Raw genomic sequence first — 142,103 nt, forward strand, 5'->3', positions numbered from 1 at the left:
ACGTAGACAAAAGGAGGAAAAGATACTCTGATTGGTGCCCATCCTCTTGTCCTCGCAACAACCTCAAGAGAAACACCCGACTCATCTGAATTGAGAATTTCAGGCAGGCCAAGAACAAGCAGATATGAAATGATTCAGGCTTACCCGTAAAAACTAGGTTTGATGCAGGTATACAGCCAACACAAGCAGTATAGCAAGCCCGTTCTTGCAAATCCTGTTTTGGATTAACTTTTTGAATGCTTTTTTTAATCCTGTTTTGGATTAAATTTTTGAATACTTTTTTTTGACATGTGTAACCGGTGGTGGAGGGTGTTGGAAATAGTTTGCAAGCAAACATTTATACCATGGTGTTCAATCAACGCCTTCTGAATCTTTTCAATATATACACTGTGAAAAAAACTCAAGAAACTGCTGCCAGTTGACATGCAATATTAAAAATGCGCCTTTGTAATATTGCATGTCAACTGGCAGCAGTTTCTTGAGTTTTTTTCACAGTGATAAACAGTTGGCTTATCAAAGACCATATTGTGTATAAATTGCAGGTCCTTTTCATTCAATCCAAATGGCCAACCTCTGCTGCGGTAGGTTGCAGGATCACAAACAACTGCCCGTTGTGGTAGGCGGAAAAGTGGAAAAATAAGAAGTTTTTTCTATACCACATAAGTACTCATACTAGGCCTCAAGATACCACCAAATGGATTCTACGGCCAAATTCACCCCTATTCACCACTGGGAGCACCCCTGGACCCCCTCTGGATTAGAAATTACACCTCTTTGGACCCCACCAAACACTTATCACACGGCCATCCCCAGTAACCCAGCTGTCACCTGCCTCAACCCAAGTTTCACAGTAGTACAAATATACACGTCACAGGATAAAAACATACATCTTCCCATCAGGCTACACTCATTACATATTAGCTGAATACACTCCTTTATATACATAGTATGACATCATCTACACTGTTTCTGCAGCCTCAGAACCTGTGTATACACTAATTACCCCTGTATGACAGCTCATGCAGTCTACTGTCACCTTATGCATGTGTGAGAATGTTCTGTTGTATATTCTGACATCATGTATGCAACCCTGAGGGGTCATGACATCATTTGTATCTACTCCTACCAGCTAAAATCCCTCACCCTGTTGTCCAGATTAGCTGAAACCCTAACCCACAAGCCCCTCAGAGGCTCCACTTTTGTCTATAAAAGTAGCTCTCTCCACCCCCAGTGGTCTGCTCCCCAGTTCCTCACCCAGAACTCACAAGTCACCTAACACTCATCCACACTCAAATCCTAAAACCCTTAAAACAATAACTCAACCCTTATAACAAAAATTCAACCCTTATAACAAAGTAATTCAAACACTTAAACGTTGCCAGTCAAACAGATTTCATCTGGAACAGACCAGACCTATCACTTAATAAAACTTGCCAAGCTGAGCTTGGTGGGTCTTGTTGACTGATAACAGAAGGGCAGAGCTTGCAACTCCATCATACCCTTAAAAATTCAGCAAAAGGGTTTCATTACCACTTTTGAGTCTTACACTGTGTCCTCTCATACAGTTTGGTCCAGCGGTGTGGAACTACTCAAAGGGGAGAATAGAGCTTGGAAGGGAAATGTATAGCAACACTAGTACTAATGTAAGCTATGCAAGGGTGCTGATGAGGCTGCCTTCCTGACTAATGCTGAGGGGATGAGAGTAACACTAAGAAAAAGAAGAAAAGGTGTGGCTGATTTCTACTTGATCTTAGGAGCTAGTACTATGAGCTGACTACTGACTACTGAGGGTGAGAGTGTTGGAGCAATGGTTGAAGGGGGGGAAAGCAATTGGCAATGGTTCAATGGCAATGGGTTGATGAGAATGGGCACTATAATTTCTGTATCTAAAATTATCTATAAATTCTGCATATAGTTCTCTGCATGAGGTACAAGTGAGGGGGGGAAGACAGTTCTTATAGTAAGGAGGGATGAGCACAGACAGTGGAGGCATTCTGGCTATGGGAATAAAGGAATGTACAAATGGGGAAGAGTGATGTGAAAATAGTAACAGTATGTAATGATGAGCAATGCTGAAAGGGGAATGCTGGTTATGGGAATAAAAGAATGTACTAATGGGGAAGAGTGATGAGAACATAGTAACAACTTGTGATGATGAGCACTACTGAAAGAGGTAAGCACAGATCCAATGATGTAATGTGTACAATAGGTATAGTACATAATGAGAAATGTATGTAAAGGGTTTAGTATGTGAGAATAAATATGTAAAAGGAATGTACTGTAATGATTCAAGTAGGTTACTAATGAAATGAGTACTGTAACTAATGAAGACTGTAGGTTGTCTGTAAGTCTTATATCCTCTATAACTACTGAACCATTGAAGATAGGGGTATACTATGTATGAGTGACCATAGGTGAAATTTGATGTAGAATCTGAATATGCAATAACAATGAGGTATTTGTGAAGGGTTATGGGGAGATGGGCTATGTAATGATGAATATATGTAAAAAGAAGCAATAAAATACTACTTATGGTTTGGAATGGAGCACCACATCCTCCCCCAACTTATTGTCTGTCCCCAGGCAATGCACCAAAGAGAAGAGTGATCCAGAAAGAGTTGAAGAATGTTGAGTCCAAGAGTCCAAAGTCCAAAGTCCAGTGTTCTTCCTCCAAAGGTGAAATCCAAAGTCCTGAGTAGTAGTCCTAATCCAAAGTCCAGTGTCCAAAGCCAAAGAATCCAGTATCCAAAGCCAAATAGAATCCAAGTATGATCCAAGTCCAGTATATCTGAGTCCAAGGTATCCAAGTCCAATCCAAAGTCCAATAGTCCTATGTATCCAGAGTATCCATAGTCCAGTATCCAATCCAAAGAGTCCAGTATCCAAAAGAAGGTCCAATTATCAATGAGGGGGGGTGAATGTATAAGAAGATCTAACTCTGCTGAAGGCAATATCCTTGAGACAGACACATATTAGACTAAATTCCACTCTGATGAATACAATAATTTTCCCGCCTAACTGAGGCTAAGGAAGAGCAATGCAATGATGATGATGATTGATGGGGTTGATAATTGTAGTTTCTGAAGGTTTGTGAATGATTTGAGGTTGAATAACTGAGTTTCTGAGTGTCTGAATATATAATGTAGAGTCCTTTGAAGAGAATTTGAAGTCCAGGGAGGTTGATAAGCTGTCCAAGGAATGTTATTGATCCAATTGGGTGGTTTCTGAAATTGTCCCAGCAGTAGCTAGAAGTTCAACTAAACTCTTAACAGACCTGGATAAATCAAAAGGGATGAATGAATTATCTAAAAGCCATACGCCAGTACTGCTAGTTTGCCTAATTAATCCTCTGTGTGCATCATAAGTAATTAGCTGGCACCTCCTGATGGTGTGACCATTCTGAAAGCAATATAAACATCTATACTTCCTGTGTTGAGAGGGGGTTGGATAAGGCTGAATCTCAGGAATGGAGTCAGTGGTGGAAGTAACCATAATGGTGGAGAAGAATGATTTAGAAAAATTTGAATGATTGATGATGGTGATGATGATGATGATGAAGCGTGATTTTGTGTTTCAGGAATGAATGAATAGTGATTTCCCCCAGAAAAGAATGATGAGGGATGATGATGATGATGGAGGAATTGAATGAATAGTGATTTTCCCCAGAAAAGAATGATGAGGGATGATGATGATGATGAAGCGTGATTTGTGTTTCAGGAATGAATGAATAGTGATTTCCCCCAGAAAAGAATGATGAGGGATGATGATGATGATGAAGCGTGATTTGTGTTTCAGGAATGAATGAATAGTGATTTCCCCCAGAAAAGAATGATGAGGGATGATGATGATGATTGAGGAATTGAATGAATGACTCGATGATTAATGGCTGGGGAATGAATGTTTCTTGGTTTTTCTTCAGTACTGGGCACTTTTGAATTCACCCTTTTTGACAAAAAAGCCTTAATTTTGTCCAGATGGGGAATGGAACATGTTTCCATCCGCGTGTACTGTCGAAAGAGGGATCCTGATGTCTGAGCGGGGGCTCCATGCGGAAGGCGCGCGTGCGGAACGCCAAAAAAAAAGAAAGGAAATGGTCGACCTGTATCTTCGGAACGGCTCGATGAAATTTCTTGAAACCGAGCTCATTCGAAAGGGCCAATTCCGTAGATTAAAATGGTATATACTAATTATTGTTAAGGGTTGATTATCGGTTGTGTAGGGCCGGTTAAGGATCCAGGTGAAATCCGCGGGCGCTCATAGTAGTAACACCGCGTAAACATAAGGCAATATGTTTTCGGGTATAACTTGGATGTCCGTCGATGAAAAGTTCTAATTACGGGCTCATTAGAAAGGCAAGAAGGAGGAGATGAAACGACAACCGATCATTATGAAAGATTAATTCGGCCGATGGGCAGCCGTGGACGCTGAATGAAAACCGTAAATGAGACCGTGGAAATACTAGGGAAACATTGAGCACGTATAACTTTTGAACCACTCAATAGAATGAGCTGAAACCGAGTTCAAATGAAAGGCAAGATCGGAAAGATTAATTCTGAAACTGGGAATGTTAATTTTGTGACCGGCCGCGTGGTTGTTGAAGTCGTTCAGAGTGTCATTATTATTTCCCGCGGTTTTCATTGTATAGGAGTTGAAAGAAAATGAATACATGATGAAATAATTTTAAGGTAACGCCAAGGAGCTGTCCGATTAGACTCCTGAAGCTGGCAATTCGACTGGAAAAGGTTATAGGCGAAAAGAATGACGTGAAAGCAATCCAAGAACTAATTAAACTGGGTCAAACACCAGAGTCAACATTAAGAAAATGAAAGAGAATCCGCGCCAAACGTCTCTGAAAGGTAAAGGCGTCCATAATGACGTCATAAAATGAAGAAGAATGAGTATCTTATAAGGTCCAGGTCATCGGCCAACGGAAAAGTTCCGCTATCGCGTTCGATATTCGTAATGTTTGCCTCCAGCGCCACTTCCACGCCCTCATCGCCAAAAGATATCATTGAAAACTTGATAGATTATTTGTCCAATACGTCCATATCATCTTTGCAGCCCGACGAAGAGGCCGTCATTAGACCTTCCTACGAAATCCCCTTTTCTATTCGCAGAGCGCACTTGTTCGTTGACAACGTTCACGCGTACAACGCCGGTATGAGAGACTCTTTTAAACCCAAAGAAGTCGATGCCTTGCGCCGCTATATCCAACAAGGACTACTTGCCTTCGCTCGTGAGGACCTCAACGACCCGGTTACCGCACAAAACGCCCGCCTTAGGTTGTATAGCCGGTTCCACGACGCTTTTGCACATGTATGTTGACTGGATTCTGTATGTATATGATGAAATTTTTAGAAGAGAGAGTTGATTATAATACTAATATTTCTACCCCCTGTTTCTATTTTGATTTTTAGATGGATACTCATTCCATAATAGATGCCATGATAGAGGAAACTGAGGAGAGGAATGCCCTGGAATTATTAAGGATGAGGGACCAAGTGGAAGAGGAGGAAGATGGTTGGAGAGTAGAAGCAGAAATGGAGAGGATAAGAGCTGAGGGTAAGTTCTAATATATTCTATTTTTATTCTTTATTGAGGACTTTTACTAATGTTATGCTTTAATTTTCTTTTTATGTCTTTTGATTTTTTTTTTTTTTTTCAGATAAGGAGAAGGGAAAAGAGAAAAAGAAAGATGGAGAAGAAGGAGAAATGGAAGAAGATGATGTAGTGATAAAAGAAGAAGAGGTGAGCTTGACTTTATTTGAGTGTATTTGAAGCTGATTTATATTGATTTGTTTCTGATTTCATAGATTTGATTTTATTTTATTTTGCTTTTATGTTTTTGTGTAAGAAGATGAGAAAGAGAAAAGAGAAGAGAAATGAATTGATTATTCCTTATTTATTGTTTTTACCTGGAGTGGTATTCCTTGACATGAGTTGCAGCAAACCTTCTGGCCAATTCTGTGCAATCCAATTCTTCCAAGATGTAAGATCCTCCTGGATTTTGAGCCTTGATTCTGTAAGGGCCATTCCATTTATTTTCAAAGAGCTTGCCAAATTGAGAGTCCAAAGATTTGTTATACACTACTACTAATTGACCTTTCTTTAGTGGCTGCCTTGATGTTTTCTTCTTGTTCCAATAATCCACAGAGTTTTTCCTGGAATCCATGAGCTGCTGGTGTGCTTGCTGCAAGATGGTATCCCTGTTTTCAAGCTGCTGAGTCCTAGCCAATAAAAGATCCTGAGTTGATTCTACCTTTGACCAATCCACTCCAAAGAAGGTTTCCAATTCTAAATCAATGGGTAAGATGGGGGGCTGTCCAAGAACTAGTTCATAAGGTGAGTACCCAGTTGATCTCTTGGTGGAAATCCTGTCTGCAAATAAAACTAAAGGTAAATAATTCCTCCACTTCTTGCCTTCTTTTCCACAGAGCTTGACCAAAGTATCCTTAATTGCCTGATGTCCTCTTTCTACCATACCATTTGCTTCAGGATAATAAGGGGTGGTGACTTTGATTTTGATTCCAGATTCCAGAAGGGATTTTTGAAATTGTTGTCCAAATTCAGAGCCTCCATCCACTGTGACTGACCAAGGGGCTCCATATCTGTAGATCCAGTTGTCCAAGAACCACTGAGAGATTTTCTTTGCCTGAATCTTTTCTAGTCCAACTGCCTCTACCCATCCAGAAAGGTCATCTCTTGCAATTACCAGGTACTTCCATTTGCCAGCTTTGATGTGAACTGTATCCAAACTGACTCTTCCAAAGATGGTTGCTGCTCCTGTAGGTTTCTTGGGTTCCATTGGCAATTTTGAACTCCTCTTCTGGCAAGCTTCACAAGACTGGACCCACTTGGTAACACCTCTCTTGAGACCTGGCCACCAAAATCTGAGTTTAATCCTTCTGTAGGTTTCAGCAATACCTCTGTGGCCTAAGGATTCATGAAGGGAATTGAGGATGGATTTCTGAGCTGAAGGAGAGGTGACTACTATCTGGGAGAATGGTTTGTTGATCCTGTGCAAGACTTTATTGGAAAGGAAGAAGTTGGCTGATTTGTGCAAAATTTGCTTGAATTCCAGGCTGCTGCATCCTGGAGGTTTGTTCATGGTTGAAAGGTATTCCTGGAGGTGCTTCCAAATTCCTTGCTGCAAGTTACTTACCCCCTCCCCCAACTTAGCTGATGTCCCCAGAAGCAGGCCAAAAGAAGAATGTTTAGTTCCAAATCCAGGGTGAGGTTTGATCCAGGTTTCATCTTCATCAAAGCTAGGACAATCATCTTCATCAGAATCAGGGGGTCTTCTTGAAAGTCCATCAGGTAAGGTGAAAGTTTTTCCAGGAGTGTGAAAAAGGTCATAGGAGAATAACTGAATAAATCCAATCCATCTGTTCATAGGGGCATTGGGAAGTGAAGGGTTGTTGATCATTCCAATAAGGCACTGGGCATCCACTCTGAGTTGAAAATGTTGGCCCCAAAGTTTGGTTTGAAGTTTCTTGAGGATCTTGGCAACACCACAGAGTTCTAATTTGGATTGTGAGTACTTTGATTCCCTGGGTGAAAAGACTACTGACTCATATAACACAGGCCTATCCAATCCATCAGAATCCTGTTGAGTAAGAACAGCACCTGAAGCAATAACACTGGAGTCCACTGAGAGTTTGATTAAGCCAGCATCAGGTCCATAGTCCAATTTCTTTAGGGTGATATCAGTTCCAACAATCCTTTTAAGGTCCTCAAAGGCATCCTGGCAATCTTCAGTCCAATCCCAAGAGGAGTCCTTCCTGGTGAGTCTTCTGAGTGGAGCAGTGAGGGTTGAGTAATTTTTAATGAAAATTCTAACATATACACAGATACCTAGGAATCCTCTGACATCTGAAGGAGTGGTGGGAGTTGGCCAGGTTTCAATTTTGTTGAGCTTCTTGATGGATATCCTTCTGCCTTCCTTACAAACCACATGGCCAACCAGATCCAGAGCAGGTACACAGCAAGCAAATTTCTTCCCAGAGATGGTGAGTCCAGCTTCTTCAATCCTGAAAAGAATCCTTTCCAGAGTTATGGCATATTCATAGATAAATCTTCTGATCTGGGGGTTGTCCTTTAAAGTTTCTTTATTGTAGTCAGAGGTTGGTCCTTTTATACCTCCATCATCCACAAAGATTCCCATATGTTGAGGTAGTTCATCCTGGAGTATCCACATCATTTGTGCCTGGTAAACTGCAACTGAATTGGTGGGTCCTTGGGGCAATATGGTAAGTTGAAATCTTCCAAGGGGTGTTTCAAAGGTGTTCAAAGGTCTGGATTCTGGAGCTAATTCTCTTTCATCATATCCTCCCATAATATTACCTAGTCCATAGCAAGCCCTTCCAGTGAATGATTCAATGAGTTCCTCTGTCTTTGGTGGTAGTCCAGCGTCTTTAATGGTGACTTTGTTGAGTTTCTGAAGGTCATGTACAATTCTGAGCTTACCATCCTGCTTCTTTACACAAAATATAGGGCTGGAATAACTGGAAAAGGATTGTTCATAGAGGCCAGTGCTGAGTCTTTCCCTTACCAATTCTATAACCTGGTCTTTGATGGGTGCAGGGATTGGAATTGGTTTCTGTTGCCAAGGTTCATGGGGAATGACTGGAATGATATAAGGCTGTCCATAGGTGTGTTTAAGAAGGCCTCTTTCTGTTTCTACAAAAGCCAAAGCACCTTGTCTAATCATAATTACCCATACCAGTAGGAGATATTCTTGAGGAGAAAGCCATCCAGGAGGTCCGAAATTGATGAGGTCCAGCCTTTCTTGAGTAATCTTAGAGGTAAGGAGTGAATGGTGGAGGAAAAGGGCTTAAAGGAGTGAGGTAAGGATCTCTGGAGAGTGGTGGCCTTGATAATGGAGGGTTGAGGGATAATGGCATTGGTTGGTTTACTGGTTTTATTTTTTTTAGAGTTGATTTATACTTTGCTGAATGAGTGACTACAGTTTGTTGCTTTTGGTTGTTTTCCAGGGTTGCAGTTGTAAGGGAAGGGAACTGAAAACCTGGTCTCAATCTGAAAATTTTACCAGTCCAGAATTGGAAGGTATGCTGGTTTCCCACTTCTGATTACTGGGGAGTATGATTGGAACCAAAAAGTCTGACCAGCTGAATCCATGATTGAAAGTGCTTCTCCTCTGGCTCCATTGTAGTTGATGTTAGCTGAGACATCCATCAAGAAAGGCTTTCCAATAATCATGATCTGAACTGGTCCTTTGGCTACCCAGAAATGAACTGTCCTAACTACTTTCCCAATGGTTACCTCCACATCTTCAGCAATTCCAGGTATATAAGTAAGGTGGCCTCCAATTCCTTTGAGCTTCATAGATTTAGCAGTGAGTACCAATCCAAGTTTATGTGCAAGAGTTTCAGGAATAATGTTGACCATAGAGCCAGTATCCAAGAGTGCTTGATGTTTCTCTCCTCCAATAGTGATGGTGATGTATCCAAGGGGGCAGGAGTAGTGAGTAGTGGGTTGCTCCTGTGCTGGTTCTTCTTCATCCTCCATGTCTGTGAAGTTTGCTGATTTGACACCATCCACTGGGACCCTTCTGTTGGTTATCTTCTTCCTGATACAGTCAGTAACTCCTGGTGATATAGCAAAGATTTCTCCAAAGGCCAACTCCATCTTTCCTGCAGTCAACATCCTACTAGCCACTTCCTCTTCAATTCCTGGGTACTCCTTGGCCAAAGTCTTCTCCAAATAGGTTTTCTTAACCGGTTTGTCCTTAGGTGCAGTGGTTGAATCCTTGTCCTTATCCTGGAATCTGACTTGAGGGGAGCCTTTTGAAGTAGGGGATTTGGAAGCACTAGGAGTGGGGGGCTGTGTCATGTGAAGTAAGTCCTCTGTATCCATGTCCAGTGCCCGGAAGAAAGTTTTCATTAAATTTCTTTTGACAAGAACACATACAAACCATGCCTGTTAATTTCTGATTTATTAGGAGGATGGACAGAAAGGTTCCAAAAGAATGAATATAAGTAATGTTTTTGGAAAAAATAAGTGCATACTAGCTGAAAATATTTTTTTCATTAAATGATAATTTTGGAAAATCTTTAATACTATTCCAAAAAAATTGTGAATAAGCAGAATCAATAGACTGACATGTGACGTGAATGATAATAAATGAAAAAAATGAATCCCAAAATCCATCCTAAATTTTAGTTGGCAGTGAAAACACCTCAGACACTGTTTTTTTGTTACCTGCAGTGCAAATTTGCAATTTTTGAGGTACTTTCCCTGCCCACAAAAATTTAGGATGGATTTTGGGATTCATTTTTTTCATTTATTATCATTCACATCACATGTCAGTCTATTGATTCTGCTTATTCACAATTTTTTTGGAATAGTATTAAAGATTTTCCAAAATTATCATTCAATGAAAAAAAATATTTTCAGCTAGTATGCACTTATTTTTTCCAAAAACATTACTTATATTCATTCTTTTGGAACCTTTCTGTCCATCCTCCTAATAAATCAGAAATTAGCAGGCATGGTTTGTATGTGTTCTTGTCAAAAGAAATTTAATGAAAACTTTCTTCCGGGCACTGTCCATTAGGTCCTGTTTTTCCTTTCTGATCCTTTTGTCTGACTTGGCTGATTCCTCTTCATCCTGATCCTTAGAGTTGTTTCTGGTCCTCTTTCCAAGGTCTGCTTCATAACTGTGGGTTTGGTAATAGGCTGGGTCCTCCTCTAGTTGGCCAAAAGAAGATGTGAGCTTAGTTTTAGAGTACTCTTCCACTGGGGTTCTGATTGGTCTGCTTGGAATCCATGGAATAACTGATTTGTCTGGAAGTTTGTAATCTCTTCCATCCTTGATAACAGCACCACTAGACATGTCCTGGGCAAGTTGAGAGCAGCTGTTGGTTCCATGGGTTTCCTGATGACAATAATAGCATTTAAATGGCCAGGTCCTAGCAGGTTTGTCCATGTGGGGAGGTAGTCCTTTGCCAGCAGTGAGAGATGCAAGTTGTTTGGTAAGGAGTTCCACTTGTTTGTCCAGAGAAGTAAAAGCAGTGGGAGCAGCTCCCTGAGTAGCAGGTGTGGGTTTGGAGGTCCTAGGTGAGTTGTCCAAAGTGAATTTCTCTTCTGCCCTCCATTCAGTCCTTCTGTTGACCACTGATCTTGAGTAAACTTCCTGGTGAATGTAGGTAAGAAGAGTTTCAGTGTCTGGCAAGATATCACCTCCGTCCTTTGAGGCTAGCATTTGATTGTCCTTCATCAAGCTCCTAGTAACCCTTTGATCCAGATCCTTGTGAAGAGTTTCCAAAAGAAGGTGTCTGAATTCCTCCAGGCTGGTACTGTACCCCATTCTTACCAAGTAGTGAGTGATGGTTTCAAACTTGTTTCTGAATGTGTTGAAGGTTTCCAAGGTGCTGATTCCTCCATCCTGGGCAGATTTGTAGACTAGTTTCCTGAGATCCTCCCTGGTATATCTGACCAATGGCTGAGAAGTTCCAAACCTGGTGAGTAGCTGTTTCTTCAGGGTTTCCCAATCCAAGTTTTCATGGCCTGAGATGTCTTCCACTTCATCCTTAAGGTCCAACCCTTTGATAAAAGCAATGATTTGTCCAGCCAGTTCCCTAGAGTTAGCACCATCATCTCTTCCAGCACTTTCATACCTTCTAATGAATTTCTCCACAGGCATGTTGGTTCCATCAAAGAAGAGCTCTTTGTCCATGGGTTTGATCTTTACTCCTCTGCTGACAGGATCCTGATACCTAGGCATAGCTGGTTCCTTATTTAAAAAGTGAGTGTTGGATCTGGTGGAGTGTGTTGAGTCGTCCCTTTGGCGCTGGAACCTGGGAAAGCGGGGTGGTGGTGCATCTAAATCTTCTGAATCTTCTGAAGGCTGATTGGTATCTCTATATCATGTGTATCTAGGGATACTGGAAGTCTGAGGTCCAGGTGGAGGTCTGTAAGAACTGGAGTTGACTTGTGGAGTAGAAGAACCCTGGGGATCTGGAGCATTGGAAGAAGCCTGTGGACCTGGAGCATTGGAAGAATCCTGTGGACCTGGACCAGTAGAAGAAGGTTGGTAACCTGGACCAGTGGGAGGAACCTGAGTCTGACCAGCATTGGAAGTGGCGGAGTCCTGAACTGCAGCATTACTGGAAGGATCCACTGGAGGGTAAAGACTGGGAGCAACTTTGGTGTTGGGAGATCCTTGGGCAGACATGATTGAAGCAGATAAGTTGAATCTAAATCTGAAGGGTGTTGAAGGTTGATAATGAAGATGCTGATAGTGTTACTGTTGGTTGAAGTTGATTCTAAAAGCAGGGAGTTGATTTATAAAGAAAGGAGTATGAGGAGTGTAGGTGAAGTAGTATGTAGCTGATGGTAAGAGTGTTACTAGAGCTGAAGATATCTGAAGTATAGAAAGGCCACTGTTGGGACACCACTTGTGGAACTACTCAAAGGGGAGAATAGAGCTTGGAAGGGAAATGTATAGCAACACTAGTACTAATGTAAGCTATGCAAGGGTGCTGATGAGGCTGCCTTCCTGACTAATGCTGAGGGGATGAGAGTAACACTAAGAAAAAGAAGAAAAGGTGTGGCTGATTTCTACTTGATCTTAGGAGCTAGTACTATGAGCTGACTACTGACTACTGAGGGTGAGAGTGTTGGAGCAATGGTTGAAGGGGGGGAAAGCAATTGGCAATGGTTCAATGGCAATGGGTTGATGAGAATGGGCACTATAATTTCTGTATCTAAAATTATCTATAAATTCTGCATATAGTTCTCTGCATGAGGTACAAGTGAGGGGGGGAAGACAGTTCTTATAGTAAGGAGGGATGAGCACAGACAGTGGAGGCATTCTGGCTATGGGAATAAAGGAATGTACAAATGGGGAAGAGTGATGTGAAAATCTAAGTATATTAAATCCGCACTTTCGTGGAAATTGAGATCAAGGGTTTCCCCTCTATATCTCTCAAAAAGCCCCACAAAAAAAATCACAAATTGAGGTCAAGGGTTTGCCTCTACAACTTTGAATGGTTGAACAAATTTGGCCAACCTGTTGCTACCTAGACATTACAACAGGGGTATTTAGGGATACAAATCAGCAGATACTCAGTTGGAAAATTTTAGATTAGCCCCCAAACATGAATGCCTCGGACTGACTCCCCAGCCTGTGAACCACAGGTGAAAAGGAGCCGGATTTAACCCCCTCGGTCCCGTCACAAGTGTAAGGGGACGGAGGGGGGCTGATGACAGACCGGATCTCCAGCCAGTGCAACTGCAACAGGGGGGGAAAGGCCGTGCGGATCCACAAATAGGGGAAGGTCACCTTTTAACCCTTCCCCCGGCTGGAAAGACTGAGCCAAAGTTCGAAAAAAAGGAGGGTAAAACTTGTTGGATGCCCCTGACCAAATCCCCTTCCGGATGATGTTTACTGATCGGTAATCACATGACGGTATCCCCCCCCGTCGAACCATTGTTTCCTCAATTCGAATCGAGTCCCTATGTCGATATGTATCTAGGTGTCGCAGCCAGGGGGTAAATTTGTACGTGATTCGCCGAGTGCGATCCACTTGTTGTCGCAGCTCCGCAGTTGTACTGGCGGTTTACGTGCAATAATGCCTGGATGCTCATTTTTGCATCAACTGTTGGTTTACGCTCAATCCGACATCACTACCGCGGCGCGGCATACGTTCGCCGGCTTGCGCCGGCGTGACGCTGACCGTTGGGTGAAACGGATTCTCCCATGGACTTCTCTTCCCTCCCGATTGGCCGTCTTGCGACCAACCTTCGAACCTTCCCGCCAAAAAAAAACGCTTGAAACCCGCAGGAGTTCATAAACCCGGTTGGTTCCTCCTTTCGATATTGGAAGCTCTCACAACCCAAATGATCCATGGGGATAATCCCTGACTCCTCTTTTACGAAAGCAGTAAGTTGAGTTTCCCATTCCGCTCTTCCCCCCAACATGGAAATCAACCTTGGGCTTCCACTTGCTAATCGGTCCGAAGATTCCTGCTGTTTCGAGCTTAACCACTTGGCGGTCTCTGTAATGTCGACAGGGGAACGGTAAAGGTTCGAGTCGGAACGGTTTTGTCCTTTGCCACGCAACAGGGTCTACTGAAACAATCCTCCTAACCCTGACGAAATGAATATTTTGGGGAATCTGTTGATTGAGAAGAACGCTATTGTTGTCCCTGCAAAATCCATCTCCATGTCAGTCCGATGTATTCGCCTAATCCGTGGACGTGGGACCCTACCAGCACAAGGGTCGCGGAGCAGTGCGCCCTATCGTAGTCAAGTCACTTACTTGGCCGCCGTATTAGGCTTAAATACATCTACATTGTGAGTACCGCAAACCATCGACCTGTATTGAACGGTTTTCAGGGGAAAGTGGGCTGTAGCGAAGGGCTAAACATGTGTTTCGCAGGCGTTACTGGGAACCAGCTTGGCAACCACGGCTAATATTTTACAACGATTTGCTTGGTGCAGGTCAAACGGTAAGATTTGATTTGGGCTACTTGATCAATATAAAACCGGAGTTGAACTGAAAGACATAATTTGGATACCACATCTCGCCACCCCCTCATATTTGAGACTTTACTTGATCCGAGTGTGAAATTATCCATCTCATACTTTTAGCAGCGGTCTTATCCTCCCAACCTTCTCAACAAATCAAATGGCGACTAACAGAACACCTAACCATCCGGTTCACATGACAAACCTCTTTGAACCCCTCGCAGAAGTTTGTCATCCCATCATTTCTTTGTTGATGTTGTATTGTTGCCTTATTCTAAGCGTCATACTAACCTTCACAAAATAGTCCGTAGCAGAGAATCTCCGGGCGAATCAGTACGGGAATGTTATAACTCAATCGTTCTTCCAATGCTCTGGCGTCGACGGCAACCTTGAGAGAGATTTTGAGGTGACGTTAGCAACCAACACCGCGCTGAACAACCTTCTTGTTCCAAACATGGTTTACTTCATGAGTGGTAAACTTATTGCAACTAACGACGGGAAGACGCCAACGATGACCTATAACCAACACAGCGTTGCAAGAATAACTGAGGTTGGCAATGACGGGTTTGATTTTACAAACAAGGCAAACGTCGTTGGTCTTGGGATCGTGACTAGGCGTGAGGAAGTCGTCAGTGGGAATGAAAGTCGGCTCGAAGTTGTCGTCGAACATACAGACTGGGATTTACAAGTAAGATCCCTCCTTGTCACCGCGCAGGGTTGGCAACGCTAACAATTAGGTTTAGGAGCGTTGTCATAAAATTTTCAAGGTAAAGTATGTTGTTCCAGGGTCGAAGAACTTCATTAAGACGCACTCCCTTTACGTTGTTGGTCAAGAATTGGAAATCATGGGGATTTTAGTTGATTTCAACATCGAAGAAAAGATGGCTGTTGTATTGGTAAGCAAAATATGGTAAACTTCGTTGAGTGGCAAAAGATTGATTTCTTGTATTAAAGGTTAATGATTGCAGCATTACAAGTGGCCATCAAACTGGGCGGGTCGGCTTGAGTTCATCGCCTGGAAAATTGACGCCTCATGGCAGAGGGCGGAACTTGTAATTAGTGAGAGTTTAAGTGATTTCATGTTAAAAGTTGCTCATGTGAATGTCTAGGTTAAAACTCAACTCGGACGAGATGCTTTCGCCGATTACGCCGACGGTTTCCCCTGCAAAGAGAACTTTCAGTAAGCCTTTGCCAATGGCAGAAAGCTCTGATCTCAAGGGCAAAGGAAGAGCTATTGAAGAAGTCAAGGAGGACGAGGGTGAAGAATATCAAGAGGAACAGGAAGTGGAAGAAGATGAGGAGGTTCAACCAAAGCCAACAAGGGGACGCCCCCGGAAGGACATCCTTAAGGACGCAGCTAAGCGCCTTAAGAAGTTTTGAATGATTTCTGTCAAGTGTGGTAAGTTTTAACCTAATATCGGGGGAGGAAGAAATCAACTTTTTTTGGCAACTGATTAAATACAATTTTTGACAAATAGCTAGGCGCTATGTCATTCTATACATCGAGTCAAATCGAAATTCTATCTCGAATGGTTTATTGCAAGGATAGAAATCTACCCTGAACCTAATTGATCATCCTTCAATGTTACCTATCCCCTAAAAACTTAAGCACGCCATTAAAATGCGCAAAAAACCTCTAATTCTCACCATACTTTTTGAAATTGACTGATTTGTTGGATTCTCTCTCGCACAACACATACTACTACAATGTTACCTATCCCCTAAAAACTTAAGCACGCCATTAAAATGCCCGAAAAACCTCTAATTCTCACCATACTTTTTGAAATTGACTGATTTGTTGGATTCTCTCTCGCACAACACATACTACTACATTTGATAAGCATGATTTTTACAAGGGTCGATAGGTTGATTTGAAACTATACTTGTTTTTTTTGTCATGGATAAGACTCAATAATCATAAAAGTTCTGCTAAGAATCGAAAAACGGGAAACATAATTTGAGCACAACTGTTAGGAAGATTTTAACGTACGTAACTATTGAGAGCTTGAAATCTTTGAAGTCTCAGAAGGTTTAAACCAAAAATGACCTCAAATAATGCCCGGTTATTAATGATATCGACCAAGAAAGGTGAGCAAGGCAAGAAGTGGCATATGAGTCAAATGACGAACGGTCTGGTTTGGTGTCCGAGTTGAAAATTTTTGGTTACTCAGGCTTTCAATTGTAAGTTGTTTTCTGGCAAGTTGTGGGCAATGGTGGTAGCCTTTCGCTCCCTAGCGAGAAAGCATTGAGTGAAAAAAAATTCATGCCAGGGCTGTCAATATTGATACGATTGAATAAAGCCCTGACGGACTGGCCTGGCCTGGTTGTTGTTCTGCAAGGCAAGTGGCAACGAGGAGACGTGTTTGGTTGTAAAGGGACTGGTCATGGTAAACACTCAGATGTTATAAGGATGGTGTGAGACAGCAGTCTACAGTTTATTGATTGCCATTTGACCTCCCCATCAAAATCAAAATCTCCCCAAGATCCCTTAATTCTTAATTAGACAGGTCACCATCAAATGTCGATTCATTGCTCTGATACCTCTTGCCGAAACCAGTAGTGAAAATCATACATCATTAATCAAATTTCTCTCTTTTTCAACTTGGAATCGTGACGGCGAAGATCTGAAAACTCAAGTCCTATATTCGAGTGTACGTCGACGCTATTGCTTAAGACGTGAATGAGTATCACGTCTGATTTACTCAACAACTTGATCATCATAAGTTAACCTTTCCTTGCTTTTCCTCCTATCATCGGAGTTAAGTAATTCCGCGAACGGGAAAGTCAAAATCACTCAAGTCAAACATACGCAGAAATGGTTGAGTCAAAGGGAAAAGTTGTCGATCACCCCAGCCGCAACTGCGAGAAGAAGATTCTTGGTTTTGATTTTGTTAAAATTCCTCATAACATTGGTGCCTGCAATCGTGGATGCGCCTCCTGCGGAGCATTGCATTGGCAAGGGGAAGCTGCGCTCGCTGATAGACAAAAATCTTCAATCGAATTCACAACCTGTTGTGGTAAGAATAAAGTAAAACTGCCAATCTTTGACGAAGCGGCAAGATCTTATCCTACCGAATTGAAGAAGTTATTCACTGGATCGACTGCGTGTAAGATCATTGCTTCAGCATTTGTATTCTCAATTACTAATGAACATCGTCTTACAGCGGCGCTCAACTTTCAAGGCCTAACGCGGATGTACAACAACGCGGTGTCGTTCACGTCTCTCCGAGCTAAGGTAGACTACTCGACGCAAGGCCCATTTGGAGTCAACGTCTTCAGGATGAGCGGGGGCCTTACTCATCTCATCTCAAGCATCGAACCCATAAAACCGGCGGATCCCGGCTTTGCTCAAATCTTTGTCGTTGGAGACCACGGAACGAACGAGGTAGAACTAAGAATAAAGAAAGCTGAAGGAATCGGAATCAATAAAGGAAAGGTAGCCGGTCTCCTTCCTTCAACCGTTTCAACAATAATGAGCTTTATGTATAAGCATAACCCTTACGCACGACTATTCAAGTCAGCAAAAGATATCCTCGAAGAGCGGAATGCAAAGACGTTGAAATTGAAAGGCATTGCACGCCCAGGCTCGGACCCAAAGCGTTACAACAAGCCGACACTAAGCGAGGTTGCCGCTGTTGTTGAAGGCGACGGGGATATCATTGAAGAGAGAGACATTCTACTTCATCGGAAAGACGACAAACTAATTTCAATCTCGGACATGCACTCTTCGTACTTCCCACTTCGGTATCCGCTGTTTTTCCCACGGGGGGAGCAAAAATGGCACAAGTTGTACCATTGTTCAACGGAAAGAGGTGAGACTTAATCCTGTAAATTTATTGGATTCAGCCACTGATTCCTCCTTCAGTTAAGAACCGTAAAGTGGGATCATTGGAGTGGTACACGCACCTGCTTTTTGAACGGCGCGGACGATTTTCACCAATTCTTCGCGGAAGGTCGTTGCTGCAGGAACTTGTTGTGGATATGTATGTTTGTGTGGAGAGACAGCGACTTCAATTTATCAAGGATAATCAAGACAAAATGAAAGCCAGCCAATACAGCCAACTTGTTAGGAGTCTCGAAAATCAGAGGGCGTATACTGCTCGACGGGTGATCTTACCAGCAACATTCATCGGCAGTCCAAGGGGAATGACCCAACTCTATTATGATTCAATGGCAATTTGCAATAAGTACGGACCACCCTCCCTGTTTATCACGATGACGGCAAACCCCAATTGGTTAGCCATTACTGCAATGATTCCAAAAGGCGAGAAGGCTTTTGATCATCCAACTATTGTTGCGAGGGTTTTTTGCCTGAAAGTTAAAGCACTCATCCATGAAATTGTCAGAATGGGCCGCCTTGGAAAAGTCGTAGCTTATGTTTATACAATAGAATTTCAAAAGCAAGGTTTGCCGCATGCTCACTTAATGGTCACGCTTGACGAGAAAGACAAACCTACGACTCCCGAAAAAATTGACCTTTTGGTATCTGCTGAAATCCCGGATGAATCGGAGGAGCCAATACTTCACTCCCTTGTTTCTCACTTCATGCTACACGGGCCATGCAAGGGGCGAGCCTGCTGGCGAGGAAAAACATGCAACCCAGGCTTCCCGAAGCCGTTTTCGCCAAGGACGGTTACAGTCGATGGAGCCTACCCGATCTACCTGCGGCGCGATAACGGCCGATTCATTCAAAAACACACAACTCGGTTTGATAATGGGTCTGTCGTACCATTTAACCGATTCCTTACGCTGATGTTTCAGTGTCATATCAATGTGGAAATTCCGGTAAACAGCACGGCCATCAAGTATTTGTATAAATACATTACAAAAGGGCACGATCGGAGCTACATGGCCCTAGAAGTTGAAGACGAAACTAAAGCTTATGTGGTCGCGAGGTATATCAGCCCCCCAGAGGGTAAGCTTTCCCTATTTGAATAATGTTTGAACGGTCAAAACTAACAATTGTTGAGCAGCTGCATGGAGGTTGTTCAAATTCCCACTGTCAGACCGTTCTCCAGCCGTTACGCGTTTAACAGTTCACGAGGAAGGCGAACAGATTGTTTATTTCAATGAAAATCAAGGAGCGGAGGGCCAAATTGAGAGCGGTAAAGCATCCCGTACAACGCTAACGGTGTAAGACTCAAAAGTGTTCCTGAGAACCTTTTGCTGAATGGAGAAGGGGATGATGGAGGTGCAAACTCTGCCCTTCTATACTATCAGATAACAAGACCCACCAAGGTAAGCTTGGCAAGTTTTAATGAAGTGATAGGGTTGGTTGGTTCAAGATGAGCTTGTTGATGACACTGAATAAATTGTTGTTATTGTTAATGTAAGGGTTGTTATGTAGGTTGTTTAAGTATATATATAAGGCTGAACTGTAAATGTTGGGGTGACTGTGATTGGTATAAGCATAATGCTGTGATCCTTGAATTGAGGCTGGTGACAGGCTGGTGACTGGGTATGTTGAACGTGTGATGGGTGTCCAGTGTCCAAAGAAGTGTAGGTTCCAATCCAGCGGGGTTCAGGTGATGCTTTCAGTGGTGACTAGGGGTAAAATTGGCCGTAGAATCCATTTCTGAGGTCTGTTTGATGGTATCTTGAGGCGTATTGTGAGTAAATATATGTATGCGAAAAAACTTTTGATTTTTCACTTTTCCGTCTACCACAACGGGCTACTTGGAACTCAACAAATCAAACGCTGTTGGGGCTGACGGCAGACACGCACGGTCACTCCTATATGCTGAAATCCCAACTTACTTCTGGTGGGACAAGTCGGAGAAGGAATGGAAACCAAGGAAATCAAAGGCTGAATCGGTCGGGCGAGTTTACGCAGTTTCCTACCTCGCAGGCGAAAAGTTCTACTTACGGGTTCTCCTCTTGCACGTTCGGGGTGCATTTTCCTTCAGCAAGTTCAAGATATTCAATGGAAAGGTTTTTGAGACTTATCAAGAGGCCTGTAACGAGCGTGGCCTCCTTGCAAATGATTCGCTTTACGATCTGGCACTCCACGAGGCGGGTTTGGTGAAGTCTGGATATCAACTGATGCAGATGTATGCGATCATTTGCGTTCACTCAGCCCCGTCGGATCCAAAGGTCCTCTTCGAAAATCACTTGGAGAAAATGACGGACGATCTGATCCGTCTCAACATGGACCGTCGCGATAGCCGACAGCTAGACATGCAGGAGCGCCGGGTAATGGGACTATTCAGATTGGAGAGTATGATGGAAAGCATGGGAAGCTCATTACAAACTTGCAAAATCACAGTCACTGCCGAGGATAGGCAACTCCTGGATGAACTTCGTGAAGAAATGCGTCAACCAAACGATCGACGCGAAGCTGGGGTCCGGCTTGCCGAGAACAAGAAAAAGTTCAACAAAGCTCAAGCAACGATCTTCAACAAAGTTATCAACTCCTTGGGGGGAAATGTTGGAAAAGTTTACTATCTCGACGGACCGGGAGGAACGGGTAAAACATTCCTGTTGAACTCAATCATTGATGCCGCAGAAGTTTGGGGCCACGGTTCTATTGTCACAGCGTCATCAGGTGTTGCTGCCCTCTTACTCAAAGGGGGTCAAACTGCACACTCGGCTTTCAAGATCCCGATCAACGCGCAGAAAGGTGCAGAATGCAGTGTTGAAGACGAAACCCTCTTGGCGGAGAAGTTGAAGAGTGCACGCCTCGTGGTTTGGGATGAAATTGTCACAATTCATAAATTTGCAATTGAAGCTGTTGATCTAACGTTGAAACGGCTCTGCAACTCAACCGAGGTCTTTGGTGGAAAAACAGTCGTTTTTGCGGGGGATTTTAGGCAAATTCTCCCTGTAGTCAAGCACGACGAATTCCCGAAGTCTTACAACGCAACTCTCAAATCTTCTTTTATTTGGGAATTCATCATCGAAGTAAAATTGACGGAGAACATGCGCCTCGCAAAGGCATTAGTTGGCGATGGTTCAGAAAAAAACCTAAAGTTTGCCAAGGCCTTGCTGGCACTAGGGGAAGGTGTTAATCAAACGAACGACTTTGAAGTAATTCAACTCAGAAACATCAACATTGTTGACTTCAATTCGGAGACTACAAGCAGTGATGCACTTATAGATTTTGTTTATCAGGATATTGCACAAGTCAATGACCAGTCAGACACGATTAAGGTCGCTTACTTGAACGAACGTTGCATTTTGGCCCCGCTGAACCGCGACGTGAAACAAATGAACGACGTTATCATGTCAAAGCTTCCAGGCAAGCCTGTTATACTCAACTCGATAGACACCCCCGACCCGGATGCTTTTGACAGCCTGCCAGAAGAGTGCCTAAACAAGTTGTCACCGGCAGGGCTTCCAGAACATACCTTGAAACTCAAAGTCGGTATGCCAATCGTTGTTACAAGGAACCTGAGAATTGGAAACGGCATCTGTAACGGAACCCGCGTGCTGCTAACAGAGGTGGCGCAGAATTTCTTGTCGGGAATCTTAATGGGTGGTGCTTTTGCAGGGGACGAAGTCACACTTCCACGGATTAAACTCCACAACCAGGCGAGCAAAGGGTCAGGTCATTCATTCTTCAGACTCCAATTTCCAGTAAAGCCAGCATACGCGATGTCCGTCAACAAAAGTCAAGGCCAAACATTATCACGGGTTGGAGTATTTCTGCAAACGGATATATTTGCTCACGGACAGCTATACGTAGCCCTCTCAAGAGTCTCAGACGTTTCAAACCTGTTGGTTGCAAAGCCGAAGGTTAGGGAGGGGGTAATCAATGTTGTGCATAAAGCAATCTTCAGATCGGCTAAAAGGAAAAGTGAGTTGATTAGACTAACTTATTGTTGAATGTTAACTAAATTTCGACTTCGCAGATAAAAAACGGGACGAATTGCGATCAAAGAAAAATGATGGTCGGCCTGCATGTTTGATGGATCAAGATTAATGCATGAAAATCTTGGGGGCTGTTGACCTTGATGGATAAGCAGGTCCGAGATGTCTAAGCTTTGTCAGATAGAAGATTTTGCGCATTGAGCAGTGAATAAAGATTGACAATGAGTTTGCATTAACATCGAATATTGTTTCCTGTTTTTTAACAACGATTTTGTTGTATCATTGACTAGAATATTAAAGGAATTGACAATGTGACATGAAAATTCTCAAAAGGAAGGTTGGGATGGGTTGGACTTCAAGTGGTCCTGCTCGAGAGTGTGGGATTTCAATTTCCTAAAACTATGGAGGCAATGAGAACGACTCAAACAAGAAGCTTAGGAAAAAACTTTGAGTCAAAAGATTAAGATTGAACCGTTAACAGGCAGGTTGTCGCAAGGGGACTCGCAATGGTCAAAAGTCTTCATTGAGGCAACTGGCGGTGTCGGCAGAGTCAGTCTCGAGTACATCATCGGATGAAAACGTTGCATGGGTGACCTGCGGCAAACTTTGGTTAGACGCTACGTTTGAGTGGGAACTAAAGATTTCTTATGGTTGTGCCTTACCTCAATTACCATGCGGCAGGACGTTCTCCCAAAGCCATCCAAGAAGCCTTTGTAATTTACCTTACTCCCACGGAACAACACCATGCCGGCGGGGAATTCAGACTTATTGACGCCTAAAACGCAACGAGTACGGAATACTCGCTGATTGCCAAGCTATTCATTTTATCAGTACAGTTCTCGGTAAAATAAATTGGAAACCGTACCTTGCCAAGATGCTCAACAGTCATATCAACCAAACTTCGAGAGGTTTCTGGCCAAGCAGTCTTAGTTCGAACCTTGACTATGGTCCCCATACCGGAAACGCGGACCCGTTGCCACTCAATAGGATTGTTGCTGACGTTTGATATTTGTTTGTCACCGACCGTCCACGTAAATTTTGGGACTCGCATGAAGTTGAGCCCGCGAATTTCTCCTTCAATGCAATAAGCACGGCCCTCAATAAGAGGGGTGTCTGAGTAGTCGTTGGTGCTGAAGTTGATTGGAATTATTTTCTTGCCACAAGTCCAGACACCAGACGACGAGGCGTAACCTTTACTGCCAAGGGGGGTCCGGCCACTTGGAAGCCTGAGGAGCTGATGAGACTGTTGTGTACATTCAGTAAGTGTGGGCAAATAGGTAAAAGGTTCACTTACTTCGCCAACAATGATGAACTGTCCAACAAATCGGAGTCGATCTTCGCCTTGAGTCAAGGGTGAGCCAGGGGCAAAAATAAGTTGGGTTGTTGGAAGCATTCTTTTGGCTTGAACTTGTAAGTGGGGCGAGTGTGTGGGGAGAAGATGAGGTTGGGTTGACTTGGTGTTTGGCGGCAGAACAATAATGGAAAGGACCTGATGGAGAAGTCTTTGGTAGTCGGAGGGTTCAAATAATATGATCGAAGCTTGCTGGGGCTATTTTCAGTGGTTGTGATTTTGAGATTGGACGACGGGTTGTTTTATAAGGCGTTCGAAGGGAATGAGGCAGAATTAGAAGATGTGATGGAGAGTTGTTTGAGAATGAGGTGGAATTTGAGACGGTTGTTGGGGATATTGACCCTGAAAGGAGTTTAAATGGCCGGAGAGGTAATTTCCTTGAGCCAGCTCGGGCGGTTGAGAGGGTCTTAGCTGCGAGGGCAAGGCAACAGTGTTGGGTTATCCGTTGTGTTTGGCCGTTCGAGTGTGGTTGTTTAAGCAGAGGATTCGGGCTGAAAAAGGGAAGTAATGCCTCGAGTGTCAGGGTCTGTCAACTGAAGCAGTAAATTTTACTCGAACGGGTGAGGGTCTTGCCCGTGTTGCCATGGATACAATCTGGCAAGTGGGGCGGCAAGCCTGAAGTGTTTATTGGGTACAATGCTTCAAGTCAATGCTAAATAGCGCGATGTTGATAAATAAAAGGGTGGGGTTTACCACTAGCGCTCACATTTTCATCGATCTTGCCCTTCCAATTAATCGCTCTTGATTAACACCCTTTAGATAACATTAGCCTCAAGCTTGACTCCAACCAATTTCGCACTGTGTTAATTATGATTACCGTTGCGTTGGCGTTGGTTAATAGTCATTACCGGGAAAGCTTAACGTTCCAAGGGAAATTTAAAGCAAAGTCGACGGTAAGTTTGGAGCCTTGAGTCAGAATAGCTGGGTGCGGTCATTTAACTCACGAACTTCCTTGAACCCAGGAATTGGTGAATTGGGGGTCAGATTTCAAGCATCAAGTAACGAGGTCGTCTGCGATTGTGACAGAGCAATCGAGGGGAATCATTCCCAAGGTTGCGGTGACCTTATCTCCTTATTCATCAGCCTGTTTGCCTCTTGAGGAAGGGGAATACTATATGCTTGAAGGCAAGGTTCTGGTCAGCGACGAGCACGGTAACCAGGATTTCAAATATTACTCTTATGGAATGGAGAGAAAGCGCTATACGAGGGCGTCATCAAAGCCGGAACCGGTGAAGGTTGAAGGGTTGGGAGTAATATGTCATGTGAAGATGACTGGAGTTCAACAGCCGAGCCGCGAAATTGCACCAATACACAATTTTATCGAATTAATAGTTGCCCACGGGAAAAATGTGGGTCGTTTTATTATGTTGAAAATAGAATTGGCTGAACTGACTTCCTTTAATTGTGAAGTGCATGATAAGTCAATTATTCTACGTCAAATACATCATAGAGGTTCAAAAAAGTACCATCGATCCAAGAGTTGCGTTCCGTCCGGGGGTTCAAGTCAAGTTTGAAGGGTTGCGAGCTGGATTTAGCGCGGAATCTGCGAGATTGGTGGTTAAGGTTAGTGGGAGTTCAAAGATGACGTTAAATGGATGACTAACGTGTCAATGCTTGTAGGTAACCTCCGGCGAGGTGGAGCCACGTCATCACTTCTCCAACGGTGCAAGGCGGGAGTTCGTTTCCTTGGTTGAGTAGTTGGGCTGGGGATTACTGGGGTTGCTGCTTGTCTTCTGCCGTGCTTGGTTTTTTCTTTGGGATTGTGTGTTTGGGGTTCGTGATGGATGGTTATGTTGAAATGATCGACTTCTTTGCCTTGGGGCTTAGCGGTGTATGGAAAACTTTGAGGGCGTGCGCCGTTCGCGCGGAGCGCGGGCCGTCCTGGTGGTGTTTTGTGATTGTTGTTGTCGGTGGCGGGGCGAGCTGGCGGGGGATGGGGTGGGGGTACCCGGGGGGCGAGGCGTGGAGTTGGGCCCCTGGAGTTGCGGCGGCGTAGCCGCCTTGTGCTCTAGTAGTAACAGTATGTAATGATGAGCAATGCTGAAAGGGGAATGCTGGTTATGGGAATAAAAGAATGTACTAATGGGGAAGAGTGATGAGAACATAGTAACAACTTGTGATGATGAGCACTACTGAAAGAGGTAAGCACAGATCCAATGATGTAATGTGTACAATAGGTATAGTACATAATGAGAAATGTATGTAAAGGGTTTAGTATGTGAGAATAAATATGTAAAAGGAATGTACTGTAATGATTCAAGTAGGTTACTAATGAAATGAGTACTGTAACTAATGAAGACTGTAGGTTGTCTGTAAGTCTTATATCCTCTATAACTACTGAACCATTGAAGATAGGGGTATACTATGTATGAGTGACCATAGGTGAAATTTGATGTAGAATCTGAATATGCAATAACAATGAGGTATTTGTGAAGGGTTATGGGGAGATGGGCTATGTAATGATGAATATATGTAAAAAGAAGCAATAAAATACTACTTATGGTTTGGAATGGAGCACCACAGCGGTGAAGGGATTTGGGGCTAATTGTTGCTGCTAATGCTGCGTTTGATATTGTTCAGCGTCTTGCCATCAAGCAAGGATCAGACTGCGGCATATTTAATCTTGGCAGAGTATTTAAGAAAACCCATCTGTGCCTTTTGATACCTAAAAAGAAAAAATTGATTGATTAGCTTGATTTAGAAAGAACAATGTCTTCTTGAAAATGAGAAGATCATTAAAAATTGTGTACCCTCAGTGATCAGTGCAGTTGCCACATGTCCAAAACCGTTGTTGAGAGAAGATTACTGATTTCCGATTTTAGCTGGGCATTCAGCCGGGAGCTGCCCACTCAGTACAGGGGCGGGGAAAAGTTTGTTGGGGGCAAAAACATATTTTTGGGTGTGCGCAAAAAAACAAAAAAAAAACAATGTATTTCTGCAAGCTTGTATGGATTAGCAGTATAAAGAAGAAAGGGAAATTTTCATATTTCTCTGTATAGAAACACAGGAATAAATACCACACCAGTCATTGAGAGGAGTAAACACTTGCCTGGATGACCTGTTCTGTTCCAATTATCAACAGGAGCACTACCCTTGATGAACACTTCTTTGTGGTCATCAAGAGTAGTAGTCACTGCCCTTGATTACCAGTTCTTTCTGGTCATAAAGAGCAGGATTCAATCCACTCAATGACCGGCACTTTTCCGGTTATCAAGAGGAGAACATAATCCCCTTGATTGTAAGAATACAGCTCCAGTGGGCCGGCACTTGACGCACAAAGTGAAGAGATTGCTGCAAACCACTGAAGCTGCGGAAATTGGTAAGCTCAGCAAACCTTTATCCGCAGCAGCGGCAAGAGGGACTAAAATAGCTGATTGTATCAACCTGTTGAATTCAGACACAGTCCTTGCAAACCACAAGATCAAAAACTCATGTCAATCGTCACTATTGGAAAGAATCACAAGTCACACCAAAGGTGAGCACAAATTTTCTGACCAAAACGGCTGACAAGTTGAGGCTAATAGCCCAACCCATTCTTTGCAGGCAAATACCTAAAAAGAAGGATCCAGGCAAACATCACCCCAAGCCAAAACGGCAGAGGAGAAAGTGAGTGGCTGGATCTCTAAGCTAGAAAAAAAGCAATCAAAGAAGAGCAGGTTCTAATGCCAATGGTCCTCTCCCCACAAATAACCTTGGCCGTACCAAACTCACATTGCATCAAAGCTAGGCCGTAAAAAATTACACAACTCAGGCTAAGTGTCAGCTTTAGAGTCAACACAGCTGACCTAAAGTCTGCCTCTTTTCTACTTATTACATATGAAATTAATTCACATCCTTTTCATCTTAAGAGATATCATTGTTTTGACTTCATATTCTGTTTCCTCAGACAATTTTAACCCTAGTTACAACTTACAAATTCTTTGTAGCTATACTCCTTCCCTGAGTTCTTGAGTCGTGGCGCGCATGCGCAGTTGTGACGTGTCAGCACTACCAGGCGCGCCAAAACCACATGTACATATGTAATTACATAAGCAAACTGTGAAAATTTTCGAAGTCAGGATCCCCCTTGCCTGAGGAGGATCCACAGACTTCAGCACACCAGAACCACACCCCAGATAACCCAGGATCACCACCAAAGAGATTACCACGCTCCCAGTATACCTACCGTCACAGGTGCCTAGGATATTGACAGTAAGTAAACTCTTTCACTGAACCTTGCTTATCCAGAGTGAAACTCTGTTGCTCTTGATTGTTTCTTCTTTTCTTCAACTCTTCCAATCATAAAAGATCAAAAGGTTATCTCTGGTTAAGACCTATAAAACCAGAGCAGAGTAGTAACCCTACTTCTGAATCCCACCAACGTTTCCTTGTTGTGAGTGGAGGCTGTTGCACTCTTCTTTGGCCTGGAACAGCTGGCATACAACTTTTCCAGGTTGAGAATAGCCCAGATCAATTTAGAAAGACTTAAAGTCTAGGCCTGATCTTCTCTTTTCTCTCTATCTTTCTCTTCCTCTCTCTCAGTTTGTATTTCTTTATCCCAAGAAATCCAAACTATTCCCCCTTCTTTTCTTGTGTCCTGCTGTCACATAAGAGACACAGGCTCACACTAAGTAAGAGGAAAAACTTGACTAAAGGATTGATGCAGTGTGGATGGAACTGACTCAAATGTGTGGTGTTGACAGAAAAGCTTTGGCAATTGAGACTAGGCCTCACATCCCCTCTCAACCTCACACTCTCACTAGCGGCCAATCAACCTGCTTTCAGGTAAAAGAGATTTCTTATCTTGTCTACTCTGGCTCATCACAGTAGAATTATAACACATTGTAAAAAGTACAAGACAGAGATTAATGGAATAAACCTTTCAGTTCTTCCAAAAATTTCATTGATGACCAGTTTTTTCTGGTAATTGAGAGAATTAAAGACTCGTCTCAATGACTGGTCTGGTGAAAAAAAGTGGTCCCTGCACAGAATTGGCAGGACCACTTTTGCTACAAGATGATTCCTGGTGTGGTGCTCCATCCCAAGCCACAAGTAATATTTTTAGTATCTTCTTTTACATATCTTCATCATTACATTGCCTATTTACCCCATATCCCTTCTCAAATACTTCATTATTATTGCATATTCAGATTTTAAGCCTCATTTCACCTATAGTCACTCAGACATAGTACCCCTTTATCTTCAATGGTTCAATAGCTATAAAGGATATAAGATTTACAGAAAACCTACAGTCTTCATTAGTTACAACACTCATTTCATTAGTAACTTACTAAATAATTATAGTACATTCCTTTTACAGATATCTTCTCACATATTAATCCATTTACATACATTGCTCATCATGTACTATGCCTATTGTACACATTACATCATTGGATCTGTGCTTACCTCTTTCAGTAGTGCACATCATGTCAAGTTGTTACTATGTTCATAGCACCTTCCTCATTTGTACGGTCTTTCTTCCCATAGCCAGAATTCCTCTTGATTGCTCATCCTTCAGTTGAACATAAGATAAACTCACTTGTAGAGTATGCAGAAATTATAGTAGAAATTCCTCATCACCCATTTGCTTATTGAAATCATTGCTATTGCTCCTCAACCCATTGCTATTGAACATTGCCCATTGCACCTCTGAGCTCACCATTGATATTGAACCATTGCCATTGTTTCCCCCTCATCAAGCATTACCCCAAGCCTCTCATCCTCAGTAGTGAAACAGTAGTTAAGCTCATAGTACTAGCTCCTAAGATCAGGTAGAAATCAGCCACACCTTTTGTTCTTTTCTTAGTGTTACTCTCATCCCCTCAGCATTAGTCAGGAAGGCAGCCTCACCAGCATCCTTGCATAGCTTACATTAGTACTAGTGTTGCTATCCATCTCCCTTCCAAGCTCTATTCCCCCCTTTGAGTAGTTCCACACTGGGTAAAGTCGGTGTGGTAGATGGAAAGGTTCCACTACATCAAAAAAAAAAAATCTTTGTTTTCTTTTCTTTACATAATATTGATCAAGATTCACAGACTATGGCGCAAGGACAGGACTCTGCAGGACTAGAAGTTACACTTACAAGCTACATATACATCCAACCTCACATTTACATACACAACCCAGCTGCAGGACAGCTACACATACTCATTTACACTGCATAGTATATACATGAATTCTAAATTAGTGGATTTTCAAAACTGACAGCTGCAGGTGACATCATAGGAGTATTGCATTAAATCCCTCATGTTCTGACCAATCATAACCACTCATTCAGATGTTGCAATTTCTACATGTCATGTACATTCCCAACCAACCACATTCACTCATTCAACTTCTCCTGCAGCTAAAATACCTCATTCAGGGGCTTCCTTGTAGCTAAATTCCCTCACATTTTTCTATATAAGGAGCTATCTCCCCCCTCAGTTGTCTGCTCCTCAGTTCAGTACCCACCAGTTATACAGATACCGCCCATTATTACAACCCTTACACTTTATAACATACCATATCATTCCTCAAACTTGCAATAACCACTGAACTCACTTTCATATCTCTTGATTGACGTATCACATGCCTGTCACAAGTTACCCTGTGCTTGGTTCAACTCCTGACTGAGACATATATCCTTCCCAACCTAGGCACTCCTCTCAACTTTATATATCACCCTCTTGAGGACCTGTGTTCAATCCCCACCAAAAACATCAAGTCAACTTTCACCCTTTTCCATCATCATAAACCTTCATGTCTTTCACATACCTGTCATTGAACAACTTCATCTGGAACCAGACCAGACCTATCACTTCATTAAAACTTGCCAAGCTTATCTTGGTGGGTCTTGTTATCTGATAGTATAGAAGAGCAGAGTTTGCACCTCCAACATCCCCTTCTCCATTCAGCAAAAGGGTTTCACAACCGCCTTTTGAGTCTTACATTGGGTGATGTGGAGAGCTCTGCTACGCTCTGTAAAGTAGTAATGGGGTGCAATAATCATAATCAAGCAGTAATATCCATCATGAAAGTAAAATAAGAAAGCTCCGCAAGTCAAAATAACTGCGCCGCAAGTAAGTAAGAATCTCTGCACCTGTAGCATTCAAAATAACAATCAGAATGCACCAAAGTCCGTAAAAGTCATGAAGATAGAATAATAGAATCATACAGTGATGGGGGGGAACCTCCCTCCCCCCTCCGTAGAAAAGAAAAAATAACCTGAGAGAAAGAAACCCTTTTCCTCTGCCCGCCTCTCACGCACGCAATCCGCCAAGCCACACTCCCCCAACCACGCACATCATCCGCCCATTCCGCTCTCACGCGGATCTCCTAGCAACTTTGCCTCACGCCATTTCCCACCTTCAGAATCCTATTGCCATAGCTTCCTTGCGCCTGTCTAGCCTACAATGCTGGGATCCCACACGCCTCCTCCGCCCCAGCTATTCCCACTGAAATAGCCCACTTTGGCTGCCACGGCTCCCCCCTTTCGCCGCTGCTACTAGCAAGTCCGCGCCAGCCTGCGTAAGTTGAGTCCAGCTCCGCCGCCGCCGCGCCGTGTACAGTAACTCTGCGCTCTGCCTCAAAGACATCCTCCGCGCTGTGCCACTCCGCGCCAGCCTTGTGGGATCTGCAGGTCTGCACAGTCAATTTGAGTTCCCAACCTGTATTTACCACTACACTGGGTTTGTTCTGGTCATCAAGACGGATGTACAGTATATTGGAACGTCCAAAAGCTCATTCCAGAAGCCCAACCAGCGGACTTGAAGTCATGAGGATTGGACAATGGGTGTGTGAAATGAGTGTAGAAGAATGAATATAACAAAATAAAAAGTATTTGGAAAACCCAAAAATTTATAAATTTTCTTTCATTAAATGACAATTTTGGGAAATCTTTAATACTATTCCACAAGAAATCGTGAATAATCAGAATCAGTAGAATGACATGTGACGTGAATGATAATAAATGAAAAAAATGAATCCCAAAATCCATCCTAAATTTTAGCAGGCAGTGAAAACATATCAAAATTTGCAAATTTGCACTGCAGGCAAGAAAAAACAGTGTCTGATGTTTTTTCACTGCCTGCCAAAATTTAGGATGGATATTGGGATTCATTTTTTTCATTTATTATCATTCACGTCACATGTCATTCTACTGATTCTGATTATTCATGATTTTTTTGGAATAGTATTAAAGATTGTCCAAAATTGCCAAGTTTATTGAATCCACACAATTGTTAAGCTCAAGATCATAGTTTTGGCCTATTTTTTTTCTCAAAAAACTGTTGAATTTACTCCCCAAACACTCCGGAGAGCACCTTGGAATCACCCTCCAGCCCGTGCCGCAGCAACACACAAAAAAGGGTGGGTCAAAATGAATTTCAAGGAGGGCCTAATCAAGTGATTAGGGCAGCTCCAGGGAGGGGGTAGGACAAACCGGATCCCCTGGGGGGAAACACACCTCCTCCTCCCTCCTTAAATAGATGTTGGGTCGCCACCCAATTCTGAACCAATGCAATACATACCTGTTTGTCACCCACGGCCACTGCCACCGCTGTAAGACTCAAAAGTGGTTGTGAAACCCTTTTGCTGAATGGAGAAGGGGATGAAGGAGGTGCAAGCTCTGCCCTTCTATACTACCAGCTACAACACCCGCCAAGGTAAGTTTGGCAAGTTTTAATAAGTGATAGGAGTGGTTAGCTCAAGATAAGTTTCTCGTGACACAGTATAAAAAGGTTGTTATTCAGTATGTAAGAGTTGTTATATGTAAGTAAGAGGGTTGAGTGGGTACGTAAGTGTTTTGGGTGATGGGTGAGTATAAAACTTGATGAGTAATAAACTGAGGAACTACAAATGGGGGGGGGAAGAGAGCTCCTTATATAGCCAAATGTGAGGGATTTTGGCTCCAGGGCAGCCCCTGAGTGAGGTATTTTAGCTGGCCTGTGCTGTACAACATGATCAGGGAGTTAAGAGGGAGTGGCTGTGTAAAATTTATGCAAGGGGTGCATACATGAGGAGGGGCTGTGCCAGATGATGTCATAGCTCATGCAAGGGGTGCATGAGCTGTGCAGGGAATGATCAGGTGATGTAATAAGACCAAACAAAGTGGAGTTAGAAGGAACTAGAATATGGGGAAACATTCAGTTGAAGGGGCACAGCCGGCAGGGGCAGTGCTGCATGATGTCATATACATAACAAACAAATCCAAACCAATATTTGTAGTGGGGATAGAATGGTGCAGGGAAATGTGACTTGAGGCACCTGACAGGTGGTTGACTGGGTGCTACAGGTTGTCCAAAGGGTCTAACTTCCAGTGTAGCGGGGCTCCAGTGATGCTTCCAGTGGGTAATAGGGCTACTTTAGCCGTGGAGTCCAATGGATGGTATCTTGAGGCCTTCTGTATGTACATGAGAAAAACTTTTGATTTTTCACATTTTTGAGTACCACACCGCCCACGCCTTGCTGTCAATAACAACGGGCTCCTGCGCGACCTATCTGGATCAAACTTGTCCGTCTTTGGACCCTTCCCCTTGCCTTGTTGGTTCACAACCAACGCCACGGTAATAGTACCACCAAGCGGCATTAGAGATGTCATCAGGTACCTTGTGTCCGTGGGCGGGCACCTGTTGGCGGCTAGCAGGGACCCGCCGGTGGGTGCCGGTGTCTGGCCTGATGAGCTGCTACCCCCCCACTACCCGTCTACCTCGCCAAGTGGAATCCCTCATGGCAAGTGGTATACAAACAACCCCTCGCCAAGAGGGATTCCACTTGGTGAGCTGGTATACATATACCAACTCGCCAAGATGGATCCTTCCTGACTTAACTAAGCCTCCCGGGACTGGGGGTGCGGAGCACCCCAATGCAAAGCATCTCCCATTCCCAATGGGAGGCTTATGAGTTATCAGCTTTTTTCCGTGTGAGAGCTTCAGGAAATTTGTGGCTTTTGGCCAACTTTTTGAATCAAATTTGCATTACACAGCGCGCATTCATTGTGAGTCAGCGAGCTGAAGTACACGGGATAGCTGAGCATCTCAGCTTCAATGTAGTGTCACTTTTGTGATATCTATACTTGAAGGAGAGTGTTGGCCTTGCTCAGCAGTCAAGGTGGATGGATGATGGAGTTCTGTATTTAAATTGAGTCCAAATGGATCTTCTTGGAATTTGCATACACACTTCTGGCCAAACACAAGAAAATCACAAACTTCAAAGGGGGATGGAAGGATTTTGTGAAGGGGGAAAAATTGGTGATTGACACCAAAAGAAAGAGAAAAATCAGGCCTTTAATCTGGCACCACAGGCAATAAGAGAAGACCCCTGAAAGGGGAGCCGGAAAAAACTCCCACCAAAACACTGAAAGCTCTCAAGCCAAATTCTTTGCTTTACCTGCAAGTCCCTCCTTCGGAGGTTGCGCTTTGCGCCAGCCCAGGCTGTACCAGGGCCCTCTGAAGCGAGGGACTTGTGATAAGTCAGGATCCTTCTTAGCGAGTGGGTATACTACACATACACCAGCTCGTCGCCAAGAGGGATTCCTCTTGACGGGCTGGTATGATACACCAGCTCGCCGAGAGGGCTTCCTCTCGGCTGGCTGGTATACATACACCAGCTCGCCGAGAGGGCTTCCTCTCGGCTGGCTGTTATACATAGGGCTTCCTCTTGGCTGGCTGGTATACATACACCAGCTCGCCAAGAGGGCTTCCTCTCGGCTGGCTGTTATACATACACCAGCTCGCCGAGAGGGCTTCCTCTCGGCTGGCTGGTATACATCCACCAGCTCGCCGAGAGGGCTTCACGCCAGCTCACCGAGAGGGCTTCACGCCAGCTCCCGAGAGGGCTTCCTCTCGGCTGGCTGGTATGCATATACCAGCTCGACAAGAGGGCTTCCTCTTGGCGGGCTGGAACACGTACACCAGCTCGCCAAGAGGGCTTCCTCTTGGCGGGCTGGAACACGTACACCAGCTCGCCAAGAGGGCTTTCTCTCGGCGGGCTGGAACACGTACACCAGCTCGCCAAGAGGGCTTCCTCTTGGCAGGGTGGTATACATGCACCAACTGGCCGAGAAGGCTTCCTTGCTTACTTAGCCGCAAAAATTCTCCACACCCGCGGGTACCTGCTTCCTGCTCCTCAGAGGGGTGCCGGTGCGGGTGCGGGTGCTGAGAATTAGTGGTTTTTTGGGGAGGTACCCACACCTGTGGCGGGTACCCAGGTATCAAGTGACATCTTTATGCGGTATACCCAACGTAATGAGTTCATTCGTGTGCAACTGAAATTGACAACACTTTTTTTTTGATATTTAGCTTGGTGCCAGCACTAATCCTTGCGATTGGGACTACAAATGCTTGGGGTATATTGCTGATTGCAAGAGTGTTTTCTTGATGATTGATTTCAGTCTAGCACGTTCCACCCCTTGATATGACAGCTTTTTTTTTGTTAAATTTTGATGTTTGACAATCTAGATGGCGCATATCTCAGGACTGATAGGCAAACCAGTGGAAACCAACCCCTTTGAGGAGTATGATGTGGTGATAAAGACAAACACAAAATGTCACAATGACCACAGTCAAGAATGATACGTTTCTGAAAGGATAAAAATGAAACAATCAAGGATTGAATCTAGAAGGCGGTGTTCGCAAGCTGCCAGGGCGGGCCACACAATCACAAAATTGCGGCCATAGCGGTGGCTAAGCCAAGCTTTGTACATTAAGCGCGCCTAGCTTTGTAGATTAAGTGCATGCGGTGATCAAGAACTGCAAGGCTCTTCTGGCAGAATTGTTGAGCTTGGGCATAACTGGAAGCAAGGTCAAGAAGATCTGTGATCTATGTTGAGTCCACCCTTTTGTTCAAAAAGGATCCTTCAATTTTTGCCTGAAGAGACTCTCACTCTTGAGGTGATTCCTTTTTTCCAAGACTTGTTTACTATTAACAAGACAATTCCATTTCTGGTGACAACAAGCCCATGTACCAGGATAATTCCAGCTATGAAGGTACCTCAGCAATCAACACACATCTTAGGAGATGAGTGAGAAGGCCAACTTCATGTATTGCATTGTCCAGAAGCTAGATTTTTGACACTTTTGAGCAACCTTTTCTTGGCATCATCTCACTCCCCGAAGCCTTCAGGCCAAAAGCATTCAAGTACTTCATCAACCATTCCGAGACAAGGCTTGTTGTCAACGCCTGCCACATCATTCATGAGCTGCACTACGCACATGTGACCTTGTCCATTAAGGTCATCATCTCCGCCAAAAGCACAGGAACTCAAGCCTGTTGAGCCCAAGACTGTCTTTGCTGGGGACCAGCCCCGGCGCCTGAAGTTATTGGACTAACAGCTTGGCATCAGCATCCAAGAAATTGAAGCAAGGATGTTGGACACAGCACTTTCTTTGGGACAAAAAGTTAGACATGTGTACTGAAATCAACACCCTTTCACCAAAGCTTGAAGTTGTTCCCATCCTAGAGCTCACATTCCTTCAAGTCCAGCCTCACTGAATTCATTTGGCTGCACCTCTGGGATGCTTGGGATGCTCAAAGGGGTTGCATGACTCAATCAAACCATTGCTCTTGTGTGTTTGGGCAAATAACCTGGCTCAGGTTGGACAAAAGGGCACAACATTGTGTTCTTCTCTAAACTCAGTGGCTACTGTGTCTCAGCCAACCAACCTATATATTTTATTGCAGCTTAGCTATGTTTTGAACTGCACTGATGCTCTGGTTAGTGAATTCTGCCTTTCTTTTCCCCCTCCCCCCCACTTCTCCCACATTTTGTTATTTGTGACTCCTTTGACCTGCCAATTTTAGTTTATTTTTTCTGATGCTGGAGATTAGTTGGTTTTTTTTTTTCTGCAATGTCATGCATCCTGAGGGAAGAAGAAAAATCAAAATGAGGCCTGTCCTGATTGGGTGTTATTTTTCTTTTTTTGAGTTTTCTCAGATGTGTCAAACTGTGGTGAATGTTGAATGAGTGACAAGTCCCCTTGAATCTTTTGAACTGACTTATTTGTGATCCATACTTCAAATAAGAAGAAAGCAAAGTTTGATTTTCTCAAACTTACGGGTCTTTGTCAAGTTCCCCCAGGCTGTTCTGCAAAATCATGCAATGGTTTTACAGTGCCCTATCAAGTGTTTAGGGTGGTTCCAAAGCTTTTCCACCAGACCTCTGGCTAAACAAAATTCACAGGAACCTGTACATACCTGGTAAAATTGCTTTGTTGAAAGGTTTTCCTCCACTGAAAAGTGGGAGAAATACTATGGAAAAATTTTCAAGTTTGAATTTGAGCTTGGTGGCCTCTTGCTGTGCTGGGGTTTGCAGCGGCGAAGCCGCCTTGGCCTCTAGTGAAAGAAAATTTATGAATTTTGGGGTTTTCCAAATACTTTTTATTTTGTTATATTAACTCTTCTAAAGTCATTTCACACACCCATTGTCCAATCCTCATGACTTTAAGTCTGTTGGTTGGTTGGGCTTCTGGAATGAGCTTTTGGGGGTTTGGATATCTCTGTCAAGGTACTGTACAACATACTCCTCTACATGACTGGTTCTCGCCGGTCATTGAGTGGAGTATTGACAAAATACTCCTCTACATGACTGGTTCTCGCCGGTCATTGAGAGGAGTATTGATAAAATACTCCTCTAGATGACCGGTTCTGCATTCCAGGTCCAAAAATGACTGTACTTCTTTATTGTTTCTCCATGGGTTTATTCAGCATGCAAGGAAGTTTCAAAAAACTCCAAAATTGACGAAAAAAGCCGGTCTAGTGATTTGTAAAAAAATCTAGTATTTTGTTCAGTGGGTGAAGAAGTCCGTTAAATTCATACAAGCCCATGTCTATGGGCTTATGGTATGGTATAAGCACATGCCTATGGGCTCAGGGCTTATAGTGTATATATGCTCAGGTCCCAATTGAGGGGACCAAGCAAATATAACTTTTCTTTTTGGATGGAGCAATTGCCAAGCCCACTTAGATTTGGGATGTACATATAGCCTCCAAAGACCCCAAAGATGTAGTCAATGTGAGGTTTGGGTCTTCATGAGGCCCGTATCTGGTTGTCAAAGTTTTCCTGTGGCTTGGTACTGGCAGATGACTAGTTTCACTGCCATTCTCGAGATCCTTAACTATTTTGGAATATTCCTGTTTACATAGTGGGATATAGTATATACAGCCACCTATATATGTATATATGCATATTTAATGTAGATATGAATGATCAGGGAAGACAACGCAAAGCAAAAAGAGCGTCCAGAAAGGTCAAGAAGAAACAAGATTTAGTTGGTGTGTTTTTGGGGCGGGTTCTGGGGTAAGAGGGCGCGAGAAGAGACCCAGGATTGGTCCGCACAAAGACACGTGTATCTGTTTTTGAATTAAGTGATTGATAGGATGGGAAAGGTATCTTTTTTTTATATGTAAAGCACAGCAAACAAACATAAACAAACCAAGCTGAAAGACGGAGAAGAAACACAATAATTGAAACTGATCACTAAATAGAGAAGGAGAAAAAGAAGGGAAATATGTAATAAATATATGGGAAAGTATGGTATTCTTTTACAAAATCCGCGGAGGGCGGGGGTGTATCAAGCGCGGGTGGGAGTTGGAGAGCGGGAGGTTCGATGCATGGTCAGTCTTGAGGGCAAATGGCGATGGAGTTTATCGATAGGGGACTCGGGGCAATCGAGGAGGTCGGGATGGTCGAGGACTTCCTGATGGAGTCTGGTGGAGAGGAGGAGCTGGTTATGATGGAGGATCTGGTCGGAGTGTTGGCTTTGGGGGAAGAATTCGTGGACGGTTGGAGCGGGGGAGGTTTGAGGGGAGGGGACGTTGGAGAGCCAGTTTTCGATGCGCTTAGTTTTGCGACGAGTGACGACGCCAGGAGCAGCAGGAAGGAGTGGGGCGGGAGATCTACTGGAGCTGGGGCTGCGTCGGACGGGAAGACTCTGCTGCTGCTGGTCGGGCGTCTGGGCCCGACTGTTACGCTGGCCCTCGTGGGCCTCGATCGACTTGTTCAGGGCCACCAGGCGCTCCGAGATCACCGTCAGTGCGTCCTCCTCGTGGGCCATCTCGGGCACCTCGAGCCGGCTGCTGGCCGCCTCCTTCCGTCGACCGGGCTGGCGCGGCTGCGTCGGCTTGGCCACCGGCCCGGCGACCGGAACCACCATCTGGAAGACCACATCCGCTCCGTTCGTCTTCACCACCTCAATGATCGAGTCGTGCCCGCTGTGGTGCACCATCGGCTCGGCCGTCTCCACCTCCGTCGGATTCGACACGCTCGTCGCCGTCGTCGGGCTTCCTAGATTCTCTGAGGATGATCCATCCCGTCCGTCTGAGCGCAGCTCGCTCCCCGAGCCCTGCGGTTCCTGACGCTGAAGCTCTATCTCCTGTCGGGTCACCGGGTCCGAGAATTGTCGTGCTGGATTCTCGAGCCGGGTCGGTTGGCTAGGACGTTGGCCAATGTTGGATGGCCCCTGACTATCATGATCACTGTCTTCATTCGGCTGATCAAGGAAAGATAAAGAGAAGACAGATTTGAATATGACAGCTCTGTTGAATAAAGAAAGGATGAGGGAGACTGACTTTGACATCTGGCAATGACTTGTGAACTTCCCTGAGCAGAGTATTAACCGAGAACCTGGAGCCGATGTGATGGTCCAAGTCGACAAAGGTGAGATTGATCTTGGGGGCGAGTTTCCTGCTGGCGAGGCTGACGCCGTCCTCAGCAGGGACAGCAAGCTGCTGATTGTTGCGGCTCTTGATGGGCAGGAGGGCGGCCATGGGCTGAATGACAGGGTGAGAGAGCGAGGAGCCGAGAGGCTGGAGAGTCCTGCGGCCATATTCATGGGCACGGCTAGCTCCGGACGGCTCGTCACCGGTGTACGTATCGGCCGTTCGAGGCCTGCGCAGGTGGTTGAACAGGCCGAGGTTCTTCATCGGGGTCTTGCGTCTCTTGTGATCAGCACCCATCAGATCCATGGCGTGTATGTCAGGCTGGCTCGCCTGGTAGCCAAAAGGCTCGCTACGGGCCTGGGCTGGGCTCTCCACAGGGTGGGTCTCTTCAAGTGGGGAATCTGGAAAGACCAGGTCGGGGATCAATTCCAAGGTATTTCGGAAACGAATCTCCCGCTTCTTTTTCGTCTTCGCCGATCTGTCTGCCTCCTCCTCTTCGTTGGACATGGCTATTGGGACATGCTGAAGGTTCCCGACATCCGTGGCATGGGTGAGCTCAGATTGAGTGGTGTTCCCGAGCGTTATCTTACTGTTCTCAGCCGGTACTTCTGAGCTTGGAGGTGGCTGTGGACTCGAGCTAGGGTTCGGGGGGCATTCTGCGACTGGATGAAACCCTATGAGGTTGTGCAGGGAATGCGCTCTGACCGGACTGACGATACACTGGGAGCCGGTAAGCAGATGTTTGCCCGATGTGACGGTGTCTTGAATGGAACGGGAGGGCGTGCGGACCAGGCTGGCGACCATACCCAAGCTCGGTCGGGCTGCCGAGAAGGAGCGAGAGCGGGGCCGCTCGCGTCTCACTGCAGGCTTCAGAGGGCTCTCTTGATCATTCACACTGCTCCGACGCTTGACGGTTGGCGCAGATACTAAAGCGGTGCTCTTGGCCGCTCCAGTACCCGTAAGGATCAAAGTCTCAGGTACCGGTAAGGAGATGTCCGGTTTGGGTTTGGCTGCCAAAGGTTTCGTCGCCTGAGGCAATTTGTTGATTTTTGAGTCAAAACAGTCAAGACAATATTAAAATCCAATAGACGCCGGCTGATTTTTTTGTTGGGACAGGCAGATTGGGTTGACAAAATAAAACTGACAGGTGTGAGCCAGCGCTGAATCCAAGCAGCCTTTTTCCTCGGGCTCTGCCTTGACGGATTGTTATTCTGTGATTCGGAAAGGTTGAGAGATGGGGAGACTGAGAGACCACCAGGGTTTGGCTTATTGGGAAGGGGAGCGAATTTGATGCGACCGTTGGACCTATCTGTGATTTTTCCTGTATACAAGAAAATGGGATGGTGAAGGGTAAGGGTGGGGTGGAGGAGGAGAAGTTAGGTGTGTGACGGGGATGGGGAGTACGGACCTAGTTCTGAATACATCGTTAGTGGTAGGCTGTCAGGCTCATTCTGAGTTATGGGGGAGGAGGAAAGCAGGGGATGGCGACGAAGGAGGGAGTTGGGGTTGATGTTCAGATCAGAGGGGATGGCCTCGGAGAGGGGATGTCTGCCTGTGGAGAAAGGCTCGGGGGTGTTGGTAAGATTATAGCTGAGGCTCTGGTAGGCCAGCCGGGTGGGGGGTAGTCGAGGGACCGGACTCGAGGCGGTCTCGACCAAGGAGAGGTTACGGGGAGGGAGGGAGGATGGGATGGCCGGGCGGGATGGCGACCGAGCGGGCCTGTCGATCGAGTGAGTGGGTGGTAGCTGGGTGGCCGAGCGGCTCAGCGCAGGCTGGTAGCGAGGCAGGGCAGGCTGGTCGTGGGAGTAGGACCGGGCGGGGGGGGAGTGGACGGAGGGGGGGAGATGAGGGGCAAGCATCCGGCTCGGGTTCCGGGCGCGCAGGCTGATTGTTTCTGGAGGGGGGGGCAGGGGCGGGATGTGGGAGATGGAGCCGCTGGAGCGGTTCCGGAGGCTCATCTTCCTCAGATCGAGCGAGGTCAGGCCGGCGGTCTTGACCTCGGCGCGGCCGTTGATGGCCGGGTTGGTCTTGATCGGGTTGTTGCCGCCGATGGCCACGCCATAGAGCGAGACCGGGGCCAGCAGGGTTTCGGTGCGGTGGGTGGGCGAGATGGCGGCGGCGATGGGCTCGGGGATGCCGATGAGCTCGCCTGGACGGAGCCTGCGGGGCGGGAGCGGGAAGTTGACGGTGGCGGGCAGGGCCGGGGGCGAGTCGCTGAGCGAGGAGGGCGGGGAGAGGCCATGGGAGAGACGGTGGCGGGTGTTTCGTGGGGTTGCAGGCTCCTTGAGCGAGAGGAAGAGCGGGTCGAGCTCTGAGGATGCAGACTCGGACCAGGTGGATGAGCGGGCACTCATCGTGAGAGGAGCGCGGAAGAGGGAACAAGCAAAGGAGAGAGGGTGGATTCGGTTTGAGGCTCTTGGGGATATTTTGATGTTGCTTGGAGGAGGCTTGCGCTGCCTGGGCCGGCAGGGCAGAAGAAGTCGAAGGGGAGGGATGAAGGGAAGGTTGCAAGTGTGCCGAGCAGCAGCCACTTCTTTTAGGCCGAGGGTGGAAGAAGTATTCTATGGATGGTGTAAACAACAAGATTCAAGAAACGAAAGAAAGGTAGTAGTACAAGGAGATCTTCTGAGTGGCGAGATACAGCTCCGGTCGGAGTCTTCCGCGGGCAACAGATGGGGTGAGTACAGATGGAGTGTATGGTGTAGTGAGGAGGCAGATGAGGCTTGGTATAGATACGGGAGGCGGCGTTTCCTTCTTCTCGGTTGAGTTCGACTCGGCGTATGTATCTTGTTGGAGATCCAGCCCGTTCAAGCCCAGGCCTGTCGCAGCATGTGTCGTCGCGCGCTCGGGATGTCTGTCCGGTGGAGCCGAGTGCCGGTGGAGCGAAAGAAGGATGCCAGCTGGTTGGGTTGATGTAGACTAGAGGGTGCTTGGCTGGAGGGGGGAGGCTGAGGATTTAAAGGGGAGTGGCAGGCAGGTAGTCAGGGCACTCTGCTAATCTCCTGCAACGACCACGAAGCTCGAAGCGGAGATCAGGCACCACTCATCACCCCGCTGGACTCCTCGGCCGCGACGATGAGAAAGTCGCTTCTTCAGCGAACTGGACATGCATCGCCTGTTGACGGGATGAGTTGCCAAGTTGTCTGTGTTGGATGAGTGGTAACCAAGCAGCACACCACCCTAACCAATCCATCCAAGACGATCAATCCGGCTGCTGTATCAAAACAAACATGGGCACTTGAAATCTCCGCAAGCGAATGTAGTGCCATAGAGATCATAATGTGCAAAGAAATCCCAGGTTCAATAATTATCCATCAGCCCGCACGCAAATTATGTAAAGACCACTTCCGAGCCGGATCCCTCCCCAGCACAATTTAGGCCGGGCAGGAGCAATCCTGGTACACCTGGTACCGCGCCGGCCGCCCGCGGGGGACGTTGCTGCCACGGGGTAAGCTGTGTGGGCATGTCCCCGCTCCGTGGGCCTCAGTGAGTGTTCCGTCCCGCGGCGAACGGGTACAAGGCGATTATTGCCGGCGACGATCAGCTTATGTGCATTTCAGGGAGATGCCCGCCGAGGTGGAAGCCTCCCGGCCGACGAGCAGTCTGCCAATTCGGCGTGGTGCACCGGCGCTGGCCGGCCATGGGAGCCCTTATAGACTAGGGGGTTTCAAAGTAGACCCGCGGGATCAAAATGGACTCCTCGCGAATCTTCAGTCAACCTCAACAAAATAAGACCGTTATTAATCCCATGCCTCCCCCCCCCCCCCCGTTCCAGATCCCCCTCCTCTTCCAACTGGCCAGGACCCGCATGATCCGACTCCGAAAGAATTACCCTTGAATATCGTGGGTGATGGAACTCAGACGATGATATCGGGGAAAACTATGATGGTAATGGTGATGAACTTGCTCGACTGAGCCTCTGGCGGAGGAGACGTAGTCTTCTCCGCAGCAGAGAGCCGCAGCCGAGTAACCCTGTGACCCAAGTCACAACAGCCCCCCCTCGGCAAGGCTCTAAGAAACCTACCACCAAGAAAAGGCTGTGTCTACATACAAGCTGAGAAAGAGAATAGACTTAAAAAAAATTGAAAGATGAAAAAATAGAAATGAAAAACTAGAAATCTTCATCATAACAATCAAAGCTTCCGCCATCATCAAACTCTTCACAACCAGCCTCATAATTTTCAAACTCAGTGTTACCATAATCATTGAAATCTGGATGGTCATTATCTATGTAGTTGTTCTCGGAGTTGTAGCTGTCATTGAAATTGTTGTTTTCAGAGTCATAGTTGTTGTTGACTGAGGTGGATTGATCAGAGTGGTTGGGATAGTGATGTTCAGATAGTCGGGATGAGGAATGTTGAGGAGATAAGGAAGATTCATGAGAGGCTGGGGAGATATTGTTGAGGCTGTGAGTGTGCAGGTAGGAATTACGCCAGCGGGTTTCTTGCAGGTGTTGTTCGTTCAGGTGGACATTGTTTGGATGTTGATTGCGCAGATTGAAAGCGTGCCGGCGGTTATTGTGTTGGCGGGGATCCTGTGGTTGAAAACGCTGATTCCGGTTAAATATCGGCCTCGGAGCTTCGTCTTCAGAGGCGCTGTCATCATCGCGCAAATCATTGATTGGAGTCAGACGAAAGGATCTGTAGGGTGTATGTTGTCGAGGTGTTCTTGATAGCAAAACTTCATTTTCGTGGTCAGAGAATCGCTCCTTGGGCCGTCTCAAAACGAAGGGAGTCCGAAGCGATGGAACGAACGGACGTCTAGGAGTCATGACGGGGTCCGGCGGCGGCGCAGGTGTTAGGATCGGTCGAAAGAAAGCGGTATTGTCGGATGAAGCATGTACCGTTTGAGTAGTCAGAATAGAACCAATAACGGAGTTAGATTGGTGGCCATCTTTGCTTTCGTTGCTGTGAGAATGCGGTGGATCCACTTCAAGCTCGATGGGTGCCGCAGGTGTTGAGATAGGATAACAGCATTCAGGACCTAGTTCAACCTCTAACTCGGGCTGATCATCCAAATCTGGCTGGTCTTGCAACTCTGATGACAGCTCAGAATCAATCAAAACATCAACATCTCCGGCTATCGAGCTCTCGTCACAGTCACTGACAACGCTTGCATCTTGCATCTCCTCCAGCAATCGATGGTCTTCTTTGCGAGGATCATTAACCGTTTGATGCCGATAACTTGATTGCAGACTAAGACTCCGCGCAACAGTTTGGGGTTTGAGTGGTCCGTGTCGACCTTGAATACAGACTGGCCGATGACTCGCTGAACACTGCGCCGTTATGGACTCCTGTCGGGTCTGAGCCGTGGCAGTCGGTTGAGGGGATGGTGCTGAGTGCTGCCCTCGTCGGTGGTCCTGCGAAAATATCGGGAATAGTCGAACAGAAGTGATAGCGGTTGGGGGGGGGGATTTGTTTGAGAGGGAACGAGGGGATGGAATACCCTCGGCGGTTTGGTTGGATGGAAAAACTCAGAAAAGAAACTCAGAGGGAAGCCGGCGCGGTCGTCGGAAACTCGGATAGTGCTCAAAAGAAATAAACTCAGGAAGCTCGGGTACTCAAAACTCAAAAAAAAGGATACGGAGATGGATCGACACGATCCGGGATCAATAAACTCTCAAAACTGTGATGATATCTTTCTGGGGGGAAGAGAGTACCATGCGGATCCTTCCTCCAAGTTCGGCTGAACTTGGATTCAGGCCGCGACATGCTGCGCGACGAGCCCTCGTGCCCGCCGCACCCGTACAACTAAGATGAGCAGGGAAGAGAGAACAACCAAAAGAGACAACAACCAACAAACAAGGCCAAGAAAACAAACAAACCAAAAAAAACCAAACCTCCTCCAACTCAAACCTCTTGAGGATGCGGCGCCCGCCGCACGGTTGAGCCTTGAGATCTTGCCCGTGCATTTTCATCTTGAGTGCGCCCCAGAACTCCACATCTTCCCCCAGTTTGCAGTCTGTCCCTAGACTGCGCGCTGCTCTTGGATACGTGTTGCCGGACAGGAAAAAAAGAAAACCGCGATGGTATGGCTCACAGAGTGGCAGGTAATGCTTTGACGACGTGTAGAGTTACCCTAGGAGGTGCACTATTGGATGGAACTTACTTTTGCTCCTCCAAAACCTCGCGCGAAAAATACTTCTTGACTTGATCGGCCGCGAAGCGCCTCTTCAGCTCGGTGCCGTCCAACTCAGCCAAAATGTAAGAGCCTCCCTCGACTTGACGGACGACACGGTAAGGCCCATTCCACCGATGGGCGAATAACTGACCCCACTGTGTTTCTAGCGACCGGTTATACGCCATGACCATTTCCCCCGGTGCGAGAGCTCCGCGCAGCCGGCCGGAACGCTTGTTGGTCCAATATCGGACTGACTCGCGGCGTGCCTCCATCATTTTGCGATGGGCTATGCCCCGCGTCTCTTCGCTTCTCTCCAGCTGAATCGACCTAGCCGCCAGAAGATCCGAGGTTGTTCGTACCGATTCCCAGTCCACGCCGAGATAGGACTCCATTTCCAGGTCAATGGGCAATACTGCCCGTTGTCCGAAAAGCAACTCGTATGGGGAGTACCCCGTGGTGCGCTTGGTCGAGATTCGATCCGCAAACAGTACTAACGGAAGAAACTTGCGGCAGTGCTTGCCGCTTTCACCCGCTAACTTGACTAGAGCGGCCTTTAACGGTGCGTGTCCCCGCTCGACCATGCCCTGCCCCTCCGGGTAGTAGGGTGTGGATACTCGGTGCTGTCCTGGTAAAGCGCGCAGCATGTCCGCCAACGCACCGCCAAACTCTGAGCCGCCGTCGGTGGAATAGGATTGAGCCGGCCCATAACGCATTGTCCAATGTTCCTGGAGGAAAGAGGCTACCGCCTCGGAAGTGAGATTATTTAAGATCTTAGCCTCTACCCAGCCAGAGAAATCGTCCCGTGCAACTATGAGATACTTAGCTCCGCCTGCCTTCAAGTGCACGGCATCCATTGCCACTCGTCCAAACACCGTTGTAGGACTCTTGTGGGACACTAAATGTTTATTTGGTGAAAATATCCTCTGAGGGGGAAATAAATTGCTAATAGGTTGAAAGGCTATTACAACTTACGGGTGGTTTGAAAGACCTGCCCCTCTAATGGTACTATGCAAATAACTAAGAGTCTTGTAATCAATATTTATAAAGATGTGGCTGATTCCAAGATAGATCTTACTTTTGTATAGTAATCTCTATCAGACCTGGATTCCTCAAATCACTATTCTTGCAGATCTGTTACAACTTCTGATGCTGGAGGGATAATGTAATCCAGTGGGATCAATTATGTAAAATACAATTGTTGTTGATGTTGGGTTGTTGATGAGAAGGTTGGTAATGATCTCTTCCTTAAGCAATCTCTTGATAAGGCACTTTAATCAATACTAGAGCTCCTGGTTGCTACTACACTACTACTACTTGTTATAATTGTTGTTGATGAAGTTGGTAATAATCTCTTCCTTAACAATCTCTTGATAAGGCACTTTAATTACTACTAGAGCTCCTGACTACTACTACTACTACTGACTCAAACTTAACACTACCACTACCACTACCACTACCACTAAAATACCACTAAACTACCACTGTAACTAAACTAACCACTGTGACCAAACCTCTGTAGGCTGATGGGGAAAAGTCTGATGAGGGGAGAAAGGGCCTCCTTGTATATTGAAGGGTGAGGGATTTTTGCTCCAGGGAAGCTCCTCATGAGGGATTATTGCTGCAGGGGATCTCAACTACACAGCCTCTCATGCATGTACTGCGCTGCATGTACAAACAACGAGGGGTTTATGCTGCAGGAGACACTCAACTACACAGCATCTGCATGCGTGTGCTGCACTGCCTTACAAACAATGAGGGATTTATGCTGCAGGAGACGCCTCCTGTACATCTTATCTACCTGCATATGATGTGCTTCATGTACAAACAATGAGAGATTTATGCTGCATGAGGCGCTTGAGCTACACAGCACTTTCATGCATGTACTGCGCTGCATGATGTCATGTGTTGCTATGCAACCAAGCCATCTTTCATCCTCTTCCACACACTCTGCATCCACTGTCTAACCTGTTCCATTCCCAATGTTGAGGGTCAAGGCCTCTCCTCCCATCTTGCTCCTTCTTCCCTTCTTCCCCCGCACTGTATTACACACTCCCTCTACTATAATACCTCTGCAATGGGCTTTTGGCATTGTCACACATATGGAACACCACACCGTGGACTCTCCTGTTGGGTACCACTGCTCCAAAGGCCGTCGGAGGCTGCGCCTCTGACAGGCGTCGCAGCTTTGACACCAGCGCGCCACGGATTGCTTCAAAGAGGGGCACCAGAAACGCTCCGAGACCCGCCTATAGGTTTCCGTCACTCCTCTATGGCCCAAATTCTCGTGTAACTGTCGAAGAACTTCTTCCTGTTTAGCGGGAATAGTGATGACAATCCTGGGAAGCGGGCTGCCCCTCTTCATAAGCCTGCCGTTCTGAAGGAAAAAATCCGTTGATCTTCTCTTTAAGGCGCGAAATTCCTCAGCTTCCATTCCCGGAGGTTTAATCAACTTCGATAGGAACAGCTCCATTTGACGCCAATACCCTTCTTGGTAGCCCGAGTACCCTCCTGCCTCTGCCGCGAATGAATACACCGGCCGGATCAAAGGAGATTCTTCGTCAAAATCGGATGGAGGATCTGATTCGTCGTCTCCCCGCGGGCGGCGGGAAAGGCCATCGGGCATGGTGAAAGACTTGCCAGGACGATGTACTACCTCGAAGGAGAATAACTGAATGAACGCTACCCAGCGCGTCATTGGCGCGTTTGGTAGACTAGGGGCGTTGATCATCTGAATCAATGACTGGGCGTCTACCTGCAGTTCGAAGTACTGGCCCCACAGAACCGTCTGGAGCTTCTTCAGGATTCTGGCTACCCCACATAGCTCCAGCTTAGACTGAGAATAGCGCGACTCTACATCGGAAAAAAGGAGGGATTCGTAGAGGGCCGGGCGATCGAGGCCATTGTCGTCAGCCTGAGTGAGAACGGCGCCAGCGGCGTGACAGCTGGAGTCAACGGCAAGCTTAAGTTTTCCGGAGTTGGGCCCGTAGTCGATTTTGACGAGCACAATATCTTTGCCCACCAGCTCCTTGAGCTCCTGAAAGGCTTCTTCGCAGTCTTCGGTCCAATCCCATTCCGAGTCCTTGCGCGTCAAACGCCTTAGGGGCAGGCAAATCTGGGACAGTGAGGGAATAAAGATCCTGACATAGACGACGACCCCGAGGAAACCTCGAACTTCGGTAGCGTTGACGGGAGTTGGCCACGATGTGATCTTGTTGACTTTACTAGCAGCCATTTTGCGGCCTGCCTTACAGACTACATGGCCTACAATCTCTAAAGCGGGTACGCAGGCAGCAAGCTTCGAAGCCGAAACCGTCAAGCCCGACTCCTCAATCCGAAACAGAATGCGCTCCAGAACTTCAGAGTACTCCCAAATGAAGCGTCGGATTCCGCAACTCCAAGATAGCGTCTCGTTGCCGTAATCGGATTTTGGGCCTTTGATACCCCCATCATCGATGAAGATGCCGGCGTGCTCAGGGATCTCATCCTGCAATATCCAAACCATTTGCGCCTGGTAGACTGCCACGGAATTCGTGGCTCCTTGAGGGAGCCGGGTCAACTGAAACCGACCTAGAGGCGTGTCGAAAGTAGTCAAAGGCCGAGAAATGGGATGTAGCGCTCGCTCGTCGTAGCCGCCCATAATATCACCAAGACCATAACACGCGCGGCCTGAGAAAGACTCCACGAATTCCTCCGTAGCGGGCGGGACCCCTGCGTCCCGGATCGTAACTTTATTCAACGGTTGGAGATCGTGTACCACCCGAAGTTTGCCGTTTCCCTTGAGTACACAGAAGACCGGGCTCGAATAGCTCGACGTTGACTGCTCGTACAAGCCATTTCGAACTCTTTCCCGGATGATGCGGATATACTCTTCGGCCTTGGCGGCCGGAATCGGAATCTTTCTCTTCTGCCAAGGTTCGTGTTCAACGACGGGTATGATGTAGGGGAGTCCGTAGGTCTCCTTCAGCAGTCCGCGCTCATCCTCGGTGAAGGCGATGGCGAGGTTGCGTTCCGCCAGGACGTTCTTAATCAAAGACAATTCGTCCGGGTAGAGCCAACCCTCCGGGCCAAAGTTAACCACCGAAAGACGCTCCTCGGTTACTCGACCCTTGGGTACAAACGGTCCGGCTAGAGAGCGAGATAAGCCTTGATACGGTTCACGTGAAAGAGGCGGGCGGCGAAGCGGTGGGTTCAACTCCTGTGGCATAGGCTGATTCACCGGTTTGACCTTCTTGGCGACCGGTTTGTACTTGGCCGCCAACGCCAAGTAGCCGCCCTCCTTCCATGATCGCGCCAAATCCACCTGCGCGTTGTACCGGAGCCCAGAATCCATGAGAAGACGCGTCCGATGCTCCGCCCAACTCCCGAATGCCGACTTATCTGAAAAGGAGAGTCCGTCCGGGAAGTCTTTGCTCACGTATGTGGCACGCGGCAGGGTTTTCGACAACGGGGAAGCATCACGCCTCGGAGGCGCATATTGGTGGGAACTTACTTTCACGCCATATGCCCTCCACGACGGACCGAACATTACAATTCCTCCTTCACATCCCATTCCAAGAGAGCATAGTTTAAGCTCGTTGCGGAGCTCCGCTCCGCACACCGCGCCTCCTGTTGCGCCAGGTCCTGCAAGGAAAGCACCAAAATCCGGGTGGTGGCTCACCAGAGTGGCACGCGGCAGGGTTTTCGACAACGGGGAAGCATCACGCCTCGGAGGTGCATATTGGGAGGAACTTACTTTGTTACTCCCAATCCTCCATGGTATCTCCGAATCCAATTTACGTGTTCGGGCCTCTGTTTCCACGGAAATTAGTTTCTCCTCTTCACGGAGGTTGTCATCAGACGAAAATAGTTTACCCTTGTCACGGAGGCCGTCATAAGACGTAATTAGTTTAGCCTCTTCGCGGAGGAGGAGTAGTTTATTCTCTTCGCGGAGACTTTCGTAGTTTGAATCTTGGGACTTCTCCTGAAACGAGAATTGAGGACTTGAAGAGGGTTCCCGTGATGGGGCTGAGGCCTCCTTGTGACGAATCGAGGATAGTTTATTCTCTTCTCGGAGACTTTGATCTGAGGTTGAAGGGTTGACGGTACTGGAAAAGAAGGAGGGCGAACAGGGGCGGCTCACAGCGTGGCATGTAATGTTTTCGACACGCGTAGAGATGCCCGGAGGTGCACAATGGATGGGACTTACTTCTGTCCCGCTAATGCCCCACGGAATACCCTTTTTCTCCTCTCCCGCACCTCTCCTAATGTACAATTGAGACTTGAAACTGGGATGAAACTGAGAACCGATCTTCTTTTTGCTGTTTTTGATTATCTGTGAATGTTTTTCGGGTTTGATGATTTGGTGACTGAAAGAAGAAGTGAAAAGAAAACCGGGACAATGATACTCTGAGAGATGAGTCGATTCGACGGCGAGAGTTCGAGCATCTAGATTAAAACTGCCGTGTACCGAACCGACTGCGCTCATAAAAAAGGACGATCCTCCGAAGAATCGTCGGGGAGCCGCGCCACATGAGTGAGCACCGCCTTACGACCCTGACCTGGAAAATCACGCTCCCATCGACCTGAACCAGTCGAACACAAGGAGACCTCGATGTTTCTTCCAGTAGCGTCCGGTATGATAAGCTTCTCGCCTGATTGGGGTGAGAACGCCAATGTAGCAGCAACATCCATTAAGAAAGGCCGACCTAAGATCAGCGGCCCGTCCATCTTTGTGATCCAAAAGTGACACGTCTTCACCAACGATTTGCCGATCCGGACCTGCACGTCTTCGGCTACACCCATCAATTCACAGGCCTGGTTGTTAATACCGTAGACCGCCGATGCAAAGTTAACGCGAGGACTCAGATTAAACTTGTTGGCCATGGCGTCCGAAATCAGATTCAATTGAGAGCCCGAGTCGATAAGGGGAGACGCTGAAGTCTCGTCGTCCCCAATGAGACACGGCAAATATCCCAGAGGGCAGGAGTAAAGGTTTGGGTCGGTTCCCAGATCCCTGTCAGAGACCTCAGCCAACGTGCCGGAGTTCACCTTCAGCTCTTCGGTTCCAACTTCCACGCGCCGTCTAGATACCCATTTCTTCATGCCTTCGGCTATAGAGGGAGAGATCGCCATGAGTTCCGATACCGTGATGTCGGGCACCTTCAACACGGCGATCTTTCGCAATACGCCGTCAACCGCATTCGGGTGTTCGCGCGAGACCTCTCTTTCAAAGCGCACTTTCGGACCAGCAGCCTTTGTAGGCGTAGGCGGAGTCGTAGGGCGATCGGGAGACAGCTCGTGCGTTGGGTCGCCTCCAGGACTGCGCTCGAAAAGCTCCGCCTCCTCATCCATCGCACTTCTGTCCTCGGGAACAGGCGGGGTTGGTGCTCGGCGGATAGGGCGCTTCACGGCACTGAGAGGGACGGCTGGGGCCTTATAAGGCTTCGAGTCTTCATGCCGCTTCCTTCCCGCCGGGTCGGCCTCATAAACTCCTGAGAATAACTGAGACGATACTGCTGGCGGGTACCAAGGTTGAAGAGAACCACAACCAACTTTAAATCCTGCAACGGGCTCCGTCGTCCTGACTTGCGGCAGCTCGAGTAGGTTGGAACGACGCTACCACGTGGCGAATCGGCCTGGTAGAGTCCCAAGGTATCAACGCTCCGTTCGGCAAGAAAAAATTCGTGCCCTTCTGCTCTACGAGGTTGTCGTCCTTATCCTTCTGAAGCTCGAAACAACGCGCGGTCCCGTGTCCCTCCCGGTGACAGTAAAAGCACACCATCGGACTCCTCGGATTCTGCGACTGTGATGGTTTGGCGGGTACCGAGGCTAGCTTCTGGTCGAGCTTCTGTTCAAACGCCTCAAACATTTTTGACAGCTCGTCCATAGTTGGGGCGGGCTTTGGTGGGGCCGCTACCGCCTTCGGGCGCTTCTCCTCTCCCATCCTCTGCATGATCCCATTCGCCTCGGCCAAGGTCGCGGGTGCCACTGGTTTCGACGCCTTCGAATCCTCAAAAATCAGTGCTGTCTGCCTTCTCATTACTTCGGTGATTGCCGCCTTGAGAACCTCGAACTTCGGTAACTTAAAGCGGTTGTCGGCTGTCGTGATCATCGTGTTGTCTTTAAGAAGCTGATCTCGGATTCGATCCTGAACGGCTAACGAGAACGACTGATAGTAGTCGTTACGAATCTCCTCCACGGACTCGATATGATCCTTGGCGAGAAGATAGGCTTGGATGGGCTCCCAATGCTTCCTAAAGGCCTGATAGTCCTCAACAGAGGAAACTCCTCCGCGCGCAACCCATCCCTCCGTCAAAACTTTGATGTCACGCGCCGTAAATTTCGCCGAGTCGATCTCTCCCCAGTACGACAGCATCGATGCCTTCAGCTTAGGCCAGTTCGGCGGCTCGTAGCCTTCCAGGGTCTCCAGAACGTCGAGGAGAGAGTCGTCCACAAAGAAAAACAGCTGCTCGGCCATATCTTGCCCGGACGCCTTGTCCAGCCGCGCGGCAACTTGATACTGGTGTAGAAAGCGTTCGACGTTCGTCCCATCAAACTTCAGGCTCTTCCCGTGCGGTGGTTTGATCTTCACGGCTTCCACGGCGGCAGGTTCGGCCATCTTGCTCTTGAAAATCTTCACGCTGACCTAACAGGGAAGGCGGAATGACGGGAAGGCTCACAGAGTGGCAGGTAATGCTTTCGACAGCGTAGAGATGCCCGGAGGTGCACAATGGATGGGACTTACTTTTATCCCTCCTATGCCCCGCGGCAGACGCCTAAAAAATCTAAACAAAGATTCTTCCCGGCCTTGATCCTGAAACGAGGATCCTGAAACGTCTTCGGATAAAGCGGCAATCGACAATAATAAAAAAAAACCAAAAGGAAAGAAAAGAAGAAAGAATCCAGCCTAAGACCACCAGTCCGTCTCAAAATCCTGAGCCGAGACTGTAAATCTTGAGGTCGCTGGTTCGATCCCGGCTCGGGGGACCAAATATGGACTCCTGTCGGGTCTGAGCCGTGGCAGTCGGTTGAGGGGATGGTGCTGAGTGCTGCCCTCGTCGGTGGTCCTGCGAAAATATCGGGAATAGTCGAACAGAAGTGATAGCGGTTGGGGGGGGGGGATTTGTTTGAGAGGGAACGAGGGGATGGAATACCCTCGGCGGTTTGGTTGGATGGAAAAACTCAGAAAAGAAACTCAGAGGGAAGCCGGCGCGGTCGTCGGAAACTCGGATAGTGCTCAAAAGAAATAAACTCAGGAAGCTCGGGTACTCAAAACTCAAAAAAAAGGATACGGAGATGGATCGACACGATCCGGGATCAATAAACTCTCAAAACTGTGATGATATCTTTCTGGGGGGAAGAGAGTACCATGCGGATCCTTCCTCCAAGTTCGGCTGAACTTGGATTCAGGCCGCGACATGCTGCGCGACGAGCCCTCGTGCCCGCCGCGCCCGTACAACTAAGATGAGCAGGGAAGAGAGAACAACCAAAAGAGACAACAACCAACAAACAAGGCCAAGAAAACAAACAAACCAAAAAAAACCAAACCTCCTCCAACTCAAACCTCTTGAGGATGCGGCGCCTGCCGCACGGTTGAGCCTTGAGATCTTGCCCGTGCATTTTCATCTTGAGTGCGCCCCAGAACTCCACACCGTGCTTGCATTTGGAGTGCTATTGAATTTGAAACAATTTGTCGAAGGGACGGACGGTGGGGTCTGACGAGTACTTTGAGACCTCTGAGAATGTGTTTTTGGGTGCCCTTCTTTCCATGTCCGGGAACGAAGAGTCGGTCGCTTCCAGGATGACTGTTGATGAAAACCACCGTGCAAATTCTGGGGAAATCCAATCTGATTGAATGTCAGAGTGGGCCCGCAGGGGATCGGAGCTGAGAAATTTCCAAGAACGGCATTCAAGTCCGCCAGGAATAGACGAATTCGACCGTGAGCGCCGTACAGGTGGGGATCCATTCAGACGTTGAGAAAATATTTGAAGAGATTGAACGTAGAGGTGAATAATTAAGAGAATTAAAAAAAATCTGGTATGTTGCTTCAGGTTGGGAAAGAGGAGGATCAAAAGCCGGTATTCTGCGTTGGTATAAATTTTTTCTTCAGCAAATAAACTGGAATAACAGGAGCGAGACACCTTAAGGGCTCATAACCTGATGGAACTCAGACGATGATATCGGGGAAAACTATGATGGTAATGGTGATGAACTTGCTCGACTGAGCCTCTGGCGGAGGAGACGTAGTCTTCTCCGCAGCAGAGAGCCGCAGCCGAGTAACCCTGTGACCCAAGTCACAACAGTGGGCGACATACTACTTTTCCTGAACGAGGCTCTCTCTCTCCTGGAAATCCCGATCTCACTCTACACAAACACCAGATACAAGCCTTACTCGACCAAACAACCAAGCTACAGATCTCCCTGACCACAAACAACCACGCTTCGGACCGTAAAATTGACAGCATCCTTGAACAGCTGGACCGACTAGATTGACAAACGCTGGCTCCAGCCCATTCCGCCATCGCCCCGTCGTGGGCCGCCGCTGTTACAAGCAAACATAAGCCTTCCGGAACATCAAGTAAAAACAAAACACCAAAACCTTTTCCACCATCGGTACCGACAAACAAAGAAATAAACAAATTCAAAACTGCAAGTGTTGTGATTTGGACTGCACCGGGCTTTTCCAATTTAATACACTATCAGCTAAAGAGATAACCAGTAAAATTAACCACGTCTTGTGTTCAATCAACGCCAGCATTGACTCCCAACCTGTCAATGTTGCTGGAATCGCGGTACTTGCTTCTAAAGACCTCAAACTTCACACTAGCTCTAGAGCAAAAGCACGATGGCTACTTGCTAACAAACACAGGTGGACCGAGTTGTTCTGTTCCGAACTCAAAACTTTCCTGTCCAGATTCCCAGTCTTACTACACGCTGTACCAACCAATTTTGATCCCTCAAATCAATCCCATCTGCAGGAACTTGGCACTCAGAACCAAATTGATCCAACTCTCATCCAACACCACCCCTAAAAGGAAGGCAATGTGCACACATTGCCATGTTCAATACATTGTTAATACCAAGGTATTTCACATGGCCAACCTAGGTATTACAGAATATTAACCTTGTTGTTCCAGAAGTTTTTTACAGAAGTTTAACCCTCTTAGAGCATCTGCATTGGTTGCGGATTGAGGAGGGATTAGCGTAGCTAATCCTCCTCAGCAACTGCATTGGGTCCGATTTAGTTGGACTAAACTCCTCCTTGGAGTACGATTTGAACTAAGGATGAGTATGTAACTTTACTCCTTGCTAATCCTGGGAGTAAGCCAGGACCCTGGAAACCCCCTGTGGAGGTGGGTAACCAAAATGTATGAAATTTTTTGGCCAAAACCAAAAAGGGTACTCACCAAATATGTATGAATGGCCTTTTTTTTCCATGAGGGTACACACGGAAAATGTACTTCTTTTCTCATGGGGTTGGGGGGTTGGTAACAAAGATTGTATGAAAGTTCAGGGTTGAGCAGAAAAGCACCCCGGTAACCCCCCCCCCCCCCCTCAGCAGCGAGTCAAGCAATTTGTTTTTTTGAACTGCCTGCTGGCAAGGAGGAGGGGTTATAGGGGGTTTGAGAGCCCACAACTAGTAGCCGGCTTAATCCTGTTTAATCTAGATTTTACTTGAATACACAGAAATTCAATCTAATTCTCAGAAAGGTAGAAACATGTCCGGGCTCATCAGAGCAAATCAGAGCTCATCTGGACTTGTTCAGAATTTTCTCCAGCCTGGTCCAGCTCATTTCATCACATATCCCTTCATTTCAATCCCCAATTCATCTTTGTAAAAATGTTGGTCAATACTATTGTTCCAGATCTGTTTGACAAATTCTTCTCAATCTCTCTATCAGATTCACAATACCTCGCGGAACACAAAATGACTTAATCTTTTGTCAGTTTAGCTCTCCTCCAATAATCCCTGAAGATGAAGAAGATGGGGGAATGTGGTATGTTGTGAATAAAAGCATGGACGTGGTCTTTGGTGTTGAAAGCTGCAAATAAAATCTCAGGTGTGGAAAGTTTGGCATTGAAGTTGTGCTTGAGTACTTGAAGAAAGCTCGTGGTCACCCCTCTTGGAATGTGGACAAGATCCCAATTGATCTTTTGTGGTTTTTAATCTATTTGTTTTTCATTTTTTTGACTTAAAATGCTACAGCTGCCTATAAGATGCTATGCAGTGAAAAGAACGGCAAGCTGGCTGCGCAAAAAGGCCTGCTGTGGGGTTTCTGGGCCAAAAAAAAGGGTACACACCAGATTTGTATGGATTTTTGGGCAGAGCCCTGGGCCTATGCACAAAACCGGTATGAATGACTTGTGAAAATGTATGAATTTCAGCGAAATCTTGGATTTTTGGTTACCCACCTCTATAGGAGGTTTCCAGGGTCCTAGTAAGCCTTGCATTCATATTCCCATACATGCAGGCACTGCTCCCCACTCAAATGTATGCACCAAAAACAGCTGACATAAGCTGCAGGTGCATACACTATACTTACACATCACATTGGCACTCACCAATGTGGTTGATGGCCAAGATTAGCAATAATCTGGTAGTAAGCTAATCTGCTACTACCCAACTTACTCCCGCACCAATGCGGATGCTCTTACAAGAGTTTGATTCAGTTGTCACAGAAGTTAAACCCATGTAATAAAAAATTCAAGAAGAAATTTCAACTGATAATTTTGATGAAAATATTTTTTGGTGTGGTTTGAAACTCATGCCCTGGAGTACCCTGTCATTGGTTTAAATTCCTTTGAAATTGCATTATTGCAGCATATGTAGGAACCTATCTGCAGGGGTTATCATTCTGAAATCCCCATTTTGTTGTATCTTAGCCAAAATGGAGGTACAATAAAATAGGGACTTGGAAAAACGACTCCCATAAATTGGGAAAACGACTCCCATACGTCGCCGGGACCGGGTTTGGGAGTCGTTTTCCCAATTATATATTTTTTTGAGAGCGCACAATTTATTTTTTATTTTTTTGACAATAGAAAAGGGAGTCAGCTGCACTGCAAAAAAAAACTGTGTCAACTGTGAGCAGTTGACATGTGGTAACTCTGAGGAAGCTTGTGGTGTTACACCAGCCTTACTCAAGGTTTGACTCAACCCAAGCTTCAATGCACAGTCACTGGGCACCTTGCACAGTGACTGTGCCAACAAAGGCACTTGCGCATCCAGGTGGAGTTACAATGGCAGCTTGACTCGAGTATCCTGCGTGTCAACTGCAAGCAGTTGACCAAGTTTTTTTTGCAGTGCTGCCTAATTGGCCTTCTGCAGAACACAATTTTGGGAGTTGTCCGCGTGCACCGGTAGTTACCCCCATATGAAATTGTTACCCGGCATGTAGCCCCGTGTAAAATTGTTACGCAGCATGTAAACCCCGTATAAAATTGTTACGCAGCATGTAAACCCCGTGTAACATTGTTACACGGCATGTAACCCCCATATAGCATTGTTATGTGTCATGTAAACCCCGTATAACATTGTTGCATGGCATTTAACCCCTGTATAACATTGTTACACCCCATGTAAAATTCACAACAAGTAACTCATGTATCAAGCTTGTGCAACATGTAACATGTTCCCACATCACACAATCCCCATGAAACATGTTTCTGCAACACACAACCCCCATGTAGGATGTTCCCGCAACATGTAACCCCCAAGTACCCCGCATGAATGTCCCACACCATGTAACCCCCATGCAAGAAGTTTGCAAAAATTGTGACACGTGTATAACATGTAACATGTATGCACCACCCGTGACATGCACAAACACCATGTAACCTGTAAGCAACAAGTACGCACACCACAAAACCCATTGACACACGCAACATTCAACATGTAACATGTATCCCACCACGTAACATTTAAACATCATGTAATACTTCACCCCCAATGTACCAATTTGTTAGGGTTATGTAACCAGGGGGTGCGCGGACTGCCATTGGAGCAGAAGGCTGGACGGAAAGTGCTGTAAAAAATGCAAACGTCAGTGGAAACATGTAAAAATTGCGCCATTTGAAAGTAGAGATTCAGGCGGCGGCTCTTTTGAGCCAATAAAATGGACATAAAGCCCAGGGGAACCGGGTCTAAATGAGGTTTGAAGTTGGTAATGCATGATGACTAACGTGCAGCCCTCAGATGTAATGTTCTGATTACATAATATGTACATAATTTTCATAGCACGTAGTATATACAGCATATAAATATCACTGAGCTTCTTAGACTGTTTGGTTGTGTAACAAAAAAGTTATACAGTTAGCAGTAATTTCCTACTGAGCCAATCACCCCCCCCCCCCCCCCTTATATCTCATGTTATGATGACACACTATTGATAATAATCCAATAGCACAGATAATATTCATCATCAAAAGATTCCTGGATGTTTGAGACTGATTGGGTTTGTAACAAAAAAGTTGTGTGGTTAGCAGTCATTTTCCTACTCCGTCTGCGCACCCCTCATATCTCATGTTCTGATGGCACAATATTGCTAAAAATTTCAGGCATTTCATTTTATACATATTTCTCTGTGATCTGAAATTTTTATGCATGTGGTGTGTGGGAAACAAAAGTTATGAATATGGCGGATCATAAAATGTGCACCCCTCTTATCTCATGTTTTGGTGGCACACTATTGCTATAAATTTGAAGGGGTTCAATTTATGCACAATCCTCTTTTGTATCAAATTTTTACGCATGTAGTGCATGGGAAAAAAAAGTTATGGGTGGGGCGGATAATAAAAAAATTATAACTAATTAGGCCCCGTTTGGAGCCAATATAAATATAGGTGATATAATCATTTGTAAATTCAATAAAGAATACAAAACTCAACATGAAGAATCCAACTTTTTTTTGCAGGAAACCTACAGTACTGGTCTCATCAACTATGAAGTCAGATTTAACTGATTCAGCCATCTTCAGCACCATAATACCATTATATTGCTTTGTTTTGGTCAAAAGCAATATAATGGTACTACAGTACTGAATATGGCTGAATCAGTTGAATCTGACTTCATAATTGAAGAGACCAGTATTGTAGGTTGCTGAGAAAAAATATTTGGAGGCTTTATGTTGAATTTTGTAGTTTTCATTGAATTAACCAATGATTATATCACCTATATTTATATTGGCTCCAAACAAAGCCTTAGTTGCAACAACTCCCAAAAAAAAATCTGTTTTAGGAAAACGACTCCCAAAAAGTGCCGTAGCCCAAAAAAGCGGCTAGGTAAACGTCCGGACCCGGTCGCAATTTGGTCCCGGCGACGCATGGGAGTCGTTTTCCCAATTCATGGGAGTCATTTTTCCAAGTCCCATAAGATATTTGAGAACACAGTTCAAATATATTTGTGTAATACTCTTCAATTGTCCTTGTACTGAACACAAAATTGTTAATCATGTGTTTTCTCAAATCAGTTTCACTTCTTAGTTGTTGTTTTTCTATCACAAGTTCATTTTCTCTTTGAAATTAAATAAATAATTTTGTGTAAAAAATGGTTGAAACAGGCTGGTTATTTGGAAAATCATCAGTCACATTGAAGATGGTGAAAGTTCAAAATCCTTTGGGTGGAGGATGCAGCGCTGCAACCCCTACTCAATCCCAGCAGGTATTACCCTTAGAAGCAGGAATGTATAATAAACCACACATCACCAGGAATGAATCAAATGTTAACAACTTTGTACATATCACAGAGATTTCTCAGGAATTTTTATACAACAGTAAAACCAATAGGGTCAGATACGTAACATATAAGAGTTCCATGTGGGGGGAGGCTGAAACAAAGAGTAATCAAATTGGGGGAGAGGGGATTGACTGTTTATGTCTGATCAAGCCATTTTCCTCTCATTGCATTTTCTTGGTTGAAAAGCGACTGGAAGTAATGAAAGGAAACATTCATTATATACATAGTTGAAGCGTAGTTAATCACAGGGCATATTTTTGTCGTTAAATTTTTTGGTTCCCTCCGCTTTTCCTTACATATTCATCAAGTCCAACTGATTGGTTACTGGAGAAGCTATCATAGATAGCGATGAGTTGAAGAAGACGGGTATATTGCAGACGAGGCTGAAATCGGAGATGGCGGAGAGCAGGGAAGCGGCGAGTTGAGATCTGGAGCCAGCAGAGATGGGCACAACGTGATTTGGTTCGAGTGTTCGTTATTCATTGATTGTCCGTGATGGTGTTGGTGCAGGTGGCATCGCTGCTCGGGTTGGGCAGGAGGAATGTTGGGTAAGTCCGTGTTGAATTTGAGACCCTGACTCGAAAGTTCATAAGTTGAAAGCAGAGTATTTTCAATGAAGTGATCGTTTGGGAAAGGTTCCTGAGTTTGTGATGATGGCACAGATATAGATTGCAATTGAGATTGGTGTGGCGATAACGACTGTTGAGACGTGAACGAATGACATGCGGCGAGGGATTGATGAAAATTATCGACATCGCCGGTGTAAATAACCCTATCATCCAATGCATCCTTTGGAGGATCGGAGGATATCAACGAAGATCCACAGGAGCCTCCATCAGCACTTTGGAAGGCGTTATCATTCAGAAAGCCGCTTAAATCGAAGGCACCAGGGAAAGCTTGAGATGCGGCATCCAATTCACGTAACCAGTCTGTGGTATCACTCATTGTTGTCCTTGCGATGAAATCGTGCTCAAATTGATCTAAATTCGGAGATCCCGTGATTTCAAACTTTTCTCCCTGGTGGCTTCCAGGTTGAAGGGACAGTTCGGACGAGAGTCTTTGCAAGAACTGATTTTCTGGACATTGCCGTGCTGGGGCAACATCATATTCCAGATAGTCCGTGGATCTTGGCGAGTATATGTCACCACCATGTACGTGATGTGACGCTGTCGGAGGCCCGAAACTTGAGTCGAACAAGTGCAAGTTCGAAAATTCAGTCAAGTCCATCGAACTCTGAGTCTTGTGGACCGATTTCGGAGGTTTCGTCGGCGCCGGTACTAGTGACTGAAAGACTTTCTCGCTTGAGCTACCAGATGTCGCATCGAGCGCTTCAAGTGTCGTTGTGGCTGATGTCTTTTGTGGTCGAGGGGTTGTGTCATTTGGACGTGGAGTCGTGATCATGGGCCGAGGAGTCATGTTGGTGAGATGGACTGGTATAGCCGGGCTAAGCGTCGTAGCCAACATCTGAGGGGCATTCAGTGGGCCGAGATCCTCTCCAGCAGACATCTGGGGGTCTGACAGCATCATGCTGAAATCGGAGAATGCATCTGCACCATGCGCTTTCAGGAAATCAAGCGAGGGGAGTTGATACTGATTTGGGTGCAAGTGACCTATCCCCCGGGAGGGGTGAGGGGGGTAGACTGATAAATCAATCGCCTCGAATGTCCCATGCTGTTGATTCGGTTCCGCCAAGAAATCAGGAACATTCGATCCAGATGCCTTCCTTGACCGAGGCTTGTAACCCGCAGCAGCACTGCAGTTGATGAGCATCAGTCTATGAAAAGTCGAACAACCGAAAAGGATAGAGTTTTTCCCAAGCTCACTATATTTCAGGGAATGCGTTCCGAAACCTGTCTCTCAAATCCGTAGCTTTTCGAGAAGCTAAGACCGGATCTCTTTGAATCGAACTCCACGCCGTGCCAAACTAGATGCACCACAAACTTGTGAGCTCGGATTCCCTTACATTTCAAGCATGGAATAGATGCAAAATAAGAGAGACATATTATATCAATACCTTTACGTAGCCACGTTTTAAGGCCGCGTCCTCTTCAACACTAAACTGCTTCCGCTCGCGTCTGACCGCGTTTTCGCCGAACAATGGGTTACCATTGGAATCGACTGATCTGACTCTAGACGAGATATGGGTTTTGGCATTAGGGTAATGCTTCCTATAAGCGTCCGGAAAATAAGTCCTGTGTAAAGGCAGTACAATCAATTGACATGTCGCTTTCCATACGTTATCTTTCCTTCTGGATAATCATCGATGATAAGATAGAAAAAAACTGCTTTGTTCACCTAAATCGATCTTTCAAATCGCCCGGAGAACGATTAGCCAACACTGGTTCTGAATCTCGGATGGCCTTCCATTGTCCAATTGCAAACTTCGATGATTTTATTTATAAATAAAGAGGAAGCACAAAACAAGCGAGAGCCTCGTAAGTGCGCCGAGTTTCCTTGTCACTGGGAATCAAAATTGGAAAACCGACATTGTTGCAGCCCCTGACAAGTGCCTGAGTCTCTTCGCTGGTCCATTTGTTTCTCTGTCCGTGAGCTTTCTTCCTACTTTTAATGCTAACATTTCTGCTATTGTTCCCTTCTTGTTCTGATTGAAAGAACAGCCCAATCCACGGTTGAATAAATTAGCGTCGTCTCTCCCAAAACCAGACATACAAAAGTCAATCTGCTAATAGAACAGAATCTCATACTTGAGTTGGTTTGAAAGTTGAGATTTTCATCTTGAGATGAAATCGAGGTCACATCAGAGTCGGACGATCTGATCCTATCCGAATTGCATTGAGCCACTCTACGCGTCAGGTAATTATTATTACCATGACCTAAGAAATATGAATGGTTGTTTGAGCTGGCGAGTGAAATCGAGGTGTGATCCAAGTAAACAGGCGAGTTGGCATCTCTTTTTAACGACCGTGTATGATGTGATACTGAAGATGATAAGGGATTTGTCGGATGGTTTTCGGATTGGTGTTTGTGTTTTTGGTCGTCTTGCCTGCCTGCTTCACACATCGGTCGCGGATCGTAGTAGTGATTATCCGCAGGAGGATGAGGGAATGATGCGACATCTACTGGTGCAGACCTTGACGCAGATAGTGATTCAGTCGGGGAAGTAAGCATCAGCATTGGTGGCTAAGTGAGTATGGACTAACTGGCTCGGTTTACGATCCGAATAGGCTATTCCGATCGGCCGGCCGCATCGGTGGGGATTAGCAGGTCGGAGGTTGTCGAGGGTTGTTGTGTTTTGTAATGCTTGGACATCTTTGGCCTTTGTTGAAGTTTGCAAAGCATTTTGGATTTCAAAGTAACATATGGTTTTTGGGGCACAGCACCGGTGTAATCTTCAGGTTTCTGCCGTACACAGCTCCGGGATCATTCCCGCTGCGACTGGATGCTCCTGAATCCAGCTCTGAATCTAATGGAGGCGGAAACTGGCGGAAAGCATCATCAATCCCACCCGATATCTGCATATTCAAACGACGTCGGCCAAATCAACATGTAATACCAACACTACTCTCAACTTTTCCCTTTTCTTCTGTTTCTCTTCCTCTACCTAGTCAATTGGATTGTGTGTCGGAAGTTTTGTAGTCCCATGGGGCACCCCACATGTTAACGTCAGGCTTGCCCGTCTTGTTAAACTGCACTTTAAACAACACCCCACAGATCAATTGGTTTATTGCTCATACGTAAGAACGCCCTGGAAACCAAAATTGGTCCGCATGGCACAACAAGGTCTGTCTGTTTTATTTGTTTATATTTATGTCCACTTTGCCGGGCCGCTCTGTTCTCCCATTCTTATCACAATGAAACCTTGACCGGCACTAGAGTGGACCAACCTGAGGTTTGTTGGAAATTAAAAAAAAACGTGAATGGTCTGACTCTTGATTGCAAGTGTCTTGATGCTCAACAGACTTGTAGCTGGGGATATTGGGGTCACCCAGTTCAAGAGCAAGATCGAAGCACTCGATGATGTCACATACTGTCGATGGCCCAGCGATACGACGATGGACGACGAGTCGGACGCTTTCCCGATAGGCTTGTCGCCTCGAGCAGGACAGTTTGACGCGGTCGCCTCCAGTAGCACACCTGGGCCCGCTGACTTCCCACCCTAGCCGCCGACAGACACGATGGACTCTTCTCCGCCTCGCAGCAGAGCCGTCCCCGTTCGCGCACTTGGTAGCAGCCCGGCTCCTCTCGAGAAAGCCCACGCTATTTGGCCAGCGTTACTCTGCTTAGCTCGCCCACCCCGCTCTGGGGAAATTTTTAAATTTGGCCTAACCCAACATACCCACAAGTAGAGATGGCAATTGGTACCCGGGTACCTGCCGCGTGTCCGGGTACCGCCTGCTTTTTTGGCCCAAAACAGATACCCGTACCCGTACTTGGCACCCGCGGCAGCGGTACCCGGGTCTTTTTGGCGGGTACTGGCAGTACCCGCCATGTTGTTTTTTGTAGGCATGTACCTGCTCGCCGAGAGGAATCCCTCTTGGCGAGCTGGTTTTTGTATACCAGTGTTTGCTCTTTCTGGGCTGGTATCAATACACCAGCTGTCCAAGAGGAATCTCTCTTGGCCAGCTGGGGATATCACACAGGACTTGGAGACAAGTCCAGAAGGGGGGCGGGGACATACACAGCGGAAAAAGGTAGCATTATTGGCGGTTATCAAGCGGCGGTACCCAGGTACCCGCCTAAAAATTGCAAAAAACATACACCTGTACCGGTACTTGGCACCCGCGGCGGCAGTACCCGCCACCCTGATGAGTGATGAGTACCCGCCGGCGGGTGCCGGGTACCCGTTTGCTATCTCTACCCACAAGTGAAACCGGGACAGTTTGGCAGCCTATTGGGCCAACCCCGGTCTTCCCCGTAGACCCCTTGTTCAGGGGTCAGCTACAAGGGGCTGAGTGTTTGAACCTGTAGCATCATCTGGCATCCACAATTTGACTTCAACATCTTTCACAGCCTGTCAACGGATGGGCTCTGGAGGATTCTTGGATATGCCTTAGCAAGGAAGCAGTCAAGGAATTAATTTGCGCTCAAGACTGGATTAACACAAGCAAACTAGCAGCCAATAAGCAAATTAATTTCTTTTTTTCTGTTTATGTAAAGTGTAGGAGGCATTTCAGACGCTTAAATGCCCCCCTGCCATCAATGCTGAAACAGGTACAATATATGGAGCGTATCTGGTAAACGTTTTTCATTGAAGATACAGACCTACAAGTCCTATTTTTTGTTTTTAGCCCTGATTATGTATAGGATGGCTGAATACAAAAAATAGGACCTGTAGGTCTCCATCTTCAATGAAAAACGTTTACCAGATACGCTCCATGTATTGTACTTGTTTCAGCGTTGCTGCCATCTGAAATCCAAACTATTTCAGTTTCTTGTTTACACCACGGGTGCACCAAAAGTTTTCTGGATGGTTGTGAAAACCAAATTGATTGGATAGTGGTTTTCAGAACCAAATTGATCTGAATCTGGTTTGTGGACAAATTCTGTTGCCAAAAAGGTCCCAAAAACCGTGCCGTGAGAAAAGGAGCATCCAAACAGTTTCCAAAACCATTTCAAATGGTTCTGTAAATATTTTTCAAACCAAATTGGTTTCCAAAATATTTTTAAAACCACCTCAGGTGGTTCCAGAAATATTTCAAAAATATCTGAAAATGGTTAGTCCGACTCGCTCTTCAGGACGTCCGGACTCAATTGAAAAAAATATTTTGAAAACCAATCAAACTGGTTTTCAAAATATTTTGTTGCACCCGTGGTGTATTTGGCTGAGGCCCGTGGGTTTCCCACAGGCCCTGCCTGTGAGCTAAACCACTGCAAAAAAAAAATGTGTCAACTGTGAGCAGTTGACCCAGTTTCTTTTTCAGTGAACAGGTTTGGGGCGGGCGGCAAATTGAGAAAAATTGACCCATCTCAAGCTTTCTGTTTATTCTGCAGCCCAAACCCGCCTGATTAGAGATGGCCCTGCCGCACCCGGGTACACCACGGAGCACCCCCAAACGCGGTTTGACGTAGGACACAATGTGGAGACGACCCCGCAACCCCACCCTGAAGTTTTGGTGTCACCCAGAGCAGGAGTGATTGCCACCTGCGGTTGGCACAACCTACCACGTGATTCCCACGTGCGGGGCCTGCGGTCGGCGAATTCCTGATGTTGGCCTGCCGTGGGAGCCGCGGTTGGGGTCTGGTGAGCGGTTCAACAATGGCCCGTCAAAAAATGACTTACCACCGGGATCAAACCCACACTGCAGGCATCTCAACAATTCAGTGGGGATTCAAACCCTGCGCAACAAGTATTGCAGCAACACTTGGCCGGCTAGCCAGCCGGCCACCGGGGTATGTACATACACCGCATCTCTTGATGGCTGGCACAACGACCGGTCACCAACAGGAGTACGCACTCCTCTTGATGGCTGGCCCAAGGACCAGCCATCAGGAGGAGTCCTTGTGCCGGCCATTGAGAGTTGTCCACACTCCTCTCAACGACCAGCATAACAACTGGTCATCGGGAGGAGGAGTCCACACTCCTCTCAATGACCAGCACAAGGACTGGTCATTGGGAGGAGGAATCAATACTTCTCTCAATGCCAACACAGGCCGGCGTTGAGAGGAGTACATGCACCTCAATGCCCGGTGTGGAATCACTCTGAGGGAAGAATAGAGCTTGAGAGGGATTTGGTGCTTGAAGGGCTGCCTCTCAGGGGAACAAGAAAAAGAATATAAGAGTATGGACTCTTAAGGAAAGGTGTGGCTATAGAGGATTCTTGAGGTATGTCTAAGGGTTTACTTTCTACTAATCAAATAGCAAGGTAAAGGTAATGTAAAGTCTGTCCAACCTGATATATTTGGCATAGACTTATCAAGCTTGTCCACTCTGATTTAATGGCATAAGCTAGGCTAGTGAATGGTGACCAGTGATCTGGATTGCTGGGACAGTATCTGATGGGGAACAAAAGGTAGGGCCAAAGAGGGCAGACTATACACAAAATATTATGGGGCTGAGTTGTGGTTGGAAGAAAAGATGAAACAGTGAAAATTCTCAATCAAGGGGCTGAGGCTGAAAATGCTATGGGGATGGAAAGTTCTGGAATGAGGCTGGAATGTGGAGAGACAATGAAACATCAGAAGAAAGGGTTTACATACCATATGAGAGTCTGAAAAGGGAAGGGCTGAAACCAAAGGGGACAAGGGGTAACCAAGATGAAATCTCTATGGTTATTACATGTGTGGCTGATGCCAAGATGGGGTTGTTATGCTGGATTGGGAAGGGAGGAAAAGGTGATGAATATCCAGGGTCTTTCCTAATAGTCTGGCTCTGTCTGATGGGTGACTTTCTCCCACTTGTGCCTAGCTGGGTGCTTGAGAAATACTGAGTTGGTGTAGGTGGGTATCCAGAAGGTGGGGAAAAAGGGTGAAGAGAGAATGGGGGGCCTGTTGATGGGTATGAGCTGTCCTGGCCTTGATCCTTAAGGGAGGTGGGTGCTTGAGTATTCCAGAGAGGGTTATATTGAGGGGAAAAGACTTTGATTTTGGTGCCATGTTCAGGATTGGCTTACCACACTGGTCTGTGCCGTCCATTGAGGGAAGTGTGTATGTACTCCTCCCAATGACCAGGCCTTGGGCCAGCCATTGAGAGGAGTGCGTACTCCTCCCAATGACCAGGCCTTGGGCCAGCCATTGAGAGGAGTGCGTACTCCTCTTGGTTACCAGTAGCTGTGCTGGCCATCAAGAGGTGTCTGTACTCCTCTTGACACCAGTGTGTGCTGGCATCAAGAGGAGTGTGGACTCCTCCCAATGACTCCATGAGCTGGTCACCAAGAGGAGTGAGAGGAGTGTGTAATCCTCTCAATGGCCGGCACAAAGACCGGTTGTCAAGAGGTTGTTATGTACTGCGGTGGCCGGCTGTCCAAATGCAAATCAGCCGGCCAAATTTTGCTGCATATTCTGATATGCAGCAACAGCAAGATGCCCACAGTGCCAGCACATCACATCACTTTGAGGAGGGAGGGACTTCCAGCCTTGCCAACTACGGCACCACATATTTCTATGTTGGCCCCGCGGTTTATCATACCATAGAGACCATTTCTCCAAATCTTGTCAGACAAAGTCTGCGGATTTGGACCAAGACTCATCCTTTTTTTTTTTTTTTAATTTCTCACTTATGTAGCCTTTTTCCAAACATGGAAAGAGGCTCAATTTTTTTTTTTTTTTTTAAAATCATTTCTTGGTTGGCCTAACGCGGGCTCAACCAGAGTGCACCATTGGCGCGCTACTCAGCGCCAGCCATGACCAGCTTGGCCCACCTGCTGAATGAAGCTGTTTGGGCTCTTGTCATGCCCAACCAGCTTACCCTGTGGGAACGCTGATCAGAGCCGGGATGGGTTGGCTGGGTTAGCCACGGCCAACCCATCCAACCCAGTGGTGGCTGAGTTGCCCCGCCCGCGGTGCTGGATGGGTCGGGTCAAGGGGGGCCCAACCAATCTTCAACACAATCCCATCCCATGGTCAAACTCTGGGCGGGCAGGTTGGCGCCCACCCAGGCCAACCTTTCGCCGACCGCACTGTTGGGCCCACGTCAACCCAAGCTTGAATTTGAGCGGTGGTGTACCCGTTTTGGTGCGGGTACCTGCACCTTTTTTTGGCAAAATTGGACACCTGCACCCGCGGAGTGGGTCAGAGCGGGTCAAAATCAACCGGAAGGATTCCTTCCAGTTGAAGAGGTTACAAAACCTCTTTGAACGGAGGGATTCCTTCTGTTCAAAGGGGTTCTGTAGCCTTTATGAGCGGAAGGATTCCCTGTGACCCCCTTCAACCGGAAGGAAGGCCTGCCCAGTCCTTCCGGTCGTCGTGGCAGCCGCCACCTGCACAAACAAGAGCAGGTACCTGCTAGAATACCCGGGTACCCGCTCAATTTCTCCCAGAAATCCAGCATCCGCACCCAAACACGCACATGCTGGCGGGTACCCGCCAGCAGATAGCAGGTATCCGCGACGGGTTTGTTGGGGCCATCTCTATGCCTGATTGGCATGCCTAGGTCAGGATGTTCAATGAAATCTTTTGTGGAAGTTCCCAAGCTGGAATCATCAATTTTTTAAAGGGAATGGCCATTGGAAATAGGTTGATGTGAAAGTAGAGGTGAGGTGGAGCTTTGGATTCAGGGAAATAAATGAACTAGCCTTCATCAAGGAAGCTACTGTGACATGTTTTGTATTAGTTTTGGCAATTGGGTGGGTTCAGGCCACCCATTGGCTAGCCTGTCTTAGCCCAAAAGTTAATTGGACAGGCTGGACTGGGTCCAAATATCAGGATTTTCTGTCCAGCCCAAATCTGGGTCCACAAAACCAGGAAAAATAAGTGTTCACTAGACTACAGGTGAAATCTAATTCCAATGAGCTACCCACCAGTTTTACAGTTGGCCACATGGAAAGCCCCCTGTAGGAAACAAAGGGGCCATTGCAGCCTAGTGGTGGTAGGACCAGAGCAGGAACAAAGAAACCACCATTTTTGCTTGGTGTCACCTGATTTCTGGTGTCAATTTATTTTTCCTGTTGAATGATACAGAAACAGGCTGTCCAGCGGCCCCCTGTCAGGCCAACTGGCCAGCGGGTCATGGCAGGTGGCCTGCAGGCAGCCCTCTGGGGGCCTATGGTCTGGGTGGCACAGGCTTAAAAAAGTGTTTGCTGAGCTGGACATGGTTATTTTTCATTGTTGTGAGTACATACAGGTGACTATGAAACAGGAAATATATGTAGAAAACAATAAAAATGAAAGCATGATAAAAAGAGAAAAAATACAGGCTAATTTTTTTACTCCAATATTGAGAGCACAAGAGTGATTTTGTGATGTCTTTGTTCAGGAGGCTTTGGTAGTCTTCCAAGACACAAGTTAAACCCACAGTGGAAAATCCAGATTCTGATGCCACAGAGGCCTCTGGGGCCATTGATATTACTTTTTCAATGTTGGAAATGGTTGGGAAGCAGCATAAATTGACCCTCCACCAGCTGAGGAAAAAAATGGACTGTTACACCAATTTTACTAGTTGCTGTGAATTCCTGAACATTTGATTTTCACAAAATGTGGCTCAAATTAGTCTTAAGCTGAGCAGATGTAGAAAATACACATTGAACAAGTGAAAAGAAAGGTACAATTGAAGTGTGTTGAGTTTTTGTCCTCTGGACTTCTCCTTTTTCACTGCCTTCTGCCTCCATTCTACTTTTTTTCTCTGACTGTCCCTTTTCTCATGATCAACAATGTCAAACAATCATGAAACCCCCCACTTAGTTCTGTCTCTTTCTCTTGGTCATGGTCTTGTCTAACTAAATCATGTAGACTTTGATCCCTGATTAGAATAGTCTGTGTCTTTCCAAGTCTATTGGCTTATACTACTGTGTGCACATTCTTTGCTGGTGACAGATGTTGTACCTTGTAAATTTTCTCTCATAGTTCTAGATTCTTCTACTCATTTTTCACTCATATTCATAATGTTATCAACCACAACTTGATCCTGTGTAGATAGTCTATTTAGATTAGTCTAGACACAGCAATCAAGCTTCATTGGTTCTCTTCTCATTTTTTCTGTGCACCTTCCAGAGCCGCATCCGGTGAGCCCCTCATCCTCACTGCTCCTTCTCAAGCCTCTAAACTCATCTCTTTTCTGTGTCCGTGTGTTCAAGTCCAAATCCAAACAAAGTGGGCTTTGAACCCACAACCCTGCGTAATGTGAGAGTCAAACTCACATACTCAGCATTCATGAGTGATGCTCTGACCATTGAGATAAGTACAAATTGCTCACATTGCTAGCTGTTGAATAAATTGGTTATTTAGGCTTGTGGGTGTAGTGTGTTGCCTCCAATTCTGGTTGCACAAAAAAGCTGTGATTGCCCTGGGCGTGACTGTTGTGAATCTTCCAGGGGCATGAAAACATCCAAGATTCTTGTACTGGGAATAATGTTGCCAAGATCTTCAATGAATTGGTTTTTGCATCAGGAAGGATTTCCATGAAGAAATCACAAGAGGCATAGTCACCAGGGATGAATGGATGCAGATGGAATTTCTGAGCCACATCAACTAGCCTGTGAGAGCCACAAGTGAGGGTTGACTTGATATTTTTGTTTTTAAGTTAGCTCATTGGTTGTCCTGGCAGTGAGATGAGCAACTAGAATGTGGAAAAGTTTGGTTTTCTTGATACCAGAGCTTTGGAGCCATACCATGTAGGGAGCCGCCAAAAACCAACATAAATTATTCAAATGGACCTCCTTCTCAGCTGCTGAGGAACTACTTGAAGGACAGAATAGAGGTTGGAAGGGAGGTGGATAAATACACTAGTACTACATAATGTAAGGTATGCTAAGGATGCTGATATAAGATCTGCCTTCCTGACTAATTCTGATGGGGATGAGAGTAACACTAAGAAAAATAAGAAATAGGTGTGGCTAATTTCTACTTAATCTTAGACTGACTAGTATTTATGTCATATGAGCTTGAATAATATACCTAAGTTAAGAGAGAGAGAGTATTGGGGGTTGATATGGTATGTGTAAAACTCTTGAGTCAAGGAGAACCAAACAAGAGAGGGGGTAATATGATGTTTAGTTTCTCTGGAGTTTATTCTGAAGTTTGGTTGATGACTTAATTTCTTGAAATGAGGAAATTTCTGCATAAATGGAAAATACAAAGGGGAGGAACTATAGTCCTTATATAAATGTTGAGAACAGATGTCAAGTGTTCTGGATATCAGAAGAAAAAATTTCAACCCAAGGTTGAGGTGTGAATATGATCACTAGTTATGATGATGAGCAGTGTAAAGTAGGTATGTTGTAGAGTGGGCTATTTATGTACTGAAAGAGGTATAAGATGTGAAGATATGCTATGTATTTGTTTTCATCCTTATGTCCCTACAATGTAAATATCTTCTTTTATCCTGGAATCTTGTTGGATACATAGACTTGAAAAAGATTTATGCATTGACTCCGGAGGTTTGGATGTGACAGCTGCGTGACAGTTGTTTTGAGCCAGCTTTCACCCTGACCGGCAGTGTGCTGACCCAAGCCAATCGATCACACTCCACTGGGCTCCTGTTGACCATCGACCACCACCCTTTCTCCGCCACCACCACCACCAGCAACCTCAACCAGCCTCTCCACAAGCACTCCAACCAGACATCATGGCTGGCATTGGCATCGCAAACTTGCCCAACCAGAGACATAAGATCATCTCGCAAGCGGGTGGTCATTTCACCCTGATGGTCGTCGGCGAATCGGGCTTGGGAAAGACGACTCTCATCAACACCCTCTTCTCGACTGAGTTGGCCATGCCAAAAGATTATCGCCGTCGATTCGCGAAACAACTCGACAAGACTACCGAGATAGGTGAGTGGGATGCATGATAGGCGATCGGATTTCCAACCCGATCAAGATTCTCAAGTTAAAGCAAGACTCTAACCATAACCCTACGCTCCAAATATCATCAGATATCATCAAAGCCGAATTGGAGGAAAAAGCCTTCAGAGTCCAGTTGACTGTCATCGATACTCCTGGCTTCGGCGATTACGTTAACAATCGGGACAGTTGGGTTCCAATTGTCGATTTCATAGACGATCAGCATGAGTCTTTCATGCGACAAGAACAACAACCCCATCGTTCCGAGAAGCTGGATATGAGAGTCCACGCCTGCCTCTACTTTATCAGACCGACAGGACATACGTAAGTAAACAGTTTTTATAATTAATCTTACATCCATCTCTCAAAACGTCTACTCATTCATCTCTATATCTTAACAGCTTGAAACCTCTCGACATTGAAACCATGAAGCGGTTGGGAAGTCGAGTCAACTTGATCCCGGTTGTTGCTAAGGCTGACACCCTGACCCCTCAAGATTTAGAACGATTCAAACAACGAGTTGAGCCCTAGCCATTGATGATTTCGAATTCGAGTAGAGCTCAGTTGTTCTGATTGCCTGCCATCAAACCAATAGATCCGTGATGTGATTGTTTGCCAATCTATCCGTTGTTATCAACCTCCGGTCGAAATGGATGACGAAGCATCTGCCGAACATGCTCGTACGCTCATGGTGTGTAAGATTTCCCCATCGTTTGGTCCACCAAGGATACTTAGTTTGTTTATACAATGTGGGTTTCAACAGGCCGCAATGCCATTTTCCATCATTGGATCCACTCAAGACGTTACTACCGGGGATGGTAGAGTTGTCAAAGGTAGAGAGTACCTATGGGGAGTTGCTGAAGGTAAACGCATCATCCATTTGTACTCAGACTGTACTGTACACGACTAGCTGAATCGGTCCAACATCCTCAATCAATCTCATCGTTAATTTAATGTTGGACAGTTGAAAATGAAGAACACTGCGATTTCAAAAAGCTCCGATCACTTTTGATCAGAACTCACATGTTAGACCTCATCAACACGACGGAAGAAACTCACTATGAGAACTATCGCCAACAGCAAATGGAGACCAGGAAGTTTGGTGAAGCAAAAGTCAAGAAATTAGACAACCCAAAATTCAAAGAAGAAGAAGAAACCTTACGGAAACGATTTACTGAGCAAGTTAAATTGGAAGAAAGTCGATTCAGGAGTTGGGAGCAACATGTATGTACTATCTCTATTTGTTTGGAAAACAAACAAAAAGGGGCACTTCCTGTTGAATTAATGTGATGGGTGAGGGCAATTGAATGGAACTAATCACTTTTGTTTTTCAAAACCTTGCGATGATTTCAGCTGATTGCCGAAAGAGATCGACTGAATAAAGATCTCGAGCAAGCCCACTCAGCCATCAAGGTTCTAGAGAGTGAATTGGATGCCATGCAAGGTGGATTCGGATCACAAGGGCGTGGAACCAGACGTTAAAGCAACTGAAAAACGATCTGAAATCTCTCAAGCATTGTCTGAGATCAAGGCTCCAATTGTGTTCTTCTCCTTCCTCGAACCCACATGTCTGCTTCTTTTTTAGGCTTAATGACAACAGACCGCGAGATCAAAATGCAGCTAGTCTCGACTGACTTCTGATGATTATTTATTAATTCCTCTACTTCGACCCTAGCTTCTTCTTTCTTTGTTTTCTTGTAGTTGGATAATCATTGAAGTAGATTGTGATCATCATTATCATCATCATCACAAAAAAAAAACAAAAAAAAAAACAAAAAAAAAACAAGGAAGATGTTATTCTTTTGTGAATTTTGGCTTTGGGTTTTTCTCTCAGCCCCATATTTATCTCATGTTTTTCTTTTTATTTTGGTCAAGTGGAGCAATATCCAGAAGACTCGCCTTGACATCAGTTTTCTTTCTTGCTGGACTCTTTGGCCTCTTGTTAATCTACATACATATACCCATACAAATTTCTCCCTTTTTTTGACAAGGAGGGGGCGTTTTGGCTCCTGTTTGGGAGAGGGCAGGGGGGAGCAAATATCCCTGATTGATTACATATATATTTGACCCGTAATTTATAAGCTACCTCTATTTTAATTTTTTGTTGAAGTCGTGAGACTCATGAGCTACAGTCCCACTAATCATCATGCTACCTAAGTAGATTTTGTCCAAATGGGTGAACAAATTTGTTAAATTGAATAAACTTTCAGGACTTTTCACGCCGAAATTGAGCAGAATTGAGTTCATCCTTGAAGGTCTAGTCTGGAACTTGCCAAGCTGTTGTATAATATGAATAGTTTTGACTCTCATCCGAGAATAGCTTTCATCCGAGAATGATCACATTTTTACCACATTTGTTTGCAGTTGAATTGAGCTGGCGCAGGTCAGTGATGACAAGAACACAATACTAAAAAATTGAACTCGCTCGTTATCCTCTCTTCTATGTATATAAATGTGTGTTGACGTATCAAAAACATCTGTCACATAAATTACCACATAACGAATGCAGATCCAATCGGATCTATGAAAAAGGTTTCTGCATCTTTAGCACATCTGTATACAGACAAGAGAAGAAAGAAAAAGAAGGGATGATGATGGAGAATGCCAAGCGGATAAGATAACATATAACAACTCGGGAAAAGGACTAGAAAACATGAATTGAATTGAAAATTGGATTCCGATCTCCTTTATTATCATCTATCTATCTATGATCTCCAACTTTTTAATGTTTGGACCTTCTCAAGAGGAAGACGTATATCCAAGACCAAAAGACGTAAAGAATTATCAACAACCATCGAGGGCTATATGTTTATAACCAGCGATACTTCCTCCGAAATTTATCTTCTTGAGTGCGTGTGTGTATGAGTACATTCCTTGTCGCCGCTCCCTCCCATTAGTTCGATTTCCCACTGGAATATGGGACTTGTGCGTGAATTATTCGACTATCATTTCCAGCCGGTATCGACTTGAACCTTGGGTGACAAGAACTTTCGCCCCGGCCCTCCTATTTGGTCGGCCGTTTTACCATCCCAAAATCCTCATGGACGTCCAATAGAACTGAGTGTAACAGATATCAAGAAATTCAAAATTAGATATCCAGCAGATGATAGCAGTACCGGCTGAGAACTAGACTTACTTTTCATCGCATTCCTGGCTCGAAGGCGTGGCAGCTCGACATCAGATACAACAGAACTCTCCACTTGGCGTGGATGATGATCGAAGGGGAACTAATCCAGCGTTGAGCAAATTTAGCACCGATCAATGTCGCCTCTATCTTTTGCTTGATAAACAAGAGTATACTTACCGGCAAGAGTTTTTGAAGGAATTCATAAGATACTAAAGTCACGCCAAACTGAGGTGAACTTCGCAAGATTCTGGCTGGTCCGCCCTTGAACAAAGCGGAAGGTCCCTCTTCTTGTACTGTTACAAACAAACTTCTTATCACTTCTCTGGTCGGTACTTTCATGCCAGAAACAGTGCTTACCGATCGTCTTGAAACAGTGCATCAACCCTTTGTAGTGAGTTTCGCCTTTCTTGGCCTCAGATTGTAATCGGGTTTTGACCACATCAGCTGGCGTGGTTAAATAAGCAGCAGGCATTCCCTAGATGTGAAAAATTTCGCACAGAGCAGAATGTAAGATTCCTTTGATTGATTGGATAGTTTCGAGCTGAGGAGACAAACCGCAATTGCTGCTGCGCTTAGCGTTTCGACAAAGCTCAACTTCTTCCCGCTCACTCCTTCCCCAAAGGTGTCCTTTTTCACTGTAATTAAGACCACATTGTCAGTTTCGATTAGTTTTTTTTTTTTTTTTTTTTTTTTTTTTTGGGGGGGGGGGGGGGGGGGGGAAATGAAACGCTGGAAGAGTGTATGAAGTGGTGTTACGAACGGTGTGAGTAAACGGTAAAGTATATCGCCGAAAACGGGATATCACGACACAGGCATGCCACAGCACCTTTATACAAGCCAACCAAGCCCAACTGCCGAATAATATGCATCGCACCAATCGGATCGCTACCTGCGACTCGTGCCATTTCACCTTGCATCTGGAGACGTATCTTAACGATTTCTAGTGGATTGGTGACAGCCTAAATTTCGAGATGGTCTTTTAACCAGATTATTATTTGACAGCTGCTTGGCTGTTTGAAAAGGAAAGGGGGAGCTTACCACTTGGCAACCACCTGCCGTTGCACCTGCAATCAATTCCCATCCCAGTCCAATTTCTCCGGTGACAGGGTCTTTAGCGTTGGCTCGGATCAAATCATTAATAGTGAGTTTGATTGCCTTTTCTGGCGCGACACCCTAAAAGTAGCCCATCTTCGAAATACCTCAGAATCTGCAATTTTGGCCATAAACAAAGATGTGCTGGACTGACAATTAATTGCGGCGGTAGACCTCGGTAAAAGCCGGTAAAGCCCTCGTTTTTGAATACTTTCTTGACACAATCCATGCTGTTCTTGTAAAGAAGTTCTCCGACGACTTTACTACGCTGGTTTTGCATACGAGTCTTCACGAGGTCGATTGGATACACAGCTGTGGCTCCTACTTATACAGACAATGAGATTTATAAGACGTCGGAAATGTACAGCCGGTAAGGGAGCGTGCAAGATTAGCCGTCGATCTAATGGTTTGGGCCGATACAACGCTGTCAAAATGTAGCTTACAGGCACCAGCAATCCCACCCAGTCCAAAGTTGTAAATCGATTTCCCTAATCCGTGCCAGAAGTTACCGTCATTCAAGTCATCCGTAGCCTGACCTTCGAGGGTTGTTCGGCGTTCCCACATCGGATCCAAGAGCATGCCGAAGTCAGCGAGCCCAAGACGCGCATTCAATTCGCCCATGCCAGCAAAATGAAAGACAATATCGACTTCCATAGGTGTCAGGGCGACATAACGAGTCTGTCGTGAAGCTGTATTCAGGAAATCCTGTCGATTGACTTTGCCATCTGGGGAATTTGCGATTGCCTCCCGTAGAATCCTTTCCACTGTGTCCATATCACGAATAACCTGAGTGAGGGGACCAATTGAGCATTGCGCGTGTTCCAAACCAGCCGACAGGAGATTGTACAATCTGACAGGGAGGAGTAGCCGCACTAACGTTGTGGAATGCATTGACTTCCGAGTATGATATTTTGCCACCGGCACTGATATTACACAAAGTCGGTAGACTTTCGAGAATACTGTCTGAGAGCTTATGTCGTGCTAATTCCAAAATAATTCTCTTGAATTGATCCGCAGTTATGTACTATGAATAAGGGAGGTGGAAACGGTTAGCAAGTAATGATCACTGATTGATAACCTGCGCGCAAGACAGCAATAAAATGAATTACCCCGGTTTCTTCCTTGTCAAAATAGCTGAACGCCTGTCGAAGTCTCTCGCCCTGCAAGCCCTTCATCAATTGAGTAAATTCACTGAGAACGGACAAAAGCGATGTCAATTGGTTGGCATTAATCAGGAAAATTTCAAGTAACGGATGCACTTGTAACCTAGCACATGTTGACCGCCTCGTTTCCCTAAAAATAGTTTCACCCAAGGAGACTCGAAGGTGAATGGCAGTGAGTCTGGCCTGAGATTGTCGGAGAAAACCCGCTTGAATTCTTCAAAGGTAACATCTCCATTGCGATCCTGATCGAAGTACTTGAATGCGACCCTTTCCGGATTTGGAGTCCACGAATTGAGGAGATAGGACAGCAAGCCAGCGAGAGTTGACGATCAATTGATTACGTTTACATACAGCTTGAGGTGGCTAGGTAGTTTTGTTTTCTGGGGGGAAACGATCGGCTCACTCGAATTCTGCGTCTGGTTTTTTCAACAGAGTTTGGAAAACCACGAAATCGTCCCAGGTAACTTTGCCGTTCTTCTTGAGATCAGCAATTTTGAATAAAATCGAATATTGGGATTTATGGATCTTATGAAATGTTTCATTCGAGGGTGCAACTGCGTTGATGAAACCGTCCTCGTTCAAAAACCTGTCAACATCAAGCTCAAGGATCTCAGCAGAGGTACTTGCTCAAGACGATCGAGTCTGTGAGTGGAAAACTGACTTTGTGTCTGTGCTCGTGTCATCTTGGATGGCAAATTGTTCAAACTGATTCTTCCAGCGATCGAACTCAGTGCGTTCGGCGAGAGCAACTGCGTGGAGGGACAATGCAACGCCGTTTCAGATATCAGTTCTTATACGTCCACCCACGACTGGCACTTCGTAAGGCGAGCAGGACGAAGCAAGAACGGGACAAGAGCCGCGTGATGGGGAGCTCGAGTCAGCCATGAGCTCATCAAGGCGGGTGATCGAAGATGGCTAGCAAGACGGCAAGAGGAAAGACCCCAAGATGGCTTACAGGGAACCTTGACAGGCTGACTCGGAGTCTGCTGGGTGGCCATGTTCTACCAAGTCGTGAGAGGGGTGGAGATGGTCGATGGCCAGAAATCAGAATGTATGGGCTGTGAAGCTCGCCGGGCCAAGACCGTATGTATTTAGAGACCGCTACCCCGGGTGAGACGCCCCCGGCGCCCTGCCCAGCCATCGCGCAAGGGGGCTGCAGCATTAATATCCGATCGTCCTCATCCAAGAGCGGGGATCAGTATTCGGCCCGGCCCTGAGCAGCCCTGAGCCCGTGTGGTGTGGCGAGGTCGGATCGTCTGACTTCAACCCGCGAGATGATGGATCCGGGTTGGTGTCTGCACACCTGTGTATTCAAGAAATGGTTTCTTTCGGAGTTCCATTCTTAGCTCAACGCAAAACTCCTTGGAAGTGGGACTTTATTCTCGACTCATGTGTTTGAAAGCACTCCCCTCCAAGCCCATACTCAGGCGTGTTTGACAAAAGTCTAGGAGTCGGACGCAACAACACCAAGCTGAAGTAACTTGTGTGAATGTCTCATGATCTGATATCCATCAAACCGAGATGAGAGGCATCACCAGAGCTGAATAGAGGTAAACGCTTGGTCACATCTCGGTCTGCTAACCCTTCAACTCCCAGAGAGGGCTCACCCTGGACTAAAATCAGGCACCTCTCAAGGAGGGAGGAAGTGGACTGACAGAAAGCAAGAGCGGGGACAATAGCCACAGCCTATTAATGTTAGTGGGCGCAAGTGGTGAAACATGTGTAAATTGGCATAGAGATCAGACACATAGACAACGCATTGGAACGTAGAAATAATTCTTCTCTTCGCTGAGAGAAATCATCTGTATCTGCGAAGGGAAAGACTATGTAGCGCGGCCAGGAGGCAGTGTCAGTGAACCGCAACAATTAAAGGAGGAAAACCAGCGATCGACTACTCACGTGTTGTGTCGTCTCCAGACGGCATTCTTGGGTTGATGATTGTGACGGTGTCCCTTGCCAATACCACGATTCTGTAGCAGAATGAAAAAAAATGGCGAAGGTGATTAGCAACCGGCTCAGGATCCACAAGTGGACCACGGGCGCACCTTCTTGCCTGCACCGGTAAGTCCACGACTTTCTCTGCGCTTGTGAACAGGGTCACAGATCCAGTTCATTCGAGGGTCCCGACGGATAGCCTTGTGGGACGGGTCGACAAGGATGACCTGATGATGAGGTAGGGTCTTGAGATTAAAAACTATGCCGTGGCTTCAGATTTCATGCTACTCTTCCCACGTACTTCGAAGTATTTGTAAACGCCGTCCTGGTTGATCCAGTAAGAGTTGAGAACACGCAGATTGCCACAACGTCTGGCGACTCGCTCCTCAGCAGTAGATCGGAGGGAGCGTTGGAACTTGAGGTGGTTCACACCTTGACGGACGGGTTTACCGAAGGTGGCACCCTTCTTGACCGGTTTCTTCCGGTTACCACGACGAACACGGATCCGATAAATCACAAAGCCTTGTTTGGCCTAAGAAAAAACGAGCAAATCGACAGGTTGGAAAATTTTGGGTCTAATGAGAATGACTGGAGCGAGTAAGATCGACGTACCTTGTAGCCCAAACGCCTGGCCTTGTCAGGTCGAGATGGACGAGAAGCCCGGTGGATGACGTTCAGTTGACGATACTCCCAGCATCGGACCCGGAGGAGGAAACGAAGAACGTCTGATTGTTTCTTCTTTTGGAGCTCTTCGATATACTTGTAGGCACCCATGTCGGAATGGGGTCGGTACTAGGGTCGAATGGACGGGGTGGCGGCTCGGGATGTCGTTGCCGGGCGGGCGTGAAACGAACTGGAATTGGGGACCCGAGGGGGGTTCGAGTTAGCCCTAATCCCAACCACCCCGCTCGCGCAGCAGCACTCGTAGCTAATTCCTCCTGCGCCGCGCTCGACATTGTACGCTGCTCCATGGACAAATATGTGTAGCCCCCACCTGCTATGCTCCTCTAAATACCTAGCAGTAGCGTTTGAAACAGGCACCCGATGGTCTAAAAACAAGAAAACCACAGAGTGCAGACTGCAAATGGATTGTGAAACACAATGCTGCCTGGATACATTCATGGCGCGTCGCGGCGGAATACAGGTGTTTCATGTTGGCAAATGCGCTTTTTTGTCCTAAGCCAATTCGTGACCCCCCTGGGCTTCCGACTTTAATACTACGCTACGTGCCGTGTCCGGTATTTCGACAGAAAATCACACCCCTATGCGCCATGAGACACTGATCCGGGCTTCTAGATACAGTGTTGACTCTTCGTGTGATCCAGTTTACATTCTTGGCCAAGGGTTGTGAGCTGATAAGTAAGCATGTATTGATTTATCCGGCTCATCACCAGCCGCCTGTCATTGCATACATATATTGCTCCATCCCATCATCCGCGCGTCCATTGCACTGTGCAACGCCAGCTACCAAAGATTGCATCTTTATTGTCGTGATATATTTCTCCATACTGTTTTATAAGTCCATTCCTGATTTCTGGAGAATGCTCTTCCTCCTCATCCTTGTAAGCGCCCTCCCCGGCTTGCGAGCCACCGAAGCTACTATATGGAACACACCCAGCCACATCCCTGAAGATCTTGTGAACATGCCCGACCCCACCGATCCGGCAGATCTCAAATGGTTCTCCGAGATCAAACGCAAACACCCATATCTTACATGTAGCCATAAACCTCTCAAGATCAAGCGTACCAGCAAGGAAGGTAATAAGCAATGGTTTACGGTCGGTCACGGTTACCGTTACGATTACGGTTCTCATGTGGCTGTGATGTCACCGGGCGCCGGTATTGGAGTCTTGAGCAATGGATTGGGCCGAAAGTTCAAGGCCTTTATGGGTAACATCATGTCAAACATCCCCCCCGGCTATGGCAATTTAAAATTGCAACGTGTGCTACCCTTGCATCAAATCTACAACTTTTGCCCGCAATCAAATGGTTTCTCAGTAGAACACGATAGCAACACCCTTCTGAAATTGGAAGGGGCGTCGTTCAACACGGAACAGCGTAAGTGTTGGAAACTAGAGTAAATTTGGGTGGAGCTGACTCCTTGATTCAGATAAAACTGACAGATTTCTGTTTTGCCTATGATTTCAAGCTGCCTGGACGGCTTCTGTTCCCAAAGACGGCGGAGTTGAGAGTGTTGAGATAGCAGTCAGGAAGAAATCTTCCGATCGACCAGAAATGATCAAATTCGTATTAGGGCGCACCTATCCAATCAATGATGCAGCAAATTGGCAGCGATTCCAACTGCTTGCCTACAAATTGCGAACTGAAAAAGAAAAAACAGTGGTTCACAAACAAGAAAAGAAAGAACCGGCCGACAACCAAGGAAAAAAAGAAGGGTCTCACAAACCAGTCAATCCAACCAAGTACCTTTGAGAATTTTCGAAGCGTCGTAGGCCTGGTGAGATGTTCTTAAAAACTGAGTGGACAACTCTCGCAAAAAACATGCCTCATCTCCAGGCACCTTGTCTCTACCAGTCACTCCCTCCACCAGTCACTCCCTGCACCAGTCACTCCCTCCACCAGTCACTCCCTCCACCAGTCACTCCCTCCACCAGTCACTCCCTCCACCATTCACTCCCTCAGCAGTCACTCCCACTTCACTGAAGATAATAGCTTAATGTTGAATGAGAAATCAGTTGCCTCACCCAAGTGTAAATTTATTTTTGGATTACTGCATATTTCGACAAAAAATACCCAAAAACAGTTCAAATGCTTGCAAGCATCCATTGCAAGCATCCATCTGACTATGAGGTTGCTTGGGGCGATTTCCTGCTTGAAATCAGGCTAAATTTTTGTGAGAATTCCAGCTTAGGGGAACGGTGTCGAACTCATCAAATGAGAAAGACATCGGGAACTGAACCAGCTGCGGAAAATGGTAAGCAAAGGCGAACCATATTCCGCAGTCCAAGTCTGAGCCGCGGGAGTTAAGCTAAACTGTATTCATCTTTTGATGTAAACAGGTTCAACACCCACGAGCAGCAAGATTAAGCCAGTGGATTATCCCGGCGCAAAGTCACTCATCGAGAGGATCACAACCAGCGCCAAAGGTATGCGGATGTTGATACCTTAAGGAAGTAGACCAGATAGGAGCTAACGCACTATTCCCTTTCTCAAAAAGACAACGTAGTTGTAGGAGAACAGACCGAACCCACCAATACCGCACAACAAGCTGGTAAAACAATCGGTGAGTGTCTCGTGTTAAAAGCCTCGAAAGCGAGACAAAAGAGAAGACACTGACTCAAAGCTGGTCCAATAACAGACAGTGTTAAGTCTCTTCTCGATCGTCTCGCCGAAGCGAAGTGAACAATCACTTAGGCCAAAAGGCTCACAAGAGTAAGAGAAAAACTCTACCACCAATCCTAAAAGAGAGCGGTAGGAGACTAATGTCCAACACGCACCGTGATTGACTTGCAGAGACAGGAAAGCGTATACGGGTCTCTTTTCTTTTGTCTCATCTATCTATTTAATACTCTTTAGTAGAAAGCGGTCTCGCTCCTGCTCTTAGGTAAAGCGCTCAACTCTGCTTTATTATTTCCTCAAGAATAAAACTATTGTATCTGCAAGATTAGTTTTATCTGATACAATGAAATCTCTTAGTTCTTTGAAATCTTTCAATTTTAAGCAAGTAATTTATCCGGAAGGAACCAAATTTTGTGCTGGTGGAAGCAAGAATTATTATTGTGAACCCCCCTAATACATAGATACACAAATTCTTCAAGAACAAAATTAGCCCGTTTTGTTTTGGGCCTTGACCAGCAAAGTTCTGATTACAAACAGACAAACTTACATTTTAGCTTAAAAATTTGATTCCCATGGCCATTTTAAGCTCCCCATTTTATCGACCAGCAAGTGTGATTTCAGTTGAAGAAATCTATTATCCCATCATGAACCGGGCTGTCATCTGGCTCAGAGTCATGCTATACTTTTTTTTATCTTGTGTTGCCTTTTCCTTTTTGTTTTGAAATAGCTATTCTCCGGTCAGCTCAACATGAATTTCAATAATAATGACCACAAGAGTTTGCTCAGCACTTGAATGCAAGTGCCATCACCCCCTCTTTAGGAACCCTATAAGATATATTGCAGAAATTAACCTGAAGTTATGCTTAATTTTTTGCTGAATTTACTCTCAATCTATGCTGAATGTTTCTGGATTCATGTTGGAAAGGGTCTGATATCATATTGATACCAACCCCAACTGGACTGTATAATGTACTGTAACTCTTGAAAAACATATGTACAATCACACTGCAAGGAATTGTCAACTGCTTGGCAGAAACAACGGTTTCTTCTAGTACTACTTTATAATACATTTTGATTAATCATGGGGTTATACCAGGGGAGCTTTCTCAGCACTTGCATGCAATTTCAATCATTCAATAATTTCTTTAACCTTTTAGACTTCCTGCCTGAACCCTACTAAGGAGATGGTGAATGTTGGGAATTTTGAAATTATCAAGGACAGTGTTTTGAGTCTTGCCTGATGCGGTGGAGCATAGATTTGGGTTATTTGGTTATGTGATTTGATTGTGTTTGTTGTGTGGCACTTTTTTTGCAATTAAAACAAAGTTGTGTTGTGATGTGTCATTTGAGGGTGTTGGTCCCCAGTCATACATACAGACCTGGTGTTTGGATCTGTACCCTCCCATGGCGTGGAACCTGGTACAGGGGGCCTATGGGGTGCCAATAATCATGTCCTGATCGGGGGCCCAGCGCACCCGCGTGTTCCCTAGTTTCATAAGAAATACACCAAGCATGTAGATCAACTTGACATATGAGCTTTGAAAAGAGGATTCTGATAACAAACTCTTGGGCACAATTCCTGATGGATTTGTTGTCTAAAATGAATTTGAGTCTGAACACAAAGATTTGGTAGTAAATTTGGAACATTTGGATGTATTAAATATTTAACAGTGAATTTTTGGTGTGATTTCTCTAAAATGAAATCCCATCTAACGGTCCTTTTGGATTGAATCTTCATTAATCTCCATGTCAGTTTTCCAGTATGCATTTCCCAGGTTGGGTCTGCAGATAAAAGGTCATTGAGACCATGGGACATATCTTTGCAGGCTGCTACAGTCACAGACAAGCTAATCCACTATGAATGATCAACAGCCAGATGATTTAAGATGCTCTAATTCAGCACAATATAAAAACAATGATCCACCTTCTTCCCAAAGAGCTGAAGAGCTTGCAGGTTTTCTCTATGCTGAGGAGAAGCGCAACACACCCAAAAAAAGATGCGCTTTTCACAGTGAAGCTGTTTCCAACTTGATTGATTCTTCAATTGGAAGGATGTGAGAAAGTCTCTCTCCAACTGGCTCCTCAAAGGGAAACAGAAATAGAAATCACTATAAATGAAACTTGGAAGAGTGGAGCAGAACTAGAATGGATAGATAAATCAAAACCAATGATAAGTGCCAACATGTATTTCACACTATGAGAAAAACTCAAGAAAGTTCTGCCAGTTCACATACAACACACTTAAGTCAATCCTCAATTCAAATGAGACTCATACACCACGGGCCATCCAGGACATCCATTGGTTGGACTGATGTTTGCACCTTTGGCTATCCGGCTCTTGTGCGGGAGAGTCCATCCTTTGGACGGACATTGTACTACCCTCGCGTTGGATGGTTTGGACAAACCATCCCATGTACGGACCAGGGAACTTTCAGCAGATGATTGAAGGACCTTCTGCTGGATGGCTCCACACTCCGGCGGTCCTCAAAAAATGAGTGGGCCTGCTAGCCAGCATGCACCACTGCCTGCAGAGGGGGTCAAACGTGCGACCTTCTGCACATCTGAAGTGGGGAGCCTCACTCTCCCAACTACGCCATACGCCACATAGACAGCACCTTCAAATACCACCACCTTCATCAGAAATAGACCGCAACCGAAGACACCCCTTGCCGCCCAACAGTCTATTGGACACTCATATCAATTGCACAGTCTTGATCAAGGGTGTCCAAGGTTTTTTCTTTTGGTGTCCATTGGACACCCTCATGAATCAAGGGTAATGCAGAGTGTTTCTTGCAATCATTGGACACTGTCAACCGAGAGTGTCCGCTGGGAAACTTGTTTGGTGTCCATCAAGTGTCCGATTGTTGGAGCGCACATTTGTGTGAAAAGTGTCCATCGGACACTCCTGGAGGAGAGTGTCCGATGGATGATATTTTTGGGCGTCCAAATGACGCTTTGGCCAGCAAAGCGGTACTTGGACGCTTTTTGAAACCGTCCAAATGATGCTTTTTCCCCGTAGCGTCCATCGGATGGGGCGGTTTCCCAGAAACCCTTCCCGTGGTGTACCAGCTCAACAGTTAGCAAAAATGAAGAATATAAGAGAGAGGAAAACAAAAGTAAATGCTTGATGAGCATTTCTCACCAAGTTGGAAGCTAAATAGGCTATCCAAGTTAAAACTTTTCCAAAGGAGGAGCAGGTCTTGATGGGAAGTGCATCTAGAGTTGAGTTGATCTTGAAGCGGTGGAGTTTAAGGAATAGAGCCGGTTGAGTTGTGAGCAAGATTGGGGAGATGATTTAGCTGCGAGTGGATGGACGGATTGATGTGTTTCTCAGTGGAAAGAACAGGGAGAGAGTTAGGGAAAAAGTTGGTGATTATACTTTGAATAAATAGGTCAGGGTTTCTGAGACCGGTTGAGCTTGTTTGATGATTGTGCACAGGTGAGGAGAGGAAGACATCCTGTTGAGTATTGAGTGTGCGCACACAAGAATTGAGAGTGAGCGGGTGTGCAAGTTTCAACACCATTTCAACAGGATTTATTGGCACAAACTATGCTAATTTAGCTAAAAACTAGGCTAAATTTAGTGTAGTTGTTGCACCCTTACCAAGCGCATTGAGAAGCTCAGAGCCAACACCTTTCAAGCTTGTGACAACACTGCAACTAGTTCAATCTGAGACAGGTATTGGGGATACCGCATATAGTATTGTTTTTTATTCTTGAACATTTGATACCACATATTCTATTGACAAACAGATGCAATATGATGGTATTGTATTAATTTTTCCTTCCTCTTCTGGGCCATTTGGACAAAATCCAATGGCCCACCCAAGAAATATATCACATATCATGGATTGCAGACCCAATCCATGTATCTCAATAAATATGCATTATATTGGTTTTCAGATCCAATACAGATACAATTGGTTTTCAGATCCAATACAGATACAATGTATCACATGCAAAACCAATCCAAAATCAATAAATACCAATACATGTATCAGATTGGTTGCAGTGTTTCTTGTATGATACTCATCAAATCACTTCAGCCCCCATCTCCAAAGACCTCACAGTTGAATGCAAATGCCACCCAAACCAATTGTGAATCCAAGGGAGAAAAAAATCAAATTTTACTCATCACAATCAGCTGTTGTGAAAACAGAGCTTGAGCAATATAATAGTGGGACTTTTACAATGTAAAAAAAAGGGAGAGGTTTTGGCATGGTGGAAAGTAAGCATTCTACCTACTACCTCCACTTCTTCACCATGAGTTTCTGATGTTTCCTTTTTTTTCTATCCCCAGAAGCACTCCCAAGACTTCCAAGTTATGGCCTCTTTGGCAAGGGAATATGATGCCTGTCCTACCAGCTTGGCTTCTGTCAAGCAAAAAATTTCAGGAGCAGCCCACATTTGTTCAGCAGGTTCTTCCAGTCTGGTGATATAAACAATTTAATGCTGCATCTGCAGCCACATGTGGCTGCAGAAAAAGTTTAGGGTGGAAGAGGATTTTCCAAACTGTCAGAGGGCTTGCAAGAACTCAAATTTTCATGTGGCACAAAAGAAGAAAGAGACTGCTAAAAATGAGCTGATAATCCCCTTCAAAATTCATCAAACAAATTTCACAGCCACTTTTGAGTCTTACACCCCTCATATTCTCCCAACATTGAACATCTTTTGACATTGTTGTCCCTCAAATTTCATTCCCTTCCTATTGATGATCCTCTGACCATTGGCTCCTGTCCTTGGGTAGCATTTGCTGATAAATTCCCATCAACAATTCAATGACCATTGACTCCTTTCCTTGTGTATAATTTTCTGAGCCCTTCCTCTCAACAATCTGTGGACCACTGTCTCAAGCTTGCAAGACATCCATCACCAGTAGGTTCTTACTTAGCAAATCATCTGTCTACCTTTGACTAAATCAGACTGATCTTTTTATCTTAGTTCTTCTTTTTTTCCTTTTCTTCTTGCATGTCCTTGTGTCCATCTACAATGTATTTTTGTCTTGCCTTTGTCTTCTTACATGTCCTTGTGTCCATCTACTACGTATTGTTGTCTTGCCTTTAGGTGTTTTTCTTTCTATTTATAACTGTGAAACTCCATAAAATATTATGTGTCCTATGGGAGTTGAACCCATGTCTCTTATATCCATGTCAAGTGTACTAACCACTGTACTAAGGACGCTTGGATATGAACAGCTGCAGGTGGGTGAATGAACATCCACTGGTGTCACATGAAGATCCCTAATTGAGGGTAAGACCTGTAAATGACAGGTCATGAATGAGTGACACCAGCAGGTATGATAAAGCTAAGAGTAGCAGAACCACAACCTGACAATAACATGCATTTCTTAGATCATATCACTTATCAGAAATACACCTTAGTTTTTCCATTAGCTATATCCCATCACCCACCGCTCAAGCCACTGAGCTTACCTCATCAGTCACTGCCGCTTCCCCTGACGCAATAGCTCACAGTTGATTTTGAGATTAGCTGTGTTGTAGCTTGGTTACGTAATCTTGGGTACAGATTACATCTCGCTACAGTATATGTCATGACCGACGTATACAATGGTCTCGACAAGAAGTCTGACATTCTCACATCTCACATTTCCCATGTTTTCCTTTCTTTTCTCTTACATAATGTGACCTATAAATACCTTGTATTTCCAGCCATATTATGCTTTTCTATTCATGCAATCTACACCACGGGTGCAAAAAGATATTTCAAAGCCGGATTGAATCCGGCTTCAAAATATTTTCCAGCTCATTCAGTATGGACATTGCCAGGAACAAGTCACAGCATCCGCATTTGAGATATTTTGAGAATATCTCAGAAACCACTCTGAGTTGTTTCTGAAATATTTTCCATAAATTTAGGAAATTGGTTTCCCACAGAAATTGGAGGAAAAGTTAGATTTCAATAATAAAAATGGGAGGAAATATTTACAAAGTGGCTTTGAAAATATCTTTCCCTATTTTCCTCATAATATTTCCACAAACCAGTGGATTATTTTCAGACCACGTCCGAAAACCTTTAGTGCACCCTTGGTGTACCAATTATAGCTTGTCATCCTCGTACTACGTACTCGTGCCTCTACAAGCTGCCTTGCCAGTACAAATTTCTTTTTGGATTACTGGATGTTAAGTGTACTGTACAGCATGGAAAACTGGGATAGGGTGAGTGTGATTGATTCTTCACTTTGACTCTCCAACTAGTGCCTCTGTTCAAACATGATGCAAAGCTGCCAATAAGTCTAAGATGGAATTGAAATGTAGTGAAGCAGAAAAAGGACATGAAAACCACTGAAAGGCGCCCAGCACATATTTCAATCTAATCACGAGTTGCGGGTCAAGTTGGAGGATTCCCAAAAACTTGGAACCTCGGGGCTTGATCCCCACCATCAAACACATTTTCCTTCGTCCCAGTTGCGAAAGGAAATCTTCACATCACCGTTGTAGCCGGCGGTCCCGCCGTTCATGAAAACCACCCCCGGCTATGGAGGTCTGTCAGCTCACAAAGACTCGGCAAGTGTTTCTATCAGCGAATTTTGCTTACATGCTCTTTGCACTCATTTACGAGGACGCGGAATGATGAAAGGGTCTCTAAATGGGACCTGGAAAAAACATGAAGTGCATTCAGTTATTATGTACGATAAAATATGTGATATCCCGGGTGAAGCACATCTTCACGTGAAAACTCACGTCCGGAAGGGGGCGTAGTCAGTGGTTGAAATTTTGACCTAGATTTCGGCAAAGGCAATGGAAAATTAGTTTGAGCTTGACACCAGCAGATGAATCGAGTAAAGCGCAACTCACCAGACAATTGCCTCTCGTGGAATTGGATGAATAGATCGTTTGGTTTCCGGTGAAGACCCCTTTCCGGTTAACTGGAAGATTTTCGAAAGCGCTAGGCAAACCGTAATTGGGAAGGACATGAGTTGATTTATCTCAGTGCCAGGACTTGGGCCTTTCCACTAATAGCATACACTCACTTCATACACTCCTGAGGTGAAATGAAGCATTGCTTCTGTTCGCAATTAGGTTTGTTGATTTCGTACGTGTTTCTAGAAGTCGATCGACGGACGATGGTGATCAGATTAGATGGTGTGACAAGCACCCCACCCTGTCAAAATAAACCAGAACACATGTTTAATTGGATTTGGAGCAGAGAAGATGCAGTTGGCGGACAGACCTTTCCAGGGCAACTTCGTGTGATGTTGTAGATAGTAGCTTCAACCTGTCCTCTAGTGCTAATAGTCAGAGTAATTCCAGTTAAATTTGTGCTCAGAATCGGTGCGGCTAGAACAGCCAAAAGCCCTATACTGACGGTGTGTAGCGCCTTGGTTTTTGTACATTTATCTAGTAAAACGCGTTTGGATCAGCAATCATCACAAGGAGCCTTGAAAAATGGCTTCAGCTTACTGAGCAGGATTTATGAAATACGGTCAAGTAGCGAGAGACGTCGTCCAGCTTTTGGTCGACATCATAAATGATGTTCTCCATTGCCCTAATATTATCAAATAAGACGAAAGATTGATTGAGTTACTCGTTTCCTCCCGATGACTAAAATGAGCCGCAAGGAACTTGGCAAGTAACTTTTCACAGTGGCGCGCCTCGACCCCATGCGATCGTAGAGAAGTGTAGCATTTCGAACTTTGTGCCAAGACGGGAAGCGTAGCGAGAAAGATTGAAAGCAAGACGGCCGCTGTTGCTGATTCTGTGAGGAAATTCATACTCCGAGACCGCTGAGCTCGCATTCAAAAATCCTGCTTAACTAAGGCGGGTACAAATCTCCGGCAAGATAGTTAGGAGTAGGACGTTTGGCGCCAACTTGATCTGAGCTCGGTGTACTTAGGAAGTGATATGTGCCAAAGTCAATTTGGAAAGCTCAATCCGATTAGATGAAAATTGGCGAACTCCAATGCAGTCTAATGCAGCTGGTGTTTTTTATAGAGTTACAAGCTGATGACCGCTTGGGTTACAGAGCTGATTGATACACGGAAGATGTGCTCTCAGCTCCGGTGCATCCAGCTCAGATCTGCTGGATGGATCATGTTTGCACACATATTATGGATAGAAACATGAAGATAAGAACTGAATCTACTGATCGGATCAAAGAAGCGTGAACACAGATCACTTGCTGCCGATCAGCCGCCGGGTTATTCGCTTACATAAGCTGGGGCCGCCCCTAGCGTGAATGATTGAAATTGGAAATGCCGGCGTGCAGCAGTGCCCTCTGCCGGCGCCCGCCTCCGACCGGCATGACATGAGGCGTCGGCGCCGCACTGCGACAATTTTGTCTCCCTACTCCGCCGTGTCGGAGGGAGCCAGCTTCTTGGGGTAAAGGCCGGGGCAAATCGATCGGCCAGAAAAACTCAATTCCCTCCAGGCAGTAGTTGAGCAAGAAAGCCCAGAATTAAGAAACACAATCCCCAGTCCATATCCGACCGGACATTGGACGTATGACTGCTCTATGTAAGCGTCCAGCAACATCTCACCGATCAGCTGGTGATGGTGTTCAGTCTTCCTGATGACAATCAAAGATGTCATATAACAAGGAGCCTGTACAATATGTTCTTTTGCATTTTTTCTTGGAAGTCTTTTTTTTTATTAATGAGGTCCATCAACTTAATTTGTGGCTATTGATCTTCGTGCAGGTGTACAATTTACTCTCAAATGGGCTTTGTAGCGGTTCGCTATAAGCAGCGGAAGGTCCATCACTGCGTTGGTCGTTGGCACGATCACCTTGGAAAACAGCCATCAACTCAGCAAACCTCAACTGTTTGATAAGTAACTGTCTCCTAATTTGTTCACTGGGACTGTACACATTTGGCTGCGATTGATTACGAAACTCTTTTTGTATGTATTTAAAATCCACATCATAAGCTCCTGGTGATCGCTTAACCAGCTGGCCAGTAGGCGCTGGATGATAGCCGCTGGACCATGGCATATATAGAGCCCAGCCGTCTCCTGTTGGAAATTATAGCGGCGTCTCCTTTTCAAAAGCCTCCATTATTTATAACCGACAAAAGAAATAAAAACCAAACAAGTTAATCATCATCAATATGCCTATTTCCAGCTCAATCCAAACCACCATCAACGACCCGAGGAAGAATAGTTATTACTTTGTGTCGTTGGATGAACTCGTTGGATATTTCCAGTCTCAGCCGGGATTGATCACCAATCTTGCCCACTCAACCTTGGAGGACGAGGAAAAGCTGGACCCAAAAACCCAACAACACTCGCAGTTGGTCGTCACCGCCGACTTTAAGGTCTGTTTGCCTCCTCCTGTTGAGATCCTGATGAACGAGTTGGCAACCTTATATCTGATGTACCTGCTGTTATAGGGTGGTTATTATGAAGATCCATTCACGCGAACATACTCATTCGAGTGGCTGGGCTCGGTGGATATCTTTGTCTAGTCAGTCCCCCCGAGTCCACTTTGGTTTCAACTTGATAATACGACTGAGCTTGCCAAAACCCACCACCCTCCTGATCTGCAGTTTCTCTCACCACCGAGTCTCAATCCCGCCCCTCCAATGGATCACAGCGGCCAAGACACAGTTGAGTGTTTCTTTTCCCGAAAAACTCGCAAGGAATGTCTCAGTACGTACTCACGGCCCTGGTCATCTTCCTTCCAGCCACACCCGCATTCTGGGCACATTGATATTCGAAAACGACTCGTTCGACGACCTCCAATACCTACTCGCCGGTCCCCAACTTAGCGCCTCCACCCAAACCGATCCGGCAACAAAGTATTACACCAGCCTCAACAATACGCCCCTCTCGACCTACTTCGCAGACCGATTGATCGATCTAGCCATCCATCACCAATTTCACGGCTGGCTCATCAACATCGAGATAGACGTACTCAAGGCACTCCAAAGCTATTCCCGCGCCCGTCTGTGTGTCTTTGCAATCAAGATTTGGCTCGAATATCTTCGCAAACAGGGGCAGATTAGAGTCGGCCCCCAGTGGGAGGTCTCTTGGTAAGTCCCCAGCTCTTGCATCATTCTCTACTAGAGCATCGATTGGATATCTCGTTGATTCCAATCCATCTTTTCCTTCTCAACAGGTACGACTCGGTCTCATATTACGACGGCAGCTTATCTTGGCAATCTCAGCTAAGACCACAGCATAATCTCAACTTCTTCTCAGCAGCATCCTCCATTTTCCTCGATTACCATTGGAGCGCGGGGCATCTCATGTTTACCCAACGATTCATCGACCAATTCTTTGCTCTTCACCGATCCCCGGACTCAAAACCCCAAGAGACTCTCGAAAGACTCGACCAGTCATTCGAGCACTCCATGGATCTGAAAGTTGAGACCCACCAACTGAGAAGGTCGGTCTTATTTGGAGTCGATGTCTTTGGCCGAGGTTGCCCATATGGTGGCGGGTTTTCGAGCTGGAAAGCCGCACTGGATATCTTGAACGCCAGCTTCTCGGTCGCTCTCTTTGCCCCTGGTTGGACCTGGGAATCGGATGTTCTTCAGCAGGAACGTGCCAGTTTAGAAGAGTCTGGGCCTGAATGGTGGAAGCTCTGGTGGCGAGATGAACGATACTCTTGGGTAGGACTGCTAGAGGACCCCGCTCAAAATCACGACGAAGGGGGGAAATCATCGGATCAGAAGCTGCTCAGCCTTGAACCCCCGAACGCGTATGTAGATTCTCTTCGGATTGCGAGGGAAAACAAACAGGACGAACCGAAGAAAGGTGCTGGTTTCAGCGAGCTACCCCAACACAAGCCACTCATGGAGCTATTCCCAGTCAGACACAAAAGCCGTTCGGCATCGTTTTATACCAACTGGTCTCTAGGGAGTGGTCACGGGATCTGGGTTGCGGGTCAGCATCACTTTGACCCCTCCTATGGGATCGGCGACTGGTCGGATATGGCGATGAGCTTCCCGAAACACGACCTGTCGATCAGAGGTGGGAGCGTTTGGAGCATTTCTGGTGGTGCCATCGTCCCGACCGGCGTAGCTCGATGCGAGCTGGTGGAGCACGTCGGATGGTTTGGCAGTGGATGTGTTGAAATCAAGGAGCAAGCTAACGGCCAACCTTCCAGTGGGGCCGTCAAATGTTTATGGATGAACACCACGTCGGTCGTCTGTTCGAGTGAAATGGACTGTCGCTTGGTATGGAAGCCGATCGACCCGACAGGGGCATCCACTGCACCCCTTGGAGTGGTTTTTCAAGCCAGCGACCCATCCAGCCAGACAAAGACCAGTGATCCTACGATTTCTGGAAACTATTCCGACGCATCCGCACGACCGCACATGGTGACCCTAAGTCCAGGCCAAGCTGTTCTGGAGACCCATAATGTGCAGACGCACGAATTAGAAAACGGATGGTATGAATCGACTTGTCAACTTAAAACTCAAACAAGCTCGTCTGCGATGATCGACCGGCTCGGGATCACCACCATCGCTGGCACCAGATTTGCGCACTATGTGGGCGAAATCAGTCTCGCCCAATCCGACCATGCGAGCCCTAAACCACACAATGCCCCAGACAGCCCGTTGCGAGTGATTTGGCGGCCGGATGCAACTCAGCAGCCGATGCAGATCGCTTCCCCCGCGAGCCGTCGACTCATCAACAAGCGGGGCAAGGTGGAGTGGAAGTACCCCGGCCCATCTGGCCCAGCAAGCAATAATCACGATCGCCAGACTCTTCTGGCTTGGTTGATCTACCTTTCAAAAGACGCCAGCTCTGCTTCTCGCTGCGTCAATCGCAAGCAAGCGGGGGCGCAGAGACTCGTTGGAGTCGTTAAGGGCTTCCAAGAATTCGATCTCAACGCGTTCAATGCCCCTCCCATCGACAGCGACCAAACAAATGATGGTAATAAGGCCGAAGAATGGAATATTATCATCAAAGGAATCGGATCGCACGGTAGTATCGTCTGCAGTGGCTTTTGCTCCCTTGGTTAATTTCTTTTCAGCCTCTCGAGGAAATCATTCAACGGTATCAACATTGGTGTAGTACAGATTATTTACTTGTGTTTCTTTTAGAAAACCAATGGAATCTGTAGATGAGTTCTCCGGATTCATTGTTTGTCCATTTGTCTGCATTCCTCGGCTTCATCACCTCCTCAAAGAAGGAAGGGTGACCTGGCAAAAAAAAGAATGAGTTGCTTAGATATTTATCGTTAATATAATTTATTGACAAGGAATGATGAGAGCAATGAAGCGCGTGTTTCTTTCGGCCGGGAAGGCACCCAGGTCAAGCTACATACACAGGTAGCTTTCTTGCTGCGTTAGCCATTCTCTTTCGTTGTTCCATCTTTACTTCATCAGAAATCCAACTAATCTCGACAGTCTATGTATAAGGCTCTCTTGAGTCTCTATCCTCTGATGGGATAGGCAGATGGACACCTGACCAAGAAAGTTCAACCAGGTGGGCCCTCACACACCACTGTCAACGAGCCCATTTCCGTTGCACACCTAGCACTGAGCAGAGCAGCGTGCAGACCCATCCAAGCATGCTCAAAAGCAGCCAAAAAACAAGAAGGCCTCAGCCCTGGCTGGCTGTGCAATTCCAGGCGGGCCCATTCTGGTGTTAGACGCTGCTCAGCGGCCAATAAGGGGTTTCACAATAAGGAAACCCGGGAAGGTGTTCGAGCGCTCGCGAGTATCGTTATGAGGATGCTCGGGGCAATTTTTCGCGGGAGTTCACGCCAAATTTTTAAGCGAGTATGTCACCTGCGAGTCAAGAAATTTAGTGCCGCGGGAAGGGAAAATGCTTGTTGCGAAACCCCCTAATGGTGTGGGGCTCCGAAGCCCCGCATGTCCCGGCGGACCAAGGGTGCGCTTGGTTGGAGGGATGAAGCGCGCAGGAAGTTTACGGGCTCGCATGGGATGGCCAATGCGGACGTGCTGGCGCGGCCAGGCAGCCGGCCGTAGCGTGTCCAGGCCGCTCAAGCGTGCTCGAAAACAGCCGGCTCACGGCTTTCCCGATGGGCCCAGACTTGCATAGAGCCTTGGCTGTGAAGATATCAACACTGAGAGCTTCCCGGGCCCTGCGCGCACACACCTCCGGCACGCATATTGACATTCAAAACACACGATGGACGGGCTGCCCCCCCTTGGACGAGATCATCGCGGGGACATGTGTGTATATATTTGCGTAGACGGCGGCCAGACCGCGATCGAAAGAAAACAAGCGGACGGGCTATTTCTGCATGGCTGAGAAACTGGCGATCTGGGCCTGCAGCGTGTCGATCTCCTTCTTGTAGTTCAACAACTGTCCCCCACCAAAAAAACACACATACATCTCGTTATAAGCATGGTTCGGGAAAAGAGGAGAGGGAGGGAGAAGACGGACCGTTTTGGCGTTGGAGTCTTGGACGTCGGCCGGGATCTTGGTCTCGTACTCGGCTATCTGCATCTGTTTCTCGAGCTTATCGAGCGACAGTTGGACGGCGACGATCCGTTTGTGGGCCTTTTCGATTTCGTTTTGGAGGTTAAGCACGCCCTTCACAACCACCAAAAAAACACACACAGAGATGTGAGTGAGAGAGCGGGGGGTGGGAGAGGGGAAGTGGGGACGTACGGCGACGAGCAGGTGGGCGGAGACGTTGCTGTTGATCGACTCGGCTAGACAGCCCGCCGGGATGTCCTTGGCGTCAGTGACGATGACGACGGCCGTGCATCCCTTGATGAGGGTCTGGATAGTCGGGATCTGTGTTTCGAGCAGGGCGGCGATGTCCTGCTCGCGCGCGCAAACGGTGACTGATCACGCCGTCCGCTTGATCAGCGTACGGATAGAGAGAGAGAGAGCGGGTGGGGGAGACGGACCTTGGAGGTTGGTGCGTAGGCCGTACGGCGCAGCAATCGACCGGACCGCCTTGACGGCTGCAAACACGATCTCGAAGGACTCCAAGGCCTGGGGGGCCTCGAAGGCCGGCCGGGGGACGGGGAAGGCGGCGACGCAGATCGACGGCGTAGGGTCCTCGGGCCGTCGGGGCAGTCGTTGCCACAGCTCCTCGGTCACAAACGGCATGAACGGGTGGAGCAAGCGCAGCCCTTCGTCGAGACACGTGTACAGCGTGTTTTGCGCCGACTCCTTGACCTCCGACGGCGTCTCCGGCGCGGTCATCGGCTTCATCGCTTCCTGTTAAATGGCGATCAACAGAAGGCCGTTAACCCTCACGATGTCCAAGAGATTGCTGGATACGATGGCTTACAATGTAGACGTCACATAGGTCGTAGAGCCAGAATTCGTGGACGGCGGAGGTGGCGGCCATGAACGAACGGTCTTCGAGCGCCTTGTTGACATTGAGGCTGCACTCGTTGAGCTTATGGAGGATCCACTTCTCGACCAAGCTTTCCTTGCCACCCGGCTATTCCCATCGACCCATCAATCCTCCTGATCCCAATTAATTAACACATGCAAGAAAACACGCACGGCGGCTGAGGAGCGAGGCGTGAAGCCGTCATCCAGCTTGAGTAGAGCGAACTTGGTCGCGTTCCAGAGCTTGTTACTTGAGGAAATCGAGGCAGGTGAGTGTCAATGTTGCTTGGGAAATGGGTGAGGAGCAGCAGCTCACCAGAATTTGCGGTAACCTTCGACGCGAAGGACGTCGAGGTTGATCGAGCGGCCTGCCAAAAAAAAAAAAAAAAAGACGACGACGAGCTCAGCAATAGAGCCACGGAAGGGAGAGTGTACTGCTAACCAGAGGAGGTGTAGGCGCAGAGCGCGAAGCGGAGGGCGTCGGCGCCGCAGGGCGGGATGCCGTTAGTTTTACCAAAGTCAGCTTTCTGGCCGGCGAGCGCAGTCTTGAGCTCTTTGGGGTCGAGGTTACCGGCCTGTAGCTGGGCGGCAAGGGCTTCGAGGGAGACGCCGTCGATGACGTCGATCGGGTCGATCACGTTCCCCTTGCTCTTCGACATCTTCCGTCCGTGCGCATCCCGGATCATCGCGTGACAGAACACCTCCTTGAACGGCATCTGCCCCGTTAGCTTGACCCCGAGGATCGTCATCTTCGCCACCCAGAAAAAGATGATGTCCCAGCCCGTCTCCAGCAGCGATGAGGGGTAGAACTTCTCCAGGTCCGGCGTCTGGAATACACACATCGTCAAGCCCCCCTCCTGCCTGTTATTATCTGGCCCCTTGTGAGACTGACCTTGTCCGGCCATCCCATGATCGAAAACGGCCATAATCCAGAGGAAAACCACGTATCAAGCACGTCCTCGTCTTGACGCAGAGTGAAAGCTTGGTCAGGGAACCGTTTCTGGGCCTTGGTCTGGGCCTCTTCCATCGTCCGTCCGGCGACCCAATACTGGCCGTCGGTCTCCTGTCCAAGCGATCAACACCGCGTGAGCAAAAAAAAAAAAAAAAAAAAGAGTTTGGTGTGGGTTGGGGGTGTGGATCGTACGTCTTGGGTGTGGCCCTCGAGGTTGATGAAGTACGCCGGACAGCGGTGGCCCCACCAAAGTTGGCGGGAGATACACCAGTCCCGCATGCCCTCCAGCCAGCTGTACCACTCCTTTTCGGTCGCCTTGGGCGCGATCTTGATCTCGCCGGCTCTAGCTCGCTGCAGCAGAAGACGCCATTTTAGCCTACACACACACACACGAACAAGTAGATGATTACCTTGAGGGTTTCTTGGGAGAGCTCTTTGCAGTTGAGCCACCATTGGGGCTTGATGAGCGGCTCGATGAAGTCGCCGGACTTGGAGCAGACGGGGATCTGCATGAGCCCGTTATCCTTGGTCTCGATCCAGAGGCCTTTGGTCTTCAAGGCCTCGACGACTTTCTTGCGGGCGTCGAAGCGTTTCATGCCTTGGAAGTCGGGGCCTGCGTTGGCGTTCATGGTGCCGTCGTCGTTGAGGACGTTGATCATGTCGAGCTGATGGCGCAGGCCGACCTCGTAGTCCTCGAACGAGTGGGCCGGCGTGATCTTGACCGCGCCCGTTCCCTTGGCTGGGTCGGCGATCAGGTCGGCCACGATGACCATCCGTCGGCTGGGGATCAACGGATGCAGGGGCCGCCTGCCGATCAGATGCTGTATGGAGGTCAGACGGGGGAGGTGGCTCAGGAGTGATGTGCCGAGGTGTGGCTAACTTTGTATCGGGCGTCGTCCGGGTGCACGGCGATCGCCACATCTCCGAGCATCGTCTCGGGCCGAGTGGTTCCGACGGTGATGCGCTCGTCTGCAGGCCGTAAGCAATACTTGAATGCTAGTTTCTTCTGAGAGCGGAGTGGAGAGCCGACGAACCTGTGCCTTCGATCTCCCAGGCGAAGTAGACCATGACGCCGAACTCGAACTTTTCGCGGACGTCGTAGCCGGGGACGGTGAGCATGGTGCGGCCCTTGATTTCCATCTGGTCGACCTGTGTGTGTGTGTGTGTGTGTTGGGGGACTGTGAAGACCTGTGATCGACGACAGAGTGGATAGGGAAGGACGGACCTCTTCGTTTGAGAGTGCCGTGTTGAGTCGGACACACCAGTTGACGAGCCGGTTTGATCGGTAGATGATGCCTTCGTCGTGGAGCCGGACGAACGCCTCGTTGACGGCGCGGGAGAGTTGCTAGCAGCCAGTGAGAAGTGTTAGTTAGTGATAAGTGTTGTGAGTGGGATGGGGGAGAGCAGTTTACCGGGTCCATGGTGAACCGGGCCCTGTCCCAGTCGTAGGATGCGCCGAGCCGGTTGAGTTGGTTAGTGATCCGGGCCTGGTATCTGTCAATGTTGGGAGCGAGTGAGTGAGTTAGAGTGGGCATGGTAGTGTGAGATGTGGGTTGGACTGAACTCGTCCTTCCACGAGAAGACGGTTCCGAGGAAGTTCTCCCTGCCGAGGTCGTGCCTGGTCTGTCCGCTGGCCTTGAACAGACGCTTCTCGACGACGGACTGGGTGGATATGCCGGCATGGTCGAATCCGGGGTTGAAGAGCACGGTCTTTCCGAGCATTCTGTTCCTGGAAAGAAAGATCGGTGAAGGGCGTGAGTGGTTTTTTTTTTTTGTTTTATGAGAGAGTGTGTTGTGTTGTTGAGTACCAGCGGATGAGGGTGTCCTGGATGGCGATGGTGAGTGCGTGTCCGATGTGCAGGCTTCCGGTGACGTTGGGTGGGGGTGCGGGGATGACGAATGTTCCGGCGGGCAGGGGTTCGCCCTGTGGGGTGAGCCTGGGTTTGAAGAAGCCGGCCTTGATCCACCAGGCGTACCATGCTGCCTCGACTGCTGGGGGGTGGTATCCGCTGGCCATGGGCTGGTTCATGTCTGGAGTGGATGGTCAGTGTGTGCTGGGTTGTGTTGTGTGTGTGTGGTGGGTTGCTGACCTTTCTTGTGTCCTTCGGGGACATGGTTGATGAACTCTGGCTCGCTCGTTGTTGCTGTCTGGGGCTTCTTCTCCTTCTTGGATGTTGGTGGTGGTGGTGGTGGTGGTTTGGGGGTCCCCTTGGCTGCTTTGAGTGCTGCTCGCTGGGCCTCCTTTGCCGCGCGCTTCACTGTCCAGCCGGCTTCAGTGTGTTTGTTGCCAGTCAGCTTAGAGGGGGTGGTGTGCTTACATGCGCTTTTCGATATCTCGTCGGCCATCGTGCTGATTCTTCGCAGGAGCATCCGGCGGACTGGGAGCAGGCCGGGCACGGTTCCAGGCGGAGAAGCCCTGTGCCCGCGGGGGTATCCCCGGGGAGGCCGGGGACCCTACGCCGAGCTTCAGTCGATCATCAGACCAGCAGCCAACCATCCAACCCAACCCAACCCAACCCAACCCAACCCAACCAACACAATGACCACCACCAGCGACAGGAAACGGACACGACGACTCAGCTACATCATCCCAAACAACACCACCACCACCACCACCACCACCACCACCACCACACTCCTCAGCCTACCCCCACCATCAACAACAACAGCAACATTCCACCAGAAACCAGCATTCACCAAAACAACAACACACCACCACACAACCCAACCAAAACACCCCACCCACGCACTCCCCATCACCACACTCGCCATCGACCACACAACACCCATCAGAAACCCACTCAACCCCCAGGGAATACTCTACGCAGCGGGCAGAGACGGGCTGATCAGCGCATGGGAACTCAACCAGCACAAACAAGCCAGCTTCAGGCAAGCCATCCAACCACACACCCACTGGATAAACGACCTCATCCTATGCAACCAAAACCAAACCAGTCAGTCCATCACAAAAACAAAAACAAAACAAAACAAAACAAAACAAACTAACACACTACTCCCCAACAGTCATCTCGGCCTCATCCGACCGCACCATCAAGGCATGGAACCCACACTCACCCCAGCACGCACTCTGCCCAGCAACCATCGGAACACACCTCGACTACGTCAAGTGTCTCGCACACAGCCCTAAAGCTGCCTGGGTCGCCAGCGCAGGCCTCGACCGAACCATCCTGCTCTGGGACACCAACGAAGCCAGACCGAACCCACTGGGCGAGTCTATCTCAATCATCCATTCAAAACCCACTCTCTAACACACACACACACACACACACACAGTCAGATTCTCAGAGAACCTCGTCGGCACCTCCATCTACTCACTCGCCACCACCCCCGCCGGACAGCTGCTCGCCGCCGGATCCCCCGCCCAGGCCATCGCCCTCTACGACCCCAGGCTGGCCACACAGCTCGCCAAGCTCGTCGGCCACACCGACAACGTCCGCGCCATCCTCCTCGCAGACGACGCCACACGCCTGCTCTCGGCCTCCAGCGACGCCACCGTCAAGATGTGGGACCTGCGCAGCCAGCAGCGCTGCCTCCACACCTTCGCACACCACTCCACCTCCGTCTGGGCCCTCCACAGCCAGCACCCTGCCCTCGAGATCTTCTACTCCGCCGACCGCGCCGGCTGGCTCTGCAAGCTCGACCTCGAAGGCTCAGACGACTTCCGCGACGGCCAGTGCATCGTCCTCGCACACGCCCGCCAGAGTAGGAGCCACCACCAGCAGGGCATCAACAGCATCCTCGCCTTCGACAACTTTGTCTGGACCGCATCCGCTAGCTCGTCCATCGAGCGCTGGGCGGACATCCCCACCCGCATCCAGCGCCGCCAGCGGGCCTCCAACCTATCACAAACTGACACTGGAACTGAAGAAGCAACAACTGGAACAGCGGCAGCAACTGGAACAACAACAACAACAGCAGCAACAGCAGCAGCAGCAGCAACTGGAACAACAACAGCAGCAACAACAGCAACTGGAACAACAGCAACAGCAGCAACAACATCAGCAGCAACAACAACCAACTCAAAATCACTCCCTCTACGATCCCCTCAATCAGTCTCATTCAATTTCGACACACCCATCATCCAACCCAGCCCCAATCTCTCATCCCCGATCCACCTCGACGGCATCCCGCTCGAAGCCCTCGTCCCGCTCTTCTCCCAGTTCGACCATCTGCTCCCGAACGCGGACCACCAGGACCCCGAATCGATCACGATCCACTCCCCCAAATCCGACGCCAGCATCCCCAGGCGCCCCAGCCATCATCACATCCACTCGACCATGTCCAGCCTCAGTCTACGCCCGCCTACCCACCCTGGCCTCGAGCCTGTCAAGCTCCATTCGCCCCTCACCATCGACGCTAGTCTGCACACTCCAACCCTCATCAACCCCCACCCCCGCCCATCCATCACCGCCACCCCCGCGTGGAGGCTCTACACCACGAGGGACTCTGCGGCTGAAGCTATCCCTCTGCGGAGCTCGCCTGTCGACCTCATCCTGGGCTGCTCGGGCCTGATTAAGAGCGAGCTGCTCAACGACTGTCGACATGCTCTGACGATCGATACCAGTGGTCGGATCGCCCTCTGGGACATCATCAGCTGTACCTGTCAGGGCATCTTCGACCCTGACGAGCTGGAACGCGAACTCGACCACGGGTCCTCCGCGGGCTCCTGTAAGCGTCTACCCTGCTCACAAAAAAAAAAAAAAAACGCGCTTACTCCTTTTATACTGACCAGAAGATCTTGTGATAGCTGGTTCCAACTACACGCCTAGCGAGCTCTTGAAACTGGTCAAGGAGCGGATTGAGGGCCAAGCGACGATCGGCACCTGGTGCACAGTGGAGACGCAGACCGGACTTCTGACGGTCCATCTGGACGAGCAGCGATGCTTCGACGGCGAGGTGTATGCCGACGAGGCCGGGCTGGCCGAGGAGGTGCTCGAGCTGATGAAGGAGGACCATCGGCTCTGCTTGGGTAGATGGGTGCTGAGGAACTTGTTCGACGGCTTCATCAACCATCATGTTCAGCTTCGTCTCCGCAACGAAAACCCCACTACCCCGTCGGCCGCCACTGACGCTGCCAACCCAGGACAGACAGCCGAATCTGACGAGCAGCAGCAGAACAAGAAGATATATCTCCCCGGGAGGCCGTTTGTTCCGCACACGCCTGGGATGACCATCGCCCTCGCCACCCCCGCCCTCACGCCGGCCATTCTCCCCGACCTCAAGACTCTCACGGGGCCGAAGAACCAACAGGCCGCCGACCACTCGGCTGATTACTTCTCGCTCCCACGTCTGATGGAGGCTGATGAAGAGCAGCTGGGCTCGGAAGCGCTCACGCCCGGTGGTGGCGGTGGTGCTGGTGGCGGAGGCGGAGGCGGAGGCCTGGACTCGAGCACGGACGCGAGTAGCTCGTACACCTCCTCGGTCTATCCGCTGCCCTCGCCCCGACGGGCCTCGCCAGTACCGGTGACTACCACCCAAGACGGCCTTCCACGCGACGACAAGACGCCGATGACGGAGAGTCCTGCGGCCAGTTGGAGCTCGACGACGTCCAGCGCGGCCGCCCCGCCGCCGCCCAACTCGGCCAACATCTTCAGCAGGTTCAGGTCCCTTGGACGCGGGCAGAAACGGCGCGGGAGCTCAGACCCCGCCGCGCCTCCGGTGATCTCCAACCCGATCCCCTACCGCGAAGATGGGGACCAGGCCGAGCTAGATGGGCAGCGCTTGTTGATGCTCGAGAAGGCCAAGGCCCAGCAGGCCCTCGTCGTCCAAGCCGTCCTCGCCCAGCCCTTCGAGCCCTGTGGCCCGCTCGATGCGCCCGCGTTGATGCTCCCGCCAGACACGACGATCCTGGTCTCTGAGGAAGAGCCCCAGTCGGGCGGCTGGGAGGTCGCGTATCGCGGCCTCGTCGCGACTACCGAGCTCGATGCAGAGGTCCTCATGGACGTCCTCCCCGGATGGATCCTCGGCTTCCTGCTCGCTAACCGGATCTCGAACAAGGAAGGCGGCGCATCAACGACGACGACGACGACGACGGTCAAGGTGACGTTCGTGTTGCAGCCCGAGGGCGGGCGAGAGGCTGCCGGCCTCCCAGAGCTTCCCAACGGGTAAGTCCAGAAAAGAAGAACTCTCCTGTGCGAGCAAGGGGTGTGTGTACAAGACGACTGAGGGTGGGAGATGGTGTGGCTAGGAACGCACGATTGACGGCGTCGCGCGTGTTGCGGATGAAGAAAGTGGCGGCGTATGTGGCCCAGAAGCTGGACCCGGCGGTCGGGCCTACGAAGGCGGAGGAGAACCAGCAGCACCCGGCGCCGAGCTCGTCGTCGCCCTCGTCGTCGTCATGCTCGAAGCCGCGAAGCGATGGGCCGAGGAGCGAGGGCCCGAAGAGTCATAAGCCGGGCTCGAAGTCCACTGGCTCCGCGGGCTCTTCTTCCCCGAGCCAACACCATCATCATCATCATCATCGACACCATCACAAGGGGAGCGAACAGGGCACACTCACGCCCACCTCGACTTCGGGCCCGAACCCCCGCCTGCCCGCCGTCGACGAATCGCTCATCGTGCTCTCGTGTAACGGCCAAGACCTCCCCCGTACGCTGTCTCTCGGCGTCGTTAAGCAGTGGGTGTGGGCCCAGCCCGGGGACGTCGTTATCTGCTATCGCCGCCAAGGTCTGGCGCCGTCTGCTTGAAATTGCCCCCCCCCCCCCTTTTGTTGGGGGGACGGGCTTCAGGCCTGGGCTGAGCCTCCGGGCGTGTCTTGGAGAGTGCCCGCTCGCTCCTCTTCATCTTTTTCCACAGCCCTTGGTGATCAAAGTAAGATGCGCCAGCGGCCGTGGCCCCGGCTGCAGATGCTCTCTGACCCAGGTACCCCAAGCGGCCTGTTACCGCGTGTAGCTATATATCCTTCCCCTCTGTTGTTGTTGTTGTTGTTGTTGTTTGTTGCATGAAGATGCGTACAGGTCTGTTGATTGTAGAGTCCTGGGACCCTGTGCCTGTGTTGATTTTGGGGGTTGGCCTTTTCATTTGTGTGGCCCCATTAACGCCCTAACTTGACACAAGTCCCGCCTGGTGGGAGTCGCTTTGGCTGGCCGCGAAGAGAGCCCTCCGGGCGGGGTCCCCCGGACCCTCCGTTCGAGAGGCTTAGTTAAGCTAGATTAACGCCGGTGTGGGGTTGATATGGTCCCGCAGCCGGGCGTCGTGGTGGCGGAGAGCGGCAAGCCGCGGGGCGGCGAAATTCGCCCAAATGGCTTGATTTAGAGGGAGCCACCAAACCGTGTTTAACTCCATCTCAATAAATTTGGATGACTTCCCAGAAGTGATCTACAGCCCAAAAAGCCAGCTTTCTCTGCGAAAATCTAGGGTCTAAACCGACATCTATGGGGGTGCCAGATTGCACAGCAAGTCCTCCAATGTTGCTCTGGCACAATTGAGCAACCACTCAGACTTGATCAAGTTGGCTCTTTTTCTTCAAAAGTGAAGATGAGTGTTGGAGTAATCAACCTGAGTACATCCACAAAATGGGCTGCTTCAACAGGCAAACCAACTTCCTTTGCACAGCAGTCTGGGAGAAGATACATGGGTGCTCTGGAGCTGTCCCAGCGTAGCCAGTTGGCTACATATGGTGTATCCGGTTCCAGTTTCTCCAAAAAGTGAAACTGGTTCCTTGTGCCCTGGTAGATGACTTTCTAAAAGATACTGCAGCACACATGACACTTATGTAGGGGGGTCAAAGTGGGTTTAGGGATGCTTAAATCATAAATTCATGCATCTTTTTCAGTAGGATTACGTAATCATAAGATCCCCTGCAAAGAAGGTTTTATGATTTTATGATTTTATGATTTATGCATGATAAATCAACTTTGAACACCCAAATGAAGGAGTGAGAAGACAAAAATAAAAAATAGGCTTGGAAAAATGACTACCGTTTTTGAGAAAATGACTCCCAACATTGGTTTACGTTACTGGGACCACTTCTCAACCAGATCCCCAAGGTCTACCAGGCCCCTTTTTTTTGGGAGTTGTTGGCCAAATTTGGCGGACATTTGGGAGCCGTCTGCCCAATTCTTTATGATTTATTTGATGAATATTGATCCCCTGTTTTTTTTTTTTTTGGATTTGTCCAACTCAAATGGACACTGCAAAGCATGATTATGGGATTTGTCTTCACATGCACAGAAACCCACTGGGAACAAGCTGATACTTGGAGAGGACAGCTTTATATATAAGCCTCCAGTCAAAATTGATAAATTTGCAATATGGGGCAATTCACATCTCAATCCAAGATGTATTATGTGGTCTGGCCCGTGTAAAGGGGACTATTTTTCAGCAGTTGAATCATCAGCAGTAGACCTATGCGGAGCCACTCTGAAAAAAAAATCATTACCCAAAAATAAAATCAATTGTCAACATGCATAAGACATATTCTGCACAATGTACCAAGCAGATACATCATGTAAGAGTTCTGTTTGAACTCTTTGCTGAAGGCGCTAAGGGTGGCACAGAGATCTCGTCTTGAGTATTTCCAGTGCCCAACTTTATGTATTTCAAGGATGGGGGAAGAACTAGCTTTGAGAGATCAGTATCTCTCATCTATGACTTAAGGAAAGGAGGAAGAGAATGAGAAAAGAGATAATGACATACCTACCTTTGAGAGATCAGTATCTCTGCAGAGCTAGGTAGGTGAGAAGGAGCCAAGACTATATGGGTCCCGCTCTGTGTCTTGTGATTTATGTGTGACACCTCAGGAGGGGGCTCACGCATCATATCTGATGGAAGTATGTACTTTGATTGTGTTAAGGACCCAGGTCTCCACCAGCCAACAAGTCAATTTGTATAATTATACAAAAAAAGCCTCATTCTGAAAGCAAAGAAACAAAGCAGGTAGAAGACCCAGGGAAGAATGTGTTGAAAAATTGTTTCAAGTGGAAATGAATAACCAAGGTACAATCATGGGTGTTGCAAGCATTCTTGACATGCCAATTTCATTTACTTTCTGAAATAATTCAGTTTGGTCAAATGATGTGGCCTTCAACCTAAGCCACCCATAGCCCCATGAAAAACAAAATTGTTATGTTAGTGAGTACCTTGAGCATATGGAGGTGGGGTAAGAGAAACATACCAAATCTTCAGCATTGGTAAGCCGAAATAAATCAACCACGAGAACGTCCATATCCTTCCAAAAAGACCATCCACCTTTCGGCCAAAAGCTGTTTTAAACACATTTTCTAGACATATACCGATTCCTTGAGACACGAAAAATATAGTAGTTTTTAGAGTTGGGTCGTTCGGACCAGCTGCCCACACTCCTGGGAGAAAGCATATTTGATAAATGAAGGATGTTCATTATATTTAATAAATGAAGGATGTTCATTCAAAGTGGATCAGATCTTTGCATTTTAACTAAGCTTCTCCCAACTTAACATGACTTACCTGCTTCGTGAACCAGCCCTGAGATTGTGAAAGCAGCAAGAACCCCAGCCAGTCTGAGCGCTTTGGGATGAAGCTTGCGCGTCCCCGAAGCCCAGACCAAGAAGGAGACAATCGGAGTAGTACCGGCTTCAAGAACGAGATCTCTGATCATACTATGCCAATGTCTGCTCCAGAAATCGGCGATACTTGAAGCCACCAGCGGGGTGTTTGGGAATAAAAAAGGGAACGTTTCCTCTAGATCAATCTGATCGAGTTTTCGTAGAAGTACCCGACCTTTGGAAGGTGATGACAAGAACGCCAAGAAGAATCTATTGATGATTTTGACTGTAAACATCAATAGCCTAAGCAGACACCCTGAAAGATCTAGGCCCATTGAGATAATGATTCCACAACAAAACGTCGTTATAATCTCTCGCTTGTATGCCTCGATATTCGATCCTGGCGGGTCTCTCAGAGCTGAATCGTCTACACTCTTCCAACACATCAATGCAATGACACCACAGACGTGATGAAGAAACAAGCGCCTGAATGTTCTCAACAAAAACAGTACGTCGGAGTGGATGCTGTGATTAGGACCTGATCCGAATTTCATTTGTTTTGACGGATCGGAGCTTGAGCTGGTTGGACATGTGGGTTTTGGGTAATTGTCGAAATAAACAGATGGATGGGGACAGTCAAAGTTAAGCCGTCATAGTCTAGCTTACTCGCGTTTTTTTTCTTCAAAAAATATTTGTGCTTAACATTTGGTTACTCACGTTAACATGAGCGATACAATGTTGGGGAGGGTCGAAATGAATGACGGAGGGTGAGGCGCAGATGTATTTTTTGTCTTGACTGAACTCAATGAGGCCGGTTGATTGAAGGCGAACAAGATAGACTTGATTGCTTGAGAAGCAAACCCACATCCGATGTTGATTTTGATGTGCGGTCGCAATTGGGAATCATGCTTCAGTCTGACGAAGTTAGAGAACACCAATCCGAGGGTGATAGGCAATAGAGCGATCCTGGTCCATCGAATCAGAGGTTTCTCCAGATAATCACGTTGAGTCCAGATTAGATTGACCAAGCTGGCCTGAATCGCCAGCGGAACCAAATGGGAAAATAGTCCGATCTCGTCCATGGTTTGTTCTCATCTAGATATTTCTGTAGCAGACCAAGGGGCATAAAGTCAATTTGCCTCCTTGGGCTCCTGCAGAATGAAGGTGATTGTCATGTATGAAGAAAAACTTGCCCAAGTTTCGAGCTGGATCACGGACGGCAAGATGTAACGGGGACAGGAGTTGTGTGCTATGAGTCAGATCCACGACACCTCTCCTTCTAATAGATCAACGCAGTGCTCGAGACAAAAGAAAAACAGATCACCGGAAGCGCGAAAGTTAAAACAGCCGACAACCTCCGAAAACTGGATACATAGTTTTCGTATCACCGCATATTCAGGGAAATATCTATAGCCGAGGATATGTATCGGGCCTTGAGCATGTGTTTATGTGAATATACATCAATTACTCATGACAGAAAATGAGCAAGATACATAGAGAACCGGCCGGAGCAGGGTCAGTCCTGGTCAGTCACACTAATAAGCGCACAGCCCGGAGCGCTGCAGTCGTCGACTCGTTATAGGTCGCTCGATGATCAATCTCAGTTCGACGCGACGGCCATACCAACCGTGGTAGCCTGATCATGCGGATATTCTTTCTGGAGTCTGGGATCACAAATTGAGAATATGTTGCCGGTGGTTCCAGCAATTGTAGCCATGAATCAAGGGTGCAGTGGAGGACTTCCCGTCGAGATCTGCGAGCCCCCCATGAGAAACAGTCGAAAGCCCCGAACTCTACATTTCTCTTCGAAAAACTAGACGTTTGGGGTCCAATATATTTGGAGGTAGCATTTGCGAGGGTCCCAAATAGCACGAGTAGTCATTCTGCCTTGCTGTGCCTGCTTGCTGCTGGCAATTTGTGCCATCCCAAAATTTGTCTGACACGTGATCGGTGACAAATTTGAGCCAAAAAATGATATTTGTTGTAATTTGGGAAAACGATGTACGTTTCATACATAATAAGCCAGCAGAACTGGTTCCAAGAGCTTAAGCATGAGAGGACAAGAAAGACATTTTTTTTGTGTGGTGTTGATATGTTGCAAGTAAGTTAAGAGATATCAAAAAGGATGTTACTTTATCACGAGAAAAAAAAAAAGGGTTTCAAAGCTACCAAATGAAGGACCAGAAAGGCAAACTCTACTTCTATGATTCCAACGTAAAACAAAGGTTAAATTCTTTTCCAGAATATATGCCAAGCAAGCTGGCTATGTTTTTCTCGAGGTAAAAAATCCCTTGACCAATATACATATGTCAAGGAAAATTCAAGGACGGTTGCCTAGCTGAGACAATTTGCCGCCAGGATAACGATCATCTCACAAAATCGGCATCAAATAGGTACCCCAGCTTCTCGGCATGCCTTGGCAGTCCCGACATGTTTTTTTCTCTTCTTGAACTCCGCGCTTCTACAGTCGCAAACGGGCAAGTCAATGATACACTTTTGTGCGCTATTGTTTTCAACCGCGCTGTAGTTTCCACAAAACAAGGCACAAATGGTAATGAAATCATGTGATTTAGTTCAAGAACAAATATAGACTCTTTGTTTGGAATAAGCCCATCTTGAAATTTTTATCAAAGGGTAGGCTATGGGTTTGGGGAAATCAGTCTTACTTCAAGGTGCTGTTGGCATGTGTGGTCCCTACATCTTTCCGCGTCTTTTGACATTCAATCGCGGAAGATGTCAAATACTCGGTGGTGATTCCAAATTTGCTCGATAGATTGCCAGCATTTGGGATGTGGTTCTTGACTTTAGATTTCCGTGGAGAGACTGTGACAATATTGAACATTCTATGCAAGGATAATCATTTTTTGCAAACTTAGTTTGAATTGCAGCATGTCCAAGTAGGTTAGTGGGTGTGACCATTGAAAAACTATTTGCTTACGTGCCGTTTGAGTTACAGTAAGACAAAACATTATCACCCAACCAGGCCCCGTTCTTTCCGCCACCATTGCAAGGGTCCTACGAAGATTATCAACCCATTAGAAAAGGGAATATGCATTGAATGAGAGACAAATCATATCTCACACTTCCAATTGTCACAAACGCATTCTACGGGAGCAACATTGGAAGAATGTGTTAGCTCAAGGTGATTGTTAAAATCATCATCAAAATATCAAGGCTTGTGTTTCAAGTAAGTGCGAATTCCACACGTCGTTGTACTCACCATAGATTTTAGAATGTGAGCTACTGAAGCTCTCACGGTAATGTTTCGTAGTTCATTTTCAATTTGCTCAACACTACGGAATTGACTGGGGTCCAGATAAGACCCTCCCAATAGAGCTCCAGCCATGCCCTCAGGTGAACTGATGCTGGTGTTAAGCTGAGAATGAGTTTGATTTCTGAGAGCCTCCTGTACTTGTTGCTGGTAGTTGGTCATTTGATAATTCACTTCGGAGCCCTGAATGCAGTAAGGATTGTTAGAAGTCACAAGGCTATATGGATCAAGGCAGTTCTTGAGTGCAAACTCACTAAACCAAAAGCATCCTTTGGAACATCCTTGTATCGTGTAGTGAGGGAAACCACATTAACAATTGTGGCTGGAATCAAGACTAGTCCCGCAATCCAAGTTCCAACGATTGTAATCTCTCCAACTAAAGTCACCACTAAAGGTAGGATGGTGGCTACCAAGCTTGCAAGTGCGGCGCCCATGGCGAAATGAGTTTTTTGCGAAAAGATACGGAGGTTGTCTGGCTGGGGGAACAACGCCGATACTATGCTTAGGAGGTTGGCTGAGATGATCAAGTTTGAGATGAGTGTCTGGTCAGGATTCGGTTTAAGATTTCAAGATTTATGTGGAGCTTACCTTGGACTAGAGACATGGTAAAACCAATCGCCGCATATAGGTTGTTCACTCTCTCTGTCCACTCCTGAATCGCAAACAACACGTACCAATCCAAACCTCTGACTGGATGGCACATCTAAGGCAAAAGGTAGTCTGGGTAAGAACTCAAGTTTTTATTACTATAACATGGTTTCTTACCTGGCCTGCATTGCACCATTCCGATACCCCACAATGAAAATTTTTGGCGCCTACGTTGGCGGCATACTCCTGTTATATTACGACTCAGAATTTAATGAGCATGCGTGTCCGATTCTCTTTGAACAAATTAATCAGAGGAGTAACTAACATTTACTGTTAGATTACGACCACCGGGGTATTCCGAGATATACGTGTCTAACTTTAAGTTTTGCCATGTTTCTTGGGTGAAAGGCAATGGATCACAGGTGGATTGCAGCTGAATTTGACTTGGAGGGTGATGAAATGCAGCTGTCCAGCTGAGGAAGACGCACATTCCGGGAATGAGATAAGTCCTAACGGACAATCGTTTCCCATGTTTGAACATGGTATCTGCTCGCGAAGGCATTTTGGTTGATGATGTTGCGTTGGGTTCAGACCTAATCAAGCCTCTCTGAATTCAGAGGGTGGGCGCCGTCCAGAACGTGGGATTAACGAGTGTAGGGACTAACGAGTGTCTAATGGTTTTATAAATTTGTCTGAGGAAAATTATAGAGTATTTCAGGGCAGTAGAAATCAAGTCAGGCCGGACCGCAAGGGTTCCCAAGTGCTGGTCAAAAAATCAAGCGCGGTTCCGGATGGATTCGGGTGTCACCGGTGTCGAACGTGACGCTCAGGAAGGCATCTGAGACGGTGAAGCACCGTTGTTTCAGCGCCATCGCTCCAGCCCGATACATTTTCTCTTGCGTCCATGAGGGTGATGCACCTGTGATGGAGTGCAGATATGTGACGACATTGCGGTTTCAATCAAGCGACCACAACTAGGCCGGTCCCGGGAAGCTGATGTATTTACCGGAAGTGATACAATTATTATCACCTCTCGGAAGTGACACAATTATCACCCTACATTGATATGTATGCTGGATATAATGGATCTACCGTAGCGACCGCATCGGTGTTTGAAGACATTTTTGTCTGTATACGTGCAACAATTTTGTTTGGCAATCATCTCCCGCTGGGATTTGTGATCACGAAGGAATCAGCAAATCTGCCCGCCGGTGATGCGAAGCTAAGGAGCACTGCACATAGGGTTAAAGCATTCCTGGTCCCTTGGGGTCATTCTGTTACATACTCTTCCGTTATAATGATTATCACTGAACGTATCCAAAAAGACCCAGCAACATGTTTATGCATACAAACAAAAAATTGTATGTTTTTACAAACGTGGCCATCATCAACCCTTGATTGATTTGAGTAAAAAAGGCTAAGTTGGAGAATAAAACTGCACAGCTTGAATAAAGCAAACCCCCGTCTGTAAAAATGTTTCAGGTAGCAAGCTTCAAATGTAGTGATGAATGCGGATTAACAGATAACTGCATGGTTGGTTTGGAAGAGAAAAAAAGTATTCAAAAAAAGGAGAAATATTAATAGAAAATAACGAGGCTACAATTTTTTTGTGGAGATGAACTACCAAAACACATGTGGACAGATTTTGCTCGTGGAAGAGAAGCAAGACCAAGAAAGCTTGACGCCCAAAAAAACGATGTTACAAATGTGTATTTAAAACCGAGTAAACAGATGTCCGATTAATACTTCCTCTTCGACAGCAGCCATTTTCAACAATCCTATACCGATGATTTCTCGCGAATGGATATCGATTTTCGCCCACGATGCGCGGTCCATCTTCCACAATATCGCATCCGTCTCCGCCGTCACGTTCGTATTACGATCTAGCTGGGCTAGGAAGGTGTGGTCTCCCGCTACAGTGCCAGGTAGCATACTTTCTTCAATTTGGGTTTTCCGTCCAAGTGATTGGGTGGTCATTGATGCGTCGTTCTTCAAAGGTAATAGGGTGGGCCATGCATAAGACGCCTTCAAGATCCCACTCTGTATTAGATAAAAGCTATTAAAAAGTGTCAGATTTTCTATCCTTTGAAAAATTCACATAAAAAATTGAACGCCGTGACACTCACCAGTCGGCCTTAGTACCAATCCTCCAAATGGGCAGTTCACGCTTGAACTCTACTCGCTGAAAGTACGGTGCAATCCTGAACATATGGATGCAAAAAGTGAGTATTTCATCCTCCTTTCGATTGAGAAACTTTGCTTCAGGAAACTAACTGAAGCCAAAATGATTCATTCTCATCTGGTAAAAAAGGCCTGAAAGTCTGCAAGAGCAAGGGGAGAGGCTGCAGAATACTCCGGGCCATGTTGAATGCATCCGTATCCATATCCGCAAGAGAACCTTAAGTGCAAGAAAGGTGGGCATAAGTGTGGGATTCAGGCATTTTCAATTCAAAATGAATATGAGCTCCGGTCTTACGTGCTTCATTGTTGGGAGTAGCTTTTTTTCGAGCCGATGCTGAAGCCCTAAAAGATCGGCGTGGGCTAGGGCTGGGGGATGCTACTTCTGGGCTAGATCCCCGTGGAACCACCAAACCGTACTGCGAATTGGCTAGAGCTGTTCGTGGATGATCGGATTCTCCACGGAAGTATAGATTTCTCAAGTACACATTCTCACAATGCTGCGAAAAAATTGAGAGAGTAAATATAGTTGTAAATGATGTCGTTGGAAGATAAGAAACCCACTTCTAAGGCTTGGTTTAGATGCTCAAACACTTCTATCGAGTCCCTGCTCCATAAGCCAACACTTCTCAAAGCTTTCGAAACTTGATTTGCGGTTCCGCAAATAACGAATACGATGGATTTTGACAATAACAGTCGATGGATTCTTAAAAAGGCTTCGACTGCGCTGAAGTCGATTGACGCTGTGGAACTGAAATCAACAACCAAGAACTGGATTGATTGCTTGTCGGCACTTTGTAGGATACTCTTGATTAGTTGTTCGCAGGCCGAAATGGTGCCAAAGAACAAATGACCCTGTAATTTGATGACCCGACTAGTTTGGGAATGTTCAACTTGTGTATCAAAATCGCACAAAACGCCGAGATAGATTCAATGCTTACGTTTTCATGCCCACTCGTTTCAAGAACGCATGTTGAGTCGGATGCCTCCGGACGGTAGATCGGGCAGTGCAACCATCCATAACACTTCGAATTGGTTTGTGCTGGGATGATGTCACCACAAAAGACATGCAAGCTAGAAGAACACCGACAATGAGTCCCACTACAAAATCATGCCACGTTGCTAATGAAGTTCGAAAATGATAAGTTAGCATGCGTTACACTTTGAAACGGTTTTCTGGTCAAGAAAATATACAAACCAGCAATGATGATAGCCCAGATTCTGACATGTCAAAAAGCGTTTTGAGGGAAATTCAGCGATGAGAAGTCGAACTGAGGAGAGAAGAATCACAAAGTGCTAACTGACGTGCCATACTCGACCCAGCTAACCTTGCCCCAAGTATCCCACACAGCCTCTTTGAGGAGGTCGATACCGAGTACATAAATCAATGCACCGACTACACATATAGGGAGGTAAGCGATTACACCTGGCCCAACGGCGAAAACACCCATCATCACTATCGCCAATACTGCGCCTGCCAGACGTGAATCTCCCCCAACTCGTGCAAAGAGTACAGAGTTGACATAACATAAATAGCTACATTTATAGTGGGTAAGTGGATCATACATGAATTTTATGAGATCGGGACTGCAAACTTACTTGGAAACAGTGCCTGTCAATCCAGCAAGAGTATTTGAGATCCCGTGTGCGATCAATTCCTTATTGATGTCAACGTCGTCCTTGCCCAATGATAACGCCAATGCGGGAACGTTCAAGGGCACTGTGGGTCCAACGAATCCAAATGAATTATTGAGAGACCAATTAATAGAAATAATTATCACGAATAGTTTCGTACCGTGTAGAAGTCCAAATATCACCATAGCTACTTGCTCCATGAGCGTGGTCTTCAAGACTTTCCAATCGACAGCGTGAAATTTGAAGAGGGAGTAAAAGGCAAAGGGGCTAGTGTTTTCTGAGAGATTGATGTCAAACACCCATCCGGTAGAGCGCAGGGTGCCAAGGTGGATACCGGCCATAGTAGTGATACCATAGAACAGAAATGGGATAGTCAAAAAGTAAGTGGGCACTACGAATGGCTGGTTGAAAAACGAGGTTAGGACGCGCAAGGCGACGGCCAAACCGAGCGGAACAAGCTATATATAGAGTCATCGTGAGTTTTGCTGTCAGTTTCATGTGACGGCGTAAGGAAACAAAATGACCCACCCATAAAGGAAGAATATTGGCTCGAATGAGGTGGTGGAGTGTGCTGCCAGAAAATGAAAAGCCGTCATCCAGATGTCCGGTAACCGCAATACTGGAGGCCAGATAGTCGTATTTTCAGCTTTTTAATGTGTGGGGGGAAAACTGGATCACCCACCCTGTCACCATTAAGAACGCGCCTACAGAGCCTATGCAGCCGACCAAGATATGCCTGGGAAAGACTGACAGCCCATCATATTGAGGGGCGGATTGGATAGGAAGCTTGGGAAGAAAAAGAAAAACTTACAGCCCATCAGATTTCCAAGTTTAAGTGCACCCAGGCCAAAGAAGGCGACCCCAGTGAGGATCGAAGACATAGCGAAGGAGACCATCGTAGTCGCGATGATTTCTTCAGGATGCTCCGGTCCAATCCCCTTGATGATTTTCTTGGCAATTACATGCATAAACGGTACACTCTCGATCATCATACTGCCATTGCCTAAGAAATTGATTGATTAGGATCAGGAATGAATCAATAAATGCCTGAAAAGAAAAGCAAGGAGGAAATCGTGACTGACCACCAGGAAAAGCAGAGGCACCGAGTGAATAGACGAGCTGACTGACGATACAGGTCATGAAAAACATGCTGATTCCGATCCCACCAAAGCCATCGAAGGTGGTGATACCAGCGCCGGTCGGAAACATGATCAGGCCGTAACTGACGCCATCGAGCACGTTCATCATCAGGCCTAGGATGACGGCTGGGAATGTTCCGACGAGATCCTGTGCGAATCGGAGAATTGGCCGGGACTGTTTCGAGCGAGAATTCGCGATCGGTTTGGGTAGGGTTCCATATAAGTTGTTGGGCTCTGCGCTTGGTGCTTGGGTATCATAGTAGTGTCCAAAGTAGAACGGACTGCGTTCATCGGGTGGTTGTATTTTGATGACGGGTTGAGTGGACTACAAGATACATAGGTATTTTTCCGAGATCAAAAAGAAGTTGTATAAGCGCAAAGTTCGCGACGGAGTGGATGTGTGTGTTGACTGACTGAAGTTTGCTGCAAAACCTGTGATGAATTCATCTCTTGAGTATTCTGGATGTTCTCGGGATTGATTCTTGGAGGAGTGTCTCCGTCTGTGTAGGGCGACGAGCGATTTCCGAACCGATCTTCCTCGTCCTCTAGTTCTTCATCTTCTTCATCCTCGTAGTCCGCGTCGTCCTCGTCGAAGCAGGATGAGTGATCAGTCAGGGTGGATGAGCGGATGGAGGCTGATTCAGCCCTGAGAGCGAGTCTAGCTAGTTGGTTGGATCGTCTTCTGAGGTCATCTTGGTTAGCCGAATAGCTGATGGTGTGTTCGATCGACTCGTTGTTGTTGAAGGAGATTGCCAGGGGAGTAGGTCGAGAACCGGAGGAGGCTATCGAGGTCCTAGGATGGGTTGGCATGGTGAGAAGGGATAATAATTAGAGTGGTTGTATGCGTAGGGTGAGCGGGATGGATGGTAACAGATAATTGGTGGTGGTGGTGGTGGTGGTGGTGGCACTGATGTTGTTATTCTTGGAGAGGGTTTTGAGATGATAGACTGCTTGGTCAGTGATAGCTCATGAGCACGTCATTGGGTCCTTGAATCGCGAAGGATTCATGGATGTCTCTCAGCTGGGGTGCTTGCTACGTACATTTGTTGTTATCGTTCCGTGCTTGGGCTTCGGTTGTTGTTTTTCTGTTCTTCGAGACCCCTGAGCTGGAGTGTGATCAAGTTGTGGTTTCCTGCAAGCTGGAGGTGAGGGATATTGGGAATCCATCTGCTTGCAGTCTCGCCGGGCGTTGTGATCAAAACGTACTCAAGAAAAACTATGATGCTGCTGCTGCTGCTAGACGAGATCAATCAACGACCATACTCAAGCTCGCCAGGAAGAGGATGAAAACGAACCGATAAATACACAAGCTTACCGGCATCGACAACTACATAACACCATCAACTCGAGTTTCGCCAAACGGCCAATTCAAGTCAACCACCGCTCGGCCGTCTGCTCCAGAACAGCCGCCGAGGATTTTGAGTGCTTGCTCAAGCTCCTGCCTCCAGACCTCTGGCCTGTAAGATAGCAGTGGTCGGTAGTCAAACCACCTGTCTGCTTCTGACATGGCCTCTGATCTAGTAGACCCGAGGCCTGTCTCCTGGAAAAACACCTCATGACGAGTCGATGCAAAGGAGCCTGCACCGGCGGTTTTCGAGGTTTCTCGTCAAGCCAGATTGATCTCACTACTTCAATGGGCGAACACCGGACTCACCAGGATGAGCCAGGATGTTAACCGCCTTCAGGGCACTGCTTTGGGTGCACCTCAACCTTGGTAACTAGCATGACTGACTGACTAGTGCCAGTCAAAACTTGAGTACTCAAACTTGAGGCCCAGTTTGGAGCCTCATTTGTAAATTCAATAAAAAATACAAAACTCAACATAAAGAATCCAATTTTTTTTGTAGGAAACCTACAGTACTGGTCTCATCAACTATGAAGTCAGATTTAATTGATTCAGCCATCTTCAGCACCATAATACCATTATATTGCTTTGTTTTGGTCAAAAGCGATATAATGGTGCTACAGTACTGAATATGGCTGAATCAGTTGAATCTGACTTCATAATTGAAGAGACCAGTATTGTAGGTTGCCTAGAAAAAATATTTGGAGGCTTTATGTTGAATTTTGTAGTTTTCATTGAATTAACCAATGATTATATCACCTATATTTATATCGGCTCCAAACAAAGCCAGTGATGCAGATGAGGAACTACTTTTAAGGCTCAAATTCGTCAGACTCAGTAATACTAACAGGACCACTGAACTTCCTGTTACCTCAATCAATGACTTCCCGCTGGCACTCTAGATGCCCTTCTGAATCCTATATTGGAGGACTTCCCGTCAATCTGGGAACCCCTTCCAGACCCAGATCTGAGCCAAATTTCGCAGGGAAATTTAGGCTTTGAGACTCTGGGAGGCTCTCAGATTGCTCCCAGATTGCGACGGGAAGTCCTCCATTATTCAGACACCTACCAAAACCACAAACAGTGCACATTAAAGCAATGGACTGCAGGTTTAGGAAATGAAAATTGAGAGTATGGCTGTTCAAATTGAGATCTGAGAGGCTCCGGATCCAGGCTCAATGGGAAGTCATTCAACTGGAGGACTTCCTGTCAATCTGGGAGCTCAGATTTTTCCAGATTTTGCGGGGAAATGGAGGACTTCCCATTGATCTGGAAAGTCAGATCTGAGCCGCCAGATTTCAGATTTCGCAGGGAAATCTAGGTCCCCAAAGATCCCCAAAGCAATCCAGAGTCCCAAATTCCAGATTTCCCTACAAAATCTGAAATTCCAGATTTATTCAAAAATGACAGAAAGTCCTCCAATCTGGGCTCAATCATGCCAAATCCTAGATCTGCCTAGATTTCCCTGTGAAATCTGGGAAAATCTGGGTTTCCAGATCAGTGGGAAGTCCTCCACTCAATAATTGTTTTCTTATAATCATAGCCAAGTATTCATGGTGGGTTAGGAAATGAGGGGGCTGATGGTCACTTTCTTTGGATCCATGTCACTTTTTGGAGGTGGAGTGATGAGAGAAACTAGGTACATATAGTGTGTTCAAGAAAAGAAGGGAAGCAGAAACCAGGGTTAAAATTTGGAAATTTTTTGGGTCAGACCAATATATCCCAAATGATTGCAGATTAGTCAGAAATGCTGTAGTAGTCAAAAATGTATGACATTATCAATTTTAGAGGCTCTGTGTGAGATGACAAACAGGAATATGAGATGGTGGAAGACTTCCCTTTGGTTCTGACATGTAACCCCCAGAGAGTCAGATATGCAGCCTGTAATAAAGATTCTTGCAGGAAAATCTAGTGCAAGAGGCTCCAGATCTGACTCTGCAGTCCCCTACAGATTCAAAGGGAAGTCTTCCAAGAGGAATATCCTCCATGGCCCCCAAAATTAATCTGCTTAATTTGATACTACACTTCATTATTTGAATAAAAGCCAAATAACACAATTCATAAGGAGCCAAACAGGTAAACAGGCAAGGGGAAAAACCTTCCTCATCAGCATTTACCTTACCAGTGACACAGAGTGGATTCATCAGGTGAAATTCAGAATCATATGCATAAACACAATTATGGTGTTCAAAGTTGGTTTGCATAATTTTATCCATGCATAAATCATAAAATCATAAAAATATTTTGGTGAGGAAATTTTGCATTACATAATCAGACAGTCATATCCCCTACAAAAAAAATTTCATGATTTTATGATTTATGCATGCATAAAATTATGCAAACCAACTTTGAACACCATAAATTTATATTACACTATGAAAAATATAAAGTGCAATAGGGGGGGTTCACTATTGAAATTTACAAAACTTTGGGACACATTTTAAGGTGTTTATGAACATTTTTCTAAAAAATTGACAAATTGCAGTGATTGATCTGTATTGCCTGCTGCTGTACATTTTCCCAAAATTTTAAAAATTTGTTCATAATTAAGGCCTTAAATTTGGCTCCAAAGTTTAGTAAAATTCAATCGTGAACCCCCCTAATATAAACAGGGGGGTACATGATAGAAATTTAAAAAAATTTGAACCAATTTTTAAAGACTTCATTGAAACTTTGGCATTCCTAAGCTGATTAGGTCTTACCGAGAAATTAGAGGAACTTCATCATTATTCAAAAAAAAAAACACTGATTAAAACCCAAAAATGCAGACCTGGATATGTGTGCAAGCTGGTGTCTCTTATGTGACGGAAAGGCACACAGTTTAAAAAGGAATGGGATTGTAATTTCCAAGATAAGGGCATTTGTTTACAACTGTAAATGTAAAAATATGAGGAAGAAGATTTTTTTGGCTTGATTTTGAGCACTTTAAAAAAGTTGAGCGCTGTTAAGCTAGCATAAAACACTAGCCTCCTCTTCAAAATAAGCTGAAGAGGGTCTGATTCAGTGTAAACTGCAATCAGCTCACCTTTTCAATCCAAAGGAAACTGGGTAAGGTTTTTTAAAGGGAAAACTATGTGGTTTTTTGGATATAGCACCAAACACAGATAATTAAATTATTATTCAAGTTTTATTTATTTTAAATACATTATTTTAGTGTGGTGCATGGAGGATTAGAGGATAAAGGAAAAGGTGAAGGGAAGAGAGGGATTAAGTCATGATTATGACTAAGAAAAAAGAGAAGAACATTCTAAGTTACCAGGAAGGTTACTTACGTTCAGGTACTGTGAACTGGAAGTGGAGTAGCTGGGAGTAGGGCCTTCAAAGCTGTAAGTGGAAATAAATGCTTGTGGGTAACTGTGAATATTATTTCTGGTCTGATTTTGAAGTGAGGAAAAAGGCTCTTGAAGGGTCCACTGGTTTGTGACTCCAGGAATATTTTTTCTGGCTACAAAAATTCTTCACAAGGGCAGAACTTATAATACTGTCTATGTACTACAGTTTTTATCATTATTTTTGAATTTTTGTGTAGGCAATAATTTCTGCTCCTGGTTGAATTGAGAGATAAATCATACGCCTCATGGACCCTTTGTTTGAGTGGCTTTGTTAAGCTAGATGTGATTGCCAACCAAGGGCCAAGTTGTGACTCATCACTGCCAGCATATTTTGCTAGGATGAAGTCATCCCAGTCTAACTGGGATGCACTCAACCAATCTTAGATGGGTTGATCGCAACCAATCTTAGATGGGTTGATCGCAACCAATCTTAGATGGGTTGATCGCAACCAATCTTAGATGGGTTGATCTCAACCAATGAAATATAAAACCAAGGGGGGTCCCTTAGATTTGTATTTCATCAGTTGAGATCAACCAAATTTAAATTGGTTGAGTGCATCCAAGTTTAACTGGGATAACCTCAGCCCAGCCAATTATGCTGGTAGTGTGCATCAGCTGACAGAAGCTTTCACAATTGTATCTTGCCAGAAAACCATATGAAAAAATATTATTATCCCAAAGCATAGTATAAATTAATTGTAAGCGGCAGGAATCCCCTTCACTGGATGAGACAAAAGAGACAGGAAAGGGGGATTCAAAGGGGCACAGAGGCTGTTTCTTGGACCAAATAAAGGGGGAGCTTGATTATAAAGGGGGAGCTTGATTTCGATGGTTCAGAGAGACTGCTGGTCAGTTCTCTTTGTGGAAGAATGAACTGAAGAGAAATAACAAGAGAAGAATGGTGCTTGCCTGGTTCAGAGAGACTGCTATTCAGTTCTCTGCCAAACTAGGGAAGGAAGAGAACCAAGCTATATGTGAGTGTGTTAAATTTGGGAGCTCACTTGTGACTCCTCAAGGGAGGAGGAGAGGTTACATTAATTCTCAACAACATTGCTATGTACCAGAAACTTTCAATAGCTAGGAGATCAGCCAGAAAGAACTGCTTATTGTGAGGTTTACCTCATGATTGTGACTCTTGCTTGAGCACCTTGGAATTGGGTTTGCATGGTTATATTTTTGAGGGAGGAAGTCTTGATCAAACCTGATCAAAAGAACTGGACTTATAATGGATATATCATTAAAATGACCTCTTTCATGAGAAACTCCTTTCACTTCAACTTTTTACTCTTGTATAGGCACACAAGATTGTCACTTATCACTCAAGGCATCTGTTTGCTCAAGGCTGTTGAATCGGTGTGGTATGTATGCCCTCTGGGTTTGTTTGAAATCAGCTTTACTTCCGACAATTCACGAACTCTGTGCTGTTCCCCACGTCTTTTGATTGGCCCCAGCGCAGCAGTACGCATTAGGCCCCCTCTAAGCCCCGTCCATACTGCTGACTACAACATATGCTCCTCTCCCTGGAGAACGCAGAACGCAGAACGCAGAACGCCGGCATCAAAAAACCACCCAGAACCAACCAAAGAACACGAACAACCCAACAAACATGGCCGAATCAATTGTCACCTCAGTGCCAGACCCCTCAACACTCTCTCCACTCCTCTCCATCCAAGCCCATCGCACCAACTCATCTGCCAGCCTCATCCATCTCGAACTCAGGAACCAGCCATTCACAATCGACAGAGAAGCGCTTATGGAACTACCCGAATCCATCCTACTCTGTCTATTCCCGAACGGAGTCGTGCTCAGTCAAAAACAACAACATCATCAACAGAACCGCCACGCACGCCAACCAGGCCCAGATGAGGAAGAGCATGACGTTTACTATGTCGACGTCAGTTATAATCAGAGCCTTTTGATTATCGCAGATAGACCAGCCTGACGCCATGCCTGATCCATTCGTTCTTCATCCAGTTCGATGCGTCGTGTCTATCGTTCATCCTCAGCTTTTACACTCAAGCGCGACTGACCTACTATGGCACTCCAAACCGACCCCTCGAGCCAGTCCAGATCCAATCCCAAATACCTTCGCCACTCTTCTATCGACAGGCCATCATTGTTTTACGCGAAGAACTCGAGTTCTTCGCAATCCCAACTGCCTCTGACCCACCACTAGCCGATAAACAGAACGGGAACACCAACCTGCTCTCCGAACTCAAACAGAAATGTCGGGCTACCTTACTCGAACAACAGAACATCTTCACCGCCTTGCAACGTAACGTCAAACGCGAAAATAATGTGGCTGAGCAACATCTCATCGATATGCTGTGCATGAGGTCGGTCATTAACACTTACTAATTCCCATTAATCAAACAATTACTCAATCTACATATCTGAATCTGAATTTATCTCTCAGTGGCTTCACCCGAGAGGATTCCTGGGGGTATCGCTCAGCAGAACCGCGTCGCTGCGCGATCTCCTCACTGGCACTCGTCCTGCTCAAGACTGGGATCACCCACGAGTCCCAAGGCCAGCTCGCCATGACCGGACCACCGAACCTCGCTCGGATGAACCCACAAGTCAACTCGGCCCAACTGACCACAGCTCAGAAGTTGCTCTTGTTCTGGAGGAAACCCGCGGTAAGTCTGAACGTCTCCTGAACCACTCGATCCTCTCTCCTCTCGTTGCTCACATCATCTTGTCCTTCTTCATTCAGCGCAAGTGTTGGTGGGATGCTACGGTCATCAATCTTACCCTGTCAGATCAACAGCCGCGGGCGGTCAAGTTGTGGGCAAGACGAGTATGGACCTTAGAGCTTAGTCTAGTACGTGTATCCCACCTCGCTCCTCTGACAGCCCTGCTCGACCGCTGATCAAAGATCTTCCATCTGCCCACTAAAAACAGATCTAGCCCATCCTGGTACACCTGTCGTTCTATCTTACCTAAAACTTCATGGATCCCCAATCCATCGCTTTTTCCCCCTTGCCACCCCAACATCTCCATAACTTATCAAACATTCACCGTCATTCTTGTCTCCTCAGTTCGATTTCTCCGTTTCATATTCCAATAGGTTTGAATACTTGGTTCGAGTCTTAGCGGGCAAACAGACGATAGTCTATTACTGTTTACTTTAATTAATAATCATCCGACACTTAAGATATCAGAGACACTCAATGAACATTGATAGAACCATTTTTTCTTCTCTTTTTCACTCCCCGACTTGCTTACAACTGCTTACCATTCCCGACTGAATCGAACTGTTCCTTTCTCCAACTTTCTACCCTCTCCAGTCATCAATCGCTTCAAAGTCGCCGTTGATTCATCACATAATTCTCAACCACGGATCTCTTTACTCCTTTTGATACCTGTCTCTCTCTTATTGTGTAATGCGACTCAGGTCTCTCATTAGGACATCTGATATACTTGTTTTTTTCACACATCATAACTCATCATTGGCATACTTCCCCTCGATTATCAAGTGTTACTATCATTTTCGTTTCCTCTTTGAAAATTCCCATCTTATCTTAATCTGCTGCAATTTCACACTGCCTTATCCTTTCAACATCTCGTTGCTTTACTGTATATCTCATCAGTTCCAATATCACCTTCTCAATCCTTTTGATTGTCATGTTTATTACCTTGCTCTTTGAGTCTTTTTTTACTTGTTGTTGTTTTTGGTCGTTGCTACTGCTGATCACACTTGTTCAATTTTCTTTCAATATCTATTCTCCTTTCAATCTTTCTTTCTTGAGTCTTGGCTTCATCCTCTTTTACATGTTGATTATTATTTGCCAGAAATAATCACAAATTGTTCATTTGGTTGTAAGAGCATCCACATCCATGGCTAGATTGGCCTGGGCTAACTAGCTCGGATTACAATTGGAATAGGCTAATCCGATTGGCCATCCACATGCATGGGGATTAATGGGTCCTAGGCTTGGTTAGGTGCCTATAAGTTATGTGTTTGGCACCTAAACACATAAAGTTCATGCTAACAAGCATGATGAATATGCATGTTGTGTTTAGTCCGAGGACTAGTGGGGTCTACATGTAGACCCCACTAGCTCCAAACAGAGCTCCGGGTCAAGTTGATCCCAAGTTGATCCAAGCCGATGCGGATGCCGGGGTGGACTAAGTGCCCTAATCCAGGCTCATTTAGCCACAGATGCGGATTAAGGGAGGATTAGCGTAACTAATCCTCCTCGGCAACCGCATTGGGTCCGATTTAATTGGACTAAACTCCTCCCGGGAGTATGTTTTGGAGTATGCGGGAGTAAAGTTACTCCTTGCTAATCCTGGGAGTAAGCGCTGCATGCATATTCACATGCATGCAGACACTCCTCCCCACCCAAAAGTATGCACCAAACACAGCTTACATAAGCTGTAGGTGCATACCACATACTTACACAGATTTTTATCCCGCACTGATGTGGTTGCCAGCCGGGATTAGCGCTAATCCGGGAGTAAGCAGATCTGTTACTCCTTGAGTTACACCCACACCAATGCGGATGCTCTAAGGGATCAAAGATCCCCTCTGATATCTGGAGGAGCACAAGGGGAGCAAGGCTAGAAACCTAGGATTCTAGCTCCAACATATATATTTGTCAGCGGTGGGTTACTCCAGGGAAGATGTGAATCCCCCCAAACCACATCACCAATCCTTTCCACGGAGGGGTATGCGGTTTCACAGTTTTGACTGTGACTGTAATTGTTGTTGATAAAGTTGGTAATAATCTCTTCATTGTCAATCTCTTGATAAGGCACTTTAATTACTACTAGAGCTCCTGACTACTACTACTACTACTGATTTAAACTGGACACTGCCACTACTACTACCACTACCAATAAGCCACCACTACCACTAAGCTACCACTGTAAATAAACTAACCACTATGACCAAACCTCTGTAGGATGATGGGGAAAAGATCTGATGGGGGGGGGGGGGGGGGAGGGGAAAGAGGCCTCCTTATATATTGAAGGGTGAGAGAATTTAGCTCCAGGGGAACTCCTTGCAAGGGCTATTTTCTGCAGGGGATATTGGTTGCACAGCAAGATATGCATGTGTTGCACTGCCTGCCAAACAATAGGGGGTTTCAAACATGGTGCAGGTCCTGTTTCAGGAACCCCCAATTCACAAAATCAGGGCACCTGCAACACACCCACCCAATTTTACCCAAAAAACATACAGAAATAATTTGAAAATTCATTTTGCAGGAACTTTGTTTTCCTGAACTGGTACCTGCACCATGTTTGAAACCCCCTAATGAGGTAATGGATTTTGCAGGAGGGGATATCAGTTGCGCAGCAATATATGCATGTGTTGCACTGCCTGCCAAACAATGATGTAATTGATTCTGCAGGAAAACTCCTTGAACCCCTTATCTGCCTGCATATGCTGCACTGCATGATATCATGCGTTGCTAGGTGACCCAAACAACCTTCCATAACCTACCATATGCCTGCATTTCCAGCTGTTGCCTTCTTCCAAGGGTGAAAGCGCTGCGCTTCAAAAAGCGCAGTGCAGCGTGAAGCGCAGCGGTTTTGGTGGCCGCTGCGCTGCGCTGAAAGTAGCGGCCCCGCCCGCTGCGCTACCGCTTTTTGGGTCTGGCAAGAAGCGGGAACCCGCTACTTTCAGCGGTAGCACAGCGGACCCATTGCTGTGCTACCGCTTTTTGACCTGGCCGCGTAGCGCTCCCCCGCTGCCAGCCAAAAAAGCGCAGCGCAGCTGTTTTGGTGGCCGCTGCGCGGCGCTGAAAGGAGCGGCCCTGTCCACTGCGCTACCGCTTTTTGGGTTGGGGAAAAAGCGGGCCCCCGCTATTTTCAGCGGTAGCGCAGCGGGACTGGCGCTGCGCTACCGCTTTTTGGGCTGACCGCGCAGCGGTTCCCCGCTGCGCTGCGCTAAAAGATCGCTTTTTTGTAGCGCAGCGCAGCGTTTCAGCCTTGCTTCTTCCATCCAGAATATTGGGGGTAAAAGCCTCTCCTCCCACCTTGCTCCTTCCTTCCTTCTTCCTCCTCACCTAATTAATACTCCCATCCATATCCCATCATACTGAATCCTAGCAACGCTGAAACTGATAATTTACAAGTATTGGTATCATGTATCATATAGATTTCCTGCCCAATATTTTGTATTGGTATTGTATCGGCAAGCCAATGCAATAAACAGATTGCCTGTAGGTGTGTATTGGGTCACTAGATACAATACACAGGTTTGAGGATCTGTGTATTGGGTTACCCAATACAATACATGGTGGATACCAATATTTATCGGCATGTATTGGTCAGTCTGGTGTGCGCGCGTTCCAAGCGTGCCTCAGCACTTGCACTGTTGGATTAAGAGGAAATGTGCACGTGCTCAACGTGCCTCAGTGCTTGTACTGTTGGATTACACGTAATTCAACAGTACAAGTGCCGAGGCTGCTCATCTTGGATGGCAGCGCTGTTGAACAACTCTCCTCAGAAATCAAACCATATCCTTTTAATTGTAGAGTTCATGGGATTTCAAACCTGATGATTATTCCGGTATCAATGTAGATGACATGTATTTTCAACACCGTAGCTCCAGGTAACCCAAATTTTCTACTTCAAAATAAAGAGCACGGGAAAATAACATCTTGATCTCTAAAAATCACAGGGTATACAATCTACTTTTTCCCTATCCACTGCACATCTCAAAGTTAGCCAATGAAACAGAACAAAGCAAAAGTTGTATCATGAATATAAAATGTGGATGCTTTGCCACCCAGAATTTTTCCTCACCCAAACACATCACCATATTGCTATATACTTGCAAGCTTAAGCCTCCTCCAAAAATTATCATAGCTGTTTCTACATTGCTCAGCCGATGTGGTGATTTATATAGGCGAGCACGGTAGAATGTCCATGCGGGGATAGCGCGGGCGGGGAATGCACAAAGCCGCTCAGGCAGAGTGCATTCCGGTGACATAAGCACTGAGGATGAGGTCAGGAAAGCACGCTAGGAAAGCTTACGGAAAGTCACGCGCGGATTGGAATGCACGGATCACGGATTTCGGATCGGGTATTTGGATTGGAGCGGAAAAGACAGGGCTGGACTACGGCGGGACTACACACGTGGACTGGTAGCAGCGGCGCATCAGCGGGTGAGCCATGACAGCCGGAGCGGGTTCCACCAGCGGGTGGAACCGGGGTGAAGGCGGTGGCAAGAGAACGACTGACGGGGGCTAGACAGAGGACGGTGGGAGGACAAGCGTCGGAGAGGAGCGGAGTCTGGGAGAGTGACGAGCGGGATAGCAGGCGGATCTGGAGGACTAGTGCGGGAAAGTGTCAGGTGTGCGGGATCGGGTGGGAACGGTGACATGCGTGGAGGGAAGGATGGGGGTGGCTCAGGGTTTTCTCCTCTCTTTTCCTCATCCTATTATCTTGATCCTATCAAATTATTACGGATTTCACTCATCATTGTACTCACAACTACGGAAGTACAAGAGTTATTGGGAGATTATCTGTGTTCTTATTTTTATTGGAGAATTACTGCGGATTCTTGCGCTTACAAAGTGCGGAGCTTTATTCACTTGTGGATTATTACGCTATAGATCAGGCTCAGTAGAGGAGCGCTGAAGGCTAGCGGAAAGTAGCAGTGCAGAGCCAAGTTACCAACAATCACACAGCCCGGACATCAATATTCTTGAAGAAGGCGGTCAGCGGACATTCTTCACCAGCCAACCAGCTTTCTTTCTCACACCAATCTCTCCAAAAATTCTTATTAAATAAGCTCAACATGGTCAAATCATCTGCTTCTCCTCAGACAACCCCCTCCCGTCCAGTTTTGAGACAATCAACCCGGGCAATTACCCCAGCTCGTACTGATCCCAACTTTGTCCAACCAAATAAGGACTCCCGTAAAGCGCTGGTTATCAAAACTCCAACCTCTGATTTAGATCCGGATCCCAAGAAGTTGCAGGCTGCCTCATCTGTATCCGCAAAGCAAAAATCACGAGCCAAAAGGTTATCAGATGGGGAGTCCAGCAATTCAATCACTGCACTTGCGCAAAACAAAAGGAAGCAAATCATTGTTATTAATTCTGAACCCAATGATGGCACTGACTTGGGTGGACTAGCGGTGATGGATTTGGCCCAAGAATCTGATGACAAGAATGCAAAGGTGACTGAAAAGAAAAAAGGAAATCAAAAAATTCCCACGCAGAATTTGACAAGGTCGAGTTGTACTATCATGCACCCGCAGTGGTATCCAAAGGTGTAAGCAACATACTCTTGCTTATTTTTTTGGAACACCTCATGAAACTGACCCTTCCTTTCTGCTTCAACAGGAGAAAACAAAAATGTTGTACCAATAAAAATGGTGTCAAAACTCCTATAAGAAGGCCTACGGAACACAGGCCAACTTGTACAAGCACCACAATGGCAATCTCCACCAAGCTGCTTGCCCCTCCCAAGACACTGCGATCCTAGCGGGCGCGAAACTCCCATTGACGGCAAAACAGATACAGGCAAAAATAAAATGAGCAAGAACGGAGTGCTATGGCCAAGTATCTCGTATGCGGCACCTTTGAACTCAAGACTTTCAATCAAATCTTGGTTATATGGCTGATTTGTCACTCCCTCCCCTGGATGCGGATCAATGACTTCTTACTTGGTGTGGTGTTTAATTACGCTTGGCGAGGGGCAAAGCTTTACTCACAGGTTTGGGCTGCAAAGGAGGCACATTCAATTTACTGTAATTTGCAGGGTCAGGTTGTATCTAAGCTCCAGGTAAATTTTTCATTTTCCAGTTTTCCAAGCGCATCATCAGATTTGAACATATTTTCTTAAAATACAGGCTCTCAATTCAAAAGTGTCCCTTACACAAGATGTTTGGACTACCAAAGGAAACCAACATGCGTTCTTGGGCATATCAGTCGGATATGTGACTGATGATTGGATTTTAGAGATATGCCACTTGGCTTTGAAGTACATGTTGTGGACGCATAAGGGGACGTATCTGCCTGTCCCCTTTGCAAATATTCTCTTAAAATCTGGACTTGAGCATAAGATAAGTAATCTTTGATACTTTCTTTTCCATCCATTTGGGTTGAACTTGAAATAACAATTGCTAATCAATGCTGCATTTATTTCATTACATTAGGGGGATTCAAAGTTGGTCATCCACAACTTGCATGCACTTTGCAAGTTGGTGTTCAAGGCCTTTATTGAACACCAAAGTTAAAAAAAAAACAATCAAGAAGGCTTAGGGGGTGTAGTACAGTGTGGGTTGCATGCACTTTTGCAACTCAGTGTTCAAGAATGAACTTGAACACCGACTTGCAAAAGTGCATGCAAGTTGCATCTGGCCAACTTTGAAACCCCCTATTATAGGACAAACAACTGACTCGGGATCTAATAATCTGACAATGGCAGCCGAAGTTGACAGAATAATTCTGAAGAAAGCCAATTTATTCATTGATCTGTCTGATAATCACATTTGATGCTTCTGCCACAAACTCGCGCTCATCCTCAACGCAGGACTGGCAGCAATATTAGTTGGAAAGCATGGCTTAACACAAGGGTGAAAGCGCTGCGCTGCATAAAGCGCAGCGCAGCGGTTAGTGCAGCGCGATTTGTGTGTGCTGCACTACCACTATGAAAAAAACTCAAGAAACTGGTGTCAGTTGACATGCAGTATACTGGAGTTCAGTCCCCCTTGAAACAAGCCTGATACAAAGCAAATCCCAGGGTGGTGCAACCTGGAATATTTGGAAGTTGCTCAACAGCCCAGGCTAAGCAGTATTTTAAGACTCTACTGAGCCACACCAGCTGCACCTTAACTTAGTGCACTCAATTTTGAGTTGCTCAGCTGGCACGGCAGTAGCACCTAGGTACATGTCAGCACCTTTGTCAAGCAGGAGGAATCCCCCCAGCCAACCAACTAGGCAAAATCCACCCATGTTGACCAAGAGGGATCCCTCCTGGTCAACTGATACTCCCGGTTGACTGATACATAGAATAGTTGTCTGGGAGGGATCCTGATACCTCCCAGACAACTGCTTCATACAATTTTTGACTGGGAAGAATCCCTCCTGGTTGACAAATATGTACATAGAACAGTCGACCAAGAGGGACCTCTCCCGGTCAACTGCTTCATACAGTACTTGACTCGGAGGGATCCCTCCCGTCCAACAAAGACATAGGACAGTCGGCTGGGAGGGATCCCTCCCAGTCAACTAATACATGGAAAAGTTTTCCGGGAGGCATCCCTCCTGGTTGACTGATAAATAGAATAGTCAACCAAAAGATATCCCTCCCGGTCGACTGCTTCATACAATAGTTGACTGGGAGGGATCCCTCCCAGTTGTCCGGGAGGGATCCCTCCCGGACAACTGATACATACAGTAGCCGACCGGGAGGGAATACATTTATCAGTCCTCCGGGAGGGATACCTCCCGGACAACTGCTCCATACAACAGTTGTCCGGAAGGGATGCCTCCCGGACGACTGTTCTATGTATCAGTCGTCCGGGAGGGATCCCTACCGGACAACAGGTTCATACAATAGTCGACCGGGAGGGATGCCTCCCGGAGGACTGATAAATGTATCAGTCCTCCGGGAGGGATCCCTCCCGGTCAACAAATACATTTATCAGTCCTTTGGGAGGGATCCCTCCCGGTCAACTGCTCCATACAACAGTCGTCCGGAAGGGATCCCTCCCGGACGGCTGTTCTATGTATCAGTCGTCCGGGAGGGATGCCTCCCGGACAACAGGTTCATACAATAGTTGTCCGGAAGGGATCCCTCCCGGACGACTGTTCTATGTATCAGTCGACTGGGAGGGATGCTTCCCGGAGGACTGATATATGTATCAGTCGTCCGGGAGGCATCCCTCCCGGTCGGCTATTGTATGAACCTCTTGACCGGGAGGGATGCCTCCCGGACGAATATTCCCTATATCAGTCGAACGGGAGGGATCCCTCCCGCAGGACTGATAAATGTATCAGTCGACCAGGAGGGATCCCTCCCGGTCAACTTCTCCATACAACAGTCGTCCGGAAGGGATCCCTCCCGGACGACAGGTTTATACAATAGTTGTCCGGAAGGGATCCCTCCCGGTCGACTGTTCTATGTATCAGTCGACCGGGAGGGATGCTTCCCGGAGGACTGATATATGTATCAGTCGTCCGGGAGGCATCCCTCCCGGTCGACTATTGTATGAACCTGTCGTCCGGGAGGGATCCCTCCCGGACGACTGATACATAGAACAGCCGTCCGGGAGGCATCCCTTCCGGACGACTGTTGTATGGAGCAGTCAACTGGGAGGGATCCCTCCTGGTCGACTGATACATTTATCAGTCCTCCGGGAGGGATCCCTCCCGGTCGACTATTGTATGAACCTCTCGACCGGGAGGGATGCCTCCCGGACAAATATTCCCTATATCAGTCAAACGGGAGGGATCCCTCCCGGACAACAGGTTCATACAATAGTTGACCAGGAGGTATCCCTCCTGGACAACTGATACATACAATAGTTGACCAGGAGGGATCCCTCCCGGTCGACTGATAGGTCGACATGGGCTGGTCGACATGAGTGCCCTTTCATCTAGCCTTGTCGACCCCGCCTAGGACGGGAGGGTTTACTACTAGTCGACATGGGCGCATATTCTGGTCAACCTGGTGGAATTCCCTCCAAGGGCTAGTCAACAAGGGCTTGTATTATGTGTATGGAAATACATCCCCTTGTTGATGAACAATGGGCACCAGTACAGCTCCGGAGCTTGGCGCATGCAAATACTGAGCTACAATGCTGAGCTAACTGAGCTGCCCTGTGATTAATCAAGGAATGAACGTGGATGTCCTGGAAGTCTCACCCTGGATTGCGCATGTCAACTGACGGCGCTTTCTCAAGTTTTTTTCACAGTGTACACTATTTTATAGCGCTGATCCCGCTGCGCTTCCGCCAATTGGCTTGTCATTTTTTTTTTTGAGATTTATAGCGCAATATTTTAGCGCCAAAGTAGCGCCATATCACTATTTTTTAGTGGTAGCGCAGCGCGCTTGCGCTATGTTAGCGGCTAATTAGCTGCATTTTTGCGCTATATGTATTACTGGTCCGCTTTATAGCGGGATGTATAGCGGGTGTGGGTTGGGGGGGGGGGGGGGTCAAGGCAAACAAAAAAAAAAAGAGGAGAAGCTATGTGGTATGGTTTATAGCAGGATTTATAATGCGCCTGGGGGACAAGGGAAACAAAAACCAGCAAGCCAAAACAAAAGCAACTACGTCGTTTGAAATTTGGGGTTCTTCTGAGCTGTGCCAATAATCACCTGGCAGTCATGAAATTCACCTCCCATCTTGACATTATTCCTGAGCCACATATAGCTGCTAATACACCTTTAGATCGTTTGGATTGCAAGCCCCAATCTCCCTGACCCGCATACATTGGCTGCAGCTGAAAAGGTTTGTTCAACCATTGCCGAGCTGGCTGCACAGGCCAGGTAATCCCAAGCCAATGATCCTAGAATGGGGAAGTCCTTGCAGTGTAACTATTCAAGAGAGTCGCGCATACTGGTTAGCCAAACATTATATATAAACATTATAACACACTGAGACGTAACTTCCACCAATCCAGCACCTTTCCTTTCCTATCCATAGGAAAGTTGCCCTTGTTGTAACGTTCCAATTTGGTGTTCACCTTGGAAGCTTTGCTGTTGGCCGGGTAGAAGTCAAACTCTTTTCCAACTGAATCAGCATCTGAATCTGATGCTACAGTAGCACCTTGGGTCTGAGCATCCTTTGGGGTGCCTGTTAGAGGTTGGGCCGCTTTCAGTTTGGCATTGCGCGTATTGAAAGTGTCCTGGATGAGGTTGTTGATTTGATACAAGTGACTTTCAAACCGCTTATTAAATAGCATCAGTCGCCAGGCTGGGTGAAGGAATGTTGCAATGATGACAGTATCACAATCCATCACGATTTTCATGTACTTGTCTGTCAGCTTTATCAATGGTTCAAACATCAGCAACAATGAGGAACTCTGGCCGGTGCTAGGCCGGCAGCAGTTCAGGGAGGGGAAAAAGAAAAAGCTAAGAATAGGCTGCGTATGCCCTCCGGGGTGATTGGCCGTGAGTTGAGCGCAGAGAGTCGTGTAGCGTTGGGGGGGGGTGATTGTCTGATGGCTGGAGTTGCGCGTCGGCGGTGTTTGTGTTGAGAGGGGAGCCGGGGATACTGCCGGCGGGGTGTGATCTAAACCAGAGAGTTGGAAAAGATTGACGTTGCGGGTGTTGAACTTAGAAGACGTGAGAAAACTCAGAAATACGGGCGGAAGGCGCCAGGAGTAATAGACTTTAGATTTGATGGAAGACTGAAAATTACGGTTCAGAGTCGGTCCATGCCGCTCCAAAGCCTGAGTTCAAACTGAACTCAAACCTTGGAGTTGGTGACATGTAGCAGACATCTCATCACAACCTAGCGCGCGCGCGCGCTACAACAAACAAAACAGCAGAAACAAAACAAAACAAAATGAAACAGAAACAAAACAAACCAACCCTCCTCATCCAAACCTGTCCAACGCGCGCAGAGTGAAAAATAGAAAGCAAACAACATGAAGAAAAGAAAACTGACCAAGGAGAACAGAAACAAAGGAAAAGAAAGGAGGAAGGGAAAGAAAACCTGAAACGCCTTGAGGATGCGCGCCACGCCGCGCCATTGAGTCTTGAGGAATCCTTGAGGGCTGAGACTTGAGGTCTTGATGTCTTGACTCTTGACGTCCTCCAGCGCGCGCCATGCGCGGCAAAAAGCTTGAGCCTCCGCGTGTACAAGATTGTCCACCACAACAAGGGTGATGATGAAGATTTGGCTGCTTCTGCCTTTTTTTCCAGATTGTCCCGGAGTTGAATGTACTCGTACAGGACCATGGGCAATAGAGGGCGGTCCCCTTCCATCCGCTTGGTCATCTCCAAGAATTTCTGCCGTTGCCAAATGATAAAATCATGTGATTGATCAGAAAAGGGGTTGTTCCATTAGAATGAAAAACGCTTACCTTCAACACTTTGTTCAACCTATTCAAGTCCTCCCATTCCGTTGTGGTTAACTCGTAAGATTTAAAAGTGTTCAGCAGCCAATTTCCCTCTAAACTTCTCCAAATTGTTCTCCAGAAGCTGTTTGATGAACTGAAATTGAAAAGTACACATTCTAATTTGAAGGAACTTGCCCTGCTGAAGGAGTTAAAGATTGAAAGCTCTTACCCGTCTACCCTTGTAAGCCCTCTGACAACTCTTGTAAGCAATATTCCATTGTATTCCGTAGCCACTGATAACACCACGACCTTTGTAGCCTAATTTTGAAGCCCATAGCTTCCACTCAGCCTGCTTCTGTGGCGAGGAGGCAATTCGCCGGCAGATGTAGTCAATCTGCTCAAGAACAGTGGATGATTGGCTTGAGTTCTGATTGCTCAATGTAAAAACAAGAGTACATACCTTCTTGAGAGTCAAACCTATTCCAGTACCACATTCCTCAGTGCTATTGTCTTCATTGTTGGCCTCCCAGCCATCCTCAATGTTATCAGGAAGTGCGTCATCTGGATTTACTTCGTTGTGATCAGATTCATTGTTGTTGATCACCTTGACAATATCATCACTGTTGGCCACTGTTTCCTCTTTGGTGATGGTTGCAAGGGTTGGAAGATATGGATCCACCTTCTTCGGTCGAAGTATTTTTTTTGAAAGCTTCAGCGCCTTGAGACCTGCACCTTTAATAAGAGCTATCACATGACATATACAGCGGTGATGGTTACTTTCCATGTCCCATTGGGTATAATTGACCTCCAAGAAGTTGGAGGCCACTTGCTTAGCCATTGTAACGTTATTGCTGCCGGTATGGAGCTCTGCTTGGTGCTAGGCCGGCAGCAGCGCTGGGAGGGGAAAAGGTGTTGTGAGACTGCCCTATTGGATGGTCCAGAAATGAGTCGTGAGGATTCAAAGTGATAGCTGGGGGGAAGTTGTTTTGAGGTAACGTCAAGCTGTGGAGTCTTGACGGCGGTTGTTGGTTTGGATGCATGAGGATTCTGGAAGGGACTGGGGGATCGGATGAAGGACTTGGACTCGGGATTCCTGATGATGATCAAAAAGGTGATGCCCTTATTCTTGGATCAGAATGGCATACCGCTCCCTTCCTCCAAGTTCTGCGAACTTGGACTCAGGGAGGCGACCTGTCACATGAATTTCATCACATCCTCTGCGCGCTACACGCACGCACAGACAACAAAACAGAAGAGAGAAAGAAAGAAGAGAAAAAAGAACAAAGAAAACACAACACAAAAGAAAGGAGGAATCAGAAAGATGAGAAAGAAAGAGAACAACCAGGACCAGAGAGGAATTAGAATAAGATAAAATGGAAATCACAAACAAAAAACAGAATAAATCCACAGCAGATGCTGTGTTAGGACCAAGAAGGATGGAAGGGAAGTGGGTGAGAGGGGAGACAGTGGAAATAAAAGAAAGAAGTTTGGGGATGGGAATGGAAAAGTGGGGGGGGGGGGGGGGAAAGAAATTGAAGGATGAGAAAGAGATGGGGAAGGGGAAAGTTCTTGAGGATGGGTGAGAATCTTGATGGTTGATTTTAGATCTTGATGCTTGCTGGGTATCTTGCTGATCTTGATGGTGGTGGCAGCAGACTGCTTCTGACTAGCTGACAACCAAATGGGTCACCACACAGGAGTCCGTGGTCTGTGCAAGAACGTAAGACCTGAAAGTATATCAGTTAATTTGTAACAGTTCAACAGCAGGAATCAGATCAAGAAAAACTGAAACTTATTAATTTGTGAAGTCCATGTTTGACAAGTGTATTAGCAAATGGTGATGCAAGATAGATACCGTTGTGATGCCAGGACACATATTTGATTTCCAGATGCTGCAATACGTAGGACCAGTCTTGGTTGATGTAGCAGCAAGACATACCAAAGAAGGCCTTGTGGCTGCCTTTTGTTTTCCAAATTTCCAAGACCATACATATCTTAGATTTGGAAGACTAGTGGAATCATGCTAGATTAAGTACGTGGATGCAATCTTGGAGGGAGAAATAAATAATAGACTCACTTTTATATCGTTGATTATTTGCGATTGCTGTTCAATATAAAGCTTGTGTGCATGTGAGGCAGCCCAGATGCGAGATCAGAGTTGAGTGTTGTGGAGTGCGTAATCAAAACAGACTTGGAGGAGGAAATCCTCAATTCTTTTCCAAGGGAGTGAGTTCCGTACCAGCCAGATTACAAGCAACTTGTTCATTGTGTCGTTGTTGAACATTCCTTTGGTGGTATATGCAATGAGGGTACCGGCGGTACTTGAAGTTGAATTGGCTTCAGTGGCGGCTTTAACGAGTTCGCTTGCTGTTGGTGGAAGTTTACATCCGGCCTCTATAGCCTTTGATTGTCCCGGGCAGGCTGACCTAATTGATCCCTTGTTGTTGGCGCCGTCTCAATGACTCTTCAGGTTTTAGTTGGAGTTTTCTTGTGCTAGGTACTCGTTTGGACACCACCGACAGGCAAAGGAGGTCGCATCTGCTTTCTGTAATACACATACATCATCCCTCAGAAGATCCTGCCCACTTGATTATAAAACTCCAATTTTTACCTGATTGGGCCCTTTGCCTTGAGGATAGAAGTATGCCCGAGGATGGTCAAAGCCGTCTTTGGTTTTACGCAAGCCCTTCTTCTTGGCCTTCTTGTTTTCTTTGTCAGAGTCCTGCGCAGTATCCACAACAACTTGCTGGTCAGTTTGTCTGGAGACTTGAGTCAAAGAACCCTACATATATTATGAATTGATTAGCACAAATATAAGTAGTTTTTTGCAGATGGTTAGAACAAAGCTACCAATCAAACACACCTTTGGCTTCTTATTAGGGAATTTGGCTGGTCCAGTTGACAAGGGCAATTCAAACTCATCCTCCCCTTGACCATTGATTTCAATTTCGCTGTCATCCGGTATTTGCCGTTGGGATCTAGTGGTTTTGGCTGGGACCGGCCCCGGCGGAACAAGCGCTAGACAAGAGTCACTCTGGGTGCGGACGTACCCAGGCTGTACAAGGGGGGTTTGGAGCCGGGAGGATTGCCTTCAAACGGATTACGGGTTGTTGTCCTGGGTATCCTGGAGATTGGGGGGTGTTGACGGAACTGGTTGGACTTGGTTCTCTGACATGGTCATGCACAAAGTGAATTAGGCTGGGGGTATGGGATGTGATGGAATGGAAGAGTAGCTTTGGGGTATACTTATAATATATGGGATATTATGCCCCAAATTAAACAGTGCTGTGAATTCTGTGCAAATTTTGTTGATTGGATCAACAAACATGGGATATGGGGATAGACAAGGATGGGTGATTAGACTCAGAGAAATGCATACGGCCAACCAGTGATGATAGAGGCTTGCCTGCTGCGCAGCCTAGTAGCATTTAGGGTTAAAAGTGCAGCGGAAAGTGCTGCGCAGCGGGATAGCGCGCTACACCCATCATAATAGCTGAATAAAGCGGAAACCCCGCTATAAAATAGCACATTTAGCGCAGTGATAGCGCGAAACCGCTGCACTAACGCTTATTGGCAGGAATAAATAGCGGAGAGGCGCTACATATAGCGTCAGCGCAGCGCCAGGCCGCTAGCGCTTGCGCTAATTGGCCCAAGGCTGTAGCGCAAGTGCGCTGCGCTGCGCTGCGCTAAAACGTGCTCTTTTTGCAGCGCAGCGCAGCGCTTCACCCTTGCTTAACACCCCCGAAAGAAAGTACTCTTGGTTTTGTGCCAGGCCTATCTCCAATTACCAAGGAGCTCAATGACATCAATATTTCAGAGTTGGATCCGATTGAAGAAGATTTTGATGTAGAAAACGAAGAGGTTGTAGTATCAGATGGCGGCAAGAGTGACCTTGAAAAGGATACTGCTACCAGTAGGATTGGTTTAATCTTGAAAAAGGTGAGTTGCATTGTTGTCCTCCTCAATTATTATCCATTTCCTCCCTTGTTTTCCATTCTAATTATATCACATGGTGTTTTTCCTCATCTTTGCTTCCAGGTTGATTTAGTTATTCAAAAGATCACTTCCTCATCATCCAGACAATTGGAATTTGATACTTGGGCAAAATAATTGGACTACACAGGGCCCAGCTTGATTGCAGGGTACAGCATCCAATGGAACCTGAATTACAAAAGTCGAGAACGTGCATTGAACGCTTGGAATGTGATTGAAGCTGCCCAAAAATGAACGCAACCAACAAGAACGTGAGGGGGGGGGGGGGGGGGGGGGAAATCACTAAAATGATTCTGAAATATCACGAACTGACTGGGAAGTAGTCAGAAAACTTAATGAAGTTCTTAGTGTGATTAATTCTAATTTCTGGATCTTGCTCATCCTTTATCATTTGCTGATGTTTTGCTAATAATATTCAGGAATTTTACTACCTTACTAAGAAGATGGAAGGAGATATTGAATTGGCTTCAATGATGCTTGCTGAGTACAGGTATCTAGAAGACTATCTCCGAAAGAAGGCAGCCTCTCTAGCCGAACCCAAATTTCAAATGATGATCAGCAAGATGCTTTTGAAAACCAAATCGTACACCACTGAGGCGCTGAATTCCAATATTGTACTGCTTTCCACGCTGCTCAACCCTTCCTATCAGCTCTCAATGATACAATTATGGTATCCCTCTTGCCACTCCTACGCAAGAGCCCTTCTTGAAGAGAAGTGTGACAAACAAAAACTTGAGTTTGATGCAAAAAAACCTCAGAAAGAGCAAACCCCAGAGCCCAAGGATAAGGTTGAAGCAAACAAACGGAAGCAGACTGTTGAGGAAGTTGACTTTTTTCCTGATGCTGTAGAATCTACTCCCAAAGACAAATTGAACGTATATTTGGGGGGGAAGTACAAACTGGTCCCTGCTCAAGCAGACCAATGTCTGAAGTGGTGGCAGGTGAGCTTTTCTTTTGCACTTTTATCATCCTTCTGAGTTCTTCCACTGATTCAATTGATCATGGTGCATTCAACTTGCAGAAACATGCCCACGAGTTCCCCATTTTATCTTCATTGGCCAAGGATTACCTCTCTTGCTGTGCAACTTCTGCCAGCGTTGAACAATGTTGTTCAGCAGCTCCGGACACTTGTGGACGTTACCGTGGTAGCTTAACTGCAAGGAAAATTGAGAGGTCTATCAGCTCACACCGTGGCTTTTTCAAGCTGTCAAGCCCACTAGTCAGTTTGAAGTTGCTCAAAATGTCATTTCAGCCATATCTGAAGAAGCAGAACACCAGAAAAATAAGAAGAATCCCAAGATTAGTGTGGTACATGAGAAAAACTAACCTCAGAAGAACTTTTTTCTTTTTGGGTGCAAATCTGTTGTGTATTGGAGTCTATTGTTGTTTATCAGAGTCTACCATTTTCTTTTTCTTCCAGTCTATTTTTCCCTTTGAACGTAAAAAAATGTGAATTGTATGAACCAAAAAAAGATTGGATTCAAACTCTCTCTCTTGTTAGTGTTTACAATTACTTGTCTTATTTTAACGCCACTAGACTTCCCCCAATGATAAAATGTCTGTTTTTCTCTATGAAACTGTGCAAGCTATTTACAGATTGTCATCCTCCCAATACCAGCAATATTAATGTATCTGTATGGTATCGCAAGATCAATACAATACAGGTTTCCAGATTCTTATGTATTGGCTTTGGTGATACAATACTGCTGTATTGTATTGCCTAGCTGATACAATACACTGTGATTGAAAAATCATGTATCACCCTTTTGATACAATAGCGATAAAAGAACCGGTATTGTATCATATCGTATCAGTTTCAGTGTTGATCCTAGACCCTTATAAAGTAATACACCACCCTTATAAATATAATATACCCTTACACAAGTAATATACCCTTATAACACTGCCTTACTTGATACACCACACCATCCTCCCTTCCATTCCTGGTTGAGACATATGCTCCCAATACCTTCCACCTCTTCTATTGATACACCACACCATCCTCCCTTCCATTCCTGGTTGAGACATGTGCTCCCAATACCTTCCACCTCTTCTATTGATAAACTCCCTCCACATCCCTGCCATCCTACCTAGTCATGGTCCTCCCTTCCATCCCTGATCATGCCGTCCATCCTACATAATCCTAGTCTGCTGTTCCATCCGTGATAACACCATCCATCATCCATTGGTCTGTAACACCTCCATCCCTCCCATTTACACATACTCTGCTTGTATTATATATAACTTCCTCCTCTTATAATGAATGATAGCTGTATCTATTCTGTCCCAATACCCCTGCAATGTGCTTTTGGCATTGTCACACCAATAGAGCACCACACCAGCCACAGAGGGCAGTAGACTCAATTACCGGTCTGCGCCGGCCACCAAGGGCAGTACACTCAATTGACCGGCACAGGCTGGCCACCAAGGGCAGTACACTCAATGACTGGCACAGGCTGGCCACCGAGGGCAGTACACTCAATGACCAGCACAGGGCGGCCACCGAGGGCAGTACACTTGATGACCAGCACAGGCTGGCCATTTAGCGGACACACCCCTCTCAATGACCAGCATAGACCGGTCATCAAGAGAGACACTCCTCTTGGTGACCGGCATAGACCGGTCATCAAGAGGATCCATCCCTCTTGATGATTGGTTTGTACTGGTCATCAAGAGGACACACCCCTCTTGATGACTGGCATAGACCGCTCATCAAGAGGATACATCCCTCTCAATGACCAGTCAGTCCTGGTCAACAAGAGGATACAACCCTCTCAATGACCGGTCAGTCCTGGTAATTGAGAGGATACATCCCTCTCAATGACCGGGACTGACCGGTCATTGAGAGGATACATCCCAAACCC

The 142,103-nt window shown here is 46.6% G+C and overlaps 15 protein-coding genes across 15 annotated transcripts; 5 read left to right on the forward strand and 10 right to left on the reverse strand.

The window, feature by feature from the left end:
- Nucleotides 1-25,078: 25,078 nt before the first annotated feature.
- PtA15_4A869 (uncharacterized protein) lies at nucleotides 25,079-28,536 on the reverse strand (the record flags this gene model as incomplete). The annotated part of the gene is made up of 3 exons (XM_053168797.1): nucleotides 25,079-25,196; nucleotides 25,258-25,534; nucleotides 28,512-28,536. 3 exons carry the CDS (start codon nucleotides 28,534-28,536, stop codon nucleotides 25,079-25,081), a joined length of 420 nt encoding a protein of 139 aa, XP_053019971.1.
- A 9,648-nt stretch (nucleotides 28,537-38,184) lies between these two features.
- On the reverse strand, nucleotides 38,185-41,625 carry PtA15_4A870 (uncharacterized protein; the record flags this gene model as incomplete). Its single annotated transcript, XM_053168799.1, has 5 exons — nucleotides 38,185-39,102; nucleotides 39,182-40,300; nucleotides 40,417-40,592; nucleotides 40,680-40,909; nucleotides 40,982-41,625. The coding sequence occupies 5 exons, from the start codon at nucleotides 41,623-41,625 to the stop codon at nucleotides 38,185-38,187; spliced, it is 3,087 nt and encodes a 1,028-aa protein (XP_053019972.1).
- An 18,816-nt stretch (nucleotides 41,626-60,441) lies between these two features.
- On the reverse strand, nucleotides 60,442-63,182 carry PtA15_4A871 (uncharacterized protein; the record flags this gene model as incomplete). Its single annotated transcript, XM_053168800.1, has 4 exons — nucleotides 60,442-61,879; nucleotides 61,956-62,029; nucleotides 62,120-62,297; nucleotides 63,046-63,182. The coding sequence occupies 4 exons, from the start codon at nucleotides 63,180-63,182 to the stop codon at nucleotides 60,442-60,444; spliced, it is 1,827 nt and encodes a 608-aa protein (XP_053019973.1).
- A 9,101-nt stretch (nucleotides 63,183-72,283) lies between these two features.
- On the forward strand, nucleotides 72,284-73,979 carry PtA15_4A872 (uncharacterized protein; the record flags this gene model as incomplete). Its single annotated transcript, XM_053168801.1, has 7 exons — nucleotides 72,284-72,488; nucleotides 72,590-72,821; nucleotides 72,899-73,016; nucleotides 73,093-73,188; nucleotides 73,261-73,360; nucleotides 73,462-73,721; nucleotides 73,851-73,979. The coding sequence occupies 7 exons, from the start codon at nucleotides 72,284-72,286 to the stop codon at nucleotides 73,977-73,979; spliced, it is 1,140 nt and encodes a 379-aa protein (XP_053019974.1).
- A 1,522-nt stretch (nucleotides 73,980-75,501) lies between these two features.
- On the reverse strand, nucleotides 75,502-78,877 carry PtA15_4A873 (uncharacterized protein; the record flags this gene model as incomplete). Its single annotated transcript, XM_053168802.1, has 15 exons — nucleotides 75,502-75,554; nucleotides 75,634-75,724; nucleotides 75,802-75,917; nucleotides 75,982-76,099; nucleotides 76,180-76,259; nucleotides 76,385-76,583; nucleotides 76,663-76,797; nucleotides 76,871-77,040; nucleotides 77,160-77,502; nucleotides 77,594-77,740; nucleotides 77,826-77,907; nucleotides 77,976-78,146; nucleotides 78,283-78,465; nucleotides 78,541-78,628; nucleotides 78,835-78,877. The coding sequence occupies 15 exons, from the start codon at nucleotides 78,875-78,877 to the stop codon at nucleotides 75,502-75,504; spliced, it is 2,019 nt and encodes a 672-aa protein (XP_053019975.1).
- Nucleotides 78,878-79,040: 163 nt separating this feature from the next.
- On the reverse strand, nucleotides 79,041-80,588 carry PtA15_4A874 (uncharacterized protein; the record flags this gene model as incomplete). The annotated part of the gene is made up of 5 exons (XM_053168803.1): nucleotides 79,041-79,182; nucleotides 79,779-79,849; nucleotides 79,925-80,041; nucleotides 80,116-80,346; nucleotides 80,427-80,588. 5 exons carry the CDS (start codon nucleotides 80,586-80,588, stop codon nucleotides 79,041-79,043), a joined length of 723 nt encoding a protein of 240 aa, XP_053019976.1.
- A 767-nt stretch (nucleotides 80,589-81,355) lies between these two features.
- PtA15_4A875 (uncharacterized protein) lies at nucleotides 81,356-82,247 on the forward strand (the record flags this gene model as incomplete). Its single annotated transcript, XM_053168804.1, has 3 exons — nucleotides 81,356-81,572; nucleotides 81,663-81,872; nucleotides 81,964-82,247. 3 exons carry the CDS (start codon nucleotides 81,356-81,358, stop codon nucleotides 82,245-82,247), a joined length of 711 nt encoding a protein of 236 aa, XP_053019977.1.
- Nucleotides 82,248-89,514: 7,267 nt separating this feature from the next.
- On the reverse strand, nucleotides 89,515-90,616 carry PtA15_4A876 (uncharacterized protein; the record flags this gene model as incomplete). The annotated part of the gene is made up of 8 exons (XM_053168805.1): nucleotides 89,515-89,607; nucleotides 89,670-89,727; nucleotides 89,816-89,853; nucleotides 89,930-90,020; nucleotides 90,106-90,236; nucleotides 90,306-90,363; nucleotides 90,441-90,472; nucleotides 90,536-90,616. 8 exons carry the CDS (start codon nucleotides 90,614-90,616, stop codon nucleotides 89,515-89,517), a joined length of 582 nt encoding a protein of 193 aa, XP_053019978.1.
- Nucleotides 90,617-92,178: 1,562 nt separating this feature from the next.
- PtA15_4A877 (uncharacterized protein) lies at nucleotides 92,179-95,043 on the forward strand (the record flags this gene model as incomplete). Its single annotated transcript, XM_053168806.1, has 5 exons — nucleotides 92,179-92,385; nucleotides 92,461-92,534; nucleotides 92,617-92,676; nucleotides 92,755-93,102; nucleotides 93,189-95,043. The coding sequence occupies 5 exons, from the start codon at nucleotides 92,179-92,181 to the stop codon at nucleotides 95,041-95,043; spliced, it is 2,544 nt and encodes an 847-aa protein (XP_053019979.1).
- Nucleotides 95,044-96,283: 1,240 nt separating this feature from the next.
- Nucleotides 96,284-100,411, reverse strand: PtA15_4A878 (uncharacterized protein; the record flags this gene model as incomplete). The annotated part of the gene is made up of 18 exons (XM_053168807.1): nucleotides 96,284-96,355; nucleotides 96,437-96,586; nucleotides 96,665-96,843; nucleotides 96,910-97,225; nucleotides 97,299-97,454; nucleotides 97,520-97,595; nucleotides 97,662-97,713; nucleotides 97,788-98,172; nucleotides 98,238-98,408; nucleotides 98,490-98,648; nucleotides 98,708-99,118; nucleotides 99,178-99,266; nucleotides 99,332-99,437; nucleotides 99,523-99,642; nucleotides 99,710-99,791; nucleotides 99,862-100,026; nucleotides 100,106-100,317; nucleotides 100,388-100,411. The coding sequence occupies 18 exons, from the start codon at nucleotides 100,409-100,411 to the stop codon at nucleotides 96,284-96,286; spliced, it is 2,925 nt and encodes a 974-aa protein (XP_053019980.1).
- Nucleotides 100,412-100,615: 204 nt separating this feature from the next.
- PtA15_4A879 (uncharacterized protein) lies at nucleotides 100,616-105,004 on the forward strand (the record flags this gene model as incomplete). The annotated part of the gene is made up of 10 exons (XM_053168808.1): nucleotides 100,616-100,634; nucleotides 100,662-100,766; nucleotides 100,967-101,251; nucleotides 101,322-101,529; nucleotides 101,596-102,140; nucleotides 102,456-102,677; nucleotides 102,777-102,986; nucleotides 103,066-104,422; nucleotides 104,506-104,584; nucleotides 104,795-105,004. 10 exons carry the CDS (start codon nucleotides 100,616-100,618, stop codon nucleotides 105,002-105,004), a joined length of 3,240 nt encoding a protein of 1,079 aa, XP_053019981.1.
- A 5,440-nt stretch (nucleotides 105,005-110,444) lies between these two features.
- Nucleotides 110,445-111,657, reverse strand: PtA15_4A880 (uncharacterized protein; the record flags this gene model as incomplete). The annotated part of the gene is made up of 6 exons (XM_053168810.1): nucleotides 110,445-110,625; nucleotides 110,721-110,797; nucleotides 110,864-110,887; nucleotides 111,003-111,236; nucleotides 111,308-111,567; nucleotides 111,642-111,657. The coding sequence occupies 6 exons, from the start codon at nucleotides 111,655-111,657 to the stop codon at nucleotides 110,445-110,447; spliced, it is 792 nt and encodes a 263-aa protein (XP_053019982.1).
- Nucleotides 111,658-113,354: 1,697 nt separating this feature from the next.
- On the reverse strand, nucleotides 113,355-117,403 carry PtA15_4A881 (uncharacterized protein; the record flags this gene model as incomplete). Its single annotated transcript, XM_053168811.1, has 16 exons — nucleotides 113,355-113,697; nucleotides 113,768-113,842; nucleotides 113,916-114,039; nucleotides 114,118-114,319; nucleotides 114,384-114,693; nucleotides 114,761-114,941; nucleotides 115,018-115,040; nucleotides 115,125-115,355; nucleotides 115,419-115,539; nucleotides 115,615-115,912; nucleotides 115,983-116,073; nucleotides 116,137-116,200; nucleotides 116,266-116,457; nucleotides 116,537-116,918; nucleotides 117,008-117,093; nucleotides 117,190-117,403. 16 exons carry the CDS (start codon nucleotides 117,401-117,403, stop codon nucleotides 113,355-113,357), a joined length of 2,937 nt encoding a protein of 978 aa, XP_053019983.1.
- Nucleotides 117,404-122,876: 5,473 nt separating this feature from the next.
- Nucleotides 122,877-124,180, forward strand: PtA15_4A882 (uncharacterized protein; the record flags this gene model as incomplete). Its single annotated transcript, XM_053168812.1, has 5 exons — nucleotides 122,877-123,164; nucleotides 123,245-123,606; nucleotides 123,687-123,909; nucleotides 123,987-124,094; nucleotides 124,175-124,180. 5 exons carry the CDS (start codon nucleotides 122,877-122,879, stop codon nucleotides 124,178-124,180), a joined length of 987 nt encoding a protein of 328 aa, XP_053019984.1.
- Nucleotides 124,181-133,997: 9,817 nt separating this feature from the next.
- Nucleotides 133,998-136,084, reverse strand: PtA15_4A883 (uncharacterized protein; the record flags this gene model as incomplete). Its single annotated transcript, XM_053168813.1, has 2 exons — nucleotides 133,998-134,036; nucleotides 135,707-136,084. The coding sequence occupies 2 exons, from the start codon at nucleotides 136,082-136,084 to the stop codon at nucleotides 133,998-134,000; spliced, it is 417 nt and encodes a 138-aa protein (XP_053019985.1).
- Between the last annotated feature and the right edge of the window lie 6,019 nt (nucleotides 136,085-142,103).

Source organism: Puccinia triticina, chromosome 4A (genome assembly GCF_026914185.1).
Source record: "Puccinia triticina chromosome 4A, complete sequence".
Taxonomy (NCBI): Eukaryota; Fungi; Basidiomycota; class Pucciniomycetes; order Pucciniales; family Pucciniaceae; genus Puccinia; species Puccinia triticina.